General features: G+C 39.8%; 1 protein-coding gene across 1 annotated transcript; it reads left to right on the plus strand.

Moving 5' to 3' along the window:
• Positions 1–52973: 52973 nt before the first annotated feature.
• On the plus strand, positions 52974–115688 carry LOC126191542 (uncharacterized). Its single transcript, XM_049932447.1, has 10 exons — positions 52974–53079; positions 59213–59311; positions 59378–59476; positions 67515–67607; positions 68438–68530; positions 93525–93629; positions 97114–97206; positions 97532–97636; positions 115200–115287; positions 115622–115688. The coding sequence occupies exons 1-9, from the start codon at positions 53035–53037 to the stop codon at positions 115254–115256; spliced, it is 789 nt and encodes a 262-aa protein (XP_049788404.1). The 5' UTR covers positions 52974–53034; the 3' UTR covers positions 115257–115287; positions 115622–115688.
• Positions 115689–144179: the final 28491 nt, after the last annotated feature.

Below are 144179 nucleotides of genomic sequence, written 5' to 3' on the forward strand. Positions count from 1 at the left end.
TTTGCATATTTTATTTTGTATAGCATCTTTTAAATTTATAGTTTTTGACTTTATTGAGAATACAAATAATAATAATAATAATAATAATAATAGAAATACAGCCCGCATCTCGTGGTCGTGCGGTCGCGTTCTCGCTTCCCACGCCCGGGTTCCCGGGCTCGATTCCCGGCGGGGTCAGGGATTTTCTCTGCCTCGTGATGGCTGGGTGTTGTGTGCTGTCCTTAGGTTAGTTAGGTTTAAGTAGTTCTAAGTTCTAGGGGACTGATGACCATAGATGTTAAGTCCCATAGTGCTCAGAGCCATTTGAACCATTTTTTTAAGAAATACAGGGACATAATACAGTAGTATCAGTGATAATTATTTTAACATAGTTGTTTAGCTTATATCATTATTATCAGTACTACATGAAGTATGAAATGAATATTACAAAAAGCATTACGTGTTACAATCACATTGGTTTTCCCTCTTATGTCTATATATTATTTGTCTAGAACATCTTTGTAAAACTCCTTTGCATTATCTGGAATCTCAAAATACATACATCAAAAAAAGTTTGGCATCATCTCAGTCCAAGAGTTCCGGAACCTGTACAGAAAATTGGAACAGAGATCAACGTAAAATTTTATTTCCGCCCTTTTCATTGCTCATGGAAACCACACATTGCATGTTGTACCACAATACAGCGAGACCTTTAGAGATAGTGGTCCAGATTGCTGTACACACCGGTACCTCTAATACCCAGTAGCACGTTCTCTTCCATTGATACATGCTTGTATTCGTCGTGGCATACTATCCACAAGTTCATCAAGGCACTGTTGCTCCAGATTGTCCCATTCCTCAACGGCGATTCGGCGTAGAAACCTCAGGGTGGTTGGTGGGTCACGTCGTCCACACAGCCCTTTTCAATCTATCCCAGGCATGTTGGATAGGGTTCATATCTAGAGAACATGCTGGCCACTCTAGTCGAGCGATATCGTTATCCTGAAGGAAGTCATCCACAAGATGTGCACGATGGGGACGCGAATTGTCGTCCATGAAGACGAATGCGTCGCCAATATGCTGCCGTATGGTTGCATTATCGATCGGAGGATGGCATTCACGTATCGTTTGGTCTGGAGGCAAGTAGCTATGGCCACGAACCGGAAAGAAGTGACGAATGTTATTGAATTTTGTGCTCTTTTCAAGGAACGCTGTAACCATCGCCATCATACAACTGTTTCTATTTTTGCTGCTGCAAGAATCAGAGAATAGATGTATAGTATTGGTGCCATCATTTGTTTGTTTTTTATTTAGGTCAGAAAGGAAGTCCAACGAAGCTGAAGCAACTTGACTGCATCCTCTTGAAGATTCTCCAGCTCGGTGTAAAGAACGATGCTTTCCTTCTTTGCTCGTTAGTGTGGATCATGATGCACAGATTGTATAACTATAATTGCCTAGCACAGAAAATTTCACTGACTGAGAGTTTAGGAATAGGTTGGTTTTGTTGCATGTCAAAGCGAGTCTTTATGACAGTGGGACTGTCTTCCTTCATTGTATCATAAAACCTCTTTGCACGAATTTTACGTAATCTGTGTCAAGTTCGCAGTTCATTCTTCTTCTGCATATGTGTTTCTGCTTTTATTTCCATTAAACAAACCTTACACCTTGATCAGGTACCAGTATTAGGTGTCCTGAATGACAGATTGAAATGTTAGTAAAATATGTGCTTGTAGTTGTGTAAGGGGCATTATTTCATTTCAGTCCTAAATTTCTTCTTTCTTCACAGAATCTCCTGAACATTTTGTCGACTGTGATACCTGGAGGAAAATAGCCTCTAGTAGACTTTCCCCTTCCATGATAGGTCTCTCTGCATTTATATATTTTTTATATTATTCTTAACGGCAATAGTTACCTTCTTATGATCCTTTCCTGTTCTGTCACCTCCTCTACTTTCATTTGACACGCCAGATACTCCTTGGTAAGTGGCAGCACAGAGACTACTTTACCAATTCTTTTCCTAATGGTATATATCATTGTCATTGTTTTCTTCCTTTTTGTCCTGTAGGTGTCCATTACTCTGCGCTGAGGAGAAGAAATATTGAGAAATTTTAACATAAACTTATCTCGATCTATTTTATTTAATGATGACACAGGCTGATGAAAGTGGGATATATATTCATAGCAGAGTTTAACAGCTTCGCATTCTTTCATCCCTTCAGCCTTTAAAGGCAGAACATAAGGTCTATGATTGCGTTTAATGAAATGTTCCTTTTTACGCGTTTTGTTTTGCGTTTCAGGTCGATGTAAGCTTTTCGTAAATCGGGATTTTCTCCCATCGGAACATTCTTTAACCTATATATCGTTTTCGGAGCCACAAGAATCATCACCCATTCTCCTTCCGCTTGCAGTATTTCTTTGTACATGTGCGTGTAAGCATCACGTGAATACTTGACTAAAAGGAAGCTTCAGGTATTACGACGAGAATGAAGTCAGGTTGTAAACTATTCCCGCCGGTAAATATTGTTACAACAATGAGTAACATCGCTTAAAGCAACCAGTATACTCCATTATTCTTAACAGTTTGCTGTGGAAAGAGAGATGAGACACTGGAGAGTAATTATACGATATTTGTCGACTTTTGCTGTAACAATAAGAATGCATATATCGTAGTTTGCTAAAACCTTGTGATTTGGAGTGTCCATACATGCAGCAGTAGTCGACTTCTGCTAAAACTTGGTTCAGAGGCTGACGTAAAAGATCAACATGATGTCATTACCGCGACTAACTCAATTTTGAAATTTTTTTGTGTATCAGGTTTTGAAAAAACGCTCCTCGATTACTTCCTTCATTTTAAAATAAATGATGTGATGAACCTTTATTGTTATACTTTACACTTACATGTTGTAATCCACTATAGCCCAAAAAATGCTGTTATTAGTTGCAACACATGCTGAATGAAATAAGTACTTATATATATGACCGCATGCATCAAATAATTCAGATATATTAGTAAACAGGAGCTGTACTAAAATTAGTAACGGTTACTAGAGTAATGGCCTACCAACCAGACACATTTCAGAGAAAAACTCTGTCAATATACTAATTCTGTCGGAACAGGCCTCGAAGGCAGAACGGTACCGACCGACCGTCATGTCATTCTCGGTCCATAGGCATCATTTGATTCGGATGTGGAGGGCCACTGCTCAGCGTACTGCTCTCCCTCTCACTGTAAGTTTTCGTGCCTGGATCTCTGCCAGTATTCGTGATAAATTTCGGGTATCCCTTTTGTGTACACTGAACAGTGGTTGAGAATGTACTAGACTGCAGGCCCGGCTCTATCCTATTACTAACAATTCAGTAGCCGTCTAGCGCGCAGAATTTTTGAGGTGTAGCGCCAGATCTAAGGCGAAACTTGCAACAACATGGTTTTTTTACTCTTGTGAGTTAGTGACAATATTAATGCTCTGACCTGTGTAAAAATATCCACACTGTTCAAGACAAGTTTGCACCACGCTCATGACTTGCATGCGACTTACGTTGGTACTATCCAAACATGTCATTTCATTTCTGTGATGAGATTTATTACACGTTAACGCTAGCTTTAGCGTCTTGAGTAATGTTGATGATGTTGCTCGGATCGTGGTAAAGAGCATCTGTTAGTGCTTCTATCAGTGAAATAAAATTTCATAGGCGTTACCCTCGCACATTATGTGGAAACAAAATAACATATTAAAAATATGTGAGTACACATTGCTGAATAGAAATTCCGCAGTTTATCAGTCCGAGAGAACCCCCCACAACATTAAATCGGCATTTGGCAAAAGTTACAGGCAACCAGTTCCAGGAGGAAGTGGAGATTTCCGAATTCCAACGTCACCTATGCGTCACCTACCCACTACCTTATCTTATCTTGCTGAGAAAACACGTTGTGGCTTTTCGGGTGGAGCGCCGAGCCCACAGCAAGAGATAAAGCATTTCTGCAAACACAACGTCACCACAATCAAAGGTTTCAACGGCATACCAGCACAGACATAAACTAGTCATCTCATTGCAATTTTTAGTTGATATAAAACCTGCCACGGTGTTATTTTTTTGTTCCCATCGCGTTCTTACTGGTTTTATATTCATGGACGATCGGCCCATCCATGCCAATGGAAATATTGCAGATACTTCAACAAACCTGGACATAGAGGAGAGAGACAAAAATATGGAAACACCAAAAATACAAAACATTACCAGGCCTAATGTGGTGTATGACAAATGTCAAAATTGTTAAAGCTTTCGCAGCCACTTGTTGAAAAACTGTCTGTTGGATTTTGTGACGGTTTCTTCGGACGACGTGTGTTTTATGATTTTTCTGTCGTTTCGACAGCATGAGTGGCTGGCTGGCATTGTCAAAGCTTCGCCCACCATTGCTGGTGGTGGAATGGAGTCGAGCTCGCGACCGTTGATTATATGCACCTGACGAGCCAACGTCCACCGTGGTCATTTCGGTGCGGTTTTCCTCTTGCTACCTGAAACGGACGTTCGCTGCAGCACGGGAATCCAGGATCCGTTCACCTTGAGACTTCCTTCTTTCTTGTTGAAGCCATTCTCATGTTTGTGTATTTCTATAGCTTCTCTGAACAGGCGAGTGTGACAGCCTTCCAGAATTTCCGTGTCGGCGAATTTTACTATTTGGTCGGTCTCACACAGCGCATGCCCCACGGCCGATTTCTCCACGTGCCCCAACCTGCAATGCAGCATATGTGCTGTGATTTTGGTATTGATTGATCTTTCATTCATTCCAACATAAAGTTTTCCGCATGTGCGTGGTATGCGGTATATTCCCGATATTGCCAGTAGGTCCCTTTTCCCCTTGCCAATCTGAGACACTCTTTGACATTCTTTGTCGGTTTGCGCAATGTACGGCCCATACCCGCCATCATTCTGGGAGTACATGGCAGAGAGGCAGTCCCCGATGTGTCGCTTCGCCGACTGTTACACTTCTTACATAACTGGTGGAGTATCCATTGCTCCTCAGAACGCTTTCCAGGCGTTGCACTCGCGTCTGAGGTGCTGCAGTTCACATAGTCGTCTTGCTTGCGTTACGAGCGTATGAATCATGCCTCGTTTCTGGCTCGGGCTGGTGATTTCACAGTTTGCGCAGGTATCAGTCTGTATGTGTCGGTTTTCGATACGTACTGTGTCTTTTCACTATCCCTTGTGAGCAGAACATCTAGAAAGGGTAGCTGTTTGTCGTTTTCTACTTCCATAGTAAGTTTTATCTTTGCGTGGAAGACGTTCAAGTGATTTAAGAAGTCGCCGACCTGCTCCTCACCATGGCTCTACACAACAAAGGCATCATCGGCTTATCTGTAGACTGACACATACACTCTTTGACATAAAACTCGACCGGCGGCCGGCCGCTTCAGAGGCTAAGTCCGCGCCGATCGCGACATGGGACAAAAAAACTGGCCAACTCGCTAATTCTCTAAGTCCGGTTATCTGCACAATCTGGCAACACTGTAGACTGCGGCACTTCCTGGAGGAAAACTTGTCCCAAGATAGAGACACTCTAGGCTGATTACGCCTGCGGTCTAGCGAGCCGGCACGGTAGCTCAGCGTGTTCGGTCAGAGGGTTAGCTGCCCTCTGTAATACAAAAACTGAGTGAATGGATCAATAACGAACTTCAAAGGGCGTCTGGGGACGTCCGCCACGAACAATTGCAACGAACTATAACAAAAAAAAAAAAAAACAAGCGGTAGCGTGCGTTGTTTCTGTTCATAATGTCAGTGGATCGAGAGCAGCTGGCATAAAATATTTTTATAGCCTCTTCTGTCTGAATGCTGAAGGCGTGAATGTAATGGTAGCGCAGATTCAATCTATTTCGCTTTGTGACACACCGATATCAAAATTTTATCTAGTAACGATTTTGCGGCAGATTTCCTGCAGACTGTCCTCCTCTGGACGCCGTATGCGGCAAAGCTCCGGGATCCATTTGCTGGCTACTGGCAGCGGCCGTGGCGACAGCAGCGGCGCTGCACTCCCCCGTTCTTTATCGAAAGCGCCTGCTACCGCTCATCGCTTTTGATGATTTAAAACGCTTTATTATTAAATGTTGCTCCACAGAAAATTTCTACAATTTCCATTCACGCTCAAAAGCAACGGAGACAGACGCCCTGATTAGTAAGCGGGTAATCGGCAAGAGCTGAGTATGGCCCGAAATTAATTTTATAGACTGGGACGAAATTAAACCACCTCACTACATTCGATGAATTTATAAATGCTTCATACCTCGTTTCTTTTCCTTTCAAACTTAATTATTTGTGCAACTTTTGGTCAATGTTTGGATGTTTTCGTCAAGCCAGAGTGAGCGTCTGTGGTGTAAAGTGTATTACAGTTCTTGTTTCATTCCTTATGGTAAGTCTACGCGATAAACTGTGTGAATACCTTGGAATGCATGCTCTGTAGCAGTGCAGGCACACTGCACATTTGGAGTTCCATGTATGGGTTCATGAAGTATTTATTGTTGATCGGAAGTGATAGTTAAGGTCATCAGATTTAAACCAGAAAAATTTGTCGTTTTGAAGGTTTCAGAGAACGGAAAGGAATTGCTAACGCCGGTGTTAGAAAACGTCTACAGTTAAATGCTATTGCAAAAATTTAGAAGATGGGAACTATATTAATGAACATGTGCACTTCATAAACAACCTTCTGACATGTTAGACCTATATGACGAACAAAGCTCAAATTTATATCGTTGACAGTCGGTTTGAATCTTTTCAGGACCTATTTTACAGTGAAGCACCTTGGAATTTGCAAAGCAGAAATCCATGATATTAACTTAATTTACTAAGCCGAAATCGGACGAAGATTGATGTTTAAAGGCATTCTTCAGATTTCGCATAAGAAATTTTTACTAGCAGTTTGCAACTCCATTAATTAAAATGGAAAATAAAAGGTTGTAGTCAGCGGCTTCTACCGTGATTCGAACTTATAGTACAAGCACTGCAACGCACAAGGGAACCTCTGAGCTAACGACACACTGGCGGCCAGAGGCGGACTATAGTCACTGCGATGTTGCCTGAGCCTCAAAACGCAACCTTAAACACACAAACAGAGGAGGTGGAGATTACTGTTTTAACGTCCCGTCGACAACGATGTCATTAGAGACGGAGCACAAGCCCGGATTAGGGAAGGATGGGGAAGGAAATCGGCCGTGCCCTTCCTAAGGAACCATCCCGGCATGTGCCTGAAGCGATTTAGGGAAATCATTGAAAACCTAAATCAGGATGGCCGGGCGCGGGATTGCACCGTCGTCCTCCCGAATGCGCACACAAACAGGTGTTACTTATGTGAAGAACGCCGTTCTTGGAGTCCAGAAATTAAATATACTTTCTAATTGTGTCATCTTGCAGTGGATTATATCGTACGAGTCTTCGATGTGGAAAACGAATGTCAAGTGAATTTAGCGAGGTAACGTCGACCTACACCCGGAAGTAAATGCACTATCAGAGTGTTGACAAATACTTGCTACGACGCTGCCATTTCTCGGCTCTCTGACGAGGCAGCTCTTCAGCGAAATGCTTGCCGTGATTCTCCGATACGGTTCTTCAGAGTGGAGACGCGCGCGCACGTTTGGTTTTTATGCGGCGTTCTCCCCTGATGGTTTCTGACGTCGCCTTGTGGGCTATGTATACATATGAGACATTCAATTATCATTAATCCAGAATGATACAAGTTTCAGCTTCCGGCGTGGAAGAAGGCTGTTGACGCCGACATTATATCATTTCAACGTAGGGCAAGCAAAACGGATCATTCAATGTTTCTCATTCAACATAAAGCATGTGAGATAAATTTCCGTAACGTTCATAATCATCTAAAAATACAAACGAAGTAAAAATACGCCGGAAGCTTATTCGAATTGAATATAATGTAAGATACCAAACGCTTTGCACCTCGATGTCGAATTTGTCCACTTGCAATCGTTTGCAGCATGCACATAGAATGTCATGATTACCACGAGAATGAAGAAATATGTTGGTAAGGATGGAATCAAGAAGAGACGCAGTCAACAAATATTCTATTCCTCATGGCATTCATTTCATTTGACACGTAAGAAGAGGTAAAGCGGGAATTTACTTTCGTTAACACGAAAGATATGCCGCACATATTGATAACGAGGAAGTCTGCGTCTTCATACGTTTCCTCCTTGAAATCCGTATGCTCTATTATATACTAAGTAGCCCGATCATTGTTTCAGTAATGTTACCCTCTTGTTTGACCCCGTAACGATGAACAGATTCCAAATGCATGTCTCTGCGTGAAAGTAGCTGTTCGAACCCTTCCTGGGTTGTTTTTTGTGTTTTATTGCTTGGAATTCCTGAAGCAGACCACTCAGCCTTCCCCCCTCGTGGGTTAGGTCTCAAAACTAAACCGCTTTGTATCCAATGGCATAATTTATTCATACTGCATCAGCATAAGACTCTTGCGAGTGAGAGAATGACAATAACAATCGTAACAAGAACAAGCAAATAATGAATGATGTTTATTCCAACGCAGAACGAGAATGGCTTTAAATATAAAAATCTATATCTATATCCATATCTATTGATCTTTGAGTTGGCACAATGCAAATATATTCTTAGCATTTAGTTACTGAATTTAGTTCTGGATGTTTGCAGAGAAAAGGAAAAGTCGGTACTTCTCGCTAGTGTAATATAATGTGAACCAGCAACTACCCTTTCCTTAGAACACGACTCAAGCAGGTCCTCAAGTAGGCACTGCTGCATTCTGTTCCCTGACATTGCTCTGATGACGGTTAATGCAGATAGTTCCGATTATGAAATACAAAACGTATTGCAGGTTAGTTCCTAGGATAGTAACATTAAATTTGCGTTGTAGACGGCACATGAACGTGACGACTATCCATATTACTCATCAATATAAAAAGACAATATTTTGGGAATTTAGCAGGATTACTCAAAATGAATTCTGAAATTGGGTGACTGACCGCACAGGTGCTAAACGTCGTCAAGAGTATACGATGTCCTAATAGCATTAGGAATATGAAGATCGTTTTCGACAGCTCGCAACTTTCACATTGCTATCTCCACCCTACTCCAGACAGCTCTCGGTGGAGTTGCACTACGTTGCCGATGTTATGGAAGGCCTTCAAACCGACAACAGAGCACATATTGAAAAATACAAGCGAATTCTCTTGCAGCGTAAGCTTATTGTAACTAATCTAAAAATTATTGGAGAGGAACATTGTCCTATTCAAAAAAAGTAAAATGTTACACACTGTTGACGTCAAACGGACATTATCTATGTCCTGTCTTGTGTCCTACTCATCTATAATATCAAGTGTACTATGAAAATGATTATATATAATGGATTATAAGGTAATGCATTGATACCAGATGGTGGGGGCCGGCCGATGTGGCCGTGCGGTTCTAGGCGCTTCAGTCTGGAACCGCGTGACCGCTACGGTCGCAGGTTCGAATCCTGCCTCGGGCATGGATGTGTGTGATGTCCTTAGGTTAGTTAGGTTTAAGTAGTTCTAAGTTCTAGGGGACTGATGACCTTAGAAGTTAAGTCCCATAGTGCTCAGAGCCATTTGAACCATTTGAACTATTTAACACAAAATGACATAAAAAATTTAAGTTAATCACGAGCAGCTAGTTGAGAATATGTATGAAAATTAAATGACACGACGAACCGTCTTGTTCTGCATATGGATTCAAACCCAGCTCATGCAGACTAAGCAAAGATTTCGTGACTGAAGGAAACTAACAGTCATTCCTGATTAGGCATACAGAGAGTGATATACCTCGATTTTAGACAGTATCAGTTAGCAAACATCAACTTTAAATTGCATAACGCTAACATTTTTAACAGACGCGAATTCCTACCCAGCATCTATTGTCCCTGTTAACGAACTACGAGAGATGTTTAATATTGCTTCTTCACAAGTAACTTACTTGAAATGCCGTGAGGTAAAGCTGTGTGTTGGACACGGATTCGAACCCGGAACCTAATCGGATTGCTATCGAAGCACAGTCAAATGTGACATATCGGAATTTCGCGGCAGTAACTAGATGTTTTAACTGAAATGACGAGACGAAACATTAATTTTTTCCTTCCCAGGACTCCAACCCGGCACCTATCGCTGTTATATTCTAGAGAAAACTAACGTTAAATATGGGTTTGTTGCACCAGCAGTGACATGTGAGCATGTTTGAACTGAAATAATATGACGAAGAGTTCAGCGCTCACTGGGAATAGAGCCCCACACATATCGTTGTTGACTACACACAAAGAGACGTCAGCTACCGAATTTTTCTCCACCAGCTGCTCAGAATAGCATCTTGAACTTACAGTCATCTCGCAAATAGTTCTGTGTCTCACTGGGAGTCAAAAACGTCAGATACCGTTAGTGTTGACAGCGAATGAAAATACATTAAAAATCAAAATTATTATCCACCAGCAGATAGGTGTTCTCATGCTAGAGCTTGATAATACATAATTAAATCTTTAGTGCCGGGCCAGGATTCGATCCCATTCACGCATAATATGTGAAGGTGTTGAGGAATCTGCAGTTTTGAACAAACAACAAATTGTAGCCGAGCTGTATTGCCACGAAGGGATCAAATTCCGCGTTAAGGGCGGTCTGAGTTGCATTCCCAGTTCAGAACCAATTTTATCGACATACAGAAGCTCAAATAAAAGATAGAATAAGTGTACTGTGACCATACATAGCGTCTGTGTCGTCACTTGAAATAAATAACTAGTATAAGAAAGGTTACTGGTGATAGAGTTTCTACATGTCGCCACTCCAGACTTTATTGTGGTTCAACCTACTGTCTACTTGGTAAAGAAGGAATATCATCTTTAATGTGAATTTTCAGACCACGCAGCCATTATATCTCCTTCACTTGGTGTAGCCAGGAGAGAATGGAATCTGTCTCTCCCTATCTAAAATCATTGACAGAAGTGGGAATCGAACCCAGACCATAGGTATAACAACCTACCATCCGTCCAACAGACCACGAAATCCTCTTCTCTGCGAGTCATTTTTCTATCGTAACGCAGTTGCGCCACACTGGATGAGAATTCTGACACACAGGCTCCCTGTAGTAATTTGCAGCATGTTCAGTAAATTCATTTACTTGGTTGACCGAATCACCATGAACTAGCTGCCTCGGCTACCCAGTGCATACATTCGACTATTTTGTAATCACAGAAATAAAATCACGTTACTGCCACCTACACACAACCGCCAACATTGTAGGATGCAGAAGTTTAAATAGGAAGTGTTCCTTTCCACTTGAGCTATTCTATTGCGCTATCTGTTACTAGAAAACGTCGTTCAGTCCAAAAGAAAAGCTGTAACTGTTTGTCTCTCAGAAGTCAAGACCTGGCCATATGCATAATCTCACAGTGCTGTGGAATCCAAAAGTTCTGGAGGAATAGTTGCCGAGCTCTGGAGCTGTTGTAGCTACGTGTCAGCTTGTAGCATAGACAAGATGTCGCGAGTTCGAATACATTCAGTGCTACATTTTTTAAAACGCAATTCTGCTCTCTGCTGAAGTTATCAATCTAATGGAACTTTGAACATAATTCCCTTCACTTCTCAACCCAAAGTAGTCGCATGTGGAAAAAGGACTAACTACTGTGACATTTTGTTCTATTCTGGTTTAATAGACAGCAGGCAGCAGATGCATCTCGAAGATGTGCAGGGAGAGCGCATCGTGCCATAATATGTCAGAAAAGTATTTTCTACATTAGCCGTCGTGTGGTAGTGATATTTTATTCTTCTTCAAACTTTGATTGACAGCTTTAACTCAGAACAAATTTTCTACATGCATGTAATCAAAGACTGTCATAGGTAACATCAGAGAATTCGCATATATCGTTGATGATTAATTTCTCTCTCATGTTTACTATTGTTTTAACAACACTAAAGGAAACCCTACGAAAATTGTGCACTGTATTATAAGAAATGAAATAAAACTAACCATGATAACCTTACGACGAAAGTATCTGTACACAAGCATGCCTCTATCGACACGAATTAGTAAAATACTACTCACTTAGATTTTGATTGGGTCTGTGTTTAATTGGTATTCTGTGTCATACTCAAGGGGTATGCAAATGTGGCATTTCATAAATATAGTTACGTATTCCTAGAAACCCAAAATTCGCTTGTCAGCAGCGGAAAGAGGCGTTACCTGTTGTGCAGCATTGTAAGTTTTTCAACATTGCACTATGAGCTGAAAGCATTTTATTGCGATTTCCTTATTGATGTTTGATCTGACTGCTTGTAGCTCTTTCACAGAAGGGATAAAAACGTTTCAGTCAGTGAGACTGGAACTGTGAACCGTAACAGACGCTGTTTCACAGGTCAGCACGTTACCACAGAGCTGGCGAGGAAGTATGGGTCTCAGCTTCCTATTACGACGGCAATAGTAACTAGAACTCGTAAACCGCTATTTAAAGGACGAGATTAGTTGCGATTTCCACCTGCAACGACTTTCCTGGGCTGAAAACCGTAAATTTTCAATCTTTTGTTACCCCTCAAGCTATAATAACTCAGATTATTCAATGGAAATGACAGGTAAAATCAAGTGAACTTTGAGGCTTAATTCCGTGCACACCAGGAAGTAACTCGTCGATCACAGAGTTGCCAAACATACGTTGCCTTGTTGCCAAATCTCAGTTACAGTACTAGCAGGAAGAAGACGAACCGATGTGATCCTACAGCGGTCTGGGAAGTGACCATAGCTGGTGTCTCCAAGTCGCGGCTGCTACGGCCTGGAATACGTAATGCGCCTGATTCGCTTTCTGTAACTAGATTTAGAGACTGGAGCGTAGTTACTAATAATACTCAGAACTGACTGCAAACTGAGCATCATAAATCAGTAACTCTCATTGTTGTTTTTATATTCCTTTCGTAAGTGCACTCAAAACTAAGAAAGTCATTCACAGGCGTTTTCGTGCCTCGCCGATAGTCGAGCACAACATACAAATAAAAATATAAAGAATGTGAAGAGAGAGTGTAAAAAATTGTTGTAAAGAAACTGAATCATGGTATTTAAAGAAATCTTTCATTAAAATGACACGTTCCACATCATTACGAAATGTCGTATTCATGACCTATGGAACAAGAGTTAATCTAATGTAATCTAATCTAATCTAATCTAATCACATCATATTGATGATTAGCCATGAAGAGTCATGAATTACCGAAATTTTTTGCCAATACCAGTAACCAAATCTAAACTTGAAAATAAAAGACGACAATTTTTGTAATAAACCGTGACTCCTATCAAGACACTTTCATCCCTGTTATCTAACCACGAAAGATGTCTGATATACCTCCATTCTGAAGTAACAAAGTGTGCATGCATTTAAAGATGAAGTGCATGATGTGAAGTTCTGTGATGGAGATACGAACGCAACACGTAATCCGATTGTTAACTAAGAAAAATCAAATGTTACGTATCGGTTTTTCTTACGAGCCGCTAGGTGTCTGAATCTAAAATAAGGATACAAACTTTTGTGCCTAAGCGACAATCGAACTGCACACCTACCGTGCATCCACAAATATAGCTTAAGTATCAGTTGCTTACTCATGAACAGTAAGATGTGTGCGTGTTTGACCAGAAATAACGACACCTGTTGCGATTGTTGGCAACACATGAACAGACATTGAAATTGCGCGTTAATTTTCACTAGCAGGTGGGTGTGGACTTGATAAAGCTAGAAATGAAATTATGAATATTTTTGTACTGGATCAGGTTTCAGACCCACATACTTACCTTTGGAGGAGACCTAGAGAAGATTGCAGTCTTGGGAAAAGGAACGAAATGACTGAACTATACTGTTCTGAGAGATTCAGATCCTCGAAAGAGGAGATACGAATTCGAATCACAGTCCAGCACCAAATTTTTAAACGTCTCTAGTTCAATCAAGTACAAGTAAAATAAGAGCCCTGTCCCTTTAAATGGCTATCGGTTCATCAAATAAAATAAAATTTTCTAATGTAAGTAAGCTTACTGGCGACTGTATTTCTTTTTACCATGACTTCCGCTGTGTCATTTCCCAACGTAAACCGGCTCTGCCCAGTTGGTAATGAAGGAACGTGATGTTTAATGCGGATTCTGGATTATAACGTCTTTCTCTTGAGGTTACCAGAGGTAAAATAAATCTGTTTGTGCCTCTTAAAAGTAAATGCCTGAACCCACGCATTGCACCTGTGATAGCTCGTTCCACCAGACCATTGTGGCCACATTACCCAGCCCCAGAAGTGTGCTGTAACGGATGATGTGCTTAGCTTACAAAATTAGTCACGGTGGAAAAAATGCGAGTCTATTAAATGGTCAAGTAGAAGCAAGCTTCTGACGCAGAGATTATGCTATTCTCATGTCAGCAGGATGTAAAGACTCTTCTAGGCATAATAGGCTGGATGTAAAGCCATTTTGATTTTTCACAAATTCAGCAAATTTCTTAGTTCGAGAAAATCCACTAACAGCAACATATATCGGAAGGCAGTAAGATCTCTTGCCTTTTGGTTTGTCAGTACTCGATAGCCATTTCTAGGCGAAAGTAAATGAAGAAAGGCAGTGCGTTTTTGTTACCAAGTAACGTCTTCGTCAATTACTTTAGTTTTAATATAATCTACGAGTAATTGCTGGTGTTTGATATTAACATGAAAAGGATTCCGTAGACAGGGAAAGAACCTGTTCTTGGGAAACTACTTCTGTGACCAAAAGGCACTAAATGATGTTCAAGCACTTGTGTTACAGCAGCAGTATGAATAAAATGATATTAATAATAACAGTAATAATCGAATTATCCGGCAACTTCACACTTCACAGTGGATTTTCTCGAACTAAGAAATTTGCTGAATTTGTGAAAAATCAAAATGGCTTCACATCCAGCCTATGATGCCTAGAAGAGTCTTTACATCCTGCTGACATGAGAATAGCATAATCTCTGCCTCAGAAGCTTGCTTCTACTTGACCATTTAATAGACTCGCATTTTTTCCACCGTGACTAATTTTGTAAGCTAAGCACATCATCCGTTACAGCACACTCCTGGGGCTGGGTAATGTGGCCACAATGGTCTGGTGGAACGAGATATCACAGGTGCAATGCGTGGGTTCAGGCATTTACTTTTAAGAGGCACAAACAGATTTATTTTACCTCTGGTAACCTCAAGAGAAAGACGTTATAATCCAGAATCCGCATTAAACATCACGTTCCTTCATTACCAACTGGGCAGAGCCGGTTTACGTTGGGAAATGACACAGCGGAAGTCATGGTAAAAAGAAATACAGTCGCCAGTAAGCTTACTTACATTAGAAAATTTTATTTTATTTGATGAACCGATAGCCATTTAAAGGGACAGGGCTCTTATTTTACTTGTACTTGATTGAACTAGAGACGTTTAAAAATTTGGTGCTGGACTGTGATTCGAATTCGTATCTCCTCTTTCGAGGATCTGAATCTCTCAGAACAGTATAGTTCAGTCATTTCGTTCCTTTTCCCAAGACTGCAATCTTCTCTAGGTCTCCTCCAAAGGTAAGTATGTGGGTCTGAAACCTGATCCAGTACAAAAATATTCATAATTTCATTTCTAGCTTTATCAAGTCCACACCCACCTGCTAGTGAAAATTAACGCGCAATTTCAATGTCTGTTCATGTGTTGCCAACAATCGCAACAGGTGTCGTTATTTCTGGTCAAACACGCACACATCTTACTGTTCATGAGTAAGCAACTGATACTTAAGCTATATTTATGGATGCACGGTAGGTGTGCAGTTCGATTGTCGCTTAGGCACAAAAGTTTGTATCCTTATTTTAGATTCAGACACCTAGCGGCTCGTAAGAAAAACCGATACGTAACATTTGATTTTTCTTAGTTAACAATCGGATTACGTGTTGCGTTCGTATCTCCATCACAGAACTTCACATCATGCACTTCATCTTTAAATGCATGCACACTTTGTTACTTCAGAATGGAGGTATATCAGACATCTTTCGTGGTTAGATAACAGGGATGAAAGTGTCTTGATAGGAGTCACGGTTTATTACAAAAATTGTCGTCTTTTATTTTCAAGTTTAGATTTGGTTACTGGTATTGGCAAAAATTACGGTAATTCATGACTCTTCATGGCTAATCATCAATATGATGTGATTAGATTAGATTAGATTACATTAGATTAACTCTTGTTCCATAGGTCATGAATACGACATTTCGTAATGATGTGGAACGTGTCATTTTAATGAAAGATTTCTTTAAATACCATGATTCAGTTTCTTTACAACAATTTTTTACACTCTCTCTCATTGCTTTTTATTTCTCTCTCTCTCTCTCTCTCTCTCTCACACACACACACACACACACACACACACACACACACACACACACACAAACACACACATTCTTTATATTTTTATTTGTATGTTGTGCTCGACTATCGGCGAGGCACGAAAACGCCTGTGAATGACTTTCTTAGTTTTGAGTGCACTTACGAAAGAAATATAAAAACAACAATGAGAGTTACTGATTTATGATGCTCAGTTTGCAGTCAGTTCTGAGTATTATTAGTAACTACGCTCCAGTCCCTAAACCTAGTTACAGAAAGCGAATCAGGCGCATTACGTATTCCAGGCCGTAGCAGCCGTGACTTGGAGACACCAGCTATGGTCACTTCCCAGACCGCTGTAGGATCACATCGGTTCGTCTTCTTCCTGCTAGTACTGTAACTGAGATTTGGCAACAAGGCAACGTATGTTTGGCAACTCTGTGATCGACGAGTTACTTCCTGGTGTGCACGGAATTAAGCCTCAAAGTTCACTTGATTTTACCTGTCATTTCCATTGAATAATCTGAGTTATTATAGCTTGAGGGGTAACAAAAGATTGAAAATTTACGGTTTTCAGCCCAGGAAAGTCGTTGCAGGTGGAAATCGCAACTAATCTCGTCCTTTAAATAGCGGTTTACGAGTTCTAGTTACTATTGCCGTCGTAATAGGAAGCTGAGACCCATACTTCCTCGCCAGCTCTGTGGTAACGTGCTGACCTGTGAAACAGCGTCTGTTACGGTTCACAGTTCCAGTCTCACTGACTGAAACGTTTTTATCCCTTCTGTGAAAGAGCTACAAGCAGTCAGATCAAACATCAATAAGGAAATCGCAATAAAATGCTTTCAGCTCATAGTGCAATGTTGAAAAACTTACAATGCTGCACAACAGGTAACGCCTCTTTCCGCTGCTGACAAGCGAATTTTGGGTTTCTAGGAATACGTAACTATATTTATGAAATGCCACATTTGCATACCCCTTGAGTATGACACAGAATACCAATTAAACACAGACCCAATCAAAATCTAAGTGAGTAGTATTTTACTAATTCGTGTCGATAGAGGCATGCTTGTGTACAGATACTTTCGTCGTAAGGTTATCATGGTTAGTTTTATTTCATTTCTTATAATACAGTGCACAATTTTCGTAGGGTTTCCTTTAGTGTTGTTAAAACAATAGTAAACATGAGAGAGAAATTAATCATCAACGATATATGCGAATTCTCTGATGTTACCTATGACAGTCTTTGATTACATGCATGTAGAAAATTTGTTCTGAGTTAAAGCTGTCAATCAAAGTTTGAAGAAGAATAAAATATCACTACCACACGACGGCTAATGTAGAAAATACTTTTCTGACATATTATGGCACGATGCGCTCTCCCTGCACATCTTCGAGATGCATCTGCTGCCTGCTGTCTATTAAACCAGAATAGAACAAAATGTCACAGTAGTTAGTCCTTTTTCCACATGCGACTACTTTGGGTTGAGAAGTGAAGGGAATTATGTTCAAAGTTCCATTAGATTGATAACTTCAGCAGAGAGCAGAATTGCGTTTTAAAAAATGTAGCACTGAATGTATTCGAACTCGCGACATCTTGTCTATGCTACAAGCTGACACGTAGCTACAACAGCTCCAGAGCTCGGCAACTATTCCTCCAGAACTTTTGGATTCCACAGCACTGTGAGATTATGCATATGGCCAGGTCTTGACTTCTGAGAGACAAACAGTTACAGCTTTTCTTTTGGACTGAACGACGTTTTCTAGTAACAGATAGCGCAATAGAATAGCTCAAGTGGAAAGGAACACTTCCTATTTAAACTTCTGCATCCTACAATGTTGGCGGTTGTGTGTAGGTGGCAGTAACGTGATTTTATTTCTGTGATTACAAAATAGTCGAATGTATGCACTGGGTAGCCGAGGCAGCTAGTTCATGGTGATTCGGTCAACCAAGTAAATGAATTTACTGAACATGCTGCAAATTACTACAGGGAGCCTGTGTGTCAGAATTCTCATCCAGTGTGGCGCAACTGCGTTACGATAGAAAAATGACTCGCAGAGAAGAGGATTTCGTGGTCTGTTGGACGGATGGTAGGTTGTTATACCTATGGTCTGGGTTCGATTCCCACTTCTGTCAATGATTTTAGATAGGGAGAGACAGATTCCATTCTCTCCTGGCTACACCAAGTGAAGGAGATATAATGGCTGCGTGGTCTGAAAATTCACATTAAAGATGATATTCCTTCTTTACCAAGTAGACAGTAGGTTGAACCACAATAAAGTCTGGAGTGGCGACATGTAGAAACTCTATCACCAGTAACCTTTCTTATACTAGTTATTTATTTCAAGTGACGACACAGACGCTATGTATGGTCACAGTACACTTATTCTATCTTTTATTTGAGCTTCTGTATGTCGATAAAATTGGTTCTGAACTGGGAATGCAACTCAGACCGCCCTTAACGCGGAATTTGATCCCTTCGTGGCAATACAGCTCGGCTACAATTTGTTGTTTGTTCAAAACTGCAGATTCCTCAACACCTTCACATATTATGCGTGAATGGGATCGAATCCTGGCCCGGCACTAAAGATTTAATTATGTATTATCAAGCTCTAGCATGAGAACACCTATCTGCTGGTGGATAATAATTTTGATTTTTAATGTATTTTCATTCGCTGTCAACACTAACGATATCTGACGTTTTTGACTCCCAGTGAGACACAGAACTATTTGCGAGATGACTGTAAGTTCAAGATGCTATTCTGAGCAGCTGGTGGAGAAAAATTCGGTAGCTGACGTCTCTTTGTGTGTAGTCAACAACGATATGTGTGGGGCTCTATTCCCAGTGAGCGCTGAACTCTTCGTCATATTATTTCAGTTCAAACATGCTCACATGTCACTGCTGGTGCAACAAACCCATATTTAACGTTAGTTTTCTCTAGAATATAACAGCGATAGGTGCCGGGTTGGAGTCCTGGGAAGGAAAAAATTAATGTTTCGTCTCGTCATTTCAGTTAAAATATCTAGTTACTGCCGCGAAATTCCGATATGTCACATTTGACTGTGCTTCGATAGCAATCCGATTAGGTTCCGGGTTCGAATCCGTGTCCAACACACAGCTTTACCTCACGGCATTTCAAGTAAGTTACTTGTGAAGAAGCAATATTAAACATCTCTCGTAGTTCGTTAACAGGGACAATAGATGCTGGGTAGGAATTCGCGTCTGTTAAAAATGTTAGCGTTATGCAATTTAAAGTTGATATTTGCTAACTGATACTGTCTAAAATCGAGGTATATCACTCTCTGTATGCCTAATCAGGAATGACTGTTAGTTTCCTTCAGTCACGAAATCTTTGCTTAGTCTGCATGAGCTGGGTTTGAATCCATATGCAGAACAAGACGGTTCGTCGTGTCATTTAATTTTCATACATATTCTCAACTAGCTGCTCGTGATTAACTTAAATTTTTTATGTCATTTTGTGTTAAATAGTTCAAATGGTTCAAATGGCTCTGAGCACTATGGGACTTAACTTCTAAGGTCATCAGTCCCCTAGAACTTAGAACTACTTAAACCTAACTAACCTAAGGACATCACACACATCCATGCCCGAGGCAGGATTCGAACCTGCGACCGTAGCGGTCACGCGGTTCCAGACTGAAGCGCCTAGAACCGCACGGCCACATCGGCCGGCCCCCACCATCTGGTATCAATGCATTACCTTATAATCCATTATATATAATCATTTTCATAGTACACTTGATATTATAGATGAGTAGGACACAAGACAGGACATAGATAATGTCCGTTTGACGTCAACAGTGTGTAACATTTTACTTTTTTTGAATAGGACAATGTTCCTCTCCAATAATTTTTAGATTAGTTACAATAAGCTTACGCTGCAAGAGAATTCGCTTGTATTTTTCAATATGTGCTCTGTTGTCGGTTTGAAGGCCTTCCATAACATCGGCAACGTAGTGCAACTCCACCGAGAGCTGTCTGGAGTAGGGTGGAGATAGCAATGTGAAAGTTGCGAGCTGTCGAAAACGATCTTCATATTCCTAATGCTATTAGGACATCGTATACTCTTGACGACGTTTAGCACCTGTGCGGTCAGTCACCCAATTTCAGAATTCATTTTGAGTAATCCTGCTAAATTCCCAAAATATTGTCTTTTTATATTGATGAGTAATATGGATAGTCGTCACGTTCATGTGCCGTCTACAACGCAAATTTAATGTTACTATCCTAGGAACTAACCTGCAATACGTTTTGTATTTCATAATCGGAACTATCTGCATTAACCGTCATCAGAGCAATGTCAGGGAACAGAATGCAGCAGTGCCTACTTGAGGACCTGCTTGAGTCGTGTTCTAAGGAAAGGGTAGTTGCTGGTTCACATTATATTACACTAGCTAGAAGTACCGACTTTTCCTTTTCTCTGCAAACATCCAGAACTAAATTCAGTAACTAAATGCTAAGAATATATTTGCATTGTGCCAACTCAAAGATCAATAGATATGGATATAGATATAGATTTTTATATTTAAAGCCATTCTCGTTCTGCGTTGGAATAAACATCATTCATTATTTGCTTGTTCTTGTTACGATTGTTATTGTCATTCTCTCACTCGCAAGAGTCTTATGCTGATGCAGTATGAATAAATTATGCCATTGGATACAAAGCGGTTTAGTTTTGAGACCTAACCCACGAGGGGGGAAGGCTGAGTGGTCTGCTTCAGGAATTCCAAGCAATAAAACACAAAAAACAACCCAGGAAGGGTTCGAACAGCTACTTTCACGCAGAGACATGCATTTGGAATCTGTTCATCGTTACGGGGTCAAACAAGAGGGTAACATTACTGAAACAATGATCGGGCTACTTAGTATATAATAGAGCATACAGATTTCAAGGAGGAAACGTATTTAGACGCAGACTTCCTCGTTATCAATATGTGCGGCATATCTTTCGTGTTAACGAAAGTAAATTCCCGCTTTACCTCTTCTTACGTGTCAAATGAAATGAATGCCATGAGGAATAGAATATTTGTTGACTGCGTCTCTTCTTGATTCCATCCTTACCAACATATTTCTTCATTCTCGTGGTAATCATGACATTCTATGTGCATGCTGCAAACGATTGCAAGTGGACAAATTCGACATCGAGGTGCAAAGCGTTTGGTATCTTACATTATATTCAATTCGAATAAGCTTCCGGCGTATTTTTACTTCGTTTGTATTTTTAGATGATTATGAACGTTACGGAAATTTATCTCACATGCTTTATGTTGAATGAGAAACATTGAATGATCCGTTTTGCTTGCCCTACGTTGAAATGATATAATGTCGGCGTCAACAGCCTTCTTCCACGCCGGAAGCTGAAACTTGTATCATTCTGGATTAATGATAATTGAATGTCTCATATGTATACATAGCCCACAAGGCGACGTCAGAAACCATCAGGGGCGAACGCCGCATAAAAACCAAACGTGCGCGCGCGTCTCCACTCTGAAGAACCGTATCGGAGAATCACGGCAAGCATTTCGCTGAAGAGCTGCCTCGTCAGAGAGCCGAGAAATGGCAGCGTCGTAGCAAGTATTTGTCAACACTCTGATAGTGCATTTACTTCCGGGTGTAGGTCGGCGTTACCTCGCTAAATTCACTTGACATTCGTTTTCCACATCGAAGACTCGTACGATATAATCCACTGCAAGATGACACAATTAGAAAGTATATTTAATTTCTGGACTCCAAGAACGGCGTTCTTCACATAAGTAACACCTGTTTGTGTGTGCATTCGGGAGGACGACGGTGCAATCCCGCGCCCGGCCATCCTGATTTAGGTTTTCAATGATTTCCCTAAATCGCTTCAGGCAAATGCCGGGATGGTTCCTTAGGAAGGGCACGGCCGATTTCCTTCCCCATCCTTCCCTAATCCGAGCTTGTGCTCCGTCTCTAATGACATCGTTGTCGACGGGACGTTAAAACAGTAATCTCCACCTCCTCTGTTTGTGTGTTTAAGGTTGCGTTTTGAGGCTCAGGCAACATCGCAGTGACTATAGTCCGCCTCTGGCCGCCAGTGTGTCGTTAGCTCAGAGGTTCCCTTGTGCGTTGCAGTGCTTGTACTATAAGTTCGAATCACGGTAGAAGCCGCTGACTACAACCTTTTATTTTCCATTTTAATTAATGGAGTTGCAAACTGCTAGTAAAAATTTCTTATGCGAAATCTGAAGAATGCCTTTAAACATCAATCTTCGTCCGATTTCGGCTTAGTAAATTAAGTTAATATCATGGATTTCTGCTTTGCAAATTCCAAGGTGCTTCACTGTAAAATAGGTCCTGAAAAGATTCAAACCGACTGTCAACGATATAAATTTGAGCTTTGTTCGTCATATAGGTCTAACATGTCAGAAGGTTGTTTATGAAGTGCACATGTTCATTAATATAGTTCCCATCTTCTAAATTTTTGCAATAGCATTTAACTGTAGACGTTTTCTAACACCGGCGTTAGCAATTCCTTTCCGTTCTCTGAAACCTTCAAAACGACAAATTTTTCTGGTTTAAATCTGATGACCTTAACTATCACTTCCGATCAACAATAAATACTTCATGAACCCATACATGGAACTCCAAATGTGCAGTGTGCCTGCACTGCTACAGAGCATGCATTCCAAGGTATTCACACAGTTTATCGCGTAGACTTACCATAAGGAATGAAACAAGAACTGTAATACACTTTACACCACAGACGCTCACTCTGGCTTGACGAAAACATCCAAACATTGACCAAAAGTTGCACAAATAATTAAGTTTGAAAGGAAAAGAAACGAGGTATGAAGCATTTATAAATTCATCGAATGTAGTGAGGTGGTTTAATTTCGTCCCAGTCTATAAAATTAATTTCGGGCCATACTCAGCTCTTGCCGATTACCCGCTTACTAATCAGGGCATCTGTCTCCGTTGCTTTTGAGCGTGAATGGAAATTGTAGAAATTTTCTGTGGAGCAACATTTAATAATAAAGCGTTTTAAATCATCAAAAGCGATGAGCGGTAGCAGGCGCTTTCGATAAAGAACGGGGGAGTGCAGCGCCGCTGCTGTCGCCACGGCCGCTGCCAGTAGCCAGCAAATGGATCCCGGAGCTTTGCCGCATACGGCGTCCAGAGGAGGACAGTCTGCAGGAAATCTGCCGCAAAATCGTTACTAGATAAAATTTTGATATCGGTATGTCACAAAGCGAAATAGATTGAATCTGCGCTACCATTACATTCACGCCTTCAGCATTCAGACAGAAGAGGCTATAAAAATATTTTATGCCAGATGCTCTCGATCCACTGACATTATGAACAGAAACAACGCACGCTACCGCTTGTTTTTTTTTTTTTTTTTGTTATAGTTCGTTGCAATTGTTCGTGGCGGACGTCCCCAGACGCCCTTTGAAGTTCGTTATTGATCCATTCACTCAGTTTTTGTATTACAGAGGGCAGCTAACCCTCTGACCGAACACGCTGAGCTACCGTGCCGGCTCGCTAGACCGCAGGCGTAATCAGCCTAGAGTCTCTCTATCTTGGGACAAGTTTTCCTCCAGGAAGTGCCGCAGTCTATAGTGTTGCCAGATTGTGCAGATAACCGGACTTAGAGAATTAGCGAGTTGGCCAGTTTTTTTGTCCCATGTCGCGATCGGCGCGGAATTAGCCTCTGAAGCGGCCGGCCGCCGGTCGAGTTTTATGTCAAAGAGTGTACATAAAGGACTCAGGGCATTTCACTGAGAAGCTGAAGAAACTGAAACATGGACCAAACGACATACTGGTCAGCTTCGATGTTTTTTCTTTGTTTAGCAAAGTGCCGCTCGGTGACTCTCTGGAGTACATCGATTCCATTTTGCCGCAAGACATCACAAAGCTCTTTCATGCACGTCTCACCACGAGCTATTTCACGCGGAATGGCAACTTCCACGAGCGTCGCCGTGGGTAGTTCCCTTAGTCCAGTGGTGGCCAGCTTCTTCGTGGAACATTTCGAAGCACAGGCACTGGACGTGCTCGACCTAAGTTGTGGTACAGATACGTCGATGATGCCTTTGTTATGTAGAGCTATGGTGAGGAACCGATGATGCCTTTGTTGTGTAGAGCCATGGTGAGGAACAGGTCGACGACTTCCTAAAACACTTGAACAGCTTCCATGCCAACATAAAAGTTACCATGGAAGTAGAAAACGACAAACAGCTACCGCTTCTAGACGTGCTGGTCACAAGGGATGGTGAAAAGACACAGCACGTATCGAAAACCGGCACATAACGGACTGATACCTGCACAAACTGTGAAATCACCACCCTGAGTCAGACAAGAGGCGTGATTAATACGCTCGTAACGCGAGCAAGACGAATATGTGAGCTGCAGCACCTCAGACGCGAGTGCAACGCCTGGAAAGCGTTCTGAGGAGCAATAGGTACTCCACCAGTTATGTAACAAATGTGACAGAGTCAAATACTCGGCGAAGCGACTCATCGGAAAAAGAAACGTCGGGCATGGCCTTTCTGCCATACATTCCAAGAATGAGGGCCGGAATCGGCCGTATATTGGAAGACAAAGAAGATCAAAGAGTATCTCAGAACGGCAAAGGGGGAAAGCGACCCACTTGAATGTCGGGAAAATGCCGCATACCACGCACACACGGAAAACTTTATGTTGGAATGAAAGAACGATCAGTCAACACTAAGATCACAGAACATGAGCGACATTGCAGGTTGGGGCATGTGGAGAAATCGGCCGTGGCAGAGCACGCGCTGTGAAAGGCCGACCAAAAAGTAAAATTCGCCGACACAGAAGTGCTGGCTGTAGAGAAGAACTCCGCCTGTTCAGAGAAGCTATAGAAATATACAAACATGAGAATAACTTCAAAAGAAAGAAGATAGTCTCATGGTGAACGGATCCTGGATTTACGTGCTGCAGCGAATGACCGTTTCGGATAGCAATGGGAGAACCGCTCCGAAATTGGGCACTCTGGACGTTGGCTCGTTAGGTACATACACTCCTGGAAATTGAAATAAGAACACCGTGAATTCATTGTCCCAGGAAGGGGAAACTTTATTGACACATTCCTGGGGTCAGATACATCACATGATCACACTGACAGAACCACAGGCCCATAGACACAGGCAACAGAGCATGCACAATGTCGGCACTGGTACAGTGTATATCCACCTTTAGCAGCAATGCAGGCTGCTATTCTCCCATGGAGACGATCGTAGAGATGCTGGATGTAGTCCTGTGGAACGGCTTGCCATGCCATTTCCACCTGGCGCCTCAGTTGGACCAGCGTTCGTGCTGGACGTGCAGACCGCGTGAGACGACGCTTCATCCAGTCCCAAACATGCTCAATGGGGGACAGATCCGGAGATCTTGCTGGCCAGGGTAGTTGACTTACACCTTCTAGAGCACGTTGTGTGGCACGGGATACATGCGGACGTGCATTGTCCTGTTGGAACAGCAAGTTCCCTTGCCGGTCTAGGAATGGTAGAACGATGGGTTCGATGACGGTTTGGATGTACCTTGCACTATTCAGTGTCCCCTCGACGATCACCAGTGGTGTACGGCCAGTGTAGGAGATCGCTCCCCACACCATGATGCCGGGTGTTGGCCCTGTGTGCCTCGGTCGTATGCAGTCCTGATTGTGGCGCTCACCTGCACGGCGCCAAACACGCATACGACCATCATTGGCACCAAGGCAGAAGCGACTCTCATCGCTGAAGACGACACGTCTCCATTCGTCCCTCCATTCACGCCTGTCGCGACACCACTGGAGGCGGGCTGCACGATGTTGGGGTGTGAGCGGAAGACGGCCTAACGGTGTGCGGGACCGTAGCCCAGCTTCATGGAGACGGTTGCGAATGGTCCTCGCCGATACCCCAGGAGCAACAGTGTCCCTAATTTGCTGGGAAGTGGCGGTGCGGTCCCCTACGACACTGCGTAGGATCCTACGGTCTTGGCGTGCATCCGTGCGTCGCTGCGGTCCGGTCCCAGGTCGACGGGCACGTGCACCTTCCGCCGACCACTGGCGACAACATCGATGTACTGTGAAGACCTCACGCCCCACGTGTTGAGCAATTCGACGGTACGTCCACCCGGCCTCCCGCATGCCCACTATACGCCCTCGCTCAAAGTCCGTCAACTGCACATACGGTTCACGTCCACGCTGTCGCGGCATGCTACCAGTGTTAAAGACTGCGATGGAGCTCCGTATGCCACGGCAAACTGGCTGACACTGACGGCGGCGGTGCACAAATGCTGCGCAGCTAGCGCCATTCGACGGCCAACACCGCGGTTCCTGGTGTGTCCGCTGTGCCGTGCGTGTGATCATTGCTTGTACAGCCCTCTCGCAGTGTCCGGAGCAAGTATGGTGGGTCTGACACACCGGTGTCAATGTGTTCTTTTTTCCATTTCCAGGAGTGTATAATCTGCGGCCGCGAGCTCGACTCCATTCACCACCAGTAATGAACGGTGAAACTTTGACAATGCCAGCCACTCATGATGGCGGAGCGTCAGAAAAATCATCAAATACACGTCGGCCGTAGAAACCGAGACAAGAGGCAACAGACTGTTTGTTAAAACTGTTGTCATTCAAAACAGTTCCAGTTGTCTCAGAATGGATAAATACGGATCCTGCATGATTTCCAAAGGAACATTATACCATTTTTCCTGCAAAACAGTGGCGAGAACAGGTAGCGATTATGAAGGTGCGTAGCGAGCAAGCACCCTTCCCTGAAAAGTAGACCACAACGGCTCTATTGTTGTCTGATGATAGTTGTGGCCAGAGAAGATGCGGCAGTTCATCCTTGTACTCACGAACCAGTCCTGGAGGATGCGAGCTGTGTGATCAAGGACCCAGACATCTTGGAAGACAGCATCGCAAATGGAGAACCAACATTGTTACATGATATGAACCTGACCAACCAAAATGGTCACATAATCCTTGGCAGCAATTCGACCTTGCAGTGTACTCATGGGGTCCATGGAATACCATGATGCGGCTGCCCAAGTCATCAGAAAACCCCTGCCATGTTTCACTCTTGAGACGTGAACTCCACCGCAATTTGGAAACGGTCTCCAACAAGGACCCTTCGACGAAAAAATATTCCTCCATTGCTCCATAGTCCAAGTTTTGGACCTCGGTACCACTTCTGCATTTTAGGGGCATTAGCGTCACTGATGAGTGATTCTGGAATTTTAGCTCGCCCTACAGTTCCCAGGTTCTGGAGTTCCATTCACGTTGTTTCGGTACTGACAGAGTTCGGGAGTGGGACATTCAGTTCTGCAGTGACTTTTGCAACTGTTGTACTTTTATTTTCCGTCACAATCCCCTTCGATAAGCTTCTGTCCCATTCATTCAACACATATTTTTCGTCCGCGTTGTGACTTAGCGGATCATATTTTCTACTTTCCTTTTGTGCTGTATAAATCTTCGATACTGTGCCTCTTGAAACACCAGATACTAGGGCCACGTAACTGGTAACTGAATCACCCAACATACGAGCATACGTTCGAATTCACTTAGCTCCGACATAATGCACTCATAACTGCACAGAACTCTATCCTGACCACCACTGACATGTGCATAGTGTTGAGGGCACTCCACAGATGCCGATCATGGTCAGATACAACAGCGCCACGTGCAAGGCTTGCCCAGCATTCGCATTTAAGTTCAAGCGTGCATTTCTCGTAGTGTTTTCATGCTGTTGACTAACCCCTGTAGAACTTCTTTCAAATGATGTAACACAACGAGTGAACCGACTGTTGAATGAGGCATTCAATCGGCAGTGCATGGACGTTCTCGCTCAGACCGGAAGTGGTTCTGTGCTTTTTCGGAAGCGTTTATCTTACTATGGCTTGTACCCCGCACTCAAGTTACCATGAACATGAACCACGGTGTTTATTTCAACATTATCGGTGGACAGGAGTTGTCCTTCCATCTGTATCCTGATGAGGAGTATGCCTTGGACACTCTCATCTTACAAGATGACAAGAACTGTGTTCACAGGGCTGCGCACAAACTGTAAGCGTATTGTCATATCGCTGGCTCAGTTGTGGAGTATCTTTGCGGGCAGTTGCGTCTGTCGAGTCGAGCGCGGGACATGGAACTGTTATGTTGTGTAGTGTGTAGCTCTGCATGTGAGAGGCATTGTTGGTATGGAAATTGAAGTGTTGCTACAAGTGCTATTACAGTAAAGTGATAAAATAAGCAAATGATTCAGAGGAAAGTGCGTCAAGAAGTAATTTAAAAATGAGCAGTGCTGCTGATAACGTATTTGTGTATCGTCTCGTTGCGTGTCGAACCGTACAGTATCAATCATCCACGTTGTGTTCGGTCTCCAAGAATGAACTAATGTGAATCAGTAATACTATTTACCACAAAAGAGAGCATTTAAGTGCCAGTGTCTTGTAGCGAGCGTGAGGACGTGCATTCGGTCATCGTGTTCCGCATTATCAACAATCAGCCGCGCCGCGACGGTTACGCGCACGCTCGTACAAGTGAGAACTGAGAAATTAACTTTACGAATAGTGTTATATCATTACTAGGCCTAGTGTCCAGGAGGACTGATACCAAATATCTGTGTATGCGTGACGAGCGTAAGAACTTTCGTGCGATCATTCGGCTTCCGCATCATCAACAATCACCCGCGTCGTGTCGGTTACGCGTACGCTCGTCTGAGTGATGTTGTGGACTGGTAATCATCTATTAATTGGGATAAACACTTATGAATTAGAATGTAAACAGTGCAACCTTCTATTTCCCTTAATCGTCTCATAATATAGTTGTTCATACCAGACGTCGAACAGTGTTGTGTTTTAACGTGAGTGGCTCCTCTAAACCCGCCTGCATAGTTCGACAGATAATTTCAGGCAAGCCAGCAGCAGTGTGGAGCAGAACAGTACGGCCGCCGCGGGATTATCAGGTACGTGGTGTGGACAGGGCGCACGGTCAAGGAACGACAAACACTTAAAGGTACCCTCCCCCACCATTTGTACTCCCGGGCGTATTACAAAATGTTCGTCGGAACCTAGAACAGTCTGCTAAGTCACCAGATCTCCATAGTAAATGTTTAGAACTATTTGGAACAACGGGTGTAAGATAACAATCAACATCCCTTCGGGTTGGTAGTTCTACGGGATCTAATCATCAATGAGTTGCTTCGACTGGATATGGCACACGTGAAGAAACTTGTGGACTCCCTTTGTGGCCGAAATGAGGTCATTATCAAGGGTAAAAGCAATGTTACACAGTTTTAGAGTGATTTCTAGGGAGAGAGTTATTAATTTTTCGTTCCGTGTGCGTATCTATCAAAGGTAAATCATGTTACAGTTAGATATACGAATGTTTCAGATCACATTGCCTAATGCTATACATACATGGGCCATTCACATTAATGTGACCACAGCCTGTTTCAAACATGAACGCGGAGTAATCGCTCACAGACGGCAGGTTGCAGCATTGACAGTGGAAAGTATATAAAGCATGTCGGACGGACGCGAAAAACAGTATAGTCACTGTCGTAATGCTGAAACGAAGCGATTTATCTGATGTCCAAAAGGGCATGATCAATGGTTTTCCGGCCAATGGTGGAAGAATTTCCGAAACAGCTACGTCAGTAGACCGTTGGCCTGCCGCCGTGATTAAAGTACACTGTGAATGACAAAATGGCGTTATCCAAAACAGCCGCTGAGGAAGCTGTGGTGCACCACAGACCACAGATGACAGGGGTGGACGAGGACTGCAGAGGTCTGTACAGGCAAGTAGACGTGCAAATTTGAACGATTGACCGCCCAAATGAAGCAAGGGGCTGACAGGAACTCTCCTCAATGACCGTTCAGCGAACGTTGCTGCGAATGGTCCTCAGATCAGGCGCCTGGTTCATGCACCCATACTGATTGCTGTTCATCGGCGACGAAGGATGGAATTCATACGCCAATATCACAACTGGACGTCCGCTGAGTGGCGACTCGTGGCATTTTCAGATGAATCACGTTTTATGCTCCACCGGACGGATGGCCATTGGCGTGTACAGCGTGAAACGTCCGAATGCAAACAGTTTCCAACCAGGAATGGTGCCCCATGGTCTGGGGAATTTTTTCGTGGCATTTCGTGGGTGATCTAGCCTTCTGGAACGATGGATCAACACAAGTATGCTCTGGGTGATCAAAAAGTCAGTGTACATTTGAAAACTTAATAAACCACGGAATAATGTAGATAGAGAGGTAAAAATTGACACACATGCTTGGAATGACATGGGGTTTTATTAGAACAAAAAACAAAGTTCACAAAATGTCCGACAGATGGCGCTGGACAACAAAACGTCAGTGACTGCGCATGACAATCGTGTATAAAAGGAGCTGTAATGAGAGAGAGAATCGGATGCGCCAACAGTCGCAGCATGTTGACGTTACCTGAAAAGGCGCTTTTAGTGAAGCTGTATTACCAGAATGGGGAATGTGCTAGTTCAGCGTTACGATCCTATCACCGTAGGTAGGGGATTCGAACGGGTAAAGGTCCGTTGACAAATGCAGCTGTGGCGAGAATGATTTCGAAGTTCGAAGCCACGGGTTGTTTGGACGATAGACCCCGTAGTGGCCGACCGAGCACAAGGCATAATGCTGCTGAGACAGTTCAGGAAGTAATGGAGACTGTAGCGGGTTCGCCTATGCACGGAGAAGTCAGTGCTCGTGCAGTCGCACGTCGCACCGGCATTCCATACACTACTGTTTGGTTGGCACTTAGGCGTACCCTCCGATGCTATCCGTACAAAATCCATCGGCATCATGAACTGTTACCTGGCGATTTAGTGAAGCTGAGGGAATTTGCGGTGTGGGCGTTTCAAAAGATGGCGGAAGATGACGATTGGTTCAGTAACGTGTTGTGGACCGACGAAGCGCATTTCACGCTCCGAGGGTCTGTCAACGCGCAAAACTGCAGAATTTGGGCTACCGAAAATCCTAGAACTGTCGTGGAAAGTCACGGTATGGGTTGGATTTACCACATCTACCGTTATCGGGCCTTTTTTCTTCGAGGAAATGCGTGATTCTGGTTTTGTAACTGCTACCGTGACGGGTGAGAGGTACGCCGATATGTTTCAGAATCGCATCACCCCCTGCCTGTCTGATAAACACCTGCTGGAACGTACGATGTTTATGCAGGATGGCGCTCCACCCCGTATTGCTAGACGCGTGAAAGATCTCTTGCGCGCGTCGTTTGGTGATGATAGTGTGCTCAGCCGCCACTTTCGTCGTGCTTGGCCTCCCAGGTCCCCAGACCTCAGTCCGTGCGATTATAGGCTTTGGGGTTACCTGAAGTCGCTAGTGTATCGTGATCGACCGACATCTCTAGGGATGCTGAAAGACAACATCCGATGCCAATGCCTCACCATAACTCCGGACATGCTTTACAGTTCTGTTCACATTATTCCTCGACTACAGCTATTGTTGAGGAATGATGGTGGACATATTGAGCATTTCCTGTAAAGAACACCCCCTTTGCTTTGTCTTACTTTGTTATGCTAATTATTGCTATTCTGATCAGATGAAGCGTCATCTGTCGGACATTTTTTGAACTTTTGTGTTTTTTTAGTTATAATAAAACCCCATGTCATTCCAAGCATGTGTCAATTTGTACCTCTCTATCTACATTATTTCGTGATTTATTCAGTTTTCAAATTTATACTGACTTTTTGATCACTCGGTATTTGTCCTTGGGGACCATGTCTGTTCCAACATGAAGCTTGTTTTTCCTCGGCACGATGGCCTCTACCAGCAGTACAAAGCAACGTGTCACACTACGCGCAGTGTACATGCGTGGTACGCAGAGCACCAGGGCAAGTATATCATACACCACTGGCCAGCAGACTCTCTAGATTTAAACCACCTCCGTCGGGCTGTTTGCGCCTCAACCGAGAAACCTAGCGCAGCTGCCCCTGGCGGTACCTTCCACAACCTAACTGACTCTCCTCCTGCATTTCTCGTGGTCGCTGCCGTTGCGAACAGTGCCAAGAGTATGCTATACCATTTTTCGCTTAGCTTTGGAAGCTTCATCTCAGTTCGGAGGCGACGGCTGCTCCTAAATTTTTCCGTGCTCTGTTTTGTAAAGTCTCGTCGCCCGTTTTGTAAAGGCCTCGTCGCTACTGCTGTGGAGACCGAGTTTGTGAGTTATTGAAACGGCTTCTAGTGCAGTACACAGCTAAGACGATTTCTGCCTGCCACTATTACAGAGCTACGCCCCAGGGTCAGGTAACAGGATAGGAGAACGAAGTTCTACAACACTTTAACAAATTAGTAACAAAGTCACACAAATGAGTTAAATAGGTTTACTTATCTTTGTGCCTTGTTTGGTATTGACGTCTGCAACACTGCTCGTAATATAACACAAAAAGGCCCTCAATGGCTAAGTGCAAGTAATCGTAGGTAAACTTCACAGTGCATAGCAAATGCAATTTACTTTCTGTTCACGTCTAAGAGTTCACTATTGTATTGTATGTTAACCTGGGGCCTAGAAACGATGGAGAGGCTCTGTACCCGCCACAGTCGCAGTGGTCCACAATCCCACGACGACTACCGCAGTCCAATTCACCCCTCCGCCGCCCCACACCGAACCACTCTTTCAGGGTTTTTGTGCGGTCGGCTCTGGTGGACACCCCCCCCCCCCCCCCCCCCCCGGAACGTCTCACACTATATGAGCGTAACCGCTATGTTTTTATGATATTGTAATGGTGGTGGAGAACTTGTTTGCGCAGCAATCGCCGATATAGTGTAGCTGAGGTGGAATAAGGGGAACCAGCCCGCATTCGCCGAGGCAGCTGGAAAACCGCCTAAAAACCATCCACAGACTGCCCAGCTCACCGGACCTCGACACAAGTCCGCCGGGCGGATTCGTGCCGGGAACCAGGCGCTCCTTCCCAATCCGGAAAACCGTGCGTTAGACTGCAGGGCTAACCAGGTGGGGGCAAGAGTTGACTATATAACGTTCCGTATCTAAGTCAGCCCTGGACGATGATTTATAACCAAGTGGGCGAGAGCTACTACCTTCCGAGTAGGCTTCTGTCCATTGTCGTCCGGTCATTGGCGGATTGCACTCGGTCGGCAACTGGCCGAGGCGAAGTCGCTATCTGCATCTTCAGCGCCGCCCGTGGCGCTGGTGGAACTCACGAAAGTGGCGAGTCTATGGCACTGGTACCAGCTCACATCTTTGCGCCTGTGCTGCTTTTGTCGTGGCTGTGTCTTGTTCGGACAAATTTCTCAGTTAAAAGATCTCGAGATGGAAAGCAAGGGAATATAACAACTGGGGGTAATCGAACCAGTGATAGAGAACGACTTGATAACACGAACTGATGTCAAGTCGTAGTCAGATACTGCTGTTTTCTTTTGTGCAGTCACACATCTAGGAAGAAGGAAGATTGCAGTTTAGCGTTGCGAGATTATTAAAGACGAAACACAAACTCGGATTGGTGAAGATCTAGGAGTCGCTTTAAGCAGTTTAGGGAAATCATGGAGAATATAAATCTGGATGGGTAGACGGAGATTTTATCTGCTGTCCGCCAGAACACGATTTGATTGTCTTACCACTGCGGTACTTTCTCTCACTCACATCTATAGTACCAGCGTGTATGACATTAGGATTTGTATGATAAAATGCATGTAAAGAAGTCCAAAAATACACTCACAAGGAGAGGTCTCTTACGGTGGGAACAGCTTTTTGGAATCAAGTATACGGTGATGTAGGTTAAGATGCTACGTATCACACTCGGCTGCTATTCACCCTAGTGAGCCCCCGTATGCCTTTATTTGACGAAAACAATTTCAGCATTTTGAGTAATCCTCAATAGCGCCGAGAAATGAGTATTGTGGAGACCGGTTGTGTAATGTAATGGGTAGGGTAAGGGCTACACATGTGGAAAGTCGTCGGTTCGATTGTCGTCAGTTGCTTATATTTTTTTTAAAAAGCTTTATTGAAATAACTTTACTCATAATTGTTATCAGTTAACTGGTTTAAATGTAATTTTTATTTCTATTGTTTTGTCACATCATTTTAATCTCGACATGAACTTTTTCATTTGTTCTCATTTTTCTGTTTACGTAGTTTTTTTTCCATTCGGAATTTTTGTGAATGTGAATTTAATTATATTTATCTGTTATAATATTTAAATGTTTGAAAATGCCGATCTATCGGTTAAAAAACAAAAGACAAAATAACCTGTTTATACTGACTGTGCAATGATATCAAAAATGTATGTTTCGTTACAAGCTGTGCATTTGTTTGGATTGTAATCATCGTATAAACATTTAAGACATACCCTAGAACAGGGCCGCACAACGTGCATGCACCGGTGCATCGCACAGTGCAGAGTGCAGAAGATGGCTGCGCTATGTTGACGACGGAGCAGACCCCCCACTCCTCGGCTTTGAGCAACAGCGCTGCCTCTCACTTCCTTAGCTTGTGTCGCTCGCGCCGCCTGTCTCGACCTGTTTCAAACCTTTAACCCTGTTGTCTTCGTCATTGCCAAATACTAATGTACACTAGGTGGAGAGCTTAGTTTGGTGTACTGGTACAAAAGAGATTTATATAATAACTGTAATGGTAACAATTTTAAATTTGGTTTCACCACAAATGTATATTCCTATGTGCTCTTTATTGTATTTGCAATTATGCTACTAAGATCAGGAGCAAGAGATTGGCTGACAGCAATTCTGAGAGAATTTTTTTAAATTATAGTTAGAAATACTCGCACACAATCTTGTTTTTGTACAAGACAAAACAGAAAAAAACCTTTCACGTACACAAGTGGAACCAAACATAGAAATAATCTTCGCTGCTTCTCTGTGTAACTTGGGATATTCTTCCTTCGGCAAATTCTGGTAAAATTGGAGCAAAACCTTTTGTATTGTAAACACATCCTTTCGGTGAACATCGCTTTGCAAATCAATTAGTTCGAGATGTAAATCTGAAGTCGCACTTTCAATATCCATCGAAAAAGGTTTCACAAAAACATCGAGAATTGGCTGCAGGTAGGTAATTTCCTGAAACAATAACAAAGGCAATGTTAATAAATGATAGTAATGTAAGCCGTTGTTTCGAAGTACTAAAATGCGATAGATTTTAATAAACATGTAATGTGTACTATTGGTTTTAATGTAATGTTACACTTGCATATGTAACGCAATCTCCTTTATTTAGCTGTATGTCATATACCCGCACATTACCTGGAATCGGTCGTTAAACGCATTTTCAAGGGATTGTAGCACCTCGACGTATTTTTCAAAGCGCGCTCCTTCCTGCACAGATGCTGTCAAACAAAAACATAGTACCGTTTTGATTAAAGCGGTTATAAAAACCAGGCTGTTTTAATAAAGGTACAATTTATATCTCGCTTACCTAGCTCAGGAAAGTGTTGCGTATTTTTCTCTGAAAGGTTGTTTTTGAGGAGCTTCAGTTTATACCGGAAAGCGTTTATTTTGCTGATCATATCGTTGATGAGATTGTTTTCTTTTTGGAGTTTCAGACTTAAATCATTTAGGAGAGCCATTATGTCTGTTAAAAATCCTAAATCAGCTACCCATTCAGGGTCATGAAAAAGTAGCTCCGGACGTCCTTTGCTCCCCAAAAACTGAGCCACAGTGTGGCGTAGTCGAAAAATTCGGGAAATCACTTTCCCTTTGCTCAGCCAGCGCACCTCAGCGTGGTAGGGAATATCTGGATACTCCTCTTCAAAGGAAATCAAAAATTCTTTCAATTGACGATGAATGAGTCCATGAGAACGAACGTAGTTCACGATACGCACCACTACCTTCATCACATCTTGAAGACCGATAACTTTCGCACAAAGAGCCTCTTGGTGTGCAAAACAATGAACGGAAGGTAAATTCGGCATGTTAAGTTTTTTCCGCAGTAGATCAATAAACCCTTTTGCTTTACCGCACATTGCTGGTGCCCTGTCTGTGGTTACGGAAAACAGCTTTTCCCAAGGGAGTCCTATTCCTTCGGCTGCCATTTCAACAGCTGCTAAAATATCCGCCCCTGTAACAGTGTCCTTCAACGAAATCATATCCAGGAGCTCTTCCGTTACATGTAGGTCGTCGTCCACGCCACGCAAAAATATTGCTAGCTGAGCCGTGTCGTTAATATCCGTGGACTCATCAAGTGCGATGGAGTACGCTAGGAAGTTTTCAATTTTGGCTGCCAGTTGTTCATGCAAATTCTCAGCAATGTCGTTGATTCTCCGATGTATTGTCATTCTGTAAAGTGGCACTCTGCTGTACGCGGGAGCTAATGTGGGATTCATTGTCTCTACTACGTCCAACATAATGTTTTTTATTAATGGCCCGTCCATAAATGGCCTCCCAGCTCTTGCTAAACGTAGAGCAACTTTGTAACTAGCTCTGAGAGTCCTTTCGCAACACCCCTTATCTTCTTCACTCTAAAGTAGAGAAAAAAAGATATGTTAGAAATAATTTATGCGGAAACGAAAACTAAGGAATCTAAACAAATGTTATTTCGTTTCGCATGACCTTTAACCAAAATATACATGCTAAAGTACTTGCAACAAACCTCGTTTGTAGATACAGAATTCTCTTCTGCAAGAGTTTGCAACTTCCGTAATTCTTCCTCTCTGTCATCCCCTGTCATATCACTATACTTTTCTGAATACAATTTGCTGTAGTGCCTTTCAATAGCCGATTTTCTAACACACGTAATTAGTGTACCGCAGATCAGACATTTGGCTTTATCGTCACAACGCACAAAAAAGTAGGAGAGTTCCCATTCCGGTTTAAATTGACTTTCGGCAATTTTCCCTTTTTTTGGAGCAGATGGTTCCATTATTCCGGTAATTGTCTTGCGCTTACGTATTCCAATGTCGACTAAGCCGTCTGGCAGCGCATTCGGCAGCGCACAGCGTTGGCCTCACCTAGCAAGCCGAGTTGAGGCAAAGTATGCCGAGTTGAACCGATGCACTGTGCAGGCACTCGCTGCACCTCGCTTTGCACGCGTGCGGTTTTCCGTGTTTGTGCGGCCCTGCCCTAGAGTCTTACTGTACTATGAACAAAATGACGCAGATGAAGATTTAAGCGAAAGGAGGGATTGTAAGTAAAACGAAATTCAAGTAAAATGAGGAATAGAAATAATGAAAGTAATAATATGGACAAACTAAACAGGATGATAAAATGAAAGAAATTAATTTGTAATTAATACAAAAAAAGGTTCAATCCCGGGTCCGGCCATCCTGATTTAGGTTTTCCGTGATTTCCCTAAATCGCTCCAGGCAAATGCCGGGATGGTTCCTTTCAAAGGGCACGGCCGACTTCCTTCCCCGTCCTTCCCTAATCCGATGAGACCGATGACCTCGCTGACTGGTCTCCTTCCCCGACACAACCAACCAACCAATACAAAAAGTTAATTAATGTCACATGAACAAAGACTTCAGGTGGAAGAAGAATGATAGGAAGAAACATGAGAGCAAATGAAGAATTTCATATGATAATTATAATGCAGTGACAAAGGACCAGAAATAAATAATTACATATAAACCAATCAGCTGAAAATAAGCAATGATCAAAATCATTTCGATAAAGATATAAAATTAAAAAAAACTTTAAGCACCCGACCAGATTCGCGCCGGTCGGAGTGGCCGAGCGGTTCTAGGCGCTACAGTCTGGAACCGCGCGACCGCTACGGTCGCAGGTTCGAATCCTGCCTCGGGCTTGGATGTGTATGATGTCCTTAGGTTAGTTAGGTTTAAGTAGTTCTGAGTTCTAGGGGACTGATGACCTCAGTAGTTAAGTCCCATAGTGCTCAGAGCCTTTTCCCTGACCAGATTCGAATCTGCACGCGAATCCTTACCCTATCCATTACATCACACAACCAGTCCGTTCAATACTAACTATCTAACGCTATTGACTGTCACTCAAAATGCCGATTTTTTTTGTCGTCGATTATACTCGTAAATGAGGACCAGCCAGGCTGCATGCCTGCAGGTTGTGATTACTGGGATCTTAACCTACATTATCATACATATGATTTCAAAAAGTCGATCCCACAGCTGGGGACTTCTCCTTGCCAGTTTTACGTCGTTAAAATCGATCTTCTTCCTTTAAAACAGACTGCATTGTATTGTGAATTCTTGATGCAGTATACCAGACATGATCTAGAGTCAGTACGAAAGTCATAATTTTGTGTCTTGAAAGGGGGGTATAAGATGAACATCAACAAAAGCAAAACAAGGATAATGGAATGTAGTCGAATTAAGTTGGGTGATGCTGAGGGAATTATATTAGGAAATGAGACACTTAAAGTAGTAAAGGAGTAAAAAAATCGTAGAAGGAGTTTTGCTATTCGGGGAGTAAAATAACTGATGATGGTCGAAGTAAAGAGGATATAAAATGTAGACTGGCAATGACAAGGAAAGCGTTTCTGAAGAAGAGAAATTTGTTAACATCGAGTATAGATTTAAGTGTCAGGAAGTCGTTTCTGAAAGTATTTGTATGGAGTGTAGTGAAACATGGACGATAAATAGTTTGGACAAGAAGAGAATAGAAGCTTTCGAAATGTGGTGCTACAGAAGAATGCTGAAGATTAGATGGGTAATAACTAATGAGGAGGTATTGAATAGAATTGAGGAGAAGAGGAGTTTGTGGCACAACTTGACCACAAGAAGGGATCGGTTGGTAGGACATGTTCTGAGGCATCAAGGGATCACCAATTTAGTACTGGAGGCCAGTGTGGAGGGTAAAAATCGTAGAGGGAGACCAAGAGATGAATACACTAAGCAGATTCAGAAGGATGTAGGCTGCAGTAGGTAATGGGAGATGAAGAAGCTTGCACAGGATAGAGTAGCATGGAGAGCTGCATCAAACCAGTCTCAGGACTGAAGACCACAACAACTACAGGCATTGGTTTAGTTATTTTGGAGGTCAACGGCCGTGCCGAGGTGGATTCACCAGTTCCTGTCAGATCATCAATTGTTTTAGCAGTTTTGGATGTCAACAGTCATGCTGAGGTAGGTACACCAGTTCCCGTCAGATCATCAGGTGGGGCAGTACTTGGATGGGTGACCGTACGGGTACACATGTTGACAATTTCCCTTTTGCCTTTACAGCAGAGGAGACAGGACGGGTGGTGGCGTAGTCCCTGATGACCAGTATTTGTGCCAGTGTCCTGGATCAAATTCACAACATCGCCGACTCACATTCGGGAGAACGACGTTCAAATCCGCATCCAGCCACCCTGATATAAGTTTTCCTTAATTTCCCTAAATCGCTACAAATGCTGGAGTCGTTCGTTTGGAAGGGGACAGCCACTTTCCTTCCGTGTCCATGAAACGTTACGGGTTTGTGCCCCATTTCTAATGACTTCGATGTCGAATGGACACAACTCTAATCTTCCTACCCTCCTTCTGATGCCGCTTGTTGTATCCTGCCTTCTTGTCAAATATGGGGTGCCTAGGAAACCTGCTTCTCCGACCGCTAGACAATAATTCAAGCAAATTGTATTACAGAGTTTAATTACGAAATGAATCAATGACAACATTTAACTTCGACAATAACACTGAAGTGTCGCAAGTTAAGGGGCGATATGTAAATAAGAAATCTCTTGAGTATGTACAATTTCTAATACAAGTGAAGTAACACAGTTGATGCTTCTATCCGGGTCGCTGGCCTTGACGCTTCTGTAGAAGTGCGCACGGCCAGTCGGCTGCAGCGCTTATGTTCTCTTGGCGTAGAGGGCGTTGCCATCGCGTTGTCATCCTAGAGAGGGGTCGGTCCGCGTGCAGTTGGCTGACGTCTTCTTCACAGCCCTCTCTGCTCTAACGTTCCCGGTCGGAGTGCCCGCGCTTGATTTTACGCCAGAACAGCGCCGACCATTCTGCAGCCCATCGCATGGTTCTGCACGGTCCAACGCTTCCTGCACTAAGCTGTGTATTCTGCCAGTCCTGCTGCAGCGGGTTTCGTGCCCGGGGCCTGAGCCAGCGACATCGCTGCAGTGCTGACTGCATCGCCGGTGATATCAGACAGTCAGATCGATACTAGACGTTGTATATCGATAGAGTATCAACCAAAACACCGATTTAGTTTGTGCTATACGCTGTCGTCCAGGAGAGTGTGTGAAAACGGTAAGTAATAAATGACACCTGATCTAAGGAAGGCAGAAAAAGCGTAACTGTAAACGTCTATCGTCTATAGCTCCTGTTAGGAATAGTTATAGAGAAAGCATACATATAAAACCCCGATGTAGCCCCTGGCTATCTGCTCCTGATGTACGATACAGGAGTTTAGTCAAGAATAGAACAGAAACAAAATGTCATACCAAAGTTTGGAATACTGTGTGGCAGAAAAACTGATAGAAGTCGACTGCGGGGAAGATAAGTTTGGATTCTGGAGAAATGTGGGAACAAGCGAAGCAATACTGACCCTACGACTTCTCATAGAAGATAGGTTGAGGAAAGGCAAACCTACGTTTATAGCATTTGTAGACTTAGAGAAAAATTTTGACAATGTTAACGGAAATATTATCTTTCAAATTATAAAGGTGGCAGGGGTAAATTAAAAGGGAGCGAAAGTCTATTTACAATTTGTACAGAAACCATGTGGCAGATATTAGAGTCGAGGGGCATGAAAGGTAAGCAACGGTTGAGAAGGGAGTGACACAGGGTTATAGCCTATCCCCGACGTTATTCAATCTGTTTATTGAGCAAACAGTAAAGGAAACAAAAGAGTAATTTGGAGTAGGAATTAAAGTCCAGGGAGAAGAAATAAAAACTGTGAGGTTTTTCTGATGACATTGTGATTCTGTCAGAGACAGCAAAGGATTTGGAAGAGCAGATGAACAGAATATATAGTGCCTTTAAAGGAGTATATAAGATGAAAATCACCGAAAACGAAACGAAGATCATGGAAAGTAGTCCAATTAAATCAGGTTATGCTGAGGGAGTTATACTGGGAAATGAGACACTTAAAGTAGTAGATAAGTCTGGGCAGACAAATAACTGATGATGGTTGAAGGAGAGAGGATGTAAAATGTAGACTGGTAATTGCATGCAAAGCGTTTTTGAAGAGAAATTTGTTAACACAGAGTATAGATTTAAGTGTCAGGAAGTCTTTTGAAAGTATTTGTATGGAGTGTAGCCACATATGGAAGTGAAACATGGACGATAAACAGTTTACACAAGAAGACAATAGAACCCTTTGAAATGTGGTGCTACGAAAGAACGCCGAAGATTAGATGGGTAGATCACTCACTAATGAAAAGATACGGACTAGAATTGGGGAGTTGTGGCACAACTTGTCTAGAAGAAGGGATCGATTGGTAGGACACGTTCTTAGGCATCAAGGGATCACCAATTTAGTACTGGAAGGAAGCGCGAGTAGTAAAAGTCGCTGAGGGAGACCAAGAGACGAATACAGTAACCAGATTCAGAAGGTTTTAGTTTGCAGTAGTTACTTGGAGATGAAGAGGCTTGCACAGGATAGAGTAGCATGGAGAGCTGCATCAAAACAATCTTCGGACTGAAGACCACAACAACAACAACAACATAGCAAAACACTAGTAACAAAGTTTTAAATGTGGTTGTACGGTCGACGTGGTACCATGTGGTTCATGACATTATAGCAACAAATGAGAGGCTAATACTATAGGACTTCCGGAATGAGATTTTCACTCTGCAGCAGAGTGTGCGCTGATATGAAACTTCACAGAAGAGCTTCTGTGAAGTTTGGAAGATAGGAGACGAGGTACTGGCAGAACTGCAACTGTGAGGTAGCTTGGATACCTCAGATGGCAGAGCACTTACCCGCGAAAGGCAAAGGTCCCAAGTTCGAGTCTCGGTCCGGCACACAGTTCTAGTCAGCCAGGAAGTTTCACTATAGGACTTACTGGCTCACACTCACCGATGTGGATTTGTTGACACAACAGTCCACAGGTTTGCGTCTGCTCAGCGTATTATGACATAATGACCTAAATAGAGGAGCAGATGGCATTCCTCAGGAAACATGATGGTCGATTCATCACTACGAACGAACTAACTGTCTGGATCAGACATGTTTTCCGCGACAAAAATAAATAAAATAAAATAAACACCGTAATGTGGCTATACGGCAACTTTGTTCACTTTGTCATTCACAAAACGAACTCCGACGGATTACAGATGCTACATTACTATAAGCAGCTGGCAAAAATGAACCACAAGAAAAACTTTGGAAACATGTTATAAATCGTATTTCAAAAGGAAAAGTATAGGATAAAATGATGTTTTATTTTATAATTGCTAATTTATTTTAATTTACATTTGTTTCAAAAGTTTTTATTCGTGTACGTTTGAGGAATCGTCAAGAGCTCTGAGATAACGTGCTGCTTCCTAGAAAGAAGGTTCTGCTTTCCGTTATGAAGAATGGTTTGAATATCCTTATCTGAAGAGGGGCGTTTCGTTTGGTTACAGCGTTGAACCTCGCCGAAGATGACAAATTATGATGAGCGGAAGGCATGAGGTATAAGGGGTGACGGGAAGCCGAAAAGGAAAAAAAGTGGGGAAGTCGGTAGAGCGTTAGCTTGTCGTACCAAGGGCCCAGGATTCGAGGCCTGGTCATGCCAGTTTTTGTAATGTAATATGTGTGAAACTGTTATATGGCACAACATATTCCTGATATGTAAAAGGCCTGGTTGGAGCTTATATCATTTTTCTATTGACAGTCCGCTTTCGCTTCGTTTATTTGACAGTAGCAAATCTGTAGAGAACATTTGTTGTTCCACAGAATAAATATAAATAACCGTGACAGAACAAAGAAACAATTGCATCAAACGTGCGGAAGACTTAATAGTAATAATAATAATAATAATAATAATAATAATTGACCGCTAGATGACAGCACAACCGTACGTCAGGTGTGCATGTTGTGGCTAGAGTCTCGCGTTTTTGCACACACTAACAGGTAGGTCTGAAACTGCTGTCCAGTCCGCAAAATGCTGCTTGCTGCTTTGCTCTATTAATCCGTGGCATTAGATGCGCAAATATGGGGTTCATCAAATGCGCTTGGTATACGAAAGTAATTTGCTTCACACATTCATTGTACGCAATCACTATTGTGAAACCATTGTTCATGAATGAACAACACAGTGCGTGTATGGTGGCGTTTGTTTTTATTCCTGAACTTTACTTACACATTATTATTATTGTTATTTTGTTTATTGTTATTATTATTATTATTACTTTTATTATGCAGCTTCTCTTGCCATTTTTCTCTTAATATGATTTCATTTGTGGGTTATTTCGTATTATTCAGTACAGCATATTGTTCGTATTATCAGCTCCGTTTTCGTAACCATTTCCGTTCTGTTGTAAAACAGTCAGGACATGACAGTTAATTAACAATATTTGTTTGTTTGTTTTTGACACTTGTGTACATGAGGTCAAAAATTCAATTGGCTCTGAGCACTATGGGACTTAACAGCTGAGGTCATCAGTACCCTAGAACTTAGAACTACTTAAACCTACCTAACCCAAGGACATCACACACATCCATGTCCGAGGCAGGATTCGGACCAGCGACCGTAGCGGTCGCGCGGTTCCAGACTGAAGCGCCTAGAACCGCTCGGCCACCCTGGCCGGCTACATGAGGTCCAAAACTAATTTTATGGATAGTGAAATCAACAGTGAATAAGAGAGGCAGAGTAATGTACAATTTTGCGCTCATGGTATGACTTGCTATCGCTTGCACAAAAAAGCATGAAGCTGTTTGATATGAATATTGCATACATAGTGTAAATAGTGCACAAGAAACACAGGAGAATATAAGTGAGAATTTTCTTTTGTACGTAATTTGGAGAGGTAAACAAGACAACAAAATATAACAATAAAAAACAGGGGATGAGGAGATATGATGCAATTTACAGTTGGTTTTGAAATGTAGCACAGTATACAGGGTGGTCCATTGATCTTGATCGGGCCAAATATCTCAAGAAATAAGCGTCAAACGAAAAAACTGAAAAGAACGAAACTTGTCTAGCTTGAAGGGGCAAACCAGATGGTGCTATAGTTAGCCCGCTAGATGGCGCTGCCATAGGTCAAATGGATATCAACTGCGTTTTTTTTTTAAATTGGAACCCCCATTTTTATTACATATTCGTGTAGTACGTAAAGAAATATGAATGTTTTAGTTGGACCACTTTTTTCGCTTTGTAATAGATGGCGCTGTAGTAATCACAAACATACGACTCACAATTTTAGACGAACAGTTGGTTCAAAAAATGGTTCAAATGGCTCTGAGCACTGTGGGACTTAACATCTGAGGTCATCAGTCCCCTAGAACTTAGAACTACTTAAACCTAATTAACCTAAGGACATCACACACATCCATGCCCGAGGCAGGATTCGAACCTGTGACCGTAGCGGGCGCGCGGTTCCAGACTGCAGCGCCTAGAACCGCTCGGCCACTCCGGCCGGCGAACAGTTGGTAACAGGGAGGTTTTTAAATTAAAATACAGAACGTAGGTACGTTTGAACATTTTATTTCGGTTATCCCAATGTGATACATGTACCTTTGTGAACTTATCATTTCTGAGAACGCATGCTGTTACAGCGTGATTACCTGTAAATACCACATTAATGCAATAAATGCTCAAAATGAAGTCCGTCAACCTCAATGCATTTGGCAATACGTGTAACGACATTCCTTTCAACAGCGAGTAGCTCGCCTTCCGTAATGTTCGCACATGTATTGACAATGCGCTGACGCATGTTGTTAGGCGATGTCGGTGGATTGCGACAGCAAATATACTTCAACTTTCCCCACAGAAAGAAATCCGGGGACGTCAGATCTGGTGAACGTGCGGGCCATGGTATGGTACTTCGACGACCAATCCATCTGTCATGAAATATGCTATTCAATACCGCTTCAACCGCACGCGAGCTATGTGCCGGACATCCACGATGTTGGAAGTACATCGCCATTCTGTATGCAGTGAAACATCTCGTAGTAACATCGGTAGAACATCGTAGGAAATCAGCATACATTGCGCCATTTAGATTGCCATCGATAAAATGGGGGCCAATTATCCTTCCTTCCATAAAGCCGCACCATACATTAACCCGCCAAGGTCGTTGATGTTCCACTTGTCGCAGCCATCGTGGATTTTCGGTTGCCCAATAGTGCATATTATGCCGGTTTACGTTACCGCTGTTGGTGAGTGACGCTTCCTCGCTAAATAGAACGCGTGCAAAAAATCTGTCATCGTCCCGTAATTTCTCTTGGGCCCAGTGGCAGAACTGTACACGACGTTCAAAGTCGTCGCCAAGCAATTCCTGGTGCATAGAAATATGGTACGGGTGCAATCGATGTTGATGTAGCATTCTCAACACCGACGATTTTGGGACTACCGATTCTCGCGCAATTTTTTCTGCTACTGATGTGCGAATTAGCCGCGACAGCAGCTAAAACACCTACTTGGGCATCATCATTTTTTGCAGGTCGTGGTTGACGTTTCACATGTGGCTGAACACTTCGTGTTTCCTTAAATAACGTAACTATCCGGGGAATGTTCAAAAAATGGCTCTGAGCACTATGGGACTTAACATCTGAGGTCATCAGTCCCCTAGAACAGAACTACTTAAACCTAACTAACCTAAGGACATCACACACATCCATGCCCGAGGCAGGATTCGAACCTGCGACCGTAGCCGTCGCGAGGCTCCAGACTGAAGCGCCTAGAACCGCTCGGCCACATCGGCCGGCTATCCGGGGAACGTTCCGGACACTTGGATGATGTCGTCCAGGATACCGAGCAGCATACATAGCACACGCCCGTTGGGCATTTTGAGCACAATAGCTATACATCAATACGATATCGACCTTTTCCGCAATTGGTAAACGGTCCATTTTAACACGGGTAATGTATCACGAAACAAATACCGTTCGCACAGGCGGAATGTTACGTGATACCACGTACTTATACGTTTGTGACTATTACAGCGCCATCTATCACAAAGTGAAAAAAGTGGTCCAACTGAAACATTCATATTTCTTTACGTACTATACAAATATGTAATAAAAAAAACGGGGGTTCCTATTTTAAAAACCCATATGATATCCGTTCGACCTGTGTCAGCGCCATCTAGCGGTCCAACCATAGCGCCATCTGGTTTCCCTCTTCAAGCTAGACGAGTTTCGTTGTTTGTAGTTTTTTCGTTTGATGCTTATTTCGTGAGATATTTGGCCCGGTCACTATCAATGGACCACCCTGTATAAGGGGCGTTTCACCATTCATATTACACACTTCTAGAGGTTTTAGAGGGGACTTGGTAGATCATGTTCTGTATAGGAACACATGTCCGGAAACGTTATCCAACGCCGCTACAGAACGTCAGAGTTATAGGCGTCAGCGCTTGGAAATGTATATTTATACAGGGTGATACTGTGATGGTGCTACAAACTTCCAAGGATGATGGAGAAGGATAAACGTACCAATCTGAGGTAAGGGTCCCTGTACCGGAAACGTACGAGTCGAAAGCTACGAATGAAAACCGTTCTGACACCCCTGACTGTCGAATATATGTACCAGTACTATTGTTGCCGATATTGTTGGGTAGGAAACTTTCAGAGGTGGTAGTATGGACCAAAACAAGAGAAAATGCCTAGTAAACATGGACTCTAAAACGCATGCCTTAAGAGTTGTGAGCGCTTGTTCAGCGGAGGAGATGTGTTTCACACTAGCGAAGATGAACGAGTGCTGATAGCTTCTCAGGGAAGCATATTAGAAGTCATGCCTGCTAGACTTTTTTCTTGTCTTGGTCCATAATACCACCTCTGAAAGTTGCATTCGCTACATTGTTAGCGACACCAGCACCAGTACATGTATTCCACTGTCAGAGGTATCAGAAAGGTTTCCACTCATAACTTTCGAGTCGTTAGTTTCCCTTCCCAAATTGGTTCATTGATTCTTCTCCACAATCCTTGAAAGTTTTTAACATCATCACGGTATCACCATGAATATACATACATTTACAGGCGATGGCGCCTAGAACTTTGACGTTCTGTAGCGTCGTTGGATGACGTTTCTGGACATGTATTCATATGTAAAACTTGGTCTACTAAGCACCCTCTTCAATGTCTAGGAGCGCGTGACATGAATTGTGAACACACCGTGTATACGAGGATGGATTCATTACACAGGAGTGAGTAACTGCGTGGTATGAATTTGACATAGACAATACAACAACACATAATAATATGCAAAGGGAAGGCTGGAAAGCACAAATTTTATACAACATTGGGTTTGATAAACCGCTGACGCATCTGGTCGCGGTAGATGTAAGGTTATGTTTATGTTCGTAACCTACAGTTCTGTAAATAATTGTTCTTTGTGTTAACTTCATTTTTCTTTTCAAAACAAATGTCATTTTGAAATGTACAGAGTAAGACATCTAGAGTTCAGTTGTTTTGTTGTTAGAGCGTGATATTGGTCCTATAACAAAAAGGAAGTTACCCAATAATAATTTTGAATCTAAAGTACTGCGTTTTTGTGATTAATTGTATGAGAAGACCAATAAATGGTGACCTGACGTGATCGAAACAAGAAACAAATATGATGACAGATAGAGGGAACAGTAATGTCCCAGACAGTCATACGAATATTGTAGTGGACGAAGTTAGTGTGAAACATCCTCCATTCTGGATTGAAAAGGCTGATATATGGTTTTGTCAGGCTGAAGCACAATTTACAATATCGGGAATACAGACTGAAGCAACCTAATTCAATTATTTGTTAGCACAATTAGGACCCCGATTTGTCGAAAATATATTGGATCTCATGAACAGTGACGAAAGCAACAAACATTCTTTAAGAAAATGTGGACAAACTAGCGCAAATGGCTGATCGGATGATGGAAAAACGAAGCACTCGTGAACTTCAATCATCCTCAACGGAAGTGTCTCCTGTGACGTGTGATTCTTCTGTATCAGTGAAGGATCTTCTGGTAAAGATCGGAAGAGCTGGAAACTGAAATCCGAAAATCCAGATTGCTGGAGCGATAGTATCAATCGCGACGACGTTCTCGTAGCAGAGGCGGCAGCGAGCCGAGATGGAATATTTCACGCAAGTCCTGCTATTTTCATTTTCGTTACAGTCCAAAATAGCAGACCTGACAAGTGTGTCCAACCTTGCCAGTGGAACAGTGAGGGAAATTCCAGCCAACAGACACAGTAGCGGCTGAGTGTTCTGCCTGTCGCAATGATTAGACCAGGCCGCCGATATCGATTGTTTGTGAGATAAAACTTCAGGGTTGAGTTGACAATAATTCCAGTTCCGAATGAATCATAATAAAATTCGCCCGTCTAAATCCCAGTGAGCTCGTCCGCTGCACATGTTAGAAAAGCCGGATGATCAGTGGCGTGTTTGTGGAGACTAGCGACGTCTTAATGCCGGACGCTTCCTGACCCTATGCGCCAGGTAGAGGATTTGATACCACATAGGGCCTTGTCCACGACAAGAATATCCGCCTGCCGCCAGTCCTGCAGATTCGCCGGAAATGGAGTGGAGAAGCATATTCCGGCTAGATATATTAGATACCTGAGTAGCTCTGGCAGGACTCCTGCCCCCACTGGTTGACATCATAGGGAATGCTAAGCAGTAGAGACGCCATTGCAGGAGGCCATGCATCATGTGGTGCAAGGGCACTTGAGACCTGCATTGCTATCCCACTGAACAATTCCTGGCTGGCTTACGAAAGGTACATAGAGAACTGTCAGTTGGACTGAACGCATAGCTATACTGTGTAAACAGACATTGTTGTTATTGAATGACGTTGCCATGGTGGGCATAAGCACTGATACGGTCTGACTCCCTGTGCTGGTCTGATTTTTGGTAGCAGGCATCAGCACCTGACAACAATGTTTCGTAGTCCAGTCCTACCCACTGAAATGGTGACTTCTGGGGAAGTACATCCAAATACAAACGCAAATAGAAGGATTTATGTATTCAGCAAAATAGATAAAGAGGCATTAGTGTCGTATCTGCGTGAGGAATTCGAAACATTTAGCTCTGGAAATGACATTTCGAAGAACTGTTGTTCAGGTTAAGAGGAACTGTTGACCATACCTACATGTACCTATTAGAGCAGTTGATGGAAGTAATGCTCCGTGGTATGCAGTCATTGTAATGAAACTTATAAAGAATCAGAGGCAACAGCATAACAAGTTTAAAACAAAGCATAGGGCTATAGATACGGAGATGCCGAATTAAAAGCATTTGGCTCTCAAGAGGGCAATGTGTGAAGCCTTCAAACGACTACCGTAGCAGAATATGACCTAACTACCAAACAAAAGAGCCAAAGAAATTATGGTCGCATGTAAAGACTGTCTATGATACCAAAGTTACGACACAGGAACTGAAACTCAGAATAGCAAAACAAAATCAGAAATGCTGAAATCCATTTGTTCCTTTACAAAGAAAAATTCAAGGGCGTCGCTCCATTTTAGTTCTTGTACCATTGCATAGGTGAGTAATGTACGGATTAGTGTCAGTGTTGTTGACAAACAACTGAAATTGATCAAAGCGAACAAAGTCTCAGGCTCGATAAAATCCCTATCAAATTCTATAGGTAATTTGAGACCGAGTTAGCCCCCTTTTCTTAATCCTAATCCATCGTGGATCGCTCTAACAAATAAAAGTACCCAATGTTTGGAAGAAAGTACAGCTCACACACATCTACATAAAGGGTAGCAGAAATGGGCCACAATACTGTCGTCCAATATCATTGATATCTCTTTGTTGTAGAATCTTAATACATATTCTGAGCTCAAACATAATGAGATATCTCGAACAGAATTAACTCCACCATGTCAAACAGCACGGATTCCAAAAAGGTCGCTCATGTGAAATCGAATTCGCACTTTTCTGACATAACAGATTGAAAACCACGGATCAAGACAGCCAAGTAGACGGACATTTCCTGATTTCCAAAAAGTACCTGACTCAGTACCACACCTGTGATTATTATCAAAAGTACGATCATTGGGTGTATCACGAGAAATTTGTGACTGGAATGAGAATTTCTTGGTAGGGAAGGCCGGAATAAACCGCATACTATCTTGGATGGAGAGTCATTGACGATGTGGAAGTAACGTCAGTTGCACCCCAGGGAAGTGTATTGTATCTGCAAACTAAGTTGACACTCAGCACTGTGGATGTTGAGGGTGACCTTAAAGGCATTTCCCATATACAGTCGCTCCCATCAGACAACGCGCGGAGTGTCAACTTCGTTTGCGCGTGTAATATTGATAACCTTACTGATCATGTTCTGCATTAATGACCTATCAGACAATATTAATACTCAACTCAGACTTTTCGAGGATGAAGCAGTTATTTATAAGAAAATGCTTTCTGAAAAAGCTGCGCAAATATTCAGTTCGATGTTAACTTCAAAGTGGTATAAAGATTGAGAACTTGCTTTAAATGTGCAGAAACGTAAAACTGTGCTCTTAACAAAATGAAAAAAAAATGTATTGTTCTGTGACTACAATATCAACGACTCACAACTGTAATTGGTCATCTTATACAAATATCTGGCTGTAACAATCTGTAGGGACCTAAAATGGAACCGATCATATAGGCTCACTCGCAAGTGGCAGACTTCGGTTTATTAGTAGCATTCTAGGAAAATGCAATCAGTCTCCAAAGGACACTAGTTACAAAACACTCGTGGGATCCATCGTATAATATTGCTCAAGTGCGTGGGGCCCGTGCCATAATAGGACTAACGGGGATATCGAATGTACACAGAGGAGCATGAATGGACACATGGGAAAGTATCACGGAGATGCTGAAGAAACTGAACAGTCAGGCAGGCACTTGATAGCCGCTAACTGTCCTAAGAAAGTCTGCTTACAAAGTTTAAAGAACCAGCTTCAAATGACAAATCTAGGAATATAAACTACTATAACACCCCACGTTGCGCTCTCCTAATGGTATCGAAGACAAGATTCAGTTAAGTCGTTTAACAGTCATTCTTTCCTTGCTTTACACGTGAATGAGTACAGGAAGTACCCTCTGCCATGCACTTCACAACAGTCTGCAGAATATGGACGTGGGTATTTACGTTATCACGTTTTGTTTAGGTGTATTCCGTTTAGCGAGGAACTAAATTTATCCATTGTTACTGCGACATTATTGACTGATTAGTGTCATGACGAGGGGGCTGAAGTGGCTAGTACTTCCGTGATCGCAAGACTGCTGTGTGCTCGTAATGATTTTATATTAACGTCATGAGGACGCAACACCGCTAGCGATGTGAATTAAAGTATAACCTAATTTGCTGCTTTCAGTTTGTACCCTTTCTGTATTAACATCCTACGACCTAAACTGCTGCCTGTTTCGTCCGTTTGTAGAGCCGCCCTCGACATACGTCTTGGACAGATGATCAGAATTACAGATATTTTGATGTGCAAGTTGTCATGTCCGTACTCTTTGAGTAGTGCAAAGTTTGTACAGGTACCGTATGAACACTTTTGGCCATAATGTTAGCTATACCAGATGCATTTTCGATTCAGCTGTAAAGTACTATTGTGCATGGTTTAGTTACACTGAAAAATTTATAGTTGGAAAAATAATTCTGCTTAAGTTACGACTCTGAAGCTCTTGTTGCCGAAAAGTGCGTTCCCGAAATGTATTTTTTCATCAAGTACTCTGCTCGCAACTCGCAAGCAGAACATCTACCTCCATAAGATATTTTATATGAGTTATGCACTTAGTAACTGTTTAACGTAAATTCGGTTTTGCAAAGGGAAAGGAATATCCTGGACACTTGCTACATCTTTGAAAAAAGCTGTTTTATACGATAGGGCAACATATAATACATGTAGTCCACATTCAGATGACGTACTTCACTTGGATAGGAACTTCTTCCTTGAAATACTGCAGAAAAAAATACTAAACGATGCAAACATTATCACCATCTCGCGCCACAAAGCGAGGGGAAGGAAAACAGCTGCTGCACAGATAAAACATTTTATGGAAATGACACTGGACGAAACAATGCCCTACTTACTCTCGCGTAACTTTTTGTTCGTTAATGCTTGCACATCACAGAGTAAGCAGTTACAGCGTCTAGGCTACTCTATGAAATCTTGCAGTGACGCGGGTAAAAATTTTCGAGCAAAAGCTAGGAAGTGAAATAAGTCAAATACTGTATGCTAAAATGGCCAGTTGCTTAAAACGCTTGGTTTCGCCCTCAACAGCATGTAGACAGGTACATTACCGTCTGATAGATTAAAAATGTACCCTACATAGTTAGCATTTTAATTACTATATTTTAAATGATCAGCTGTGGGTTCTTGGTGAAACATTGCAGGATAGGTTCCTGTATTTTATTAATTGAGCGAAACACTTTCTTAGCCTTGTTTCACAAACTTTGTGAAACAAGGTTAAAAAAGTGTTTCTTTTAGTTAATACGACTACCGGTACCATACTGATTTACATAGGCCCTCCATCACAAAAACGAAAATAGGGCAACGTAATAAAAGAACGTTGGTATCATTAATTAGTACCGTACCGGTACCGGTAATCGAGAAAGATAAACGTATTGCGGCCGTAATTACAGAGACACATCATTGTGCACATTTGGAAAAGTGTAATTATGCTTGCTTCGATCAAAATACAATAAAGTTTGTGGATGCTGCAACATCAAGAATGATTTTAGTGGGCCTGCACGTGACTGAAATGGACTTTAATACGGTAAGCCTACGTGACGATACAATACAGCTAGTAAAATTACAGGTACCTTACCATATAGATTTGTACATGATCTCTGACTTTGAGAATTCGTTACAGTATGGTACGAAGCCTTGTGTGATGCAGTCAGACCATTTAGATATTGCTACATGGAATCAAAGAGCGTCTGGATTATTCAGGGGGAATCTCCGTTCTGCAGTTTTGTATGCAAGGCCACAAATCATCAATAATCCCAGGCGTATTCATAGCAAAAGAATTACGGGGGATTTAGCAAGTCAAGGAAACAGTGGCATTCAAAGACGACTTGACCGTTTTTTGTCGTACTTAGCTAGCCATAGACCCACTGGAATGTGTCACATGGAATCAACTGAAGGAAAGGCAGTACCAACACCCTGGACTAGTCTCCAGTGACGCCCTCAAATCATCACATTTGGTGTTCATATGCAACAAGACTGTCAACAGTGGAATTTGCTAGATTGAGGTCATCACTGTAGCATCAAATATACTGTTGGACAGTTTGAAGTGAGACTCCTTCAAAAACATTTTAGAACTCAGAATTGCATGTTCTGTTGAACTGTAGATGCAGTCATATCGAGATTCGCTGAAGTGCTACAGTGTTGATACCCCTTTGCGAATGGAGCAGTATGGTCCATTGTGATTCTCTGTGGTGTCAATCAGCTACAAGTGGTATACTGTTCTATACAGTTTTCTGTTCTCAATTAATTTGAATATCTCTCTCTCTCTCTGGTCTTTGCAAATTTATAATCATTAATTATTTGACATCCACTTCTAGATAATGGCCTCATCTAGATTTTTTCCTTTCCATTAGTAATTGTTTCACCGATACACACCCATGCCACTCTCCTAGAAATAAGAAAGAATTATTTGTAGAAAAATCATGAAAAACTGACGATAAGTTAATGCTCGTAATCCTAGAATACTATGCTAATTTCGAACCTCTACATACCCGTACCTTCGTTGATTCAACTACCACCCATAGGTTTGACCATGAAAATGGCTAAAAGCGAAGCACCGTAGAATCTTTTATCGTAGGAAGATTAAAGAAAAGTGCACCTCACAATTTACACAGTCTTTCCATGGCATTAAATAAAAAACTCTCATCTTATAGGTTCACAAACAAAAAGGGTCGATACATATTTTAACTGCCGAGAACACTATGGAATAAGAACCCAAGAGAAAACTGTATCACTTCTTACGCGATAATTTGAATGACTGCATGCCAGGAAAGTTGATACTCACCATATAGCGGAGATGTTGAGTCGCGATAGGCACAACAAGAAGATTCACACAATTATAGCTTTCGGACATTAAGGCCTTTGTCAACAATACACACACACACACACCACACACACGCGCGCAACTTGCATTCCAGTGGGGTTTCAGTTGTCTGTGACTGCAGACTTGTGTGTGTGTGTGTGTGTGTGTGTGTGTGTGTGTGTGTGTGTGTTGCTGACAAAGGCCTTAATGGCCGAAAACTATAATTGTGTGAATCTGAATTTTCCATTGTTTGAAAACAAACAATAGTTACACAAACACAGAACATGAATGTAATCTGAGAAAAATATCTGAAAACATTTTAGTATGCCACATGTGTATCCAGTGGAAGCAGTTGGTCCTTGGCGAATACTCTTCTTCCTTGAGCGATTCTCGTTACTTGTGTTCTTCAGGCCAGTGTTTTTCAGGCCAGTATTTTCGGGGCAAATAGCTTACTGTTTTGGCATCTTCATGTTTTCCCAACATACTCTTGCTCCTTGTGTTGTCCATGTTTTACTGCTGACAGCATGATTCGTCCCACGTTTGTTACCTGTGTTTTACCTTCTGTTTTATCTTACTGTTCTGAGTATTTTCTTGACACCCGTCTCAATCTGTTACTGAGCGGGCGCTGAAGACCTTGCCATCATGTGCCCATACAACCCTCTCCATCCATCCATCCATTGGACACTTGCTTCTCAATTTGGGTCACCAGTTATGTTCTAGGGTTAAAATATAAAAATTATACAATTCTATATTTGGTGATATTAATGCAGACATTAGATATGAGACTTGTTTGAAGCACCTATTAGACACACAAAGATTACTAAAGTTCTGCTGTCTAAATTACAAGCCCACGAGGCTCAGCGCACATTTAGATAATGTAATCTGCAACTTACAGTGAAATAAAACAGAATTTAATACTGTGAACCTTAGTATTTCAGATCATGCAGGGCAGTGACTTAGGCACCCTTTAAACAACAAAACAGATAGCCCCTCAACTGTTTCTTAGAAAACTAATAGCCTTCCTAAATAAAGAAATTCAGGACATGGATTCAGAACTGGCAGATCAACACACTGAGCTATTTATACCTTCCTATATGAACTTCTAACTGGCAGCAGATAATAAACAACATGTTTCTGTCATATTACTTGATCTTAGAAAAGCTTTTGATGTAACTGTTCATGACATCATGTTGCAGATTAGAAAATTATGGAATATAAGGCATACCAAACTGGTGGATCCACTCTTACCTGCATAGTCATCAAGAGATTACTCAAGTAAAATACAAAAAAAACATAAAAATTCACAGAATTTCTAATTTTTATAGTAGTGCACAGAAAATCAGTTTGGAGTCCCTCAAGGGACAGTCCTTGGGCCCATTCTTTTCATTGTTTATGTTAATGATCTATCAACAATAATTAACTAAGGGACAACAGTACTTTTTGCAGATGACACAAATATCCTGATTAAGTCATGTGATGAAGACGGACGACAAAAACCAGCTGCAGGTGTAATACAAGATTTAACACAATGGTTCACAATAAATAAGCTAGTAATAAATTCTGAAAAAACTGTGTTGGTCAATTTTCACACTTCACAGAAATTCCATCTGCCAATACCAATTTTTAACATTGGTATAAAAACTGTCTTAGGCTATCTGTGAATGTGACAAAAGTTTTGGGTATACATATAAAGGGTAACCTGATGTGGGAGGTGCACATGAATAACGTAAATAAAAAGCTAAATACACTTGCATATGCAGTAAGAAACCTCTCACAAAGTACCAGTCACGCATCAGTGGTCACAATGTACCATGGCATTATCCATTCAATACTAATGTATGGAATTATCTTTTGTGGGAACTCCATATGTGTCACAAAAACATTTAGGCTCCAAAGAAGTTTGTTAGAATAATAATACAGCCAAATGCAAAGTCTCATGTAGACCAATATTTAAAAGCCTCAGTATACTGCCTCTTGTTTGTTTATATCTATGAAGTATTAATCTTTGTAAAAATAAGCTTATTAAAAGAAGAAAATATCTTCAAGCACAATTGTGATTTCCACTCTCATGATACTAGATAGAAGCATTACCTGCATGTCAGTTCAGTAAGTACAAACCGTTTTAGGGAGGAGTGTTTCATACTGGCTTATGTTATAGAATCATCCCATTATTTCTGAAACAGATACAAAATTTACCTAAGTTTAAAGTGAAACTAAAAGAATACTTACTTGACCACTGCTTCTTTTCTGTTTCTGGGTTTCTGGACCACCAAGGAAATATGGTGCAATTGATCACATAATTATTCTTAACCATACTATTCTGTCAATCATCTTATGGTTTTTATAATTATGTTACCAGCGTTCAATATGTATTGACTGTTGTTTTGCAAATCACAGTATGTATAAACTTCTTTGTACTATATGAAATCTGACTTATCCTATATTGTTTGTACAAACAATGAACTTAATCACAATTTACAGGATGAATAAAGATATACAGAACTAGGAAGGGTAATCAGACTAATCAATGTACATAAATTGAATCTTAAAAACCAATCTTAACCATATGACCTGGGGTGCAGTGGGCACTAATGAAATGTCTGCCAATGAATCAACACAGAAATTTTTAGAATTATTTACAGAAAGCTTTGACTCATGTTATCCCAGATATCACAAGAATCACACAAAGTAGAACCAGTCTAATAAACTTCAAGAAATGTGGAACTAGTACAGACCACATCTGAGCAAACATAGAGGGGAAATGATTGCAACAGATTCTAGCAGAGAAAGAAATTTATACAGCAGCGAGAAGGGTTTATAGATCAGAAATTAGAGCAGCCAAGAGGAAAGCCAATGACAACTATATACTCAGTTCAACAAATAAGTGTACAGCAGCATGGAAAGTTATTAAAACAGATATAAGCTCTGAATATAATCATAAAAACATTCCAATTCAACCAAACATCTTAAACATGCACTTTACCAGTTTTGGCTGAAATAAAAATCTCACTGAAGATGAAAATAATGCTGTAGTTTTTCTCCCAGCTCTAGATAGTAAGTCATATGATGACTTCTGCTTGTCTCGTGTATCCTACAGTCATGTTATTGAAGCAGCTGCCAAACTTAGCAATTCAGAAGCAGAAGATCTCTATGACTTTTAAAATTATGTTTTAATTATGTAACAAAAATATAGAGATAGAAATTCTATTGCCACTAACCGAAATTATCAAGCAAATGCTACATGAAGGAATCTTCCAAAATTGTCTAAAATTACTATTGTAAAATCTGTACATAGAAAAGGTGATTAAACATATCCTTATAACCATTGTCTCATCGTGCTCATATCAGTCATATAAAAAATTATAGAACATTGCATGAACACACAGATGAGCCAGCACAATATGGTTTCAGACTTTATATCTCCACCTACATAGCAGTTGAGACCATCATTACAAAAGTACATATGTACATGATTTGTTTTAGAGTAGGAAAACAATTTGTGCAACAGGCCTGGATTTTCGCAAAGCTTTTGATATTTTCTCCCATAGGTTACCTATAAAAAGCTACAGTACTGCAGAGTTGGAGAGGATGCTCTTCACCTTATTGGGTCAGAGAGCAGATGTTAACTGTAAACACCTGAAGATCAGACTCTTTACTTGTTACAAAAGGCATTCCACAGTGATTGGAACTGGATCCATTCCAGTTTATTGTATATGTAAACCTTTACCCCCCTTCTTGTCTTGTGAGGCAGTACTGTATGCAGATGATACAACTCTTAAAAACACAAGTTCATGACCTAGAGCAGCTGTGACATAATGTAAATATAACAATAGACCAATGTACTAATGGGTCCCAGGCAAATTATTAAAAAATTAACAATAATAAAACTGAAGACATTGTTTTCAGTTAAGAGTCTCCAACGAAGATCACAAAATAATTATACTGTTAGGTTTCTACTTAGATCAGAAATTCAGCTGGTCAAAGCACACAGATAAAAAAATTGTTCTCCAAACTGTCTCGAGTGTTTTATCTGTTTTACAAAACTGAGGAACAACGTAAGCAAAACGCTTATAGTGCATGCATATTTTTCATTTTTCCTCTCCCATGTTATCTATGGAACTCTTTTATGGGGTGAACTGCCCCAGAAAAATATTGTATTCAAATGGCATGGAAGGTTGTCAGATGCATAGCAGCAATTACTCGAAGAGAATCTTGTAAATATCACTTCAAAGAGCTCAATATTATGACACTACTTAGCCTTTGTATGTGTAGTTGGCTTCACAGTGTTAAAGAGAATTTAAATAATTTTAACTGTAGGATGTCTACACATGAACACAAGAACAGGACAATCAATTACTAAGGTACACCACAGCTGCAAGTATCTACGCCTCACATTTTTCAGTAGACTTCCAAGAGCTGCTCATTTTGTTCCCTACAGCACATTTAAAATTGTTTCACCAGTGTGGTTTAAGAAGAAATCATACTACACCATAAAAGGGCATGAGCAACCAGATTTAAATGACAAAGTTCTGACTAATTACTCTTGTACTAAGCTTCAACAAATTGTTGGTTCCTGCATATATAATTTTCACATTGTATGTAACGATGTGTCACTGATGTAAATATCATGAAATTTTATGTGCCTCATGTCTCTTACCTTATACCTAAATATTTACATCAGTAACATGTAAAATGTTTGAAGGTGAATAAACTCTACTATCTTCTCTCTCTCTCTCTCTCTCTCTCTCTCTCTCTCTATCTGTGTGTGTGTGTGTGTGTGTGTGTGTGTGTGTGTGTGTGTGTGTTTCACATGTGTATGAGTGAATGTGTTTGTGTGTTTCACATTAAACATTTCCAGGCATGGGCGAATCGAGTCTATTGTAGTGCCAAAGGACCAGTGTTTCCAGAGGAACCGGGAAAAGCTAAAAGTAAACAGCAATCGAATAAAAAATCAGAGGTGAGTGGAAAAGTAAAAAATATGTATGTTAACTGTGCATTCAAGCTATTAATGATATGATTACAGGTGTGTGAAAACCCAGTGTGTTCTGCAGACAGACAGTCAGAGTGTCCTGAGGAATCAAGTGAAAATGAAAGTAAAAAACGAACAGATGCTGAATCAGAAGTGAGTATGGGGATTTACAGCATTTATATTTATTGTGAATTTTTCTTAGTAACCAAAATTTTGTGGGTAAACAGAAATCAGTATGTTTTTGTTGTAACACACCAGTATGTTCATTCCAATTAACAGCTAAAATTTGGCTAGTATATGAAAACAGGCTACTTTTGAAAGCTTGTGCAGTTTCTTGATGCCTTAGTTGCATAGTCATAATATCCATACCATTATATAAGCAACATGTGCTGCTGGAACTCACTAACTTGTCTTGGCATGAGGTTAGAAAACCTAGAGTTCCAGAGTTGGAAATTATTAGCACCACCAATCCTCTTTAACCATAAGCTCTGCCCATGCTTCAGGTGATACTCATGTAGCCTCAAAATGTACTATATGCTACTTGAATAGCTGGCTGTTGAGAAAAGGTTTTTACTGGGTGATGTGACAAGCACGTGCCCCACCTTAGTTATATTGTAGTTGCTGCAATGCGTGAGGTTTTGACTTAGTTTCCTTGTGTTTCCTTGATTGGGAACAAAATGAATGTCACCAATTGAAACATGTCACCCCCATAACAAAATACGTAATTTACGTAGCTTATGTAGAATTCAGGAAAGGGTTTGACACTGCCCAGTGGAGAAAATAATGGAAATTCTAAATGTAGAATAAATAATTAGAGATGCGAAAGCAATGTTCATGAGTAAAATGAAAATGCTTTGTTCATATAAGTAAAGAACTATACAAAGAACAAACAAGGATAGTAAAGGTAAGATATACAGTAAAAGAAGCTAGAATTCTTAAAGTTGTTACACGAGAATGCAATATGTCCCCATCCCTATCCCACATCTACTTAAAACATGCAATAAATGAGTACAAAGAAGACTGTACAAGTATCCAAGTAAGTGGAGAAAGAATGCAGATGTGTAGTTTTGCAGATGACATAGATGTGATAGCTTCTGATGAAAAAATCTCCAAAGAACCTTTGGAGTTATGGTTACCATACTAACAGATGTGCACAAACTGAAGATTATAGGTAAGTATAGTAAAATAAACAAGATCACACAAATATTTGGGAAGTAAGATAACTGAAGGAAGAAGCATAGAAGGTATAGAATAAAGCATTAGAGATGCAAAAGCAATGCGCATGAATAAAATAAAAATGCTTTGTTCAAACAACATAAATACTGAAGTGAGGAAAAATGTGCCCAGACCCGCATTTGGAGCATAGAACTGTATGGCTGTGAATCATGGACTATAGGCAAAAATTAAATAAAATCTTCTGAAACATTTCCAACCAGGAAGTACTACAAAGAATTAGAGAAGAAAGGTTATTTAGGAGAAAAATAGAGCGATGAAGACACACAATATAACACGACCAGTTCCTTGCAAATGTCCTAGTCTGAACATTACAAGAGGAAGTAGCCCAAGCAGGACTACAAGAACTGCAATTTACCATAGCTTCTTGATTTGTGCAAGGCAATTTAGGGTCACCAACATTCCAAACCTTTGGGCCTATTACGGAATTTATTTTTTATAAATTGCTGGTGAACAATGAGACCATATGTAATCTGCATAAAGCGTGACCTAATGTCATTTGTGAGACAAATAGCAACTCTAGCCTCATTTTGAAAATGACTGCCACTATAGAGCCCCAGAATTATCTTAGGTCTATTGAGATTCAGGAGAGGTCCCATTATTTAAATATTTTTTACTTGATGTTTTATAAAATTTTAAAAGAACATCATAGGTACATTCCAGTATTCAGAGATGAAAAAGTAACTGAGACTCACTTGACTACAGTTTTCTTGTGTATGTACTCAAAATCCATCTACCAAACAGATTTATTGTGCTGTGATGGTTGGAGCCTATGATGAAGGGATGTGTTTTTTTTTTATTTTTTTATTTTTTATTTTTTTACAGTTAGTACTTCATATCTAAGAATTCATCTATTGATGAATTTGTAGATATCATCTATTGATTAGTTCTTAGATATGAATTAAAAAAAAAGTATTCAGAGGCAGCTTCAAGAGAATAAAACCTGGGAAAGGCTAATGATGTGCTTGTTGGGGGATTCAGTATTGTAGCAGATCCATTTGTCATAGGTGCCTAGGCTGTAGGGGCCTGGGCTTTTGACATGGAAAGAATGGCAGCTGTCAGTGTGGAGGTATTGTTGGTTATGGGTTGGTTTCATGTTGCCTGAGGTATGGATGTGCACTTCAGTGGGATGGAGGTCAATGTCAGCCAACAATTTTGGATTTGGGAAAGCACCAAGTGGACCTCAATTACAGAAAGCACTTAAGCTCTCCCAGAAAGTGAAGTAATCTTCTTTCCTGTGAGAAAAAATTACAAAGATGCCATCAGTAAATCTGCTGAGCTATGGAACCAGCTTCTGGGTGTTGAGGAATGCTTCTCCTATGTTGCTGATGAAAAGTCTGGCATAGTACTGGGCTACCTTGGTTCTTATAGACGTACTGATGATGTTTTTGTTAAGCTGGATCATTTAATGTGATGTAATTATGAATAAGGATGAAATTGACTAATGTGATAATAAATGAGATTTCATGGGGACTTATGGGAGGCATTGGAAGAGATAGAGTTCTGGAGCTGACAGACCATATATATGTGGGATATTGGTGCAAATTGAGGTTACATCAATAGTTACAAGGCAGGTTCCAGATCAGTGAGAGGTGGAAATGGATTTAAGGCATTTAACATGTTGATGTCTTTTATGTGGGATTGGAGGCCATGTGTGATTGCCTAGCAAAAGCTGAGATGCATTCTGGAGGGGCTTTGAAGTCTGACACAATGGGATGGCTGGGATAGTTGTTTTGTTTATTTCTGAGGGTAGGTAGAAGGTAAGACTGTAAGAGTCAGGAAGAGTAAGGAGTTTTGTGTAGACAATAGTGATGGTCTAAGGGCTTCTGCAGCTCAGTGGAGGAAAGAATGAGATCATTAAGAATAGTTCTGTATGCCAGAGTATCTGAGAGCTGAAAAAATTCCCTGTGCCACATATTCCCTATGATCAACTACAACAGTGGTAGAGCCTTTGTCCACAGGAAGAATGAAACAGAGTGGTCTGCCTCCAGGCTGCATCAAGTTCAATACTCAAATCTGTTAAGTTTTGAGGTTTCAAAACAATTTTTCTTGAAACATTGAGAGGTGATGCTAGAGGTGGTGTTGGGTAAGAAGGCAGTCATCTCTTCTGGATATGAGTTGGAACCATTATAGAAACGGTTTGATGCTCTTTCTGTAGTTGTAAGTGTGGGCTGGGTTGTGATGTGATATTTGAAAATTACAGTTATGGGCAAATGAGAGGAAATCTTTGACTAACACAAGATTGACGTTTGCTGTGGGCCTGAAACTTAGACCTATTGAAAGAAAGGATGTCTCTGGATCAGTGTGGAATCTGGAGGAGAGGATTGTCATTGATTAGGTGTCAAAATATTGAGGTATTAGACTTCAATTGAGTCAAAATATACAAATAAATATTGCTGCTAATTATGATGGTGATGAGTAAGAGCTCAACTGAAATAATACAAACTGTGACACACATTATCTTACACAATACCCAATGACCTCAGCTATATTTTTGTAAATCATAAAACAATGCAGCACTTTTATCCATTGTGTAGCCCAGTTAACAACTAAAATTTTTCAGGTATTTGAAAACAGAGATTATTTGGCAGCCAGAGGACCAGTCTGTGCTAACACATCAGACGAAAGTGAAGAACAGACAGATGCAGAATCAAAGCTGAGCACAAAAGAAGGCAGCATTTATCAGAATTTGTATTAGCTGCCGAGACTCAGCATTTTGCCACTAAAGTGTCACAGTATTGGGGTGGAGAAATTGCTCATTGTGTTCAGATATTTATGAATCCTATATCCAATGTACTACCAAAGTATTTGATGGATCAAAATGGACCAGTAAATGATGATGATAAGTACCACAGATGCACAATTTTCAACACAATACCAAAGAGGCTCAGCTATATTTCATGCTTTTGGGGAATTCTAAACTATGCAGTATTTTTCTCAGGTATACATTCCATCTAACAACTAGAATGTTGCAGATATTTGAAAATAGAGACTACCTAACAGTCAGAGAACCAGTCTGTCCTCACACATCAGATGAAAGTGAAGAACAATTACGAGTGGACTCAAATAGAAGTACAAAGAACTACAGCAAAACTGCGCAAACTCTCAGAACTGTATCACTAGAAAGTGACAATATTCTGGTGGAACACCTGCTCATCATTCATTGATTTACACATGTCATTCCATAAATGCCTTTTTGAAGGAGTGTCTCCTGGGATGTGGAACAAATCACTTTACATGTTAACAGGGAGAAGCAGGCTTTGTAAGTTATTCTAATGTACACTAAAACGAAATTATGATTAGTGTTAATGTGCTCACACTGGTAATTATGGCATTTACTTTTACATTACAGCATACATGTGTGGGTATACTTTTGCAATGGGCCTGAAGGTTAAGCCTATTGAAAGAAATGATGTCTCTGGATCAATGAGCAATCTGGAAGAGAAGATTGAATTCAATTGTGAACCAGGATTGTGAGATGTTGGAGTTTAAGTGGATCATAATATACCAGTAAAAGATGCTGATAATAATAATGATGATGAGTAGGGCCTCAATAAACTTTGACACACACTGTCTAACACAACACCCAAAAGCCTCAGCTATATTTCTTATTTTGAGAAATCATTAAACAGTGCGGCACTTGTATTGACTTTATATTCCAGTTGACACCTAGAATTTTTCAGATATTTGAAAACAGAGACTACCTGACAGTCAAAGAACCAGACTGCACTGAAATAACAGATAAATGTGAGGAACTGACAAATGGAGAATCAAAGCTGAGCCCAAAAGAAGTATTAGTACTTATATGTAACTGCCAAGACTCAGCAATAAAATCTCATTTATTTTTATTTATTTACTTCATTTGTGTTCTGTAGACCCATTAGTGATAAATCACTTGGGTGTAGAACGTGTCATTTACATAGATTTGAGACATTTGTTTATAATAATAGGTTGTACAATGAATAATATATTACATAGATAAAATGTTTACAAGAATTGTTTTTTGTAAAAAGTTACAAATTGCATTGAACAGTCTTACAACAGATCAAAATCCATTGACATATTCTCATACATAAATTCGTCCAGTGAGTAAATGATTTTACTTAGAAGATACTGTTTAAGTTGATCTTTAAAAGTAGGTGGATCAGTAACTGACATTTTTATTGCCTGAGGGAGAGCATTAAATATTTTTATGCAAGAGTAGTGTACTCCTTTTTGAACCATACGTAGATTCTTTTGTTCAAGATGTAGATCATTTTTTACCCTAGTGTCATAGTTATGATACATGCTCTTCATTTAAAAAAGGGAATGGTTTTTACACAAGAAACACATGAGAGAGAAAATATACTGAGATACTGTTGTGAGTATTCTCAGCTCTTGGAAGAGTTTCCTGCAGGAATGTCTGTAATTGACACCACACAGAATCCTAATTACTCTTTTCTGGGCTATGGGGATTTTGTTTGCCTGTGGCTGGTTTCCCCAGAAAATAATTCCATAGGCCATCAGGGCATGAAAATAATCAAAATAGACAGCTTTCAAAGTATTTAAGTCTCTGAAGGAAGCAATCACATGAATAGCGTAAATTGCTGAGCTTAGGTTTTTTTTATATAGGTAAGGAATGTGTAAGGACCATTTTAGATTGCTATCAGCAAGTAGACCCAGGAACTTTTTTGACTCCACTCTTGCTAAATTCCCATCATTTTATTTAACATTAATCTCACCTTCAATATTTTGGTCTGTATGGAATTGAATCAATTGAGTTTTTTCAAAATTTACTGATAATCCATTAGAGGTAAACCAGTTAAAGGTCTCCTGAAAAATTGCATTTACAGTGATCTTAAGATAAGTACTTGTTGAATTGTCTGTCAGAATTGTTGTGTCGTCCGCAAACAAAGTAAATTTTATCTTAGCCCTTGTACACATTGGAAGGTCATTTATGAAAATAAGAAAAAGTAGAGGACCTAGAATAGATCCCTGTGGGACTCCACAGTTTATTGTGCCCCAAGAAGAAGACACTGGTTCCCCATTAGCGTCGTTTACCATGACTTTCTGTCTCCGGTCCTTTAAATAGGAGGCAAACCACATCACTGCTTCGCCAGTTAATCCATAAAATTCTGCCTTTCTCAGAAAAATCTCATGGTTCACGCAATCAAACGCCTTAGAAAGGTAAAAAAAAAATTCCAGTTGGAGACATTTTGTTATTGATTGATGCAAGAATTGCATTAGTGAAAGAATATATTGCATCTTCTGTTGAGATGTTTTTCTGGAAACCGAATTGACTTTTATTGAGAATATTGTATTTACTAAGATGTTCAAGAATCCTTCTGTGTACAAGTTTCTCAAGAATGTTGGAGAAACAAGTTAAGAGTGAAATAGGATGATAATTGGTTACTTCATTTCTGTCACCCTTCTTGTACAATGGTTTCACCACTGCATATTTAAGTCTATCAGGGACAATTCCTAGTCTCAGTGATTCATTAAAGATGTGGCACAGGACTTCACAAATGAAGATGTGTGTGTGTTTGAACACTTTGATGGAAATACCATCAATACTAGTTGAGTTTTTGTTTTTCATGGTCCTTATTATCTTCTTAATTTCCTCAACAGTGACAGGAGGCATGCTAATCTGGGGTGTTGCACTAAGTCCACTTCTTTGTAAAAGATTCAGAGCCTCATTTATAGAACCATTACAACCTATTTTATCCGCTGCAGTCAAAAAATGCTTGTTGAAAATTTCTGCAACATTTTCACCTTTATCAATGATATTCCCATTATGTCTGACTTCAATATTTTCTGCATTGTTTGAGTAACTACCAGTTTCTCTTTTAATAATACCCCAGATGGTCTTTATTTTGTTGCCAGAATGATGTATTTCTGGTTTTATGGACATACTTTTTGCATATCTTGCAGTACCTTTTATAATGAGCCCTTATTTCAGGATCATTTCTATTTCTGAGAGAAACATAAAACAGTCTTTTAGTCCTACATGATGTTTTTATTCCTTTTGTGAGCCACTGTTTGTTGGTATGGCTCTGGTACTTGTTCTTTTGCAGTTCTTAGAGGGAAGACAGCTTCAAAGTGGCACATTAATTCATTTATAAATAGGTTGAATTTGTCATTGACTTTCAGTGCTCTATAAATTGGACTCCAGTCAATGAGTTGAAGATCATGAGATTTTCGTTATTAATTGCCCTAAATGACCTTATCATCACATTTCTTTCTAATAATAATATAGTAGTACTTTTTTTTGCTGCCAGAGAGGTGTTAAATGTTTCTCATTGAGACCTTTTGCCATAAGGTATTCACGAGAATTCGCAATGACTTTCTCTTTTTGTACTACAGTACTGTCTGATAATACTTGATATCTGTTACTTATTTTGATATGAAAATTATCTGTAGAAACTTTCGCCTGATGAGCCTTTTTAGGTGTGTAGAACATGTTACAATGCCAGCCGGTGTGGCCGTGCGGTTCTAGGCGCTTCAGTCTGGAACCGCGTGACCGCTTCGGTCGCAGGTTCGAATCCTGCCTCGGGCATGGATGTGTGTGATGTCCCTAGGTTAGTTAGGTTTAAGTAGTTCTAAGTTCTAGGGGACTGATGACCACAGATGTTAAGTCCCATAGTGCTCAGAGCCATTTGAACCATTTTTTTTGACATGTTACAAAGCAGGTCGAAGTGAGTGTCCGTCCACAGTATTAGGACCAAGAAACTTCTCATCGTATTCAGATATTTATGAAACCTATACCCATCATACTAACAAAATATGCAATGGATCAAATAAGATCAATATCTGATAATGAAGACAAGTACCACTCATATTGAAAAACTGCAAACATTCAGTTTATGATATTCAACACAAAATCCAAGAGGCTTGGCTATGTTTCAGTCTATTGGAGAACACTTAACAATGCAGCATTTGTACCAACTGTACATTCCACCTAACGATTAGAATTTTGCAGGTATTTGAAAACAGAGACTACTTGACAGCTAGAGGACCAGTCTGTCCTAGCACATCAGATGAAAGCGAAGAAAAAACATCTGCAGAATCAAAGGTGAGTACAAAGGAAAATAGCAAAACTACTGGAGCTCTCAGAATTGTATCACTTAAGTATTGTAATATTTTGGTGGAACACCTATTCATCATTCATTCATTCATTCATTCATTTACACATCACATTCTATAAATGCCATCTTAAAGGAGTACCTTCTGGGGTGTGGAAAAAGTCAATTTATACATTAACAGGCAGAAGCACTCACTACTAAAAATAAATCATGATTAGTGCTAATGTGCTCACACTGATAATTATGGAAATTACTTCTACATTACTTCATAAATGTATGAGCATATGTATACTTTTGCTATGGGGGTGACGGTTAGTCTTATTGATCCTATCTTGATAATGATGGAAGCTGAATAAATGAATTAAGATTTGTGACACAGCCAGAACTTGAACCCGGGTCTCCTTGCTTATTAGGCAGGTTCAAGTCCTGGCTGTGGTACAAATTTTAATTCATTTATTAAGCTTCCATTATTATCACTGATAAAGATGAGACTTAAATGCCTCAAGGAAAATTTAATTATGATATCTATAAGATCCTATATGGATCAGTGAGAAATCTAGAGGAGAGGATTTAGGGTGGTGGGGGCCAGGATTGTGAGGTAATGGAACTTAAGTGAGTCACAATATACTGATAAAAGAAGATGATAATAATTATGATGATGAGTAGGAGCTTGGCAGAAATAAAAAATAAAATAAAGATTGGTACACACTGTCTACTACAACACCCAGTAGCATTAGCAGTATTTCATATTTTGGAGAATTGTTAAAAATGTTGCACTTGCATCAACTTTATATTGCAATTGACAACCAGAATTTTTCAGATGTTTGAAAACAGAGACTATTTGACAGTCAGAGGACCAGTCTGTCCTGACACATCTGATAAAAGTGAAGAATCAAGTTATGCAGAATCAAAGGTGAGTATGAAGGAAAATAGCAAAACTGCTGAACCTGTCAGAATTGTAGCAGTAAAATGTCACAACATGTTGGTGGAGCAGCTGCTCATCATTCATTAACACTTCATGTTTCACAAGTGCTATCGCAAAAGAGTACCTTCTGGGATGTGGAACAAATCAGTTTACACATTAACAGGCAGAAGCAGCCAACATATGCTACTTCTTTAATGTATTCTGAAAACAAATTATGATTAGTGGTAATGTGCTCACACTGACAATTATGAAAAGTACTTCTCCATTACTTTATATAAGTATATAGCAGAAAAACAGCTACTTCATAAAAGAAGACTGTTCCTCCTTTTAAACTATACAGCTGCTGTTTTTATATAATACTTCAAACAAAGTATTTATGTAACTTTACCAAGAACAATATCAGCTCTCTATTAACTAACAAAGTTAAAACCTGTTTAATACAAACGTTATGGGTAAATGGATTTTACACTCTTGAGTCCAAACATTCCAATAAACTATCAAAGAAATAGGAAGTAAGTAACACACTTTGCCTGTGAATATTCGAGGATTTTCAGTTTTCTGCTTGGTGTCTGCTGGTAACCTGTTATAGACTTTTTCACCCAAACACTGTCTACAGGAGCTATCCTGAATCATAGATAGGGATGCATCGCCTCTACATGATTTATTTTTAGTTGTGGTATTATGGTGGTAAATTATTGGGTGAAAATTTGCTAGAAATCCCATCTGCATTTCAGTGCCATGGTGGTGTGGCTTGCAAGCCTCAACAATACAGATAGTCATACTGTAGGTGCAACTGCATGATAGACGTGGGGGTCACACAAAATAAAGTGGCCCCTACCAGCACAGATGGCTTGGTAGGGGAGAAAACACTTATAGTTGCAGGAGTTCCCTTATGAATAGCCACACATGGTATCTTGATACCAGCTTTAGCCAAAATAAGATGATTTTTTAATACAAATTTTGGTATGGGAATAACATCCAGTTGTCAACCAAAGCTGTAAATAGAGTTGACAAAGTTTCTTGGACTGTGGATCCAGGATAACATCAGGTGAAGAACTCATGTTGACAATCTCAGCAAAAAATTTGCACACATCCTGCTATATGATGAGGATGCTTGAAAGCTACTATAGCAAAGAGTGCCTAAAAAGGGTGTACTATGCAAGTGTCCAATCAGTGCTGAAGTATGGAGTCATTTTCTGGGGAGCTTCTCCAAATGCCACGAAGTTATTTAGAATTCAAAAAAGAATCATAAGAATCATAGAAGGTTCCAAACACTGAAAAATCTTGCAAATCGCTCTTTCTCCCACAACCATGCCTTCATATATATGAAACCACAGTATTCCTACAGCGGCATGTGACTGAAAATCCTGCACTCTTGCTCACTGAAACCATAGTAACATTGCAACCACTGAACAAATACAAATAATGTACCAATAAGCAGTGTAACCATAAGAGATTAATGATATTAAAATGATAAAAACAGTAGTGTGTTAAATGATATCCAACATCTTATGTACATTCTATGTACCAACAAGGTCTCAAGGACAAATAAATAAATAAATTGTTTACTTTGGTACAGTGGTTGACTATTCTCATCAAAAAGTGCATTTTAAGCTGTAAGTTAGATGAGCAGTGATGCTCATGTTTGTTTTGTAATGTTATAGAACAAAGTTTTATTTCTTTTTAGTTTCTTGAATGCATTATACAAACATCGAATTAAGCTCACCAATTAATTTGTGATTTATATCGGTGATGCCATTAAGCAAACCTTGTTTAATTTGGTAGGTGTGGAAGTATTTAATTTGAGGGTCCACTGTGTCTTGCAAAGTGTGGTACAGATATCGAACTTTAGTTGGTAACAAGTGCTGTTTAACATATACATTTTATCAGAAGTGCCAATATGCAAGCCATGTGAATTTTTTTATTGTTACAAAACAATTAAGTTATGAGAGTAGTGCCTCAAATGTTTTTACTCACAATATTACATGTTTTGAGAAACATAACGATTTTCATTTTGGTGCAAAGTTCTAATTTTTGTTTGTGATCTGAGGTCCATAAAGGTACTGGCTTATTATGATAAGCAACCTAGATGTGTCTGTACTCGAAACAATTACATATTTTGATAAAAAAAATTATTTATATGCAAAGATTGTTATTTCAAGATAAACTTTTCACTCCATGTGTGGAACCTTGTCCACATGTGACATGTGCTCTACACTGCATGTCAGCTAAGTCTGCATTATCAGCAAAGATGGGAAACGTTTTGTGCTGAAGAATTAAGTTAATACTCCATCACATGAGGCTCATTAATTTGTTTGACTGAATTTGATATTAGTTTTTCAGAACTAAGATGTGTTTTTGGCAAATTTAAATGTGGGAATAAAACTGTCTACTTTAATTCAATGATCAAACTATTGTTGTAAATAAATGCACTTTAAGCTGTAAGTTAGATCATCAGTAATGCCCATTTTTGGATTGGAATGTTACATGGGTGATTCTGTGATGAAGTTACATATGTGGAGATTAGAAGATTGGTGTTTCATATCCTGTCAACACCAAGGTCATTAGAGATGGAGAATAAGTTTGTATTAGGGAAGGATCAGGAAGGAAATTGGCTGTGCCCATTTAAAGGAATCAACTTGGCATTTGCCTGAAGCAATTTAGGGAAATCGTGGAAAACCTAATCAGAATGGTCAGTCATGGATTTCAATTGTCATCCTTCTAAATGCATCAGGTTACAAACCTTCAGGAATGATGGAGAACAGTAATTGTATCAATTTGAGGTAAAGGACATGGTCCAGAGATGACTGAGTCAGAAGCTATAAGCGAAAATCATTTTGATACCTTTGACAGAGGAATACATGTAACGGTATGATTGTTGCTAAGATTGTAGTGAAGGTAACTTTGAGAGGTGATAATACAGACAAAAACAAGAGAAAAAGGCTAGTCAATATCCACTCTAAAATGTTTACTTTAACAGCTATGAGCATTTGTTCATCTTTGATACTGTGAAACACGTCTCATCTACTTAGACGTATACTTTTGGAGGAATTGGTAGAGACCAAAACATGAAAAAAATGTACAGTGAATATGGGCTTTGAAATGCATATATTAAGAGCTGGGGTGATTAGTTCAGTAGAAGTGATGTTTTTCACAGTATCAAAGATGAACAAGTGCTCATAGATCTTTAGGTGTGCATTTTAAAACCATGTATAGTACATATTTTTTTCTTATTTTAGTTGATACTATCATTTCTGAAAGTGTCCTACCTTGCAATCTTAGCAACAGCAGTACCATAACATGTATTCCACTGTCAGTGGCATCAGACTGATTTTCATTTACAAATTTTGACTCAGTCATTTTCGGACCAAAGTCACTTATCTCAAATTGTTACATTTACATTTTCCATGATCCCTGAAAATTTGTATCATCATCATGAAACCACTCTATAGAACAATTTTTTAAAAATATTTTTAATTTCTTTAATGTGTGGTACTAACACTGAATTAAGTTCACCAATTAATTTGTAACTTATATCAGCGGTACTAATAAGAAAGCCATGTTTATTTTGATAAGTAATAAGGCAATTTAGAAGTGTAAATATTTAATTTAAGGGTCAATTGTGCTTCATCAAGTATGATACAGATGCCAGATGTGAGTCAGCTACAAGTACTGCTTAATTGGTAAGTTTTATCATTAAGTCCTATATGTGAGCCAGTGCTTTAAGTGTTTTTGTATTTGAAGTGTTACATATTTTGAGAAATCATAGATTTTCATTTTGGTAAAAAGTTCTAATTGTATTGTAAGAAACATGGATGAGCTTTCTTATCTCAATGTGGAACCTTGTTCACCATTGTCTCTGGCCATGTTTTATCTTGTATTCAGAGCATTAATAACTTATATTTATGCATATAGAAAAAAAGTAGTTTAAGTGATACAATGCAATAAAAATCTCATATAAACAATTTCTTCCTTCCCTAAACTACTGCTGGGTCAGTTAATTTGTCTCTGGCTACATTGTTTGGTAACATGTCATGTTTTGGGGCATTACAGTTAGGTTTTGGTATTATTTAATAGTTGATTATGGAAATACAGTCTGTAAATATTTTATAGAGCCTTGACAGTGTATTCCAATTGGTAAATGTCATGGTAATCTCCAATGTTGTTTTTAACATAGCCTCACTTAGACCTAAGAGGAAGTGTCAACACCTGCTTAGCATGTTCTTTTCAGCTACATGTGTTTTGTGCAGTTATAGAACAATTTGCATGTATAAACAGCATTGTAACACGTAATTTGAAAGTTCATAAAAGTCTAAGTTATAGTCAATATTGATTGCATTCACCCAGTAGCTGACAGTAATTCAGACAGCCTTTCTGTTTGTTCAGCCATCACTGCTTGCCTGTTTATCATAGTATACTAGCCAACATTTGTTTAGCACAGTTACTGGCTTGATTAGTCATGTTTTTCTATGTAGCCTTATTAAGGGCTAAAACTGAAACGTCAACTGCCTGCTTATCATGCTACTTTTTAGCTTGACATGTTTTGTAACAATTTAGACATAGAAATAACATGGGGCCTCGTAATTTGAGAGCACACAGTCATGTTTTAAGCATCAATTTTGATGAATATGAGTGTGTATGTTGTAATAACATCATGGCACTTGACATGAAAATTGTGTGCTTGTCCCACTGGTGTATTTTTTTTAGACTTTTAAACATGGAAGTAACATTGTAACACTTAAAAAGAATCAAGTGTTTCATAAAACATTTTAGATGTGGAAATATATAATTTAGAGTAAACTGTGCCTTTCAACGAGCATTGTATAGAGATTGAACTATGGGCATTCATAAGTGCTGTTTAACCTGTAAGTTCATGGCATAAAAATTCTGTCCGTGTGTGTGTGTGTGTGTGTGTGTGTGTGTGTGTGTGTGTGTGTGTGTGTGTTTTGCTGAAACTGAAGCTTACGTATTTTAGATGTGTAAATACTGTTAGTTGCAATGTTTACATCATTTTTTGATAAGTAATTCAGGTGGTTCAGATACATTGAACGTGAAGCAAAAAACCCATAGTTTTTTGAAAAATACACTCCTGGAAATTGAAATAAGAACACCGTGAATTCATTGTCCCAGGAAGGGGAAACTTTATTGACACATTCCTGGGGTCAGATACATCACATGATCACACTGACAGAACCACAGGCACATAGACACAGGCAACAGAGCATGCACAATGTCAGCACTAGTACAGTGTATATCCACCTTTCGCAGCAATGCAGGCTGCTATTCTCCAATAGAGACGATCGTAGAGATTCTGGATGTAGTCCTGTGGAACGGCTTGCCATGCCATTTCCACCTGGCGCCTCAGTTGGACCAGCGTTCGTGCTGGACGTGCAGACCGCGTGAGACGACGCTTCATCCAGTCCCAAACATGCTCAATGGGGGACAGATCCGGAGATCTTGCTGGCCAGGGTAGTTGACTTACACCTTCTAGAGCACATTGGGTGGCACGGGATACATGCGGACGTGCATTGTCCTGTTGGAACAGCAAGTTCCCTTGCCGGTCTAGGAATGGTAGAACGATGGGTTCGATGACGGTTTGGATGTACCGTGCACTATTTAGTGTCCCCTCGACGATCACCAGTGGTGTACGGCCAGTGTAGGAGATCGCTCCCCACACCATGATGCCGGGTGTTGGCCCTGTGTGTCTCGGTCGTATGCAGTCCTGATTGTGGCGCTCACCTGCACGGCGCCAAACACGCATACGACCATCATTGGCACCAAGGCAGAAGCGACTCTCATCGCTGAAGACGACACGTCTCCATTCGTCCCTCCATTCACGCCTGTCGCGACACCACTGGAGGCGGGCTGCACGATGTTGGGGCGTGAGCGGAAGACGGCCTAACGGTGTGCGGGACCGTAGCCCAGCTTCATGGAGACGGTTGCGAATGGTCCTCGCCAATACCCCAGGAGCAACAGTGTCCCTAATTTGCTGGGAAGTGGCGGTGCGGTCCCCTACGGCACTGCATAGGATCCTACGGTCTTGGCGTGCATCCGTGCGTTGCTGCGGTCCGGTCCCAGGTCGACGGGCACGTGCACCTTCCGCCGACCACTGGCGACAACATCGATGTACTGTGGGCACCTCACGCTCCACGTGTTGAGCAATTCGGCGGTATGTCCACCGGGCCTCCCGCATGCCCACTATACGCCCTCGTTCGAAGTCCGTTAACTGCACATACGGTTCACGTCCACGCTGTTGCGGCATGCTACCAGTGTTAAAGACTGCGATGGAGCTCCGTATGCCACGGCAAACTGGCTGACACTGACGGCGGCGGTGCACAAATGCTGCGCAGGTAGCGCCATTCGACGGCCAACACCGCGGTTCCTGGTGTGTCCGCTGTGCCGTGCGTGTGATCATTGCTTGTACAGCCCTCTCGCAGTGTCCGGAGCAAGTATGGTGGGTCTGACACACCGGTGTCAATGTGTTCTTTTTTCCATTTCCAGGAGTGTAATTCAGTTGGTTCAGATTCTTTTGAACATGGAGCAAAAAACTCTGATTGTTCAGATGTGTTCAAACATGACACAAAAAATTCAGATTATTTGAGTACTTTTGAACATTGTACAAGTTTTAGATTGTTTGCATATTTACAAATATGGCACAAAAAACAGATCATTCTGATATTTTGGAGCATGATACAAAAAATTCAGATTGTTCAGTTATTTTTGAAAAGGACACAATCTTCAGATCATTCAAGTATTTTTAATGTACTATCATAATAGTGTCTAGCATAAGCGAGCTAGTTCCATCATCTTGAATACTTTTTTTTTTAAATTTTTAATATATTTAATTTCTGCTTGCATCTCAGGGTTAGTTCCACCATTTCACTTTCTTAAATTTCACACCACTGTCTTCTTGCAATTTTTAATTTCATCAGCGTCATTTTGAAATTTTTAATTTCCCTCTAGCACCATCTAGGATTCAGTGATTCTAGCTCCAAGACTGCAGCACCAGCTATCAGCAGATGCATGAACTGTGTTCCAGATATTACTTATATGCAGTCATGCCAGCCCTGAAAAACAAGTTGAAAGAAAATTTAATACATTTGTCAGAACTGGGCAGAAACTAGCTTTATCCCATATGGGAGGACTTCATAGGGCTGTTTGAGGTAAGACAATATTTACTGGCCACAGATTTAACACAGCATGAAATTCTGGCAGATAATGCACAGCCAGTAGTATAAAAACCCTACCGAATTCTATACTATTTACACTGGTCATGGGGGTAACATCCAATAGCAGTTAGTTGGTGTCCTCTGTTGTTACCATACTGAACAAAAACATTAATAGTGAGAAATGTGAGCTGTGACTCATATACCTAGCTCTGATACATATTTGCTACCACACATTGATAAAACATCAATTGACTGGGAAATTGCAAAAATTTTAACCATCCTAGACATGACATCAGACTACCACCAAATTCCAGCCTCAGGACAGACCTAAGATGGCATTTGCAGTGTCTTCTGGACTATATGAGTTCCTTAGAATGCCTTTTGGTCTGAGAAATGCACCCACCAATTTTCCATGGTTTGCAGATTTATTATTGTGTGCATTGAAACCCACTATATGATGGGTAAATTTTGATAATATCATTGTCTTTTTGTGGACAGTAGTGGAATATACCGAACAACTAATAAGCAAACTTTCATACTCACAAGGTGTCATCTTCAAAAGAAAATTGGAGTAAATTGGAGAAGCATTCTCTTGTGGAGTCTAAGGTCCAATATCTGGGCCACATTATAAGTTCCACACCTCATGGAGGCAGTTGATAATTCCCCTTCCCAAGAAAGTGACAGAGCTGCAGTCATTTCTTGGTCTTATTAACTTTGTGCATTGTTACACCACTGTCAAGGAACCTTTAACAAAACCATTGAAACAGGTGGCAACTCTTCCAAAAAGACCTCAGAATTTGAAATGGGGATGAAACAAATTAAAGATAATCTGACTAAATCCTGCCTCTTAATTTATCTGGATTTTGCAAAACCATTTATCCTCTCCTGTGGCACTAGTGATTACACCATGGGTTTTGTTTTAATCCAGGAGCAAGATCGTGTAGAGAAACCAATTGGTTAGGCATCCTATCATCTCAACAAAACCAAAATTAATTATAATACAGCTGAGAAAGACTTGATGGCTCAGGTATTCAGTGTGAACTATTTTACGTCCCAACTCTACGATAGGCATTCACCGCAGTCACTCAACATGCTGCCTTATTGTGGCTCTAAAATTTAAAAGACACAACTATTTGACTCGCACAGTGGGATTTAGAGTCAAGCGAAACACAATGGGATTTAAAGCTGAGCAAATATTTTTATGAGGTCTGCCATATTCCTGGGAAGATGCACCACAATACTAACATGCTGAGCCAGAAAATTTGCCTGTTGCAAGCAGATGAGGTACTTATTGCCAGATTGCAGGAGGTGCAGGAACAATATGCAGAATGTCAACAAATTGCTACTCTTCTGGAATTTGTGCCAGGAGAAGGCATTTAATACCGTAAAACCTCATGAGGAAATTGGTTAGTGATTCTGAAAGTACTCCACTGCCACATTATTGCACAGAGTCATGACAGCATTCAGTCTTGCCATAGTAAAAAGCAGGCAAAAAATACATGGATAGTGACAATTCATTGGTGGAAGTGGTGATAATGCAATATTGAGGACTACACCCACACTTGCATTCCTTGTGCACAGTGAGCACAATAAACTGAGCCTAAAATTCCATTGAAAACACTACCTGAGGCCTTCAAACTTTTTGAATTTGTAGCCTTGGACATGTTGGGACCACTTCCACAAATATAACAGGAAAACAAATATATATATCAATCATTGATCACTTCTCACATACCTTGTCTTGGTACTGATTGCTGATATGATAGAGTAGATGGTAGCTAAAGCTTTTGTTACATTCTTTGTCTTGCCTTTTGAAAGCCCTGACACAATATGACAGATATAGAGACAAATTTTATCTCTTTTTTATTTGTACAATCCTGTGAGCTGACAACACCTTTCCACCCCAGGCCAAATGGGGGAGTTGTGTGTGTTCACAAGACTGTCACTAAAGTGCTTTCTTATTGCATTAATGAAGCTCATAATGATTGGGATAAGTACATGCTGTACATTGTGTCTGCCTGTAACAACTGAATACACGAGTCAGCAGAGAACACTCCTTATGAAGTTCTGTGCAGACATAAGATAGGCTCTCTCTTCAAATTGGAGAAGCTACAGCAAGATGTTAAAGGGATTGTTGTTGTTGTTGTCTTCAGTCCTGAGACTGGTTTGATGCAGCTCACCATGCTACTCTATCTTGTGCAAGCTTCTTCATCTCCCAGTACTTACTGCAACCTACATCCTTCTGAATCTACTTAGTGTATTCATCTCTTGGTCTCACTCTATGATTTTTACACTCCACACTGCCCTCCAATGCAAAATTTGTGATCCCTTGATGCCTCAGAACATGTCCTACCAACCGGTCCCTTCTTCTTGTCAAGTTGTGCCACAAACTCCTCTTCTCCCCAATTCTATTCAATACCTCCTCATTACTTATGTGATCTACCCATATAATCTTCAGCATTCTTCTGTAGCACCACATTTCGAAAGCTTCTATTCTCTTCTTGTCCAAACTATTTATCGTCCATGTTTCACTTCCATACAACACTCCATACAAATACTTTCAGAAACGACTTCCTGATACTTAAATTTATACTCGATGTTAACAAATTTCTCTTCTTCAGAAACGCTTTCCTTGCCATTGCCAGTCTACATTTTATATCCTCTCTACTTCGATCATCATCAGTTATTTTGCTCCCCAAATAGCAAAACTCCTTTACTACTTTAAGTGTCTCATTTCCTAATCTAATTCCCTCAGCATCACCAGAGTTAACTCGACTACATTCCATTATCCTCGTTTTGCTTTTGTTGATGTTCATCTTATATCCTACTTTCAAGACATTGTCCATTCCGCTCAACTGCTCTTCCAAGTCCTTTGCTGTCTCTGACAGAATTACAATGTCATCGGCGAACCTCAAAGTTTTCATTTCTTCTCCATGGATTTTAATGCCTACTCCACATTTTTCTTTTGTTTCCTTTACTGCTTGCTCAATATACAGATTGAATAACATCGGGGAGATGCTACAACCCTGTCTCACTCCCTTCCCGACCACTGCTTCCCTTTCATGCCCCTCAACTCTTATAATTGCCATCTGGTTTCTGTACCAATTGTAAATAGCCTTTTGCTCCCTGTATTTTACCCCTGCCACCTTTAGAGTTTGAAAGAGAGTATTCCAGTCAACATTGTCAAAAGCTTTCTCTAAGTCTACAAATGCTAGAAACATAGGTTTGCTTTTTCTTAGTCTAGCTTCTAAGATAAGTTGTAGGGTCAGTATTGCCTCACGCGTTCCCATATTTCTACAGAATCCAAACTGATCTTCCCCAAGGTCGGCTTCTACCAGTTTTTCCATTCATCTGTAAAGAATTCACGTTAGTATTTTGCAGCCGTGACTTATTAAACTGATAGTTCAGTAATTTTCACATCTGTCAATGCCTGCTTTCTTTGGGATTGGAATTGTTATATTCTTCTTGACGTCTGAGGGTATTTCGCCTGTCTCATACATTTGGCTCACCAAATGGTAGAGTTTTGTTAGGACTAGCTTTCCCAAGGCCGTCAGCTGTTCTAATGGAATGTTGTCTACTCCTGGGGCCTTGTTTCGACTCAGGTCTTTCAGTGCTCCTTCAAACTCTTCACGCAGTATCGTATCTCCCATTTCATTTTCATCTACATTCTCTTCCCTTTCTATAACATTGCCCTCAAGTACATCGTCCTTGTATAGTGCCTCTATATACTCCTTCCACCTTTCTGCTTTCCCTTCTTTGCTTAGAACTGGGTTTCCATCTGAGCTCTTGATATTCATACAAGTGGTTCTCTTTTCTCCAAAGGTCTCTTAAATTTCCTGTAGGCAGTATCTATCTTACCCCTAGTGAGATAAGCCTCTACATCCTTTCATTCGTCCTCTAGCCATCCCTGCTTAGCCATTTTGCACCTCCTGTTGACCTCATTTTTGAGACGTTTGTATTCCTTTTCGCCTGCTTCATTTACTGCACTTTTGTATTTTCTCCTTTCATCAATTAAATTCAATATTTCTTCTGTTACCTAAGGGTTTCTACTAGCCCTCGTCTTTTTACCTACTTGATCCTCTGCTGCCTTCACTATTTCATCCCTCAGAGCTACCCATCTTTCTTCTACTGTATTTCTTTCCCCGATTCCTGTCAATTTTTCCCTTATGCTCTCCCTGAAACTCTGTACAGCCGCTGGTCCTTTCAGTTTATCCAGGTCCAATCTCCTTGCTTGCCTCAGCGACACAGATAGCTGTACCGTAGGTGCAACCACAATGGAGGGGTATCTGTTGAGAGACCAGACAAACGTGTGCTTCCTGAAGAGAGGCAGCAGCCTTTTCAGTAGTTGCAGGGCAACAGTCTGGATGATTGACTGATCTGGCCTTGTAACATAATTTTTCCCGAGGGCATGCAACTTTACTGTATGGTTAAATGATGATGGCGTCCTCATGGGTAAAATATTCCGGAGGTAAAATAGTCCCCCATTCGGATCTCCGGGTGGGGACTACTCAAGAGGACGTCGTTATCAGGAGAAAGAAAATTGGCGTTCTACGGATTGGAGCGTGGAATGTCAGATCCCTTAATCGGGTAGGTAGGTTAGAAAATTTAAAAAGGGAAATGGATAGGTTGAAATTAGATATAGTGGGAATTAGCGAAGTTTGGCGGCAGGAGGAACTAGACTTTTGGTCAGGTGAATACAGGGTTATAAATACAAAATCAAATAGGGGTAATTCAGGAGTAGGTTTAATAATGAATAAAAAAATAGGAGTTTGGGTAAGCTACTACAAACAACATAGTGAACGCATTATTGTGGCCAAGATAGACATGAAGCCCATGCCTACCACAGCGGTACAAGTCTATATGCCAACTAGCTCTGCAGATGATGAAGAAATTGAAGAAATGTATGATGTTATAAAAGAAGGTAGTGAATGGAGACGAAAATTTAATAGTCATGGGTGACTGGCATTCGATAGTAGGAAAACGGAGAGAAGGAAACATAGTAGGTGAATATGGATTGGGGGGAAGAAATGAAAGAGGAAGCCGCCTGGTAGAATTTTGCACAGAGCATAACTTAATCATAGCTTTCACTTGGTTCAAGAATCATAAAAAGAAGGTTGTATACATGAAAGAAGCCTGGAGATACTGACAGGTTTCAGATAGCTTATATAATGGTAAGACAGAGAGTTAGGAACCAGGTTTTAAATTGTAGGACATTTCCAGGGGCAGATGTGGACTCTGACCACAATCTGTTGGTTATGAACTGTAGATTAAAACTGAAGAAACTGCAAAAAGGTAGCAATTTAAGGAGATTGGACCTGGATAAACTGAAAGGACCAGCAGCTGTACAGAGTTTCAGGGAGAGCATAAGGGAACAATTGATAGGAATTGGGGAAAGAAATACAGTAGAAGAAAGATGGGTAGCTCTGAGGGATGAAATAGTGAAGGCAGCAGAGGATCAAGTAGGTAAAAAGACGAGGGCTAGTAGAAACCCTTAGGTAACAGAAGAAATATTGAATTTAATTGATGAAAGGAGAAAATACAAAAATGCAGTAAATGAAGCAGGCGAAAAGGAATACAAACGTCTCAAAAATGAGGTCAACAGGAGGTGCAAAATGGCTAAGCAGGGATGGCTAGAGGACGAATGAAAGGATGTAGAGGCTTATCTCACTAGGGGTAAGATAGATACTGCCTACAGGAAATTTAAGAGACCTTTGGAGAAAAGAGAACCACTTGTATGAATATCAAGAGCTCAGATGGAAACCCAGTTCTAAGCAAAGAAGGGAAAGCAGAAAGGTGGAAGGAGTATATAGAGGCACTATACAAGGACGATGTACTTGAGGGCAATGTTATAGAAAGGGAAGAGAATGTAGATGAAAATGAAATGGGAGATACGATACTGCGTGAAGAGTTTGAAGGAGCACTGAAAGACCTGAGTCGAAACAAGGCCCCAGGAGTAGACAACATTCCATTAGAACAGCTGACGGCCTTGGGAAAGCTAGTCCTAACAAAACTCTACCATTTGGTGAGCCAAATGTATGAGACAGGCGAAATACCCTCAGACGTCAAGAAGAATATAACAATTCCAATCCCAAAGAAAGCAGGCATTGACAGATGTGAAAATTACTGAACTATCAGTTTAATAAGTCACGGCTGCAAAATACTAACGTGAATTCTTTACAGATGAATGGAAAAACTGGTAGAAGCCGACCTTGGGGAAGATCAGTTTGGATTCTGTAGAAATATGGGAACGCGTGAGGCAATACTGACCCTACAACTTATCTTAGAAGCTAGACTAAGAAAAAGCAAACCTATGTTTCTAGCATTTGTAGACTTAGAGAAAGCTTTTGACAATGTTGACTGGAATACTCTCTTTCAAACTCTAAAGGTGGCAGGGGTAAAATACAGGGAGCAAAAGGCTATTTACAATTGGTACAGAAACCAGATGGCAATTATAAGAGTTGAGGGGCATGAAAGGGAAGCAGTGGTCGGGAAGGGAGTGAGACAGGGTTGTAGCATCTCCCCGATGTTATTCAATCTGTATATTGAGCAAGCAGTAAAGGAAACAAAAGAAAAATGTGGAGTAGGCATTAAAATCCATGGAGAAGAAATGAAAACTTTGAGGTTCGCCGATGACATTGTAATTCTGTCAGAGACAGCAAAGGACTTGGAAGAGCAGTTGAGCGGAATGGACAATGTCTTGAAAGTAGGATATAAGATGAACATCAACAAAAGCAAAACGAGGATAATGGAATGTAGTCGAGTTAACTCTGGTGATGCTGAGGGAATTAGATTAGGAAATGAGACACTTAAAGTAGTAAAGGAGTTTTGCTATTTGGGGAGCAAAATAACTGATGATGATCGAAGTAGAGAGGATATAAAATGTAGACTGGCAATGGCAAGGAAAGCGTTTCTGAAGAAGAGAAATTTGTTAACATTGAGTATAGATTTAAGTGTCAGGAAGGCGTTTCTGAAAGTATTCGTATGGAGCGTAGCCATGTATGGAAGTGAAACATGGGCAATAAACAGTTTGGACAAGAAGAGAATAGAATCTTTCGAAATGTGGTGCTACAGAAGAATGCTGAAGATTAGATGGGTAGATCACATAACTAACGAGGAGGTATTGAATAGGATTGGGGAGAAGAGGAGTTTGTGGTACAACTTGACTAGAAGAAGGGATCAGTTGGTAGGACACGTTCTGAGGCATCAAGGGATCACAAATTTAGTATTGGAGGGCAGCGTGGAGGGTAAAAATCGTAGAGGGAGACCAGGAGAAGAGAATACACTAAGCAGGTTCAGTAGGATGTAGGCTGCAGTAGGTACTGGGAGATGAAGAAGCTTGCACAGGATAGAGTAGCATGGAGAGCTGCATCCAACCAGTCTCAGGACTGAAGACCACAACAACAACAACATGAGGGATGAAGTCAGATTACATACCTTACATCAACTGCGAATGCTAACTTACATTTATCAGAGTGTACTGGGAAAACCAGAAAATAAGAGAATCAAAGCATTTGAGATGTGGTGCTATAGAAGAATGTTGAAAATTGGGTCAGCTGATAAGGGTTGAGGAGGTTGTCCACTGAATTGCTGAGGCAAAGAATGTATAGAAACATTGACAAGAACAAGGGACAGGATGATAGGACTTGTGGTAAGATAGCATGGAATAATTTCATGGTAGTAGAGGGAGCTTTAGAGAGTATAAGCTGTAGGGGAAAACAGAGACTAAAACACATCCAACAAATAATTGAGGTTGTAGGATGCAAGTGGAACACTAAGACAAAGAGGTTGACACAAGGGAAAAAATCACAGTGGGCTTCATCAAACCAGTCAGAAGACTGATGGCTCAAAATGAAACGGTGGTCTGCATTTTGACTGGTTAAAGTGATATAATTGTCATTTGTCACTGCTCCCAGCTGTATTCTTGTTGATAATCCCCAAGCCAATCATAGTGCTTTCCAAGGTGTGAAAAGACAAAAAACTCCCACTCTCAGCATCACGTCAGTGTGGGGTATGCTCCAAGAAATGATATGGATTGATATCCAGAGACTAAGTTCAGTTCCCTAAAAAAATTATTGTTGCTGAAAAACCATGGATCATGTTGTTGGAGTAATAACCCTTGTTTCCTGCATAGAGAACTTTTGCTTCAAACACAATTATACCACGCTCTACCTCATGGCCCTTTCTCATCCCAGACCTTGCAAATCTTGGCCTTAAGGCATGGGAAAATTAAACCACAGAACTAGAGACATCAATATCCATACTACTGCCCATAATACTTGAATTCCATCTGCTGTGGAATCCTGGGCTCATCTCTCAGTGTGATGTGGAAACTCGAAACACGTATGCAATGTTTTTAGTTTGCAGAAAAATCACTGTGATACAAGCAGGTAACCATGCCCTTTGAAAAATCTTCCTAAAAGGTCTGTATTGTGTTTTTATTCTCTATATTAGTAAATTCTTGCCCACTATATAACCAGTTCTGATTTCATCAGTGTCATATAGCATCTCTTGCCTTGTGCTCAATAAACTGGGAAAAGCCATGTTGCAGTATGAAAGATGAGTATGAGTTGCAGCAGGTACTGCAGATTTCTGTTCAGAATGCTGAAGTGGCATCTCGCACTTTGATGCTTGCCTTTCCGATTAAATTGGAACTTGACTCAATGGTGATGGCGTATCTCATGCACACTGGACAGCCTGGATGCTCACATCATCAACCCTGTGCTGAAAGAGTCCCTTCTTCTTGTCAAGTTGTGCCACAAACTCCTCTTCTCCCCAATTCTATTCAATACCTCCTCATTACTTATGTGATCTACCCATATAATCTGCAGCATTCTTCTGTAGCACCACATTTCGAAAGCTTCTATTCTCTTCTTGTCCAAACTATTTATCGTCCATGTTTCACTTCCATACAACACTCCATACAAATACTTTCAGAAACAACTTCCTGATACTTAAATTTATACTCGATGTTAACAAATTTCTCTTCTTCAGAAACGCTTTCCTTGTCATTGCCAGTCTACATTTTATATCCTCTCTACTTCGATCATCATCAGTTATTTTGCTCCCCAAATAGCAAAACTCCTTTACTACTTTAAGTGTCTCATTTCCTAATCTAATTCCCTCAGCATCGCCAGAGTTAACTCGACTACATTCCATTATCCTCGTTTTGCTTTTGTTGATGTTCACCTTATATCCTACTTTCAAGACATTGTCCAATCCGCTCAACTGCTCTTTTAAGTCCTCTGCTGTCTCTGACAGAATTACAATGTCATCGGCGAACCTCAAAGTTTTCATTTCTTCTCCATGGATTTTAATACCTACTCCACATTTTTCTTTTGTTTCCTTTACTGCTTGCTCAATATACAGATTGAATAACATCGGGGAGATGCTACAACCCTGTCTCACTCCCTTCCCAACCACTGCTTCCCTTTCATGCCCCTCAACTCTTATAATTGCCATCTGGTTTCTGTACAAATTGTAAATAGCCTTTTGCTCTCCTGTATTTTACCCCTGCCACCTTTAGAGTTTGAAAGAGAGTATTCCAGCCAACATTGTCAAAAGCTTTCTCTAAGTCTACAAATGCTAGAAATGTAGGTTTACCTTTCCTTAATCTATTTTCTAAGATAAGTCATAGGGTCAGTATCGCCTCACGTATTCCAACATTTCTGCGGAATCCAAACTGATCTTTGCCGAGGTCAGCTTCTACAAATTTTTCCATTCGTCTGTAAAGAATTCACGTTAGTATTTTGCAGCTGTGACTTATTAAACTGATAGTTCGGTGATTTTCACATCTTTCAACACCTGCTTTCTTTGGGATTGGAATTATTATATTCTTTTTGAAGTCTGAGGGTATTTCGCCTGTCTCATACATCTTGCTCACCAGATGGTAGAGTTTTGTCAGGACTGGCTCTCCCAAGGCCGTCAGTAGTTCCAATGGAATGTTGTCTACTCCCGGGGCCTTGTTTCGAACTTAGGTCTTTCAGTGCTCTGTCAAACTCTTCATGCAGTATCGTATCTCCCATTTCATCTTCATCTCCATCCTCTTCCATTTCCATAATATTTTCCTCAAGTACATCGCCCTTGTATAGACCCTCTATAAACTCCTTCCACCTTTCTGCTTTCCCTTCTTTGCTTAGAACTGGGTTTCCATCTGAGCTCTTGATATTCATACAAGTGGCTCTCTTTTCTCCAAAGGGATGGCGGGGGGGGGGGGGGGGGGGAGATCGATGTAGCATCTTGCATTGCTTGCTGGCAAGGTGGCTTTACCTGGCACTTGCCACTGGCTCCTCATCACCCGTACTTTTTCTCAGAGAGAACCCACAATGTACCAAGCCTGGCATCCATAGCTGCCCCTCTTGCTCTTCTCCCCTGTTTCTGTGTAATGGTAGCATGATGGTGCCAATGACTTATCGTAGTGTTTCAGTAAAACCATAGTGAATGTTATTATTCTCATAAGGATCACAACTGCCATTGTAGTAGTTCCATGAGAAATATAATCCTTAGTGCAGTAAAGACTAAACACATGTAGAAAGGTATTTTTCTGGGTTATGCTGTATGTAGAATTTTGCCTGAAAGCAACATTCATTTTTGAACATCACTGCCCAAACTGTGATGCATCATGTAGCTATTAGGATTATGCCTATTAATTTAGTGTACGCCTGTTGAGATACTGTCAGAAATTTTGTTTGTTTAGACCTGGAGTATAGCTTTTTTGCTGAGTAAAACAGTTTTACATTAACTTAAGTTTTAGTCACTGTCATATTGAAGGATTATCAAGGTAGAATATATCATGAAAGAGGTTTTACGGTAAAGAGCTTCTCCAAGTTCCAAATTGGTATGTGCTCACAAGTATTGGAGAAATGTTCTGTGCTTTGTGTAACAGAGTAGGTCATTAAGATTTAACAAGTTTCAGATGTGTGAAAGGCCTTTCACTACATTTTATTTTTTATGTAAAATTAATTAGCATCATGTAAATTGTAAGTTAAGTTCTTGTCTCATCAAAAACTGTACCTATAAAAGGGACTTATCTCTAGGATAATTTTAACTCAAGTTGAATCTTTTATAGAATCTTATGTGCTAAGAAATCTTGTAAAATTTTCACTTAGCATGTAAGGTCATGACATTGTGTAAAACCTCCCTGTGGCTCTAGGTTAATATTAGTTTTATGAGTGTCACAGAGGTACAAGTGTACCTGCTGGCTGAGCTACCCACCTCCTACATGAGGTGCTGCTTTCACCATACAGCTGTGTCACCCTTCGGAGCTCTGTGGCCATTGTATGCCTATCTCCTGTAGCTACATCACTGAGAAGTTCCAAGTCCAGTTAAAATGGCGCATTTCTTTTAGTAAAAATCATTTATTTTGTAATATTTTTTTGTAAATCCACTTGGTGCCCACGTCACCAATGGCCTATGTTACTTGTAAGTTTTAAGTTCCCACTCGGGCAACCCGTCTCCTGTAGAAGTGACCACTCAACACCTATACAAATGTGTTCTGCAGAAGGAGGAAGTGCATGCATGCTGCCTCCAGTCTAAGGGGTACTAGAAATTTTTATTGTTAACGTAAAAAAAAAAGTACTTGAATTTTCACTCTCATACAAATGTACCAGTACTTTTAGCCTGTCAAGTCTCCGTATGCCACATCTAAGTGACCAGTGGAAAGTGTGATGAAGGTATCATGTGTTAGCATTGCAAAGCTTCATGTCTTTCCTTTTCTCTTTATCCTGTTGATTTTCAGATTCTGTTCTGATGCTGAACAACATCAAGCAGTCAGGATGATCATCCTACTCTCTGACCCCCGGGTGTGCTCGATTGTGCTCTGTAACGTGAAATGCATTCAGAGTCTTGCCTTTTAAACTTCCTATGGATACCCACTCTTCTGGAAACTGTTCCAGACCCCGTTCTGCAACTATGTCATTGGATGCAGGGGGTGTTGTAGTGAGGAATGCTCAGAATGGTTCAAAACTGGCCTCCTTTCCAACATGAAGCAGACACAGTTACCATGCCAAAGTGAAAGACTAAATCAGTTCATGGCAAATAGTCAAGACTATGTCTCCATTCAGTTCAAATAATATCCATAAATACTGTTCAGGTAACACAGGAATTGTTGTCTATAGACCAGTCTGAGAGGTAGTTTGAGTGAGCAGCGTGACAACCAGCAAACACCATGTGTGGTGCTGAGCCTTTAAACAACAGCATGACACTTCATGGGACAACTATCATCAGTGGTATGGTCTGCCTTTCATGGTCACCATATGTACACAAGTATGTAGTTATTTAAAGAATACTGATTTATAATCAGGTAAATATTAAACTATCATTAGGCCATAAACAGAAGCTATTTAATATAACAGAGTAAGTAGCACCTCTTTTTCAAAGTAGCACCTTTTCTCCTTATTTACTTGGTTATATATAGTTGACATAAATACGAAAATCCAACAATGGAAAATCCAGGATGGAATGTAACAATACCAGAGAAGGAAAGTTGCTACTCACCATATAGTGGAGATGCTGAGTTGGGCTAGGCACAACAAAAACATTCACACAATTATATCTTTCGGTCATTAAGGCCTTTGTCAGCAGTAGACACACATACACACACGCACATACACATACTCAATGCAAACGCAGCTTGCACACACGTCTTCAGTCTCAGAGAGCTGAAACTACACTGCAAGCAGCAGCACCAGTGCATGATGGGAGTGCAACTGGGTGGGGGTAAGGAGGAGGCTGGGGCAGAGAGGGGGTAGTATAGTATGGTGGGAGTGGCAGACAGTGAAGTGTTGAAGTTTAGACGGAGGGCAGGAGAGAAGGTGCAGAGGGGGGAGGGGGTAAGTAGCAGAAAGGAGGAAATAAAAAGAAATTAAAAGACTGGTGTGGCGGTGAAATGATGCCTGTGTAGTGCTGGAATGGGAACAGGGAGGGGGCTGGATGGGTGAGGTCAGTGACTAACGAAGGATGAGGCCAGGAGGGTTATGGGAACATAGGATGTATTGCAAGGAAAGTCCCCACCAGCGCAATTCAGAAAATCTGGTGTTGGTGGGAAGGATCCATATGGCACAGGCTGTGAAGCAGTCATTAAGGTGAGGGATATCATGTTTGGCAGCGTGTTCAGCAACAGCGTGGTCCACTTGTTTCTTAGCCACAGTTTGTCGGTGGCCATTCATGCAGACAGACAGCTTATTTATTGTCATGCCTACATAGAATGCAGCACAGAGGTTGCAGCTTAGCTTGTAAATCACATGACTGGTTTCTCAGGTAGCCCTGCCTTTGATGGGATAAGTGGTGTTAGTGACCGGACTGGAGTAGCTGGTGGTAGAAGGATGTATGGGACAGGTCTTGCATCTAGGTCTATTACAGGGGTATGAGCCATGAGGTAAGGGATTGGGAGAAGGGGTTGTGTAAGGATGGATGAGTATATTGTGTAGGTTTGGTGGACGGTGGAATACCACGGTAGCAGGGGTGGGAAGGATAGTCGGCAGGACATTTCTTATTTCAGGGCATGACAAGAGGTAATCGAAGCCCTGACGGAGAATGTAATTCAGTTGCTTCAGTCCCAGATGGTACTGAGTTACAAGGGGAATGCTCCTCTGTGGCCGGACTGTGGAACTTTAGGAGGTGGTGGACGACTAGAAAGATAAGGCACGGGAGATTTGTTTTTGTACTAGGATGGGAGGATAATTGCGGTCAGTGAAGGCTTCATTGAGACCCTCGGTATATTTTGAGAGGGACTGCTCATCACTGCACATGCGGCGACTACGGGTGGCTAAGCTGTACAGAAGGGACATCCTGGTATGGAATGGGTAGCAGCTGTCAAAGTGGAGGTATTGCTGGTGGTTAGTAGGTTTGATATGGATGGAGGTACTGATGTAGCCATCTCTGAAGTGGTGGTTAACACCTAGGAAGGTGACTTGTTGGGGTGAGTAGGACCAGGTGGAGCAAATGAGGGAGAAGTTGAGGTTCTGGAGGAATGTGGACAGGGTGTCCTCACCTTCATTCCAGATAGCAAAGATGTCACCAATGAATCTGAACCAGGTGAGTGGTTTAGGATTCTGGGTTTTTAGGAATGATTCCTCTAGATGGCCCACGAATAGGTTAGCATAGCATGGTGCCATGCAGGTGCCCATAGCCATACCACGGATTTGTTTGTAGGTAATGCCTTCAAAGGAGAAATAATTGTAGGTGATGATATAATTGGTCATGGCGACTAGGAAGGAGGTTGTTGGTTTGAAATCCATAGGGCATCTGGAAAGGTAGTGTTCGACAGCGTAAGACCATGGGCATTAGGAATGTTAGTGTACAGGGAGGTGGCATCAACAGTGATGAGCAGGGCACCATGTGGTAAAGGGACAGGGACTTTCTGCTACTTACCCCCTCCCCCTTCCGCACCTTCTCTCCTGCCCTCCGTCTAAACCGCAACACTTCACTGTCCGCCCCTCCCACCATACTATCCCTCCCCCTCCCTACCCCAGCCTCCTCCTTACGCCCACCCAGTCACCACTCTCATCATGCACTGGTGCTGCTGCTTGCAGTGTAGTTTCAGCTCTCTGAGACTGCAGACATATGTGCAAGTTGCGTTTGCGTGAGTGTGTGTGTGTATGTGTGTGTGTGTGTGTGTGTGTGTGTGTGTGTGTGTCTATTGCTGACAAAGGCCGTCATGGCCAAAAGCTATAATTGTGTGAATCTTTTTGTTGTGCCTATCACGACTCAGCATCTCCGCTATATGGTGAGTAGCAACTTTCCTTCTCTGGTATTGTGACATAAATATGAATAGAATTAAGCAGTTAAGTGAATGTTTATTGTTGTTATAATGTAAATGTTAAATTTCTATGATTTTTTCTTTTGTTAATGTAATCTGGGATTTTCCACATCCACCAAGGTTCTTCTTTTTGATGTGATCTACAGAAGACAGTGCATGAATAAGTGCGTTTGGAAAGCATTAAACAATGTAGCATTTGTATCAACTGTATTTTTAAATAAACAATTAAAATTTTATAGTTGTTTGTAAACAGAGATTATGTGATCAGTTTGTCCTGACATATAAGATAAAAGTGAAGAACAAACAACTGTAGAATCAAAGGTGATCACAACAGGAGGGAATAACTATATTTGCTGAGACTCTCAGCATTTTGCCATTAAAAGTCACAATATTTTTATGAAGCTTCTGCTCATCATCTTAAGACAATGGTGAGCCCTATAATTAATATAACAATAAAGTTCAGAATACTTAATTTAATTCATAGCAAATCAGCATTTGTTGTTCACAGTTCAGCCAAAGTACACATATCCCCTGAATTTTTTGTGAATCAATGCAAATAAACATGCTTTTTTGAGAGTTTTTGGAAGCTACCATTGTTCTTTGCATAATCTATGAGCAATTTATAGCAAATCAGCGTTTGTAATTTAGTTACTGTAGCAGATTTTCTAACTGACAGATTGTGTTACATGTAGTTTTCCCTCAAAGAGGAATAGCCCTATATATTATCTACATTTATCATAAATTAACTCTGTTTTTGAGTTTGCTAACAACTATAATTAACATAAAAACGTTTTAGGAACCTAGTAATTTTTATCACATGTTTACTCATTGCCTTAACAGAAATCTTGTTTTCATGTCTGCTTTGATTCCTATAAGAAATTAGCAACTATTTAGCTCGACAGATTAGAAGATAATCAGCACGTTTAATTTAAAGTTATTTGTTCACTGCCTTGTAATACATTGCATCAGCCAAAATGCAGCAAACATGGGATGAGATGGTTGACATTCATAAGCAGCTGGAAATTCCCCTCACTAATGTCAAACAATTGGCAGCTACTGCAAATCAGTGTGTTGGAAGAGCTCCTGAGAATTGTGTGCCTGTGTTACCTGCATCAGAGGTACCTCAACTACTATCCTCTCCTATGGATCCTGTCTCCTCTGTAGAAAGCACAGCTTCTGTCATTACCCATCCACTTGACTGCAAGTGGCATGCCAATGGTAGATCTAGTTGTTCTGTAAAGGGTGATGGGGACCAGAAAGGCCTCGGGTGTTGTATTGATCCCCCTAACTCACAAGTTGAGGTGCTGCCTTTCACTTAAACTGAAACTGAGCCAGTGGGTCTCACTTCACCTGTTTTTGGGAAATGAGTTTTGTCTGGTGTCAGAAGGAGGCAGATGCAAAAGGGTTGGGGTCTATTAATTGTCAACAGTTCAAACATATGGAGAATGATGGTACCCTTTAGGGAAATGGTAGCAAGGGACAGGAAAGGGCACCGGGTGCACTCAGTGTGTGTGCCTGGGGGCCTCATTCGGAACAAATGATGGCTGTCATCAGGGCTCCAAGGTCATTCTTGGATCATTCCAGTGACTAGCAGAGAAGATTGAGAAGACCAGCCTTGCATGTGGAATTTCAATGAAGCTATATTGAATTTGCAGCTGAGTTAGCCCCTCTTCTAACTATAATCTGTTGTAAATCCCTCGAACAAAAAACTGTGCCCAGTCCTTGGAAAAAGGCACGGGTCATACCCATCTACAAGAACGGTAGTAGAACTCATCCACAACACTACCATCCAAAATATCCAATATCCTTGACATCAAACTGTTGTAGAATCTTAGAACAAATTGTGATGTCAAACATAATGACTTATGACTTACCTTGAACAGAAGAACGTCCTGAGTGTCAACCAGCATAGATTTTGAAAACATCGATCACGTGTAACACAACTTGCACTTTTCCCACATGACATATTGAAAGCTTTGGATCAAGGCAGAGAGGCAGATACAGTGTTTCTTGATTTTCAAAAAACCATTTGACTCAGTACTGCACATATGCTTATTATCAATAGTATGAACATATGGGGTATCAAGTGAAATTTGTGACTGGATTGAGGACATTGTGGTAGAGAGGATACAGCATGTTATCTTGGATGGAGAGTCTCCAGCAGATCTAGTAGTAACTTTGAGTGTGCCCCCAGGGAACATTTGATAATGAACTTTCAGACAATATTAACAGTAAAATCAGGCTTTTTGCAGATGGGGCAGTTATCTATAATTGTGTACTATCTGAGAGAAGCTGCATAAATATTCAGTCAGATCTCTGTAAGAATTCAATGTAGTGCAGAGATTGGCAACATGTTCTAAATGTTCAGAAATGTAGAATTTTGTACTTCATGAAATAAAAAAAAAAAAAAAACATTGTATCCTATGACTATAATATCAATGAGTCACTGTTGGAATTGGCCAACTCATACAAATATTTGGTTGTAATACTTTGTAGTGGGATGAAATGGAATGACTGAATAGGTGCAGTCATGGGAAAGGCAGGTGGTAGACTTTGGTCTATTGGTAGAAAACTGGGAAAGTGCAATCAGTCTACGCAAAAGATTGCTTAGAAATCACTCATGCGACTGCTTGTAGAATGTTGACTTGTATCAGATAGGACTAACAGAGGATATTGAGTGAATACAGAGGACAGCATGAATGGTCACAGAGTTGTTTAATCCATGGGAAAGTGTCGCAGAAGTACTGAAGGAACTCAAGTGGCAGACTCTTGAAGACAGATGTAAACTATCCTGAGGAAATGTAACAGTAATTTAATGGAGAACTTGTACATCATCTTCATAATGATGAGCATCCTATATCTAATGTACTATCAAAATATATAATGGGCCAAATTTGCCATTAAATGATGGGAATAGTGATGATGACAAGTAGGAGCTCCATTAAAATACTGCAGTTACACCATTCAACAACTCATCGAAGAGCCTTAGCTGTATTTATTATATTGATAAAGCATCTGTGTCAACTGTATATTCCTCTTATCAATTAAATCTTTACAGGTATTTGAAAACAGAGACTACTTCAGAGACTACTTGATAGTTAAAGGTCCAGTCTGTCCTGATGTATCAGATGAAACTGAAGACCAAACAAAGGCAGAGTCAAAGGTGAACGCAGAAGATGTCAACATTTATACCTATCTGTAATTAACAGTCACAATATTCTGATAGAGTTTCTGCTCATCATTGTTAGATAATGGTGAGCTCTATACCTGATGTAATAGGATGCAAATGTAAAATGACTCATTCCATATCATTATGATATATCATGCAGAATGATCCATGAAACATGAAACTAACTAACTAATTAACTTAATAATTACTGTCCCCTTGCTGTTACCTAATTAAGGTGATCAAAATATTTAGCAAGTATTTCAAAATTTTCATAAGCCAAATTGGTGAGCTTTGCCCCATGCCCCTCTGTTGTTAGATCTACATTTTTAACACTTTAAGCGCTGTCTTTCACTGAAACTGTTTTGGGGAAACATGTTTTGTCCAGTGTCAGAAAGAGGCAAACACAAAAGGGTAGGTGTCTATTAATCATGAGCAGTTCAAACATATGGCAAATGATGGTAGCCCTTAGGGAAATTACAGCATGGGACAGAAAACAGCACCGTAAGCACTCAGTGTGTATGCCTGGGGCCTTGTTCAACATGTTGAAGTGGCTATTCCGACAGTTGTTGAGGGAACAGGTTGCAACCAACTGCAGACTATGGTGAACGTTGGAACAAATTATACCTGTCATCTGGGCTCTGTGGTTATTCTTAGGTCATTTCAGCAACTGGCAGAAAAGACTGAGAAGACCACCTGAGAGCATGGTGTTTCCAGGAAACTCACAATTTGCAGTATTGCCTCGAGTTCTGATTGTGGCCCTTTGGTTCTGAGTAAGGTGGACTGACTGTACCAGACGCTTCATAGCTTCTGTGACAAGTTAGGATGCTACTTCCTGGATTGCACTATAGGGCTGAGAGCTGTAGGGTTCCTCTAAATAACTCATGAGTGCATTACATACTCAGGTAGCTGCTGTGTGTGGGGTGCACACAACAGTTTTTAGTGTAGGTGATTCTCCATCCAGTCCAGATAACAAAAGCTGTAGGAAACCGAGAAATATCAGTGTAAGATCGAAGGAAATGCCCCCCCCCCCCCCCCCACAGGTGAGAGTATTAAAATCCTAGTGATTAACTGCTAAAGCATTCACAAAAAAGTGCCAGAGTTTGAAGCGCTCATCAAAAACTGTGAACCTTACATAATAATGGGCACAGAAAGCTAGTTGAAACCTGAGAGTGATAGCAATGAGATTTTTGGGGAAAATTTGAGTGTATATCGAAAGGATAGACAAATGGGAAATGGAGGTGGTGTATTTGTTGCAGTAGACAAGAAACTCTAATCCACTGAGATAGAAATTGAAGCTGCATGTGAGGTTTTTTGGGCAAGACTCAGTATCAGGGGTGGGCATAAAATGATAAATGGATCCTTCTATCGCCCACCAGACTCACCTCCTGATGTAACCAAAAACATTAGAGAAACCTTATTCCCTTGTACGTAAGTTTCCCAGTCATACTGTTATCATCAATGGAGACATTAATCATTCTACAGTTAATTGGGAGAATTACAGTTTTGTTAGTGGCAGGTGTGATAAGACATCCTGTGAAACATAAAATGCTTTCTCTGAAAACTACCTAGAACAGATAGTTAGGATCTTCACTCATGGTGTAAATATATTAGATCTAAGGGTAACAAATAGACCTGACCTATTTGAAGTTGTCCACATTGAAACTGGTATCAGTGGCCATGATGCAGTTGTTACAGCAATGATTAACAAAGTACGAAGGACAACTAATAGAAAAAGAAAGATATATATGTTCAGTAAACTAGTAAAAAAATCGGTAGTGTCATATCTCAGTGAGAAACTTGAAACTTTCAGCACAGGGCAGGAGGATGTAGAGGAACTATGGCTCAAGTTTAAAAGAATAGTTGACCCTGCACTGGATAGATATGTACCCAGTAGAACAGTTTGTAATGGAAGGGAACCTCCATGATATATAGTCACTGTAAAGAAACTTCTAAAGAAACAGAGATTACTGCATAATAAGTGTAAAACAAAGTGTAGGACTATAAATATAAAGGTGCTGAATGAAACACATTTGACTATCAAGACAACAATGTGTGATGCCTTCAGTGACTATCATGGCAGAATATTATCAGATGATATTTCACAAAATCCAAAGAAATTCTGATCCTATGTAAAAGCTGTTAGTGGCACCAAAGTTAGTGTTCAGTCCCTAGTGAATGAGACAGGAACTGAAATTGAGGGTAGCAAAACAAAAGTTGAAATGCTCAACTCTATTTTCAAATGTTACTTTACAAAAGAAAAGGATAATTGCTCCAATTTCATCCTCTTACCACTGAAAGGATGAATGAAATAACTATTAGTGTTGGTGGTGTTTAACAACCACATATATGCTTATTATATAGGGTATCATGTGAAATTTGTGACTGGACTGAGGACTTTGTGGTAGGGAGGACACAGCATGTTCTCTTGAATGGAGAGTCATTGTTAGATGTATAACAAACTTTGGGTGTGGCCCAGGGAAGTGTGTTTAGACCCTTGCTGTTCATGACATATATTAAAGACCATGCAGACAATATTAATAGTAAAATCAGGCTTTCTGCAGATGAAGCAGTTATCGCTAATTAAATACTATCTGAGAGAAGTTGCATAAATATTCATTCAGATCTTGATAAGATTTCAACATGGTGCAAATTGCTCTAAATGTTCAAAAATGTAAAATTTTGCACTTCACAAAATGGAAAAACATAGTATCTTATGACTGTAGTAGCAGTGAGCCTGTGTTGGAATCAGCCAACTCGTACAAATACCTGGGTGTCAATCTACAAATAAGATTTCTTACAAATCACTCGTGCCACTGATTGTAGAATACTGTTCACACATGTAGGACCCATACCAGATAGGACTAACAGAGTATACTGAATGCATACAGAGAAGGGCAACACAAATGGTCAAAGGTTTGTTTAATCCTTGGAATGTTGTCACAGAGATACTTAAGGAACTGAAATGGCGCACTGTTGAAGACAGATATAAAGTATCCCGAGAAGTCTATTAACAAAATTTCAAGAACCAACTTTAAATAACTGAAATGGTTACTCTACAGATATACTACAACCCCGTATGTATCGCTCACATAGGGATTGTAATTATAAGATTAGAATAATTACTGCACACACAGAGGTATTCAAAAATCATTCCTTCCTCCCTCCATATGTGAATGGAACAGGAAGAAACCCTAATAACTGGTACAATGGGATGTACCCTCTGCCATACACCTCATGGTGGCTTGCAGAGTACAGATGTAGATATGCATAGGCAGTGAAACAAAATGGACCAATACATGATCATGATGACGATGATGATTATGACAAATAGGAAATCCATCTTATTACTGAAAACTTTTATTAATACCATTCAGCACAACACACACAAGACTCAGATATACTTAATTTGTTGTTAAAAATTAAACAATGCAGCATTTATCTAATTTGTACATTCTTATTAACTTTTGCAATTTTACAGGTGTTTCAAAACAGAGACTACTTGATAGTCAAAGGACCTGTCAGTCCAGACACATGGGATGAAAATGAAGAGCAAATGGATTCAGAATCAGAGGTGAGCACAAAAGAAAAGCAACATTTATAGTTAACTGTTAAAGAGTCTCTGCATTGATTCACTAAAATGTAACAGTAATTTGATGGAAACTTGTACACCATCTTCATTAATGATGAACATCCTATATCTAATGTACTATCAAAATATATAATGGGCCAAATTTGCCATTAAATGGTGACAATAGTAATTATGACAGGTAGAAGCTCCCTTAAAATACTGCAGTTACACCATTCAACACCTCATCGAAGAGCCTTAGCTCTATTAATTATATTGAGAAAGCATCTGTGTCAATTGTATATCCCACTTATCAACTAAATTTTTACAGGTATTTGAAAACAGAGACTACTTCAGAGACTACTTGATAGTTAAAGGTCCAGTCTGTCCTGACATATCAGATGAAACTGAAGACCAAACAAAGGCAGAATCAAAGGTGAACACCGAAGATGTCAACGTTTATACCTACTTGCTGAAACTGTCAACATTCTGTAATTAACAGTCACATTATTCTGATAGAATTTCTGCTCGTCATCATTAGATAATGGTGAGCTCTATACCTGATGTAATGGGATGCAAATGTAAAATTACTCATACCATATCATTATAATGTCTCATGCAAAATGATCCATGAAACTAACTCACCAGCTTAGTGATTACTGTCCCCTTCCTTTTACCTACTTAGGTAGCACCCCTTTTTTAAGAAAATAAGAAAGTAATTACACAGAAGGAAATACTGAAAATGTAAGTATTCACAAAAATGTCATTAAAATAGTGGTTTCTAGCCTTTTGCCTTACAATGGAAGTAATCATAACTAAACTGAATATATTAATTTTAAGTATATAAATTTAAACCTATGTAAATTTTATAATTGACAATATAACATTGCGAGGAATAAAATAAAATTAGAAAAAAGAAGGAAAAAAGATGGTTTCCTTTATTATTGAAACTGGTCAAGAAATTACCAGTCTATGCTTTAGACCATTCATCCATGGTGTAATTATATGAGTGACACTAAAAAAGTCTTTCAGGTTCTACATTTGCACAGTATGCTACATACAGTTTCAATGAAAAATACTGACCTATTGGATTCAGTAATCTGTGGCCAATGATTGGCATCAGATTAAATATTTGTGCAGAACATAATCTGCCCTTCCTAAAACCACCTTGATATTCCCCTAAATTGCTCTCTAGTGTTGTTTCTACTCTGTTTAGTATAATCTTGAAAAAGTGTAGTACAGGTATGCAACTGGTCACAAAGAAATTCTAGTGTTGCTTTTTTTTTAATCTTGTTTGTTGTATTTCATATGTAGTGGATATATCAAGGCCACTTTCCAGTCTCCTGGGAGTTTTTCTGTTTTCCAAGTTTCTCAAAGGTTAATTTTAGCATTTTTTTATTTTTTACATTTCAAAAGTTCCACTGTAGTGGAGTCTTCTCCACTACCTTTAGAAGGTTTTAATAACTTCTTCAATTCCTTTGATGGGTGGGGATAAATATTCTAGATTTTCATCATTTTTTAAGCATTCACGCTTATTGATTGGTTCTGGGAAGTAAGATGCTGATCAAAATATTTTGCAAGTATTTCCAAATTTTCAGTTTTACAGAAGCTAAATCGGTGAGCCTTGCCTTATGCCCTCTGTTTTTAGATTTATATTTCAAGTACCTCTACCTAACACTGTACATCTTACTTTCTTCTCCAGATATGTACTGAAAAAGGGCCTCTTTAGCAGATCACCTACAGAAAACACTTTCATACTAAATTTTCTCATATGTTTCCTTGTTTTACCACCATATAGCCCTCACCCTTTAGACTTACAAGAGCAGTGATCTTGACTAAATGAAAATATTAGTTTCTTTGTGTGTAAACTGAACTGTTATTTCTAAATTTTATAATTAATAGTGTAATATTGTGATTAATAAAATAAATTTAAAAAATTACCAGTCTGTGCTGTTGACCACTCACCTACAGTGTTGTCACAGTAATGATACATTAAAAGTCAATGCTTGCACAGTATGCTAGACATAATTTCAAAGAAAAATACAGTACTGGTGCCGAGAGCAGCGTAGGATGCATAGTGCCAGAAGGGATGTCATCACATCAGAGCATTCGCAGAGAAAACAGACAGCTGTGTTGCTTCTCTTAGTTGATTGTAATTTGGCTGACCATTTTTCAGCCATGGTTTCAGTGGTTTCTAGTTATTGCTGAGAGAGCTCTACAAAACAAGTTTTCATCAATTTTATTTGCATATCAGCATGCATTCAAAGAGAAATGGCGTAATTTTAGTGCAATTTACAGCTCATATTTGAACAGAAATGGCGTAATTTTAGTACAATTTCAGGCATGCATTCAAAGCAGAATGATGGCATAACTTTAGTGTAATACTTACAGAGTGCTGCAGCACATTAGCATATGATAACTGGCCAACATTGCATTAAATCCAAGCAGCATACCATGCGTAAAACATTTTTTTCCATTTTATATTCTAAAACTAATAGTTATACTTAATTAGTAGACATGTAACTTAGTTTCACCAATTACACTGATCTTTGTATTAATAACAATGTAATTAACCCTTAACTCATGAGATGTGGTCTCTCAGGCCACACCAGAATATTGCAAGTCGCTCTCGTAGGTCAATTATGGCGGAATGTTTTTGTACACCACCTACCCTCTTTTAATCACCAACCCTACAAATTATTATTGTCAGTTGCATTATTGCCTTATCTGATTGGTGTTGACATGTGTTCTTTCATCAGTTCAGTACAAAATGTGTTAGCAAGAATGTGACAATTTTACACACCCTAAGTTCAATGAAATTTTTAGCCAGTGGATGGAGAATGATGTCAATGATATAGAACAAGAAGTAGATGAAGAAGACAATGATTTTTCAATAGCCAGTGATCAAAATTCTGCCAGGAAACAAGAGGACTATTCAGAGGAAGAACTTCTGGATAATGGTGATGAGGACCCTTCTGTTTCTCCAACAAAATGCTTAGTGTTAGTTAAAATTAAATGTGTTCTGAGTGCTGGTAAAGAAAGATGTAGATCTCACTACTGAATATTAATTGTGAGCCTTTCTTTTTCTGGCTATCGCGTTCAGTTTTTATATGCAAGTTTAAACCCTGGAAATTAGTTTTATGTGAAAATTTCTTTCCCTCAGAGATACCATAATTTTTCAGAAAGTAAAATTCAGTTCTCTAACAGGTTATTTTGTGTACTATCAAACAAGCTTCACAAAAGTATGTGATTTTTGCTTGTTACAAAAATAAAATCCTGTTGGCTTTATTTAGTGCAATAAAATCAACAAGGAATATTTAAACAATGCTTATATAGTTGTAACCATAAATGTTATATAACATAAATTAAATTTTCAAATGATTTACAGCTTAAATCTTGGCTTAAAGATAGGGGTCGCAGAGACCACACCTCATAGTATACGTTACAGAAAAGTCACCTTGTGAGTTAAAGGTTAATTATCAGTCAGCCTAAAGAAATCTCATTCTTTAAATTAATTATTTAAATTTATCTACAGTAGATCATTTAGTAGGACAGTTCACAAATCTCAGCAAAAAAAAAAAAAAAAACACAGGACAGAATTGATTCATCACATAGTAATCAAAAATATCATTAAATATCATACATCCTTGTATAGTGTAAAGTTTGGATGACCTTTGCAATCATAGCAACCTTTCCAATAGTTTAATGTACGTTAGTATACTGAAATGTCTCTAGTACTTCACTTTTACAAAATGAATGTCAAAATTATAATCTTCCTCAGAGATAATCATTCCATATTCACTTGTGCAACAACACTCTGTCAGAAAATACAATCATTAGTTAAATTTAATAAACTGTAGCATTTCTACATCATTATCAAAAATTACTTCACTTAATCACTTTTAAAACAAGATTCTCTCAAAAAATATTGTTCACAGAAACACAATGTATCTTTAAAAGAGTCGATTTCTGTGTCTTCTCTGGATAAAACAACACAAAATTAATTGTTAACCATAATGTGGTTCAACTACTGTTAAGTAGTAGTAGAATGCAACATAAATAAGACCTCACTATTATGCATTGTCACTGTTTTGCATTAATTACAGAAACGTTTTTGTCACTGAATTTTTAGGTAATTGCTCATTAATTAGAGAATGTAATTAACTTTCTTAATTATCTTATAGATAATACTATATTTAATCTGTTAACTGCAGATTATTTAGCTAATGACTTCAAGTTAATGACAAATGAGTGTTAATTATTGCCACTTACTGGTCACATAATAAAAAGTTACAGTGGAGCAGCGTATATTATTTCACAAATAAAATGATTGTTAAGTAGATATGTGTGAAAATAAGTTCAATTACTTCAGGAAAACACTTGTTTAACCAAACATAGAAAGCGTAAAATCCTTTATCCTGTATGAGTTTATATAGGGATGAGGTGTGTCAACTGCTGAATAACTTTCTTACAATTATCAACTAGTAAGTAACCTCTAAGCAGACCCAAAGTACTTTAGTTTCAGACTTTACCATGATAGTAAGTGTGGTATCTTTCACAATGTATTACATCTCATAGTATTAATCGCTACTTATCAGAAACACAAAATTGTGTAGCATACTAGAGCAAATTTCTCTAATTGTTGCTTAGTATGAACAAGTTATAGTTATATGTTCATTGAGACATTTTATGGCAACATAATCTTTGATGTTCATTACTACAAACCATGGAAAAGCAAGTTAAACATTATAGCAAATCTTCAGATGTCTAATTGAAAGTCTCTAAGCCTTCGCAATCAGCATAACACAAAATCTTCTTCGTAATCAGTACAACACAAAATTTTCTCTTACATTTTATTTTTAATAGCAAAATTATGGCGTAATCCACCTAACTGCAACTTAATCACTTGTTTTAACCATTACGTGTCACAAATAGTTAATTTCCCCAACATAACATAACTGAATGAGCATACTGCACCACGTATCATGCAGGGGGGTAACTTTGAATGCAGGTGACACATCATTGAACTTTTTTTTGGTAAATAGAACGTTGGGAATCGACACAGAATTCATCAACCGAACACGGCATAACAGCCCGGATAATTATAATGGACATAAATAGAATTGTTTGTTTTTCTGATTTTACTTGAGTAAGTCAAATGTTATTGTTTTGAATTTTTCCTCTTAATCATCTTTCAGTCTTTCATTTCATGAATTTTCTCATGTGGTATGCCTGTGTTATTGCACTTTTTGTCAATTTTGTTAATCATTTCATCATGTTTATCATGGATCATGGGCTTTGCTGTTGTATTGCCTCAGCAATACAGATAGCCATACTGTAGGTGCAACCACAATGGACGGGTATCTGTTGAGATGCCAGACCAACGTGTGGTTCCTGAAGAGGGACAGTAGCCTTTTCAGTAGTTGCAGGACCAACAGTCTGGATGATTGACTGATCTGGCCTTGTAACAATAACCAATACAGCCTTGCTGTGCTGGTATTCCGAACGGCTGAAAGCAAGGGGAAACTACAGCCATAATTTTTCCCAAGGGTATGCAGCTTTATTCTATGGTTAAATGATGATGGCGTCCTCTTGGGTAAAATATTCCGGAGGAACAATAGTCCACCATTCGGATGTCCAGGCGGGGACAAATCAGGACGTCGTCGTTATCAGGTCAAAGAAAACTGGCATTCTGCGGATTGGAGCGTGGAATGTCAGATCCCTTAATCAGGCAGGTAGGTTAGAAAATTTAAAAAGGGAAATGAATAGGTTAAAGTTAAGTATAGTGGGAATTAGTGAAGTTTGGTGGCAGGAGGAACAAGACTTCTGGTCAGGTGAATAGAGGATCATAAATACAAAATCAAATAGGTTTAATAATGAATTAAAAAAATAGGAGTGCAGGTAAGCTACTACAAACAGCATAGTGAACGCATTATTGTGGCCAAGACGAAGCCCACTCCTACCACAGTAGTACAAGTTTATATGCCAACTAGCTCTGCAGATGACGAAGAGATTGATGAAATGTATGATGAGATAAAAGAAATTATTCAGATAGTGAAGGGAGACGAAAATAACTGGAATTCGATAGTAGGAAAAGGAAGAGAAGTAAATGTAGTAGGTGAATATGGAATGGCGGTAAGAAATGGAAGAGGAAGCCTCCTGGTAGAATTTTGCACAAAGCATAACTTAATCATACCTAACACTTGGTTCAAGAATCATGAAAAAAGGTTTTATATATGGAAGAGACCTGGAGATACTGGAAGGTTTCAGATAGATTATATAATGGTAAGACAGAGATTTAGGAACCAGGTTTTAAATTGTAAGACATTTCCAGGGGCAGATGTAGACTCTGACCACAATCTGTTGGTTATGAACTGTAGATTAAAACTAAAGAAACTACAAAAAGGTGGGAATTTAAGGAATGGGACCTGGATAAACCGACAGAACCAGAGGTAGTAGAGAGTTTCAGCAAGAGCATTAGAGAACGATTGAGAGGAATGCGGGAAAGAGATTCAGTAGAAGAAGAATGGGTAACTTTGAGGGATGAAATAGTGAAGGCAACAGAGAATCAAGTAGGTAAAAGGACAAGAGCTAGTAAAAACCCTTGGGTAACAGAAGAAATACTGAATTTATTTGATGAAAGGAGAAAATATAAAAATGCAATAAATGAAGCAGCCAAAAAGGAATACAAACGTCTCAAAAATGAGATCGACAGGAAGTGCAAAATGGCTAAGCAGTGATGGCTAGAGGGTGAATAAAAGGATGTAGAGGCTTATCTCACTAGGGGTAAGATAGATACTGCCTACAGGAAAATTAAAGAGACGTTTGGAGAAAGGAGAACCACATGCATGAATATCAAGAGCTTTGATGGAAACCCAGTTCTAAACAAAGAAGGGAAAGCAGAATGGTGGAAGGAGTATATAGAGGGTCTATACAAGGGCAGTGTGCTTGAGGATAATATTATGGAAATGGAAGAGGATGTAGGTGAAGATGAAACGAGAGATATGATATCACGTGAAGAGTTTGACAGAGCACTGAAAGACCTAAGTCGATATAAGGCCCTGGGAGTAGACAACATTCCATTAGAAATACTTACAGCCTTGGGAGAGCCAGCCCTGAAAAATCTCTACCATCTGGCGAGCAAGATATATGAAACACGTGAAATATCCTCAGACTTCAAGAAGAATATAATAATTCCAGTCCCAAAGAAAGCAGGTGTTGACAGATGTGAAAATTACTGAACTATCAGTTTAATAAGTTACGGTTTCAAAATACTAATGTGAATTATTTTCAGACAAATGGAAAAACTGGTAGAAGCTGATCTCAGGGAAGATCAGTTTGGATTCTGTAGAAATGTTGGAACACATGAGGCAATACTGACCCTATGACCTATCTTAGAAGATACATTAAGGAAAGACAAACCTACATTTCTAGCATTTTTAGACTTACAGAAAGCTTTTGACAATATTGAATGGAATACTCTCTTTCAAATTCTGAAGGTGACAGGGGTAAAATACAGGGAGTGAAAGGCTAATTACAGTTTGTACAGAAAACAGATGGCAGTTATAAGAGTCGAGGGGCATGAAAGAGAAGCAGTGGTTCAGTGGTTGGGAAGGCAGTGAGACAGGGTTGTAGCCTGTCCCCGATGTTATTCAATCTGTATATTGAGAAAGCAATAAAGGAAACAAAAGAAAAATTCAGAGTAGGAATTAAAATCCATGGAGAAGAAATAAAAACTTTGAGGTTCGCCGATGACATTGTAATTCTGTCAGAGACAGCAAAGGACCTAGAAGAGCAGGTGAACGGAATGAATTAAGTCAGGTGATGCTGAGAGAACTGGATTAGGAAATGAGATATTTAAAGTAGTAGATGAGTTTTGCTATTTGGGAGCAAAATAACTGATGATGATTGAAGTAGAGAGGATATAAAATGTAGACTGGCAACGGCAAGGAATGCATTTCTGAAGAAGAGAGATTTGTTAACATTAAGTATAGATTTAAGTGTCAGGAAGTCGTTTCTGAAAGTATTTGTATGGAGTGCAGCCATGTATGGGAGTGAAACATGAATGATAAATAGTTTGGACAAGAAGACAATAGAAGCTTTCTAAATGTGGTGCTACAGAAGAACGCTGAAGATTACATGGGTAGATTACATAACTAACAAGGAGGTATTGAATAGAATTGGCGAGAAGAGAAATTTGTGGCACAGCTTGACTAGAAGAAGGGATCGGTTGGTAGGACATGTTCTAAGGCATCAAGGGATCACTAGTATTGGAGGGCAGCGTGGAGGGTAATAGTTGCAACGGGAGACCAAGAGATGAATGCACTAAGCAGATTCAGAAGGATGTATGCTGCAGTAGTTACTGGGAGATGAAGATGCTTGCACAGGATAGAGTAGCATGGAGAGCTGCATCAAACCAGTCTCTGGACTGTAAAGACCACAACAACAACAACAATCACAACAACATCAAATATTCTGCTAACTGATATTAAAAAACTTTCCGTTTTTCTTTTAGTTGGTCCTAAGTTTTTCCTCCTCAACATTTTTTTTCCATTTCAGTGTCTATTGACCATGGCAATGATTTCAACATTTTTTTCATTTACTAGTAGTCTGAAATTTCACAAAGAAGTTTCATCACATGCACTGTTAAATCTCTCTCCCAAATATGTAAGGTAGAAGTGGTCTTTTATTTTTTATTTTAACATCCCAGGCCCATTTTGCTAATTCTTACACTTATTACAGTTCAGATTTTAGTTCCAGTTTTTGAAAACAACCCCAATTCATTCCATATTCATCATTCAGTTTTGTGTCTTGTTGCATTTGTAAATCATAAAAATGTTTGCCATAACATAATTTTAGATTGTACAAAAGGTGTCTGGAAAATTTTAAATTTGTATTTTAATTCTGGTTTATTAACAATTACATACAATAACAATAAAACTTCACCATGTGTGATCTTACCATTAAAAATGTGTGAAATGAAAAATATTGTAATCATTATGTGGAAATATACTTTGAAAATCTATGGTTGGTTTTATTTGAACAATTATCAATGTACATCACCATGTGGCAGTTTTCAAAAAGAAGAAGGAAGGAGTACTAGGGTTTAACATCCTGTGTAAGACTCTGAATGTCAAACATATAACTAAGAAAAGTTTTAACAATCAAATTAGTTATGGGAAGTGTGATTCAATTGTTTGCTGGTATTTTTGGAAACTACATTAATAACTAGACAGCTGTTCCAAATCATTTTTCGTCTATTGTGTGCAATGTCCTAGACAAAATAAACATAACCTAACACAGTTTTGATCTGGTAACAAGTAACACAGATAACCTGCCTTAACTTTGAACATAATAGCAACTAAATAGGTGAGCACTGCCGCTGTTGATAAATAAACATCAACAGTTAGCATTTTACTTATAATTGTTTAGATAGGTGTTTAATTGGAAGTACAGCTAATAATTACAAATCTTTGACAATTTGATGCATCATTTCTCACTACAAAATATTTTACATAATATATAATTTAGGTAGAAATACATTTTCTTATCAAAATTAATGAAATAATTTTGTGAATTATTATTCCAGAATAATTCTAACCAATATTTTAATTATGCAATTGTTTTTCTTACTAATATTCTCCCTGAGCCTTTTGCACAAGATTAACAAACTGTTACTGTCAAATATTCAAAAAAAGTTGGGAAATATTTTAAAGCAATTTCAAGTTCTTCCAGTATCTTCTGGAATGTTCTACAAACTAGCTTTTTATAAAATAATAATAATTTTGAAATCTGGTTACATAGTTTTTTGTATAATTACATCTGTGGGGACAGACAATTCATCTAGATTAGAAAATGACCATGGTTTAAAATAAAGACAAAACATTAACATGTTTCAAAACTTCATATCAACTTCTTCTTTAAAGTTAGGGGACCAGCTTCTACACTAATTTGTACTATAATAATATATTTCCAAGTTGCAGTCACCACACTTAAATAATGCACAAGAACATCATCTATGTTTGTTATGTTGGGTAAGCTATATGTAATTTAACATTTGTATCCACTCCATATTTGAAAAAATATCTAAAATTTTACAGGTATTTGAAAACTCCATATTTGAATACATATCTAAAATTTTACAGGTATTTGAAAACAGAGACTACTTGATAGTCTGTTCAGATGTATCAGATGAAAATGAAGAACAGGCAAATGCAGAATCAAAGGTTAAGCACACAGGAAGGAAGCATTTATGTTTATTTGTCAAAATTCTCAGCATTGTGTTGATAGAAGTCAGACAATGGAGTCTCCAGTACCTAATGTACTAAGTTAATAAAGTACAGGGTGCTCATAATCAAAGTTCCATTTTCAAAACAGTGTAGAAAGAGAACCATTGCCCAGAATTACATTAAATCTGAAGGAATATTATTGATGAAGAGGGAAATGTCATGGGACAAAAATATTTTAACAAAAACTTGACCAATAGACAGTACAGTAAGTAGCAGAAGATGCACACCAACTGACGCATGGCACATAGCTGTTCATAAATTTGCGTCTGAGACACCCAACATGACAGTCCCCATGAAGGATCATCACTGGTGGTAAAGCTCTTTTACAAGAACAGTGACTGTGTGCCAGTAGCACTGAAGAAGTTCTGGACACTCAATGGTATGAGAAAAGAAACAGTTTGTTGTCTCCTAAGTGTCTAGAGAAAATGTTTACAAATTTTGAAAAGACAGATTCTTGTGTAGTGCAAGGTGGCCGAGGGAGGAAAGCAGCTGATCTGACATCTGTCAAAGATGTGGCCGCAGCATTGCAGGAAGGGTTGAGCGGTGATGTGCAAACATGCAGTGTATGAGGAATTGCCCGAATGTTGGACCTGAATGTGAGCATGGTGCATAAAATCCTACAAATTAACCTGCATTGCTATCTATAGAAAGTCACCCACGTTCAGGAGCTGCTTCCTTTTGTATCCCGCCTGGAAGGCAGCATGTGGGTAGGAGCAGGAGCAAGAAAATGTAATAGACTTTGGTACTGCAAGAAAGTAAAAGTGGTTTACTGGTGCAAGAAGATTAATACGTAACTTTGCACTGAGGTGCGCAGCCTTAGACCTGTCGTAAGTTAAAGCGAAGCTGAAGTGAAATGTCCCGGCCATCTGCTCTTCATCAAATGGGCTGAAACTGGAGCAGAGCTCATAGAGCACAGCACAGACTAGAGGGTGCTGTCGTTGGTGTCGGTGTCATAATGCCAACCTACACCGTGGCATCGTGACTATTGATACCACATCCCTCCCCCCCCTGAAATGATGCACCATCATTGAGTATGGCTTCTGACGGTGGGTGGAGCAACCCAGGTGTGGTGCAGCTGAGGGGGCGGACAGCGGAACTGCTGGGGCACGCTGTCGACCCGCAACCCTGAATTGCTCGCGAGGGAATGAGGAAAACGCCCCATGGAAACCTGCCCAGGCCTCGCACTGCTACTGGTAATGCTCCGATGAGGAGACGGAGGTGGAGCAATGACCTCCATGAGCGGTGTAATGGCAGCCTCAGCGTCCATCAGTTCCGGCACCACAGATGAACGCGGCGGGGGTGGCGATAACAGCGAGGGCGGTGGTGGCAGCCGGAGGTGCAGCCATGGTGGCGGCGAGAGGAGCCCATCCAGCGCAGGTGACTGGACTGGAGAGGTGACAATGGCAGGCACGGCCGGGGAAGTGCGAGAGGTGGAGGTGCTGTCGGTTGAGTTGTGGGCTGAAGCAGTGGAAGCTGCGAAGCCTCCAATTCTGCCGGAAAACAACCAGAGGCAGAAAACGGAGGACGGCACAAATGGATCTGGTTCTGGTGTCGCTTGACAGTGCCGGAGGGACCAGAAATGAGAAATAAGGTGCGGCCACGCTGGCGAAGAATGCGCCCCTGCTCCCAGTGCTGCCTGCCAGAGAAAATGCGATAGAACGCCAAAGCATGCGGCATCAAGCCAGAACGAGGCAAAGCAGCGGGAGCGCACAGCGGCAGGTGCAATATCTGCAGGAGCAACCGATGGGTGCAGCCATGTAGCAATTCCGCTGGGGAACCAGTGCCATGCGGCTGGAAGTGATATGAAGCAATGAAAGTCCAGAGCGTGCACTCGTGAGAGTGAGTGGTGTGCAACTTGCTCATCTGTGAATTAAACGTACACACAAAGTGTTCAGCCTTGCCATTTGACTGGGGGTGGAACGGGGCTGAGGTCAGATGGTGAATGCCATTAGCAGCACAGAATGCTTCAAACTCCGAGGACACGAAATGGGGGCCATTGTCAGAGACAATAACTTCAGGAAGGCCCTCAATGCAGAAAATAGACATCAGAGCCTGAATAGTCTGGCAGATGTAGTAGAAGACATAGGGACAACAAAAGGAAAGTTGCTGTACGCATCAATAATGATCAACCAGTTTGTGTCCCAGAATGGACTCGCAAAATCAATATGAATGCGCTGCCAAGGCGCAGGAGGAGTCAGCCACGCAAAGAAGTGCTGGTGCAGAGCAGATTGACGCTCCGCACAAGAGCAACAGTTAGCAAGCAAATTCTCAATATGTTTACCAATGCCAATCCAAGTGCAATGACAATGCGCTAATTGCTTCATTCGCACTATATCCCAATGACAAGCGTGCAGCAAGTGGAGCAATTCCGACTGCAACGAACGAGGTACAACCACACGAGACTGATCATTGTCAGTTCATAGCAAGATAACACCATAGTTTACAGACAAGTTGAGACTTTATGCAAAGTAACGTCGAACAAGTGGATCTCAAATCTGCATAGCAGATGGAGGCCATTGAGTATGAATATACTGCAAAAGAATCTGCAAAGAAGCATCGGCGGCTGTTGCACCAGCAATGCGACGAAAATCCACTGGAAAAGCATCAGCTAATTCCTTATCTTGTGAAGCAATAAACATGCAAGACAATTCAGAAGAATCAAACACTTCGTCAGGACCAATAGGCTGACAAGACAAAGCATCAGCATTGCCATGCTGGGCCATAGGCCAAAACAAGATTTCGTAATTGTAGTTAGACAAAAACAAAGACCAATGTTGCAACTTTTGTGCAGTACGGGCCAGAACTGGCTTTGACGGGTGGAACATGACGTCAAAGCTTATGGTCAGTGACCAAATAGAACTTGCGAGTGTACACAAAACAATGAAACTTTGTCACTTCATATACAACAGCTAAAGCTTCTTTCTCGATTTGAGAATAGTTTTGCTGGGCAGAATTGAGCAACTTAGATGCAAAAGTGATCAGGTGATCAACGGAATTAATGCGGTGTGAGAGAACCACTCCGATGCCGTGAGAAGATTCATCGAGAGCCAAAACAACTGGTTTGGAGAGACCAAAAGGAATCAAACAGTGATCACTCAACAAAGCAGATTTGAGCTTGTGGAAATCAGCATCACATTCTGAAGAACAAACCAAAGGAATGCAAATGCACTGCAATCTGTGCTGCATTTGGTATAAACCAAATAAAATATGAAATTTTGTCCAAAACAGACTGAAGTTCTTTCACATTCCTGGGCACTGGCAAGTCTCTAATCACACTGAGATGTGACGGGGAGGGATGGATACCCTGTCCGTTAATCATATGTCCTAAATACTGAATTTCAGTTTGAAAAAATTTGCACATGTCTCTGTTACACTTTAGTCCTGCCTGCAAAAGTACAGTAAATAAGGCACACAAATTCTGCAAATGTTTTTCAGGGGTGCAACTTGATAGAACTATATTGTCCAGATAGTTGGAACAACCAGGGACAGTGGCACACAACTGCTGCAAATAAGACTGAAAAATAGCAGGAGGCGAAGCACAGCTGAACGGAAGGCAGCGAAACTTGAACAATCCAAGATGGGTGTTGATCACAAAGTAGGGCTGTGACTGTTCGTCAAGCGGAATCTGAAAGTATGTGTCCCGCAAGTCAATCGTGGAAAAGAATTTTCCTGCACCAAGCTTATCAAAAATGTCTTCAGGATGTGGTAATGGAAACTTAGCTACCACTGTCTGGGGATTTACTGTAGACTTAAAGTCAGCACAAACACAGAGACAACCGTTTGGTTTCTTCACACACACTATAGTCAAAGCCCATGGTGAAGCAGAAACAGGTTTGATGACACTGCTGTCTTGCAAATGCGTAAGTTCAGCAGCTACGGCATCATGCAGTGCATGCGGTACCGGGCATGCGGGCTTGAAAACAGGCATGGCATTGTCTTTAACTACAACATGTGCTGCAAAGTCTGTAGCACAACCAAGGCCATCAGAAAAGAGTTCAGGAAAATCATCACATAGTGTGGCAACACTGTCTGCATGGTCACTACGGTTGATGCATAGTACATCACTAGAGCAGAGCACATGGAAAGACACTGTGCGGGTTGTCGCACCATACATGGCTTGCAAACTACACATGGCGAGCACTGAGATTCCCTGTCCAGTAAATGCAGTCAGTGTGGAATGTGGACGTAGAAGTGGGGGTGAACCAAGCAAGTCATATGTTAATTTGTTCAGTAAAGAAACTGATGCACCAGTGTCCAGCTGCACGCAAACAGAACGTCCACAAATGTTCAAAATCACAAAAAGTTTCCTCGCATCATGCTGAATGCGAGAGGAAGTGTCAGGCAAAACTTGATTCACACGATGAGCTGTTGAAGTATGTAAACCAGAAGGCTTTGAATAAATGGCATTAACGTCCATAGGCTGATGTAAATCATGGTCACGGCGGTTGTCATTGCAGCGATGCCCACGTCAGTCACACAAACAGGAGACAAATTGTGAATTAAATTTTCTCTTACTACACACAGCTTGCACATGTCCTTTCTTATTACAAAAAGAACACTGTGCTTGACAGGAAAGGCAACTGTCCCATAGGTGGGCACAAAAGCAGTTTGGACATGATTTCAGTTTCTTAGAGGGTGATGGGTTTGAACCATGTATACGTGTGCGCAAGCAGCACAGCGTGGCTGGCTGGGCTGGGTGGAAGGGCACGTGTTGTGTCGTGCTAACAGTAGACACTCCCGGGATCACGTCGAATGCGGTAGTAGTCACGTCTAATGTATCTTGTCTTTCTAGCAAGTCCACTACTTCCTGAAAAGACGGGTTCTTAAATTTGAGGAGTTGCTCGCAGATGCGGTGATCCACCACATTCTGCGCAATAGCGGCTCTAATCATTATATCCGCATATGAGCGTCCACATGAGCAATTAAAGTCACAATCAGAAGTTAGTCCCTGAAGGTCCACTAACAAAGATTTATTTGACTGAGTAGGGCCATGCCGGAGACGAAAGAATTTTTAACATGCAGCTGCAACATTTACACAGTCATGGAAGTGGGAGTTCAAAGCATCAATCACTTTGTGGTACGTTTTAGTTTCTGGGCGGGTGGTGGGAAACAATTTCATGAGCACACGGTACAACACAACACTTGTGTTGGCAATGAAAAAAGCAAGCTGCTCTGGATCTGGTATGTTGTTAGCTGTGAAGTGTGCCTTGAGCTGAGCAATGTACTCTGGCCAGCATTCAACACTAGGACTGAAGGCACAAAATGGCGGCGCCGTCGGTGACAGCGTCAGTACAGGCGGTGGTGTCAGAGGTGCTGAAGTAGCTGCAGTTTATAGTGTGACCAGTCCATTTATGGCAGCAAGCAGCTGCATCATTTGCTGAGCCTGAAAACATGCAAGATCGGATAGTGAAGCCTGTTCCTGTGGTGAAGCCATAGTTTACACAAATGAGAGTCTTATAGTGAGGCTAACATGAAAAGAAAGCAGGACCGAGCAAAGAAAGGAACTGATAGGAGGGCAGAAAAAATAAAAATCTCATCGCAAACCTCTATATCCCACCTGGAAGGCAGTGCGTGGGTAGGAGCAGGAGCAGGAGCAGGAAAAGGTAATACATGTCGGTACTGCAAGAAAGTAAAAGTGATTTATGGTGCAAGAAGAGTAATACATAACTTTGCACTGAGGTGCACAACCTTAGACCTGTCTTAATTGAAGCAAAGTGCCCAGCCATCTGCTCTTCATCAAATGGGCTGAAACTGGAGTGGAGCTCCTAGAGCACAGCACTGGCTAGAGGGCACTGTTGTCGGTGTCGGTGTCGGTGTCATAGTGCCAACCTACGGCGTGGCATCATGGCTATCGATACCACACTTCCTATGACCTACCAGCGAGACAAATGTTTACTCTGGAATTTCTGGCTCACATGGAAGTGCACAATGAATGGCCAAGGAACATTTTGTGGACAGACAAAACCCATTTCCATCTTCAAGTACATGTCAATACACAGTGTTACCGAAAATCCAGAGACCGATGACCTTGTTGTTTGGTCTCTTCTACCACATCAACCCCAACCAAATATCCACATACACATCAACTAGTGCCACAGAAGTGACTGTAGTGTGGGATGATACCATTGTTTATTGTAGGGCTGTACTTTTTTGAGAGATGAGTCCTGCAGATCCTGTTACCTGTTCTTTCACTGGTAAATGCTATGTGAATCTTTTGTGCATCATCATCCCACCCCTTCAATAGTATGGATGTGTCAGTAGGATCATTTTTATGCAAGGTGGTGCTCCTCTGCACAATACACAGCCAGTGGAATGGGAGTTGCAGAGGCTTTTTGGAAAAGCTAGAATTATCAGCCGTGGTTTCCCTACATCCTGGACATCGAGATCACCTAATCTTAATCCACGTGACTTCTGGCTGTGGAGTTATCTGAAAGATGTTATATTCAGTGCTCCAATTGCAAATTTAGGTCAAACAAAAGCATGCATTGTGTAACACTTAATGAAAATGACCCCCAAGACACTGATCTGTTGTGGAACATGATGTTTCTTGATTTCAACTTGTGTCAGAAAACGGTGGACAGCACATTCAACTTGTCTTGCACCAGTGTCACAACCATTAGAAACCAATGAATTTTCCTTTTTATGTGTTTTTCGGCCCTAAGACAATTGAAAACCAATGTATTTTGTTTTTATGCATTTTTTTGGCCCCAGGACAATTGAAAACCAATTCTTCTCATCCAGTATGGTAAGACATTGCTTTGGTGGATCAGCTTACCTAACCAGCTGTGCCGCAGTTGTTGACTGTCGGACTTGTAAAGTCATGCACATTGAACATAATGGATGATGTAATGTGCAACTCTAATCATATTGTGATTTATCTGTCATTTGTAGCTGATCTGATTTATGTTTAGATATTTACAGTGCCAGCTACTGGTGAAACTTACCTTAATCCCCACTGTGGTGTGTCAATATTATGCTGTTCAGATTTGATGTCATTCTGAGCAGTGGTTCTTTTTCTACAACATTTTGAAACTGGAACATTAATTATGGGCATCCTGTATGTAATGGATCAAAATGGGCCATTGAATGATTATGCTGCTGCTGATGATAAGTTGGAGATTCATCATAATATTGAATAGTTTCAGTCACACCATTTAACACCACACTCTAGAGGCTGCGCTATGTTTACCATGTTGAGAAAGGTTTAAACTGTGCAGAATTTATATGAAGTTTGTACTCTAATTAACAACTAAAATTTTAAAGTTGTTTGAAAACAGAGACTACTTGATAGTCAGAGGGCCAGTCTGTCCAGACATATCAGATGAAAGTGAACCGACAAATGGTGAATCAAAGGTGAACACAAAGGAAGGAAGCATTTATATCTGTTTATCTAGATTCTCATGATTCCGTTACTAAAAGTCACAATATTTTGATGGAGATTCCTATTATCACCTTCAGAAATTGAGCCCTATGTTTAATGTAATAACAAAGAATGTAAGGGATCTGAATGGGCCAATAAATGGTTATGCTGATGATGATGACAAGTAGGAGTTCCATTATAATAGTGAATAGTTTCATTCACACCATTTAACACAACACTCTAGAGGCTCAGCTGTATTTAATATGTTGAGAAAGATTTAAACAGTCCAGAATTTGTGCAATGTTTATGTTTGAACTAACAACTAAAATTTTACAGCTGTTTGAAGACAGAGATTACATGGACTGCTTGATAGTCAGAGGGCCAGTCTGTCCAGACATATCAGATGAAAGTGAAGAACAAACTAATGCAGAATCAGAGGTGAGCACAAAAGAAGGAAGCTTTTGTATTTGTTTGTTTGAGATTCTTACCATTCTATTACTAAAAGTCATAATGTTTTGAAACAGATTCCTATCAACACCTTTGGGCAATGAGTCCTTTTATGTACTAACAATGTATGTAATGGATCAAAATGGGCCATTAAATGATAATGATGATGACAAGTAGGAGGTCCATTATAATAGTGAATAGTTTCATTCACACTGTTTAACACAACACTCTAGAGTCTCAGCTATATTGAATGTGTTGAGAAAGGTTTAAACAGTGCAGAATTTGTGTAAACTGTGTGTTTGAATTAAAAACTACAATTTTACAGGTGTTTGAAAACAGAGACTACAGAGACTACTTGATAGTCAGAGGGCCAGTCTCTCCTGATTTACCAGATGAAATTGAATGTGAAGAACAACCTGTTACTGACTCAGGAGAAGTTCCATCCTTAAGTTCTGCTGTTTTTCAGTTAAGTTCAGGAGGTATGTACACTGATGTTCATTGATTTTGTATGGTTGTGAGATGCAAGTAAACAAAGCAGCTCTTCTTCCAGAAGTGGGCCCTGGGGCTTCCAAAGATGGTGAATATAAGAATCCAGAATACTACTCATACCATAAGACATCTTACTATGAAGCTCATCTTGAAATGCTGAAATATCGACAACCACAGCCTTCAAACCGTTCACGCTGAATGTACAGTACAACTTGAGAAAACTTATTACCTCAGTATGACAAAGAAAATAATTAAATTGGAATCAGCTCTTCACAACAACGTTAAATAAGCATAATATGAAAAATAACATTTACAACAAATATAAATGATTGCATAATACATTTCTATTTTGTTGTTCACGGCCTACCCATCATGAGAATGAATTTATTTGTGATGTGGTAGTGAACAAATCTCCAGTTTTACTGATATTTTCATCGGTGTCAATTTAAGACTTACTGTAAAATAAAAATTATGAAAATAAAAATATGTTTTAATGTACAAGACAACATGTCAAGACCCATCTTTCTTTTTCCAGTAATTTAAGTAACAGCATGTTAGTCTGTATGTTTCTGTGCACACTTAAATCCTACAACTAGATGGCACTTGAAACTGTGGAAAATGGTTGTGGAATAATTGTCGATAGCTCCATAAAAATGTGATGAAGTAAATATCCAAATCTTACTTTGTTGTTCAATGTGGAACAGCAGTTTCATTCATAGCCTCACTGTATTTACAAATAAAATAATTTGCTGTCTGATAAGTATTCATCAACCAGTTCCCAAAAAGATGACACTGAATTGTAAATTTTGCTCATGACAAGATGTAGTAATCAAGAGCGTAAACACAACTATCCCATACACACCTCAGATGTATTTGTATTTTTATTTCTTTATTGGTCCTGTAAATCGTGTTTAGGTACACATTTGGCACAAATGATGTAGGACAAGTCAGGTTGGTACAGTATATAGAACATCATACACATTGTTATTTTGAAAAGGTAAATAATTAAAAATTATTCAATACATGTTGAATATTGATGACAACATTAATATAATGAAATAATATGATAGATTGGCTAAGAATATTTGAGCAATTACACTACAGTTTTCTGGTACTCTAAAAACTCAGAAACAGAATAGAAGCAGTGGTCAAGCAAGTACTCTTTCAGTTTCACCTTAAACTTTTGTAAGTTTTGCATCTGTGTCAAATACGTTGGCATGTGATCATACAGTATTACTCCTCTCCTCTCTTACAAATGTTTGTACTTACTGTATTGACATGCAAATAATGCTTCTGCCTAGTATCATGAGGGTGGAAATCACAGTTATACTTGAAGATATTTCCATCTTTTAAAATACTTTCTTTGGTGAAATTTAGTATTTCATGCATATATAAGCAAGGAAGAGACAGTATATTAAGATTTTTAAATATTGGTTTACAGGAGTCCCTGTAATTAGCATGGTTTATTATCCTAACAATCTTTTTCTGTAGCCTAAATGTTTTGTTGGTACCTAAGGAGTTCCCCCAAAAGATAATAATACCGTGCATCAGCAGTGACTGAATACTGCCATGGTACATTGTGATCACTGATGCACAGCTTGTATTTTGTGAAAGGATTCTTACTGCATATGTAAGTGTGTTTAACTTTTTATTTACATGATTAAGATGTGTCTCCGATTTTAGGTTTTGCTGAATATGTATACCTAAAAATTTTGTGTATGTCACAGATGAGACAGTTTTTCCATCAATTTTAAAAATCGGTCTTGCAGGATGTAGTTTCTGTGAATTGTGAAAATTGACTGTCACTGTTTTATCATTGTTTATTATTAGCTTCTTTGTTCTGAATCATTGTGTTAAATTTTATATTATACCCGTAGCTGTTTTTTGTAGGGTTTCCTCATCACATGATTTGATTAGCATATTTCTGTCATCTGCAAAAGTACTGTTGTCCCTTTAGTTATTTTTTCTGGAAATAATTAACATAAAAAATGAAAAGAATTGTCCCAAGGACTGACCCTTGAGGAACTCCATATGTAATGTTTTATGCATTACTGTAAAAAATACATTTTTTGTGTTTTTATGTCTTTGTATTTCAGTTGAGTGATCTGTTGACACTCATGAAGGTAGGAATGTATCCATTTGTTTGGCAGGCCTCGTATTCCATAATTACCTAGCTTCTGCAACAGAGTATTATGATCAGTTACATCAAAGGCTCTACTAAGGTCAAGAAATATGCCAGACACATGTTGCTTATTATCTACTCCTGTTAGAATTTCATTTAAGAAGGTATAAATAGCTGACCGTGTTGATCTGCCAGTTCTGAATCCATGTTACATGTCACTTATTATGTTTGCTTTATTTAGGAAGGCTGTCAGCCTCCTAAGAAATAGTTTTTCAAGAATTTTGCCAAAGCCTGACAATACTGATACAGGTCTATAGTTTACAGCTTCATGTTTGTCCCCTTTCGTGTACAGTGGTGTCACTTTTGCCATTTTCAGAATTTTCCAGAATATACCACTCATGAATGATGAATTGAAAATATCCATTAATGGTTCTACAATAGATGTTACACTTGCTTTGAAGATAATATCTGGTATTTCATCAGTACCTGCTGAATATTTATTGGGTAACCTTTTTATAATGACAGATAATTCCTTACTTGTTGTAGGAGACATAAATAGGTTCTTGTAAGAATTTTTGTATCTGACCGGAGTGTATTGCTGTCTGGTTGTGAGTTGTAATGTTTGGTAAACAGATGGTGTGCTACGTTTGAAAAGCAGTTGTTAAATTTATTTGCCACTACTGTGAGGTTGATTGTTTTCTTGTTGTTTTCATGAAGATTACTGAATAGGTCTTCAAGTATCATGTAGTACATGCTGAGCAAGTCTTACTCATGTGGATGTTTTACATGTACTCACACTAGGTCTTCATATTTACTCAGAAACACCAAGGTATTACTTTTGGAAAAAAGGAGTTGAAAGTAGTTCCAATTCCCTTCGCTAACTGAGGTTTTCAGAAGGTTTCCATTAGTTGTCAGCAAATGCTAGATCTGTTAATTCTCTCAGGGCCTGTCAAGTATTCCCAGCTGGGAATCTCTTTGTCCCATTTTTTTATTCTTTGAGGTTTTGCTGATAAGAACCCAGAGTTTTACAGTGGCGCTGCTCACTTGGCAGGGTGGAGGAAACACATGACAAACAGCAGTCTCACAGAAATAGGAATGGCCTCCCATTACAATACAATAAATACTACTTGTGAAATTAACTGCTATATGGATTAAAAGCAAAGGAGATGGAGTCAGCACACAAATAAACTAGTAAATAGCTGTCTTACACTTTTGTACTTACAAGAACTGTGTTAGTACTCATTGTGTGGGTGTGTGAGAGAGAGAGAGTGAGTGAGCGTGTGTGTGTGTGTGTGTGTGTGTGTGTGTGTGTGTGTGTGTGTGTGTGTGTGTCTATATCTCTTATCACACACAACAGTAAATAAAAATGATAGAAATAGTTATACATTTTATGTATGTGAAACATTTATTTACAGAACTTTCACATTATTCCACATTTATTTTATGAAAATAATATCTTCATTTTAAGACTTCATGTTTATTTCAACTCATGCAAAAATTTCAGGTACAATTTAGAAACAATAAACAAACAAGAATGCTGTCAGATTCCTCCAAGAAAAAACTCAGAGACTTATTTTTTTTTCTACATTTCTATTGCCAAATTGTTGTGTATCTGAATGCTTTGATGAAAATAATGATTTAATGAAAGGATTTATAGTTGTATGTTCATGAAGTTTTATTTTCTTCTTTTACTGTGGTCACGGATATTCAAATTTTGTGGAATTCAGTTATATTACCTTAAGTAAAAATAGACATTTCTCTTCTAATCCCACCAGATGTATCAATATGTCAGTCGTTATAACTATGCATCATCCAAAGTGATACCACTAGGCGCAAGAGGGAGTGATGTATCCACTGGCACCAGGTCATGACGGTAAGCAACAGCGAAAAATGTAAGGACTGTCATGGACTGTCTTAACCCTCACTTGTCTCAGCTCACTGAAATGTACTACATTCCTACTGATGGACATATTTTCAATGATCTTGTGATACTCGGCTCTTTTCTTGTCATTGATTTTTAGTTTTGTTATTCCCTGCCATCAAAGTTTGGCTTACACATTGGAATGTATTAAGGTGTAATCGATCCACTCTCTACAGTTGTACTCCTTAACCTGCCAGGTGTGGGCAGTGCGAACATGTGCGTTCAGCTCTTTCCAGATTTTTTTTTTTTTTTTTTTTTGTTGGCGTCTTTTTTATTGCATTGGATGTAATTTCAGTGCTGTTTGCGTATTGGAAGTCATCATTTTTCCTTCAAATACTTTTCTATTGATCTCGCACATATAGGCTGCTATTTTCATGTCAAATATTTTTCAGTTGTTTTGGAACATCACAGGTCACTATTATCCTCTTGATTTTTTTTCTTTTGGTCTGAAAGATCCAGAGTCACATTTTACACATTCTCTAGTCTCATTTACATACTTACACATATACCTTCCCTTTATGAGCTTCTATATGGAACCTTGCTTCAAGATTCACAATACTCAGGAAAAGTATCAATAAGTGTATTCTGCTTTTATAACGTTTAATGTGATTTTCATGGTTCCCACATTATTTACATTAAATGTCAACTAAAACTCAACTCTAAATTAAGTTTTTAACTTTCTTGTTATATCCCTTTAATTCTGTCCTTAAAGTTGTTCTAATTATACTATATTTGCATGGAAAAATCGGAAAATTTCCCATGCTTTGAGATTTATTTTTTTCTGTTTTCTGTTATACACATAATCCACATACCATGATTGATTGATTGGTTGATTTCATTTCGTGTTCCACAGGACCAATTGTGTTGGGTTCACAAGGACGTGGAACATGTCAGTTTTTACAGACATTTGCGTTAGCATATACAGACATTTGAATACATAATTATATAAAAATGTATACAGTAAATTCTTTGAGCAGCAATACAGAAAAAAAGAGTATAAATATTTTCTTAGAGTCATTAAAGCACTATGTAAAAAACAGATACAGAGCACAAACAGATACAGAGCTCAAGTTAAATAAAATTCACCTGGCATTGTTAAAATTTTACAATTTATTTACTTAAAAATTCATCTAGACTGTAAAAAGCTTTTTCTAGCAGAAATATTTTAGGGCTTTCTTAAACTTACTCTTGTTATGAATATCTGTCTTTATTTCAGGAAGAGAGCATTGAAGAGTTTTGTTTCAGTGTAGTGGACACCCTTTTGCACCAAGCTCAAATTTCTATGCTTGCTGTGTATGTCATTCTTCGTCCATGTATTATGCTCATTATAATTACTGTTTGGTTGAAGTATCTCTATATTTTTACAGACAAAACACATGAGAAAAAAATATATTAGCATGTAGTTAAGTTTTCAAAAGCTATTTCTTCATGAGTCTCTTGGGTGCAATCCGCATATAACTCTTAAAGCTCACTTCTGAACAATGGACACTCTCCTTCTAGTGGCTGGTTGCCCCAAAAAATAATGCCGTATTCAATAAGTGAGTGAAAATAGGCATAGCATGCCACTTTTGCAGCGTTAGGTTCAATACACATAATGACAACCCGTAAAGCATATGTAGCAGAGCTAAGCCTCTTACAGAGATCTATAATATGCGAAGACCAGTTCATTTTCCTGTCAATGTGCACTCCAAGAAATTTTGTTATTTCCATTCTTTCTATTCGCTGATTACCACATGTCACACTTATCTCTCTCTATTTTTCTGATTTTGTACAAAACTTGTGATGAAGCAAGCTGGGATATTTTTAATTCCCCTCTTGTTTTGCCATCTGCCTCCTTAAATTAGTTTTTTTTTAAATTTTAACTAAATACCATTAACATATGTGTATATAACCTGTATTTTCATAATATAGGAAGGCTGACTCTCAGTTTTAAAGAATATAACACCAGATCTAATTTTTTGCTTAGTTTTGTGTATGTAATTGATTTTCTAATTTATTTTGTCTATTATTTGTTAGTATCTTTCATTATTGGGTGAAATCAATAATCATTTCGTAACTTAAATTCTATTGTTAACTTATAAGCAAATATAAATTGTCTAATAAGTATAAATATTTGGAAGACAAAATGCTATTAATCTTAAAGTATCTATTTGACTCTATTCCAAAACATGTTAGCAATCCAGGCCTTAGTTAATTCCAAAGTAACAAACACTTTTGTCAAAAGTATTGTTTACATACTTACATTTGTTAATTTCATAATTTAACAAATAATTCAGCCTAACTCTTGTAGTAGAAGAAACTGTTAAAAAGACTCAATTTTTTATGTATTCAGTTAATTTAATGAGTTAAGTTTTAATTGTAATTTCTGTAAATTTAACTTTGTACAATGTGTAGTTTCAGTACCTATTATTGTGATGATAAATAAGGGCCCAATTTTTGGTCATGAGACAGTCAGTCCACGGCCGAGTTTCATACGAGAAATCTGTGTTAGCTAGAACAACAACAATGCTTCAACTTAACTGTGGAATAAGCGTTAAACAATTAGGCCATGTATTAAAACAATGACAGTGTCTTCTCCATACACACCTTCCTATTCTTCAAGAACTGTGAACTTTGTGGTTAGGTTTTTACTGCTTGTAGGTGTTCAATAGTAAACTATTGTAGCAGAACGTGGAGGTTTGCCTGCACACTATTAATGAGACTTATCAAAAGGTAAACAATAGTGCACTGGTCATAGAACTGTGTATTATTAGGGGGTTGTGAACAGTGAAATTAAAATACTGTGAAACGCAACTGTGCACCTGTTGGCTACATTATTTACAGTAGTCATTGTCAGAATCTAGAAACTCGATTTTTCAGCCAGTATGTCAACACTAAGGGCAATCAACAAACGATCAATGAAGAAACAAAGTAGGCAAACCACTACAAACTGAATAAAGCTGGTCTTATTGGAATTTAATGAGAGACCGTTCACCTTGAACCAATTAACCACACCTGAGAGTATGTAATTAACGGATTCCTCAAGACTACTATCTGTTCTACTGTTCATAAAAATTGTAGTATCATCAGCAAATAATGTGAATTTACACAGCAGGTTTGTACATGATGGTAGATCATTTATAAAAAGCAGGAATAATAGTGGCCCAAGAATTGAGCCCTGAGGCACACCACATGTAATGGAACTCCATTATGAATGTGATGAAACATGACATACTGCACCTGAGCTATTCAATACAACTTTTTATATTCTGTCTTGAGATACGACTGTAGCCAACTGATAACACAAAACTGCTAAATTATTATTGATGCAGTACTTAACTACATTTGATTATTCACGCTATAGTTTTCGTGTTCTTATGATACATTATGGAAACATTTTATATAAGGGAGTATTCACTATAACCCATGTGTGCATCAAAATTCAACCCTGCCATAAATTGTTTGTTTTTTGACTGATGTACCCTATTTAAGAGCCCTCATTCTCCACTTTGCAATAAACATATTACTTTTTCTGAAACCTTAATATTTTAAAAGTTATTAGTAGGCCCATTCAAAATTTTCATGTTCCAGAATATCTGAATCTTAAAATACAATCGTCTAAAAACCCTATTACAATTCTGTATTCTTGAATTTTGTTTCCAAGAATATATAACTTTTGTAAAATAACATGTTAGTTTATGAAATAACCAAATTATTGAATGTAACTTTCCACAAAATTCTTGGTTGTGTAATGAACCAAATGATGACTGTAACCTCAGCACCCTGTCCCAGCCACTGACCACTGCAGTCAGTGGCCCATACCACCACAGTACTCTCTGCAGTGAGCCACTTCCAAGCTCCATCTTATTTCCACGAGGCAATGACTAAGTCTTAAGTCTTCAGACACTGTCTACCCCTCAAAGGGTAGTCAGTGTCTGAGGACTTAGTCGTAGTTTCTGTGTGATGGAAGACTAGAGCAATGCTACCTCTTCCTTATAATCAGCCTCTTAACTGTAATATTTATATCCCTGTGAGTCCAGCCAGAGACTGTCCAGTAGCTGGGCTATTTCATGAGGCACATGCTGTGTCAAATGCTGCCACAGAGACAATGATGCTCCTATGATACAGCTACCAGCACCATCATTGGGTCTTGAACCCTCTACTGCTAAGTGACTGTCCAGATTCTTGGCAGCCATGAATTCTACTGTGGCCCTAGCTCTACTTGCTGGGATCCAGCCACCTTCCCACATTCTGGGGCGTGAACTAAGATCTCCCCAGTCTGGCACCACTCGGGCCTGATGCAGACACCCACAGTCATCCATTCTCTGGTGCAGAGTTCAGTGCACTGGGTTGCCATACTGTTACCAGGACAAATCATCAACACTGTTAGCTGCTCCTGGTGGAAAATGTGCTTTGTTGGCACTGCACAGTTTTCACAATTTTAACTAACAAGGGGAAGGCCTCAGACATGGCCAACCGATTGGGCTCAAATTTGGCAGGTCGTTTGTGTAAAACCTAAGATATGTTGGGTCAACACTCCTGCAATTTTGAGAAAATCACCCCAAAGGTTATGATGAGCAATGGGCTAAAAATTGGAGGGACCAATAGATAATTGTAAATAGAGCATTTTTCATCATCAGGTATGGGGTCCGCAAATGCAAACTTTTCCAGAAATCGAGGAATGAAATTTTTACAACTGTACCCACATGGTAAACACTTTTCACCAACAGTGCCGATAGTGTAAAGGCCAAGGCTGGGAATCAGAAAACCCGGGTTCAAATCTTGAAGAAACGTAGCAGATGTCATTCTTTTCGTTTGTATTTTTCCATATCTCAATTGACAGGGATAGGAGGATTAATAAGGTAAGTAAATTAGTAAGGAATGATAATAATAAGGTAGGCAAACTAATTTCCAAAACTCTGTGAGTTAGTAAAGTATTAAACTTTTAATCCTTGTCACATGAAAACAACTCCGAGTAGGAGTGCTACGAATTCCTCACAATGGATCACAGATAGCCAACTCTGCAGTGCTTGATTACAGCGAGGCACAGGACAGAATGCACGCGGGAAGAGTTATGTTGTGCCGGTTGTCTCTTTGTCATATCATAGTTGTGAAACTGGAAGAGTGAATTTGTCCAGCACGAGCCTTATAGAAGTCAATCAGAAAGAGCTGTTTCCCATTATTAGGCTGCCGCAAACCTCGTGGATACAGGTAGTGATTTTTCCGTTGTTAATGCGTCAAAACAAATACACTTTGTGAATGAATACAGCGTCCTTCTGTAAGTAACATATGACGAGTACTGTATGTAGTTTGTAGTAATTAGCTCATCTGTTTATGCTGTAGTAACTAGCTATTGTATATATCTTTCAGGTGCATAATCTGAATAATGGAGGATGTACACCCTTCAACTAGTGCTGTAATATATAGTTGGGAGCCTGCCACAGACGATGGCAACTGGGAAGTTAGTGACGCTGTGTTTTGGTTTGTAAAAGTGTTGCAAGACAGATGCATTATCAATGCACTATCAGAAGCAGGCAGTTCTGTTTCTCGACATTCCAGATTGATAGCAGCGGCTATCGTCGAGCGATTTTTGGAGCTGATGAACGAAATGATTTTTGTTAATACTGAAATACTATACCATGAAGACAAAGCAGAAGGTGATTCAGTGGAAGATATCCTGACCAGTGAATTGCAAAATGGTCATAACACTTTGGAGATCTCCATGTCACTGGGAATATGTGCTTCATCTGTTCCCGATGAGTATTACGAACCGGTTACTAAATGATTGAACTACTGCGCTATACCCCTTGAAGTAAAAGTAAAGGTGTTAGCGTTAGCCAGGAATCATCCAAATTGGAACTTACAAACACTGCAAAAGAATGGAGCAACAACAGCGCTGAAAAGGAAGAAGGACTTGAAATTGTGGGAAAGTGATATAGTTAAAGGAGGGACAAGATACGACAAATACCAGGCGATAAATAACTGGACATATGACTGATTTGTCGAATCTCATCGTAACAAGAATGTAACAACGAGAGTACTTCAGGAGTGGGCTGCAGGTGCAGCGCTTCAATATACAGCCAACAAGGATTTTACGTTTGCTGCATCATTATCTTGGGCAAGAAATTTCAAATCGGAGTGAAAAATTCATCAATGGCACGTCACTAAATACGTCTCTCATAAGGAGGTACCGAATATAGAAGATATACAGAAAGTGGCGGCTCTTTTCAGTATGAAAATGGCGTGATTATGTGATCAACACCAATCAAATACGATGCTAGTATCGGGTGAACGCACGTTATAGCATAAGGGAGAAAAACAAACCCTTGTCACAGTTGGTAGTAAAAACAAACTAACACATTTGTACATGGCACAATATGCCATCACAGCCTCTGGAAAAGTGTTGCCGAAAGTTTTCCTGTGTTTACAAGAAACGAATGTTACATTTGGTCCTTGGGTTATAGAAGAGGTCAATCGTTTAACCAACTCGTTGAAAAATGTTTACATTACCTGCTCCAAATCCAGGAAACTGATGAATATGATTTACAGAACATTTCTTGATAATGTTTTAAAACCATACGTTTCTGATAACAAGTTTTGTCTAATATTGGTTTCCTGGAGTGGACAAATTAATACTATAATATATGATACAATGTTTATAGATGGCGAGTGTCAGCCGACGTGCACAGTAAAAGTTATACCGCCAAACTTCACAACTGTGTGCCAGCTGTGTGATGTTTATTTCTATCGTCAGGTTAAAAACTTTATTCCCAGGCTTCAGGATTGGAGTGTGCTTCTGAAAACCCAACGGGAATTGCACAACCGCACGGCTACAATAACTATTCACAGCATAATTCATAACCAACTTTCAGCACTGATTTTTCAGGCAATGATGTTGTATGCATGGTACACATCAAAATTAATTCCTGAAAAAGACATATTTTTTAATGTAAACCAAGTTTGTTTTCCACGGACTCTTTGGAAGGAACAGTGTAGCTGTTGAAAGATTGCATTCATTAGATGTTCTTGGTGCCATGAGTATATTTGTTTTGAACGTTTATATGACAAGTACCATCCATATAGTTGTTCAAAACAAAGTGAGGACATGTTACAGTGGCTGGAAGAGCCATTGTAAAGTGACCTGGAGTAACATTTTAGTTGTTTACTGTCCCAAGAGGTTTGAGAAATTTATTTGCCTACCTTATTATTATCATTCCTTATTGATTTACTTTCCTTATTAACCCTCCTATCCCTGTCAGTTGAGATATGGAAAAATACAAACAGTAAGAAAAACATCTGCTAGGTTTCTTTCAGATTCAAACCCAGGTTCTGCAATTCCCAGCCAGTTACCTTGGCCGTTGCGCTATCGGTGCTGTCAGTGAAAAGTGTTTACCATGTGGGTACAGAAGGGGCAGTTGTAAAAGTTTCTTACCTCAATTTCTGGAAAAGTATGCATTTTTGGACCCCGTACATGACGATGAAAAATGCTCTATTTACAATTATCTAACAATCCCGCCAATTTTGAGTCAATTGCTCATCATAACCTTCAGGGGGGAATTTCTCAAAAACGCAGGGGTTGACCCAAAATATCTTGGATTCCTTCGTTTTGGTTGTACACAAGTGACCTGCCAAATTTGAGCCGAATTGGTTGGCCATGTTTGAGGCCTTCCCCTTGTAAAATAAACTGACAATATGGTGTTTATCCTTGGTGTACCAATGTAGAAGCTGTCACGGAAACTGCTAAGTAAAAATTCTGTGCAATCTCGATTTATTGTGTATAATGGTACACAGAAGAAAAGGTGCAGAGAGTGTACACGTTACCAAAGAACAAAGATGTTATTATGTTAATGACTGTAATCTCTCATATATGTCACATCTCTGACAGCTGGAATCCCCACAGGAGAATGAGGGCTTTCAAATTAGCTATAGCAATCTAGAAATAATTGGAAAATTACACAGTGAATAATAAAGTATTATAAATCCTTGCTTAAATAAGAATTGGGTATTTCAAGTAAGTAATATACACTATGTGATCAAAAGTATCCTGACACCCCCAAAAACATACGTTTTCATATAACGTGCAATGCGCTGCCAACTGCTGGCAGGTACTCCATATCAGTGACCTCAGCAGTCACTAGACAAAGTGAGATTGCAGAATGGGTCACTCTGCGGAACTCATGGACTATGAATGTGGTCAGGCGATTGGGTGTCACTTGTGTCATATGTCTGTACATGAGATTTTCACACTACTAAACATCCCTAGGTCCACTATTTCTGATGTGATGTTGTTGTTGTTGTCTTCAGTCCAGAGACTGGTTTCTTGCAGCTCTCGAAGCAACTCTATCCTGTGCAAGCTACTTCATCTCCCAGTACCTACTGCAACCTACATCCTTCTGAATCTGTTTATTGATTTTTACCCTCCACGCTGCCCTCCAATACTAAATTGGTGATCCCTTGATGCCTCAGAATATGCCCTACCAACCAATCCCTTCTTCTAATCAAGTTGTGCCACAAATTTCTCTTCTCTCCAATTCTATTCAATACCTCCTCATTAGTTATGTGATCTACCCATCTAATCTTCAGCAGTCTTCTGTAGCACCACATTTTGAAAGCGTCTATTCTCTTCTTGTCTAAACTATTTATCATCCACATTTCACTTCCATACATGGCTACACTCCATAAAAATACTTTCAGAAACGACTTCCTGACATTTAAATCTATACTTGATGTTAACAAATTTTTCTTCTTCAGAAATGCTTTCCTTGCCATTGCCAGTCTACATTTTATATCCTCTCTACTGTGACCATCATCAGTTCTTTTGCTTCCCAAATAGCAAAACTCATTTACTACTTTAAGCGTTTCGTTTCCTAATCCAATTCCCACAGAATCACTCGATTTAATTCCACTATGTTCCATTATCCTCGTTTTGCTCTTGTTGATGTTCATCTTATATCCTCATTTCGAGACACTGTCCATTCCGTTCAACTGCTCTTCCAGGTCCTTTGCTGTCTCTGACAGAATTACAATGTCATCTTCTCCATGGATTTTAATTCCTACTCTGAATTTTTCTTTTGTTTCCTTTACTGCTTGCTCAATATACAGATTAAATAACATCGGGGACAGGCTACAACCCTGGTGTGGGTATGGCAAATGCCCAATGAACCTCATCTGCCAGTGTGTGTTGTGCCAACAGTAAAATTCGGAGGCGATGGTGTTATAGTGTGGTTGTGTTTTTCATCTTCTTGCTTCCCACTGTTGAAGAGCAATTCGGGGATGGCGATTGCATCTTTCAACATTAATGCATGGCCTGTGGCAGAGTGGTTACATGACATAACATCCCTGTAATGGACTGGCCTGCACAGAGCCCTGAGCTGAATCCTACAGAATACTTTTGGTTTGTTTTGGAATGCCGACTTCGTGCCAGGCCTCACTGACCGACATTGATACCTCTCCTCAGTGCAGCACTCCATGAAGAATGGGCTGCCATTCCCCATGAAAACCTCTAGCTCCTGATTGAACATATGATTGTGAGAGTAGAAGCTATCATCAAGGCTAAGGGTGGGCCAACACTGTACTGAATTCCAGCATTACCGATGGAGGGTGCCAAGAACTTGAAAGTAATTTTCAGCCAGGTGTCAGGATACATTTGATCATATAGTGTATATGTATTATTAACAAACAGAGACCACACACTTGCTATATGTTTTCTTCAGCTTGGACGACTACGTCTGGTGTAATGGTCATGAAATGTAGTCTGAACTCTCAATATCAATGAAATGTACATTTTTAAGTCCGTACAACTTTTTTCTCACTTTTCGTATGTTACTGTGATTTCTCTATTTAACACTAACCGTGATAATTTAAGGTCTGAAGATTCCTGTTAGCTATCTGCAAGAATCAGTACAAAGATGGCGCTGAATGAAAGTTATTGGTGAAATAGCTTTATTAGTAAAATTAAAAACTATGGTGGAAAGTGCATAATGTGAGAAAAAAATCAGTACTTTTTGTGTTATATTATTAAAAAATTTGGTAAAACAAGAAGTGCGAACACTGAAAAATACAAAGATGATTTTGTGTGTGTAGCATTAACAACTGACACTGAACACTTGCAAGAAAATGGGACATCTTCCTACAACGATTGTGAGAAACGTGCTGACAAAGGAATAATGTGTCTAAAATGTGAAACAGTTTACCACTATAAGTGTGCAAACATTAAGTCCAAAATGAAAGACTTGGTACTGTTTGAATTGCTGTAAAGATGAAATGCACGAAAATGTAAACAGCAAAGACACTAAGACAATATTATAGAGTTTCTATTAGATGCAATTTGTGGGTTAAAGCTAAAAATGATGAACTTAAACAACAAAAATAGCAGTGAAAATCTCCACTGTACAGTGATGTGGTAATAGAAAATTTGATTAGTAAAAATACAGGCGACAGGGCCAGTAAACATTTTCAAAAATGCCAGGAAACTGTGAGAAGTGGTGCTGAGTGCATTTTCTATGTGAGAAAGTAGATCACGCACAAAAGGGACAGGAAATAACCATAAAAAACTGGAACTGTGATGAATGTAGGTCAAAGACATAAAATATATAACATACCTGATTATAATGAACCTGAAGACAATGAGATTCACACAGTCACATATGAATCCAAACACAAGAAACAGAACAACAAGGATTGTGGCACAAAAAGTGCTCCTGTATATAAATCATCTAATAAAAACCAGAGCAAAAAATCTTGCAGCAACCCAGATTTGATGGTGCCTGTTCTGAAACTGAGTAAAACACAAAATGTATCAAATGCTACATATAAAGAACAAGATGGAACACAGAGTCACAAAATACCAAGAAAAAAAACAACACACATCAGAATCTACTCTGATGGTTTTGGATGAGGGATGGCTACAAAAACGATGACCCTGACAACTCAAAAAAACATTAAAACTGAAGGCAGAGTGAAACCTGGAGCAAGATTCAAGCAGGTTCTCACCAACATCGAAGATTGCAGTAATCTGTCAAAGGGTGACTTTGCAGTTCTTATAGGTGGTTCCAATGATGTATACCATAATGAAACAGCTACAGCAACAACAGCTCTGAAGACAACACTTGGCAAGTTAACAAACACAAATGTTATAGTATTTGAAGTACCTCATTGTTACAATTTAATTGATATTCCTGGTTTATAAACTAAAATATTCTGTCAGTAAAAGATACAATGTGGAATTCTGTTATGAGGTAATTCAGCAGGCACAAACTGTGTATTCAAATGGCAAAAAAAGCAATTAGATGTATACAGTGATTGGGTCCAAGAGAAATCTGTAAGGAGCACTGCAGCCTATTAAACATAATGACCCTTCCTAGTCCCTATACACATAACTGCTTAAAATACGTAAAAGAAAGTATACAACAGTTTATAAAGAGACTGAAATTACATTTGCACAGCACTAGAAACAAATGCATGCTTGATACACCATATTGTAGGTGTCACCAACACACAACACTCACGAACACCTAAGTCTAAAGTTATATAAGAAACTGCAACAATCAGTCAAAACCCTCACTCTCTTTAAATTTAAGGAGGTATTAGACACATGGTTAAAAATAGCATACTAATCAACTGAAGAATGTCTTGGAGGTAATTTGTAAGGAGTGTGTAAACAATGAAATAATGTAACTATCATCAACAAAATGAGTAAAACTGTATAATTAATTCTTGAATGAAATAAACAAAGAAATAGTGTAACTATCATTAAATAAATGTGTAAAACTTTATAATTAATTCTTGAATGTAAACTATATAATGATTATTACTAAAATCATCTGATTAGTAGAAGTTTATGTATTTATGTGTAATGTAAAATAATGATGTTTGTAAAATGTTAAAATTACAAACTACTAAAAAGATGTGTGTGTGTGTATATATATATATAAAAAGAAAGATGATGAGACTTACCAAAGAAAAGCGCTGGCAGGTCAATAGACACACAAACAAACACAAACATACACACAAAATTCTAGCTTTCGCAACCAACGGCTGCTTCGTCAGGAAAGAGGGAAGGAGAGGGAAAGACGAAAGGATGTGGGTTTTAAGGGAGAGGGTAAGGAGTCATTCCAATCCCGGGAGCGGAAAGACTTACCTTAGGGGGAAAAAAGGACGGGTATACACTCGCACACACACACATATCCATCCGCATATACACAGACACAAGCAGACATTTGTAAAGGCAAAGAGTTTGGGCAGAGATGTCAGTCGAGGTGGAAGTACAGAGGCAAAGATGTTGTTGAAAGACAGGTGAGGTATGAGCGGCGGCAAATTGAAATTAGAAATTAGCGGAGATTGAGGCCTGGCAGATAGCAAGAAGAGAGGATATGCTGAAGGGCAAGTTCCCATCTCCAGAGTTCTGACAGGTTGGTGTTAGTGGGAAGTATCCAGATAACCCGGATGGTGTAACACTGTGCCAAGATGTGCTGCCCGTGCACCAAGGCATGTTTAGCCACAGGGTGATCCTCATTACCAACAAACACTGTCTGCCTGTGTCTGTTCATGCGAATGGGCAGTTTGTTGCTGGTCATTCCTACATAGAAGGCTTCACAGTGTAGGCAGGTCAGTCGGTAAACCACGTGGGCGCTTTCACACGTGGCTCTGCCTTTGATCGTGTACATCTTCCGGGTTACAGGACTGGAGTAGGTGGTGGTGGGAGGGTGCATGGGAAAGGTTTTACACCGGGGGCGGTTACAAGGGTAGGAGCCAGAGGGTAGGGAAGGTGGTTTGTGGATTTCATAGGGATGAACTAAGAGGTTACAAAGGTTAGGTGGACAGCGGAAAGACACTCTAGGTGGAGTGGAGAGGATTTCATGAAGGATGGATCTCATTTCAGGGCAGGATTTGAGGAAGTCGTATCCCTGCTGGAGAGCCACATTCAGAATCTGATCCAGTCCCGGAAAGTATCCTGTCACAAGTGGAGCACTTTGGGGGTTCTTCTGTGGGAGGTTCCGGGTTTGAGGAGATGAGGAAGTGGCTCTGGTTATTTGCTTCTGTACCAGGTCGGGAGGGTAGTTACGGGATGCAAAAGCTGTTTTCAGGTTGTTGGTGTAATTCAAGGATTCCGGACTGGAGCAGATTCATTTGCCACGAAGACCTAGGCCGTAGGGAAGGGACCGTTTGATGTGGAATGGGTGGCAGCTGTCATAATGGAGGTACTGTTGCTTGTTGGTGGGTTTGATGTGGACGGACGTGTGAAGCTGGCCATTGGACAGGTGGAGGTCAACGTCAAGGAAAGTGGCATGGGATTTAGAGTAGGACCAGGTGAATCTGATGGAACCAAAGGAGTTGCGGTTGGAGAGGAAATTCTGGAGTCCTTCTTCACTGTAAGTCCAGATCATGAAAATGTCATCAATAAACCTGTACCAAACTTTGGGTTGGCAGGCCTGGGTAACCAAGAAGGCTTCCTCTAAGTGACCCATGAATAGGTTGGCGTACGAGGGGGTCATCCTGGTACCCATGGCTGTTCCCTTTAATTGTTGGTATGTCTGGCTTTCGAAAGTGAAGAAGTTGTGGGTCAGGATGAAGCTGGCTAAGGTAATGAGGAAAGAGGCTTTTAGGTAGGGTGGCAGGTGATCGGCGTGAAAGGAAGTGCTCCATCGCAGCGAGGCCCTGGACATGCGGAATATTTGTGTATAAGGAAGTGGCATCAATGGTTACAAGGATGGTTTCAGGGGGTAACAGACTGGGTAGTGATTCCAGGCATTCGAGAAAGTGGTTGGTGTCTTTGATGAAGGATGGGAGACTGCACGTAATGGGTTGAAGGTGTTGATCTACGTAGGCAGAGATGCGTTCTGTGGGGGCTTGGTAACCAGCTACAATGGGACAGCCGGGATGATTGGGTTTGTGAATTTTAGGAAGAAGGTAGAAGGTAGGGGTGTGCGGTGTTGGTGGGGTCAGGAGGTTGATGGAGTCAGGTGAAAGGTTTTGTAGGGGGCCTAAGGTTCTGAGGATTCCTTGAAGCTCTGCCTGGACATCAGGAATGGGATTACCTTGGCAAACTTTGTAAGTAGTGTTGTCTGAAAGCTGACGCACTCCCTCAGCCACATACTCCCGACGATCAAGTACCACAGTCGTGGAACCCTTGTCCGCCGGAAGAATGACGATGGATCGGTCAGCCTTCAGATCACGGATAGCCTGGGCTTCAGCAGTGGTGATGTTGGGAGTAGGATTAAGGTTTTTTAAGAAGGATTGAGAGGCAAGGCTGGAAGTCAGAAATTCCTGGAAGGTTAGGAGAGGGTGATTTTGAGGAAGAGGAGGTGGGTCCCGCTGTGACGGAGGACGGAACTGTTCCAGGCAGGGTTCAATTTGGATAGTGTCTTGGGAAGTTGGATCATTAGGAGTAGGATTAGGATCATTTTTCTTCGTGGCAAAGTGATATTTCCAGCAGAGAGTACGGGTGTAGGACAGTAAATCTTTGACGAGGGCTGTTTGGTTAAATCTGGGAGTGGGGGTGAAGGTGAGGCCTTTGGATAGGACAGAGGTTTCAGATTGGGAGAGAGGTTTGGAGGAAAGGTTAACTACTGAATTGGGGTGTTGTGGTTCCAGATTGTGTTGATTGGAATTTTGAGGTTTTGGAGGGAGTGGAGCTGGAAGTGGGAGATTGAGTAGATGGGAGAGACTGGGTTTCTGTGCAATGAGAGGAGGTTGAGGTTTGCTGTAAAGGTTGTGAAGGGTGAGTGAGTTGCCTTTCTGGAGGTGGGAAACCAGGAGATTGGATAGTTTTTTAAGATGTAGGGTGGCATGCTGTTCTAATTTGCGGTTGGCCTGTAGGAGGATGCTCTGAACAGCCGGTGTGGATGTGGGAGAGGAAAGATTGAGGACTTTTATTAAGGATAGGAGTTGATGGGTGTGTTGATTGGCTGAGTTGATGTGTAGGTGAAGGATTAGGTGGGTGAGAGCAATGGATTGTTCAGTTTGGAACTGGTATAGGGACTGATGGAAAGAAGGGTTGCAGCCAGAGATGGGAACTTTAAGTGTGAGGCCTTTGTGGGTGATGCCAAATGTCAGACAAGCCTGAGAAAATAAAATATGGGAGTGTAATCTGGCTAGGGTGAAGGCATGTTTGTGGAGGAAATGTAAATAAAACTTAATGGGGTCGTTGTGGAGGTGTTGTGAGGGTGACATGGTACTAGAAGGTGGAAAGTGTAACATGGCTGAAATGAAAATGAAAATAAATATAAAAATATATTGGGAGAGATAAAGGTGAACTAGAAAGCAAATGGAGATCTGGTGTGAAAACAGGCGAAAAAGTGTTGGTTAGAGCTGGGCTATGTTGATCCCTTGGTGAACTTGTGTAGGTAGATAACGATGTGCATAAAGGTTAGGAGGTTGTGTTGTCGCCAAAACACGGTATTGGGTGGAGAAATTTGGGAAAATTTCGAAAAAACTACGTGAGGATGTATTAAAAGGAGTGGTTTGGTGGTGGCAGATTATGGAAATGAGGCTAACAATTGTCTGATGGAGAAATAATGACGTTAAAACCTGTGGGAAGCGACTAAAAATGATCGGTGATGTGAGAAAAACGGAGATGAAATAAAGCAAAAGTTATTAGAACTAGCCGAAATGGCTGTTTAATAGGTGAAAGGAACTGTTTGTGAACTGGAAATGGTGGATTTTATAGCAGCGGCAGTGTTGAAAGCGGAAAAAAGTTTTTTGGTTATGGTTTGGAAGTGGGTTAAGTATTATTGAGTATATATAGGCGGGATAAAATTGTATGGTAGATCCGGTAAAGAGGAGAAGGTGAATACAAAGTGAAACTACTTGCAAAAACTACTTACAAAAACTTTCCTGATGAAGCAACCGTTTGTTGCGAAAGCTTGAATTTTGTGTGTATGTTTGTGTTTGTTTGTGTGTCTATCGACCTGCCAGCACTTTCGTTTGGTAAGTCACATCATCTTCGATTGTGTATTAATGCGTAGCAGGAGTTATTGTATTAGCAGACTCAGAAAGGAAGCAAATCAGTTCACAGTCTGGACCAGAGGATATGCCTTTGTTAAGTGATTTAGGCTGCTTTGCTACACCAAGGGTATTTGTTTCTAAGTTACTCTTATTGGCAGCTGTTCTCGATTGAAATTCTGAAACATTTAGTTCATCTTCTTTGGTGAAGGACTTTCAGAAAACTGTGTTTGGTAACTCTGCACTGTTTAGCAACTCTGGCACTGACATCAGGAACACTGTCAACGTTTTCACACAGTGAAGGTATTGATTGTGTCTTGCCATGGTACAATTACATATGACCAGAATCTCTTCAGATTTTCTGCCTGGTGTTGAGACACAGTTTTATTGTTGAACTATTAAAAACTTTTCACATTGAACCCCACACTAAATTTTGAGCCTCAGTAAAACATCTTACCTATTAATTATGTTTGCATATGACTAGTATATATTGAGTTATCCTGATAGATCATGGAATCTACAGAAAAAGGTGAATGACCAAATGCTACCTTGAAGAGACAGTTCTTGACTTTTATAAATGATATACCATACTGCTTGTGAGTAGCAGAGCCAGCATTATTTGCAGACAATACTAGCATTTTTGGTATAGGCCACATTGGTGCTAGAATGAAATTTTCACTCTGCAGCAGAGTGTGCACTGGTATGAAATTTCCTGGCAGATTGAAATTGTATGCCAGACCAAGACTTGAACTCGGGACCTTTTCCTTTTGCAGGTAAGTGATCTACCATCTGAGCTACCCAAGCACAACTCATGACCCATCCTCACAGCTTTAATTCTGCCAGTACCTCATCTCCTACATTCCAAATTTCATAGAAGCTCTCCTGTGAACCTTTCAGAACTAGGACTCCTGGAAGAGAGGATATTGTGGAGACATGGCTTTGCCACAGCCTGGGCGATGATTCTAGAATGAAATTTTCACTCTGCAGTGGAGTGTGCACTGATATGAAACTTCCTGGCAGATTAAAACTGTGTGCCAGACTGAGACTTGAACTGGATAGCTCAGATGGTGTAGCATTTGCCCATGAAAGGTCCTGAGTTCGAGTCTCAGTTCGGCACACAGTTTTAATCTGCTAGGAAGTTTCACATTGCAGCTTATTTTACAAGAAGAGGTTCCTGTGATAATAGAACAGAAAAAAGATTTGTAGACAACTGGATGGTGACATATGGGAAGAAAATCATACCAATAAGCTTTAATGGCATAATAAGAAATCCCAGACGCAATGTAATCTTAGAATTAGGCATCTGTAACATTGAACACACATTTTTGAAGAATGTCTCCAGGACTTCAGTTGTATGATCATTTAAGATGGGAAAATATGTGAAACTACTGAAAACTGGTTGAGTAAATGTTGCTATGGCTTAAGAATGCTCAAGGAGTTAGTTTCAGGTTTCAACTATTATTTACACAATAAATCATAATGATGTGGAAGAAGTCACAGTTTGTAAGAGTTTTTTTTTAAGTATACCAATGTGAGTTAGTAATTCCTACTCTCTCTTTACACATTACAGAATTAGAAATTTTTCTATAGAATAGGATTTGTTAAGGAGAAACTTTTTCAGTTTGATTCCATATTTTTCTGTTGTCATACAATTTATATGACAGGGTAAGTGATCAAAAATTTTGGTTGCAGCATTGTGCACTCCATTTTGTGCTATAGACAACTTTAATGTGGAGTAATAAATGACATTGTTTTTCTGGTAATGTAATTATCTACATCAGTGTTCTTTCTGAACTGCAATGGATTATCTACAACAAATATGAGGGAATATAACAATATAATGAAAAGGATGGTAGTTATTCATCATATAGTGGGGATGCTGAGTCGCAGATACTCACAACAAAAAGACTGTCACAACAAAAATAAGCTTTTAGCCAACAAGGTCATTATCAAAAATAGATGACAGACACACACACACACACACACACACACACACACACACACACACACACACACAAAACACATACACACACACACACACACACACACACAATCACTACTCTCACACACATGACTACAGTCTGTGGCAGCTGAAGCCACACTACAAGCAGCAGCAGCAGTGCACAATGGGAGAGGCAACTGGGTGAGGGAAAGGTGGAGGCTGGAGCAGGAGGGGGGAGAGATAGCAGGGTAGTGGTGGGGGATGGTGGAGCACATCAATGAAGTGTGCAGGGACGAGGTGGAGAGAGGCTCCGGCAGCTAGGTGCAGTCAGGAGGTTAGACGGAGGGTGGGGCCAAGAGGTGGTAGCAGAACAGGTGAGAAAGTAAAAAGACTGGTTGTGTTGGTGGACATATGGCACAGGCTGTGAAGCAGTCACTGAAATGAAGACTGTCATGTTGGGAGGTATGCTCAGCATCAGTTGTTTCTTGGCCACAGTTTGACGCTGGCCATTCATGTGGATAAACAGCTTGTTGGTTGTCATGCCCACATAGAATGCAACACAGTGGTTGCAGCTTAGCTTGTAGATCACATGACTGGTTTCACAGGTAGCCCTGCCTTTGATGGGACAGGTATGTTTATGACCGAACTGGAGTAGGTGGTGGTGGGGAATGTGTGGGACAAGTCTTGCATCTAGGTCTATTACAGGGTTATCAGCCATGAGGTAAGGGGTTGGGGTAGGTGAGTATATTGTGTAATTTTGGTGGATGGTGAAATACCACTGTGGGATGGTGGGAAGGATACTGGGCAGAACTTTTCTCATTTCAGGTCGTGAAAGTAGTAGTCAAAACCCTGACGGAGAATGTAATTCAGTTGCTCCAGTCCTGGGTGGTACTGAGTTAAGAGAGGAAATGATACTCTGTGGCTGGATGGTGAGGAGTAAATGTGCTGTGCAGCAGTAGTCAAAATGCCCAACTCCTTAAACTGATGTCTACAAGATGGCAGTGGGTGAGCACCACATATTATTCTTAAGGCGTTTCTTTGGGCACTGAAGACTTTATTTCTTAAAGGTGAGGTACCCCAGGCCATTATTCCATAAGCCATTACTGAATGAAAATATGCAAAATGTGTCAACTTACTGATTTTTCTCTCCTGAGGATTTGCACTGATTCTAAGTGGAAAGAAATGTGACTGATCTAAGTTGTCTTAAGATTTCCAAAACTTTTTTTTTTCCAGTTTAAGTTCTCTTCAGTATGGACACTTATGAATTTGAAGTTTCCATCCTGTTTGTTATTTCCTCACTCTGTGTTATGCTTATCATTGGTGTAGTATCTCTACATGTGTGTCTTTTTAAAGTTCAGGGTGAGACCATTTGCAGAAAACCTGTCAATGATACTTTTAAGAAAATTGTATATGATATCTTCTGTTGCTGTATGCATGCTTGGATTGATTACAATACAAGTGTTAGAAGGACTAATTCTGCTTGTTGATTAGATGGAAAATCATTTATATATAGAGTAACAATAGAGAACCCAAGACTGAGCCTTAGGGAACCCTATGTGTGAATTCTCCTGAAGTGTTACCTTGGTGAATTGGTTAATGTTGCTTACTCTATGTGTGATCAGCCACCCTGATGTGCGGCTGACAACTTTACCTCATATTTTTACCTCATATTTAACTTTGGTTCACGATTCTCAATTCCTTTTGTGGTCCTGATATGCACAGAACAGTACTGTCAGACTTATTTACCTTGTTATGATGTTTAGCTACTGGAAGAGGGCTCCGTTCTGTCCAAGCTACTAAATGACATAAATAATTTTGTGTTGACTCTTCTGTATTTTACATGCACTGTTTTTTTTTGTACAGCTCCAATTACAGTAATAGGTGAACAGAACTATCTTATTTTATAGCTCATGACAGACTATTACAACATATGAATCTTGCTGTGACATTAGTAATCAAGAGAATGACGATTCTGACAATGATTTTTCAGCTGTTTAGCATCATTTACATTTTTGTGTATGCTCCTTGACCTCAAAGGTACCGTCAAGCCACAATGCCCAAAGAACAAGCTCTCCACAATAGTAAGTGGAAATGTTGACTCACAGTTGTGCCTTAGTGATGTCCACAGCTTATGTGAGTTACACTTCATCTGCACACACATAAAATGAGAGCATACACAGTTGGATGTTCTACACTTAACTGCTACACAAACTACATTCTCAATTTCCATGAACATCTTTTGTCTGCTAAGAGGATAGAGGTTTGTCCCATAACTCAACTTACTTAAATACTTAAATAATCACATCATATAACATTAACAAAAAAATCCTTAAACAATTTGGAGTTTCTCTTTTATTTAATTATCTCTATTATTTTCAGCACTTGAAGTTTCTGAAGAGAAAATCGAATTTTTGTTTTTATTTTTAAATCAGTCTCCATTAAGTAATTCAGCTTGGTACACAAAGTTTTGAGTAATACTTAGCATACTTCATCCAAAATATTTGTGTTGATCCAACTGATCATTCTTTTCTGTCAAGAAGAGTACTAGTAATAACTAAACTTTTAATTGGGCTATGTTATGTTTAATTTATTTTTGTTTCTTTACTTCATCCCAGAAGTGTAAGTGTCTCAAATTTATTGAGATAGCAAAATGATTAGTTCCTTCTTTGCTGTGAAGCTGTGATGCTGATTTTTAAACCTGCAGCCCTCTTTACAATGTCAAATATCAGATTTGTGATAAGTCAACATCTGGGGAAACATGAAAACAAAGAATAGTTATAATCAGTGCCCAGTGTGTCTATTATACTTTAACTTATTTTGGAGAATACTTTGACCATGCCACTTCATATTCTGTGGGCAGGTATGGTGTAAATACTTTTTAATCTATTTGATAGGAGTTTTCCCATCCACATCCTTCTACATAAAAGAAATGGTACAGTTCATTCCTTCTATGGATACACCAGACCGAGGTGCAAGTCATCACTTACATGGGACCACCTATCTTTTACTTTCCAGTGCCTATACAAAATTGGGCACTCTCCATCTCAGATATTTAACAGCATGCACAGCCTCTGACCCCTTTTCTTTGTACAATCTAATGATGAACTTTCTCCGTAGTATATCAACTCCACCTGGTTATTCCACATGTTTTTCTAACTCCTTCTTTTATGCTGCTTGCAATGTCATATATTACTTTATGAAAATACCTAATAAAAGGCCTGCCCTCATGAGATCCCTCTTATGTTTTTCTTTTTTCTTTTCTCTCTCTCTCTCTCTTCCTCTTCTTCTTCTTCTTCTTCTTCTTCTTCTTCTTCTTCTTCTTTTTTTTTTTTTTTTTGTAGAAATCTGTGCACTTCTCTAGATGTCATTTACCTATTTCTAAACATTTGATATGAATGACTGGGACTCAATGTGTAAATCTACTTTTTCATCCTTTCAGACCAGCTCCTTCATATGTTAGTCCATAACAACTGCCTTCTCTTAGGGAATTCCCATGCAGCTATAAATCTACTTTTTCATCCTTTCAGACCAGCTCCTTCATATGTTAGTCCATAACAACTGCCTTCTCTTAGGTAATTCTCATGCAGCCCCCTACAGAATAGAGATAATTTTTCAAAATGTTATACACTTTATAGTGAAAATGTAATGATTGATGGAATGGTGAGAATTTGTGTGGGAAAATTCAATGATGAACACATCAGTGTTCACGATGAAGCATGGAATGAGTGGCCTTCTGTTGTCTGTGATGGTTTGTTTGATAACGTGAATGAGAAAATTCATGAAAACAGATGGTTTGCAATATGATGAGTATCCAGAAATTTCATTCAGGAATGCCTCCACTCCATCAAGTATTGTTTTGATTCTGGAGTGACATGAAAAATCCAAATTTCATCACTGGTCATGATTCTATTTAAGAATTCATCTCTCTTACCACTTTCAAAAACTGTTTTGCATGAGACTGTCACAAATTGTTCAAATTTTTCCAAATGGTGTTCACATTGGGTTCTGAAAATACTTATGGATGTTCACAGAATGAAGCGACTTTGACATTTCTTACCCGACACAGTGATGAGAGACACGAGTTCTCAAACAGAATTGTGACTGGTGATGAAATTTGGATTTTTCATGTCACTGCAGAATCAGAACAAGACTTGATGGAGTGGAGGCACTCATGATCCCCCAAAAGACAAAAATTCAAAACAACATTGTCAGTACAAAAAATCATGTGCACTATGATCTGGAAGAGACAGGTAATTCTGCTTGTGGAGTTCCTTTGTAGAGGTAAAACCATCAATCCTGCATGATACTGGGAAATACCGAGAAAACTTCAGTGAGCAATTCAAAATGAAAGGTGTGGAATGCTTCGTGAAGGCACTGTGTTGCTTCATGACAACAGGCATCCCCATTCATTTTGGTTAAAAAAATGTTTTTATGAGATGTTTTCCAAAACAGTACTTTCTTTCTGGACATGCCTTGTATGAATAGAATTTATTGACAAGAAACACAAGGCAAATAAACTGAACATCCAAATAAACACACATAAAAGTAACTTTCATATTGTAGGAAATTTGCCCTTGATTCACATTAATAAACTATTTCATGCACCAAATTATTTGTACTGTTTTAAGCATATGTGGTATTTATAACCTCTTAATCTCTGTTGGCATAGTTTTAATGTCTATTACAAAGTTTTGTCCATTTCTGATTGATTATTTGATGATGTAGCCATGAAAATGAAGAGGGTATCTCAGTTTACAGCACCTTCCCATTGCTGGTTCTGGAAGTAATCTGAGAAATTTCACCAACATGAACAACCCATTAACCAGAATATAGTGCGTCCTGGAAGTCTGGCTACATCAAACAAAATGTCATCTGCTTTATTTTCTTCTGTCTGTTATTACAGTAGGAAGTCATTCAAAATCATGTCTGTCACTATCATCACACAAATCAACTGGTCTGGATTCACTGCCTGAATTAGAGTCATCTATAACCTTCTTCTTAGTTTTCCTTCTCTCTGATGTTACTTTGTGCAATGTCAATTTTAAATTGTTGGAGAAAATTGCACCATTGTGTCTATTAAACAAGCTTGCTTCAGGCTTTCTCAGGTTTAATTGTTCATGGCATTTTATAATGTCTTGGCACCTTTCTCTAGTAGCTTCTCCATTTTCTTTCCCAAGATGAAGGCATGATTTTATTCTGTGATGTACCACAGTGAAATGCCAATTTTGTTAACTCACCTCAAAAAATCCATAATGCATTTTGGAGGCAGTTATGTTGTAATAACCAACTCATTTTCTTCCTCAGGACTAAATATCTGTTGATTGACAATTTTTGTAAGATGTATAATTAGGATTTTTTAAGTATTTCTGTAAAATATCTCTTAAAATATGAAAATCTTTTACTGCTTTTCTCACTTAGAGTCCAGTCTCCACAACAACTGCAGCTCCTGTCAGAGCTTCCAAAGAAGTTGGTGGTCTTGTTTTATCCTCCTTGCTCCTTTGTATCTGTCTAAATAAAAGGGCAGTTATTGAAACAAACTTTGTTATGTACCTAAGCAGCATTTGAGGAGCATGCTCACATACAGGTAACCTTATGTGATCTGAGCAAGGCCTTTGACTGTGTTGACCACTCTGTTCTGCCTCTAAACTTGAGTACTATGGAATAAGTGACAAAAATTCAAAACTTGTAAAAATCATATCTTAATGAAAGGAAGCAAGTGGTGAGTTCAGAAAGTCATCTGTCAACACACTTGAGGTTCAACATGGAGTGCCACAGGCATCTAAACTAGGATCATTTCTATTCCTTGTACATATAAACAATTCACCGGGAAACACATACGTGAAGACATATATGTATGCAGATAATACAACTTTTCTGTCTGTAAACCACGTATTTGATAGCCTTGTTAGTAGTAAGACTTTGGCAAAAGAAAATGCAATATCATGGTCTAATGCGAATGGCCTACTATAAAACGAGGGAAAGATCCAGAATATGTGGTTCAGACTATCAAAGACTGTAAAAATAGAAAAACAAAATGCAAAATTTTTAGGTATCATCTTTGATGATAAACTAACATGAAACACTCATGTTGTACACATAGTGATTAGGCTGTCAGGGGTTATATATCTGCTGAAGAGACTGATGTGATGCAGCATATTTGAATATGTAAGGACAGCATACTTTGCTGTTTTTCAATCTGTTTTAAGGTATGGGTTAATACTCTGGGGAAACAGCATAAAAATAAGTGAAATTCTGATGATACAGAACAGAGTAATCAGAGTAATGGAAGAGGTAGATAAAACCATTGTTCAGTAAATATAGAATCTTAACAGTTATTAATCTATATGTTCTTGACAGTGTTAACTATATACTTGTTGACCAACCAAATTTAGGTGTAACGAATCAAAGGTACGACTACAATACAAGAATCTGTACATCTCTGCTCTTGCCACAAGATAGATTAGCAAAAACTAACAATAGTCATAAGC

This window comes from Schistocerca cancellata, chromosome 6 (genome assembly GCF_023864275.1).
Source record: "Schistocerca cancellata isolate TAMUIC-IGC-003103 chromosome 6, iqSchCanc2.1, whole genome shotgun sequence".
Lineage (NCBI taxonomy): Eukaryota > Metazoa > Arthropoda > Insecta > Orthoptera > Acrididae > Schistocerca > Schistocerca cancellata.

Excerpts from the sequence above, each read along its gene's own strand:
- LOC126191542 (XM_049932447.1), top strand. The coding sequence starts at position 53,035 with ATGATTTTAGTGGGCCTGCACGTGACTGAAATGGACTTTAATACG. Across the intron at positions 53,080-59,212 it reads CTGAAATGGACTTTAATACG|GCATGGGCGAATCGAGTCTA; the intron begins GTAAGCCTACGT and ends AAACATTTCCAG. Across the intron at positions 97,637-115,199 it reads AAACAAAGGCAGAATCAAAG|AGATTACATGGACTGCTTGA; the intron begins GTGAACACCGAA and ends GTTTGAAGACAG.